The sequence below is a fragment of the Vulpes lagopus genome, chromosome 23 (assembly GCF_018345385.1).
Source record: "Vulpes lagopus strain Blue_001 chromosome 23, ASM1834538v1, whole genome shotgun sequence".
NCBI classification, from domain to species: Eukaryota; Metazoa; Chordata; class Mammalia; order Carnivora; family Canidae; genus Vulpes; species Vulpes lagopus.
In genome coordinates, this window is record NC_054846.1 from 4,734,428 (window position 1) to 4,878,606 (window position 144,179).

At 39.0% G+C, this 144,179-nt stretch overlaps 2 protein-coding genes across 2 annotated transcripts; one reads left to right on the forward strand and one right to left on the reverse strand.

Moving 5' to 3' along the window:
• Positions 1 to 7,305: 7,305 nt before the first annotated feature.
• On the reverse strand, positions 7,306 to 8,840 carry LOC121481389 (quinone oxidoreductase-like). Its single transcript, XM_041738683.1, has 2 exons — positions 8,754 to 8,840; positions 7,306 to 8,716 (listed from the first exon to the last, which is right to left on the reverse strand). The coding sequence occupies exons 1-2, from the start codon at positions 8,838 to 8,840 to the stop codon at positions 8,018 to 8,020; spliced, it is 786 nt and encodes a 261-aa protein (XP_041594617.1). The 3' UTR covers positions 7,306 to 8,017.
• Positions 8,841 to 35,075: 26,235 nt separating this feature from the next.
• NAF1 (nuclear assembly factor 1 ribonucleoprotein) lies at positions 35,076 to 75,403 on the forward strand. Its single transcript, XM_041738919.1, has 8 exons — positions 35,076 to 35,416; positions 39,528 to 39,702; positions 55,687 to 55,780; positions 58,786 to 58,868; positions 64,456 to 64,616; positions 67,681 to 67,732; positions 70,580 to 70,682; positions 74,541 to 75,403. The coding sequence occupies exons 1-8, from the start codon at positions 35,163 to 35,165 to the stop codon at positions 75,002 to 75,004; spliced, it is 1,386 nt and encodes a 461-aa protein (XP_041594853.1). The 5' UTR covers positions 35,076 to 35,162; the 3' UTR covers positions 75,005 to 75,403.
• Positions 75,404 to 144,179: the final 68,776 nt, after the last annotated feature.

The window sequence follows — 144,179 nt, forward strand, 5'->3', positions numbered from 1 at the left end:
ACTTGTCATGATAGTCGCAGGGTAGGGTGGAATGATGGGAATGTCTCACCAAGATGAGGACGGAGGAAGAAAATCAAGGATGAGAGTGAAGAACTGAGAGGCCAATACATTTACTCTGAGAATCATGTACATGAAAGATTAAGATTTCAAGTCTTCTGTAATTGGAGAATGACCCAGAATATGGTTTATGACAGAAATAAAGAAAGTTGGTAGGTGGTATATCAAAATATATAATCTTCAAAAAATTATGGTGTTTGAAGAAAGATGGGAGCAGGAAGAAGAAAGCCCACTGCCCCCTATATCCTGATGTTAAGGCACCAGTGAGAATGACCTATGCTTTGCACCTTTAGTATTTGTCCTTCATAAATTTGGGATTCAAAAGTAAATAGGAAGGATAAAATTTGAATATTAACCAAATAATTTTCCTCCCTAAATCTCTTGTAATATTCCCCGTGGATCATCCCCACAGTCCAGATTGCTTATGGATTGCATTTTACTCATTCAAAAAGCGGATGCTGCTATAGAAACAGCGAACGGGAAAGAGACTTCTAGAATTTTTGTGATACATTATATTTTACAAATTTATGTATGTAAATTATCCCGAAAGAAAAAGACTTTGATTTACAGAAACTGAGCATCTTAGAATAGCAGCCACAGAAAGATTTAGGAAACTGTATGGTAATGTAAGAGCCTCATTTCTGCCTAAGATTTGGTAAAGATTTTCATACGAATAGACTTTTATTTCTGGCAATAAAGAGTTTAAATGTTCAGAGAAAACTTCCCAGTCTGCACGTAAAAATTTTAGACATATTTTGGGGGCATTTTTTTTTATAGCAAAAAAGAAAAAAGTTCTTATAGAATAAAAGTAGTAACAAAGCAAATACCTATAGGAGCACTTGAAAGTTCAAACTGGCAATTGGCCTGAATGATTTTTTTTCTTCCTCCCTCCTTTTTCCTCCCTCTCTCCATTCCTCCCTTCCTCTCTTCCTCCCTCCTCCCTTCCTTCCTCCCTTCCTCTCTTCCTCCCTCCTCCCTCCCTTCCTTCCTTCCTTCCTTCCTTCCTTCCTTCCTTCCTTCCTTCCTTCCTTCCTTCTTCCTTCCTTCCTTCTTTCCTCTCTCCCTCCATCCCTTCCTTCCTTCTTTCCTTTTTTTTTTTACCACTCCCTCCTTTTTCTTTCTCTCCTTTCTTTTTCCAAGTCTCTCAGTTTCCTTTTTTACTTTATCTTCTGTCCAGGTGGTTCACTTGTGCTCTATCTTTGTTTCTGGTGACCTCCCAGCATCAGCGATGCTTTGCCATTCTGCATCAACCAAACCCATTAAAATTCTCATTGAGACCGTTTTGTCTTCACACAGTTTCTAAAAATACATGCCACTGGGTGTTATTCTGTATGTTGGTAAATTGAACACCAATAAAAAATAAATTTATTATTAAAAAAATAAAAACAATAAAAATAAAAATACATGCCGTTTCAGCATTGTCAGAAATCCCTTCATGCAGTTCTTCCATTTCTCTTTGAAGTGCCTACTATGAATTTATCTGAATATCTGAATATCCTTTGAATATGTGAATATTAGGTAATGACAAAACTCCAACCATCGAAAAGAGCCGCTCCCATATTCTGCTATCATCTCCTATACTGTTGGTTTTGTTACATGTATTCAATAGGTTGCAGGTATTTGTTTTATTTATGCTTTTTTGATTATGCATCTTGCTCTTATTCCTCCTTAATTTGGGTATTTCTTGTATGTGAAGAATTTACATTTATGTGATTTTTATTTGGCAAGCAGACAATGCAATGCATTTTACTTATGTGAGTGCTTTCTTGGAAGTGCCTTCATCTTATTCTCTATATAATATTTCTAATACATTGGTAATGTTATTTTTGTCTGATGTTAAAAATAAAATGATTAAAGTCTTACATCTATGTTATGAATTTCTACTATTCTGATGCCTACTATATGAACTAATTTCAAAATAGTATAATTTCAGGCTGTAATTGCAAATATACTAAAGCCCAAGAACATATTATTACATCTGACGGAACTTAGCTGAAATTACCTACTGAAATAGATGTTTATTGTGTCTGAAGAGCACTATAGAAGTCCCTGTTGTGGGAGGAAGAGAGGAGTTGAATATCTTATATGAATTTTTTTTCAAGTTCTAAAATATATGGTAGGCTATTGCAAGCTGATTTTATTTTTTAAAAGGGCGGGGGGAGGGACCCCGCTGTTTTCCTGATTTCATTTAAAGACTCATGAAGACCAAAATAAGAGGTATAGAAGCTTAAGGATGACACTTTTTCTACATGAGCAAAAAGTACAGAAAAGAATGCGGGGTGCTTTCAAAGTGTTTTCTAGCTAGGCACTGAGATTTATTAAACTTTTGCTCAGCCAATATTATTTCCCTAACCTCATACCTCCTTAGAAGGAGGATATGTCCCTCTACTTTTTACTTTCTTCCTGTGACTTGTTTTGATCAATGGAAGTGAGAAAGTACAAGTTCAAATTTGGGTCTTAAAAAGCATTGTCTATTGACACACATTCAGAGAATGATTCTGACCTCTCCCAAAGAAGCACTATTCCTACTTTCTGGGCTCCAAAGTGAATATCCTTTGAGTGGAGAACCTCTGAAACTGAGGCCATAGAGGGTGAGCCACGTGGTCTCAAATGTGAGAATAAGTGCTCATTGGTATATGATATAGCGACAGTGAGGTGGTTTTATGTGCAGATAAGAGTGACTAATACAGATATCTGATGACTGTAGGAATTAATCAGGAAAACTCACTGTACTCTTGACCCTTGGCCCCTTTTCTAGCTATAACTTAGGTCCCTCCAATACTGGGATTGAATAGACCTACTGTGTCTCCATAAAAGCTGCCCACCCATTGTTTGTTCAATTCTGACTTCCTTAGATCTCTGACTATTCATTTTATATCCTGCTTCATTCAAGATATGATTTTATATTTGTTAAAAGTTCTCTATTTCTGAGGATATTTGTGTCTCACTGAAGGGATCTTGCTGAAATAACTTAAATCATATCTATTTTGAGCAACTGAGTGACCTAAATGAGAGAAAGGGAATGGAAAATACTTAATAGCAAAGTGATAGATCCAAACATATCAATTCTTAATGTAAATAAACATGAACTAATTTCTCCAATTAAAAGATGAAGATTATTATATAGGACAGTAACAAAGCTAACTATATGCTACTTAAAAGAGATTTAAAGAAAACATAAGGATATAAAAATAAAGGAAAGGACAATTGAAAAAGGTATATCATGTAAACATTACCTAAAAGAAACATTTTGTAGCCATTATAAAATCAAACTAGTAGACTTTCAAACAAAAAAAATAGCACAAATAAATAATAAACACACACATATATATAATTCTTATAAAGCTAGAGTAATTAAAACAATGTTGTATCGGTATAACAATACACATATAAACAATGGAACAAAATAGAGATCTATACCACATAAGAATACTGCTTTATAATATAGACAGCATTCTTGGGGAAAAAATATAATAGTAGACATTTTATCCAATCATGTACAAAAAAATTAACTATAAAATAAAATCAAATGCTAATTTTCTAATAACATGAGTAACTAATTCTATAAAATAAAAACAAATGCTAATTTTCTAATAACATGAGTAACTAATTTAAAAAGAAAAATAGGTGACTTGAATTCTTTATATACTTTCTAAGCCTAATTGAAAAAGCCAAATACATTCCTCCAAGATGAAACTAATAATTAAAACCACTCTGTACCCCTCAAATCCTAAACCGTCTTAGCAGGTAAAGGTTACTCAGTAGGGTTTCAGGAAGAAGATGATGGGTAAAGACCCAGGCAAGTGGTCAATCCTGTGTTAGAGGCTTGGTAGCAAGATGAAGGTCATGAGGCTGAGGTTCAGTGATCAACACAGGGTTCAGACAGGACCCACATGTACAGTTGTGCAATTTGTGAACTGCACAAAGGTGTCCCATAAGGGAGTCAATAAGACTAATTCCCAATCCTGTAAGTCTTAAGCTGTAGCTGCTTTATCCTAGAGAAGATATCTTTTTATAATTCGCAAGAGAAGTATTATACAGACTGGTGGTAGCTCCGCAATCAAGGCAATTAGTAACAATAAGACCTGGCCCCAGTCCTGGTAGACATACGGGAGAGCTTCGATCTTGATTTGAAAAACAAGGCAACAGCCAGATTACTAAATTTAAGGTGAAAAATCAGAATGAGAGCAGCAGCAGGGCTGACCTGGATTTTAGTCCCTTGGGCTCTCAGATCTCCTTTCTTAATTACCTCTGACTTTAGACAGATTTAATCTCAAGTCTCAGGGCAAGGGCAAGACTGTAGGTGGGAGTCAAATGGCTCCAATATAAGTATAAAAGGAAGAGGGGGAGTAGGTAATAAGGGGGGCCACCATGTCAGTCTTCTCATCTGTCTCCACTTCAAAACTCCAGATTAACAGACAATCAAACATCTTACTACCTCTCTGTCAAGGCAGCAAATGACTGATTTCCTTAAACCCGGTGCAATCTACATCAAATCTACGTTCCAAACCAGTGCCGAGCCACATCAGCCTGAACAGACGCATCCTTTGTTGAAAACTGTTTCCTCATCATCTATGGAATAAATCTTACGGTGGCTCGCGAATGCAACCTTGAAATGGCACATGCTTATTTATTAAACTCTCTTCACTTAGGTCTCCACATCTCAAGTTACACTCTAGAACCTCAAGCCAATTGTTCTCAGAATTTTCTGAGCAGCCCTGTTTTCCTGGAATGTCAAACCTACTTCGCACTAGCTCAGGGCCATCTCTAGTAAATCTTACCTGATGTCCCTTCCCATTGGGTTCTCATACTACCCATAAGTATCTTCACCATTGTGATTATATTTATTAATTCATTCATAAAGTACATGTGTCATGTCCATTATGTCATAGTCACTGTACTCAGAGCTGAAGATCACAAAAAAGAAAGACAAGAAAGAAAGATGAAGTAGGCAAGTTTCTTTACCTAGGGCTCCTCTTAGTCCAGTGGGAAAAATAGTCAATGAAATTACAATCGTGTGTGATGACTATTACAAGAGCACAAGGTCTTATCATTATTTAATTTTGGTTTTTCTTCCACTGAGTGTGAGTTCTCGGATTGTTTTTTTATTATCTTCTATATCTCTAGTACCCAGCATACTGTAAGTCAACCCACTGTAATTGAAAAATGCTTGTTGATTTTCTTTCCCAACCAATCCTTTTTTTTTTTCTTTTCCCAACTATTCCTAATTTAACTGTTTTGCCTACATTTAAGTGCTTCCATTATATCCTCCCTAAAAAAGTCCTCTTACTTTTATTTGGGCCAGTCTTCTCATTACCTGCTCACACTCACTTCCATTGATCTATTTCTTGCTTACAACCCTCTAATGGCTCTCAATCACTTTAAAATATAGATTTCTTAGATTGGCTTTAAAACCCTTTATTTTCTGGATTGTGAGGACTCATACCTCTGAGGTCATTTTAGAATGCCAGTGAGAGACCCCAGTTGCAAGAGAATGGCCTGATAAGTGGATCACTTCTACTATCTGGTGTATTATTTCTTTCTTAGGATCATGAGAGATGGGACCACTAGGGTAGGGCTGACCTGCTTAGTTGATTTGACTTTAACATAGGTCAGACTTTCAATGAAAGTTTAATAAACTTTCAATGCACTGATTGGACAATAAACAAACTCTTCATTGATAAATCATCATACTTCACATGGGCTCATGACTTTTGTATCATATTTTTTAGTAAAATGGTTCACATAGAGAATTCATAAGAAATATTTACCTGGGACCCTACACGGCAACTGCCAGTTATCTCTAACTGCATAGCAAATTACCCCAAAACTTGGTGGTATGAAACAACTACTTGTTATCTCAAGGATTTGCCAAGTCAAGAATTTGAATAGGGCGCGGCAGGGATAGCTTGTCTCTGTTCCGCAATATCTGAGGTCTCAGTTGGACTTGAAAACCAAGGGCTGGAATCATCTAAAGGCTTGCTCCCTCAAATATCCGGCAGTTGATGCTGAAACTTACACACGATAAGGCCTCTCTTCATGGCTTGGGCTGCCTCACAAAATAGTAGCTGGGTTCCAAGGACTTGAATCCCGAAAGAGAGAAAGAGCCAAGCAGAAGCCCTTTGTAGCCTAGCCTCACACGCACACAGTGCCAATTTTGCTTCTTTCTATTTATTGAGATAGTTACAAAGGCATGCCCAGTGTTAAGGAGGTGGGAAATAGATTTCGCCTCTTCACTGGAGAGTGACGAGGTTCTGCAAGAGCCTGTGGGACTGGAAATATTGCTGTGTCATTTTGGAAAAAAAATACAATCTGCCACAGAGAGTATCACTGAAAACATTACATTTGAACAAAAAATTGACATGACATGACATGACCAAAAAAACACAAAGGAAAGCCGTTTCCAGACAGAGCTCTTTAGGCTGGAACATGACTGAGACATCCAAGAGAGACTGTGCTCACCAATGGGACAGAGGACCAGGTAGCTATTCCCTCAGAAGACCTTGTCACCTCCTTGTCTGAACTACTCCACAAGCACATTCTTTCGTCCTCTTTCCAGTCCTAGAAAAGTTTTTCCAGGCCCACCAACTTTGAGCAATTTATGTCTTGGAATGGGGGTAGGAGGACTGCTGTGATTGTGCTTCGGAAAGGTAATATCCTGCCTGCCACCCAAATACTAGGCTCCATTTAAAACTTCAAGGTTAGATCAGTTAATGACATGACTCGTATGCATACAGAACAATTTAAGGCGAACTGTAGATTTTTGTCAATTTAGTTTCTATATCATATCATTTTAAAAATGTGGTCAGCAAATTTTAATCAAGTATGTCTGGTCTGGGATCCCTGGGTGGCGCAGCGGTTTGGCGCCTGCCTTTGGCCCAGGGCGCGATCCTGGAGACCCGGGATCGAATCCCACGTCAGGCTCCCGGTGCATGGAGCCTGCTTCTCCCTCTGCCTATGTCTCTGCGCCTCTCTCTCTCTCTCTCTCTCTGTATGACTCTCATAAATAAATAATAAAAAAAATAAAAAAAAAAGAAAAAGAAAAAGAAACCTTTCCTTAAAAAAAAAAAAAAAAGTATGTCTGGTCTTTTTCTTAAAGTCACATAGGAAAACTATTGGCAAACTTTAAAAGTACACCTAAAAATATTGGCAGCTTACTCTTGTTATTAAATAAAGTTAATTTGTGCATGGCAAATTTTTGCTATTTTTCACATCTAGTTCCTTTTTTTTTTTTAATGACCAAATAGCAGCTTTAATTGTTCTACAGAATTTACTGCAAGTTACCACATAATGAAAACAAAAGCAGGTTACTCTAAATGTGTTGAATTTGTTTAGTAATTTAAATAAAAACATATGACTCCCATTACACAGATAATTCTAAATCTACTCTGAAAAACAAATCAAGAAATATCTATCGGGAGATGACATACCTATCCTAGCAAACCAAAAATTAGGCTGTTCTCTTCACAGAATATATGGAGAATGAGTAACTATCAACACAGTGAATGTTTTAATATTTGGGGGAATACTGAAACCTATTTGTTAAAAAACAAATTTCTCTGGACATTGTTTATCTCGTCCTTGTAGATCCAGATGAGATTAGTTTAGAAAAGCAGTCTTCTTGAGTCTAGAAAATCTTCAGTCCAGGACAGTTCTGGGCTAATCAAAGAATCTTTACAAACAGGCTTGGATATCACATAGTCGTATTTTAAATTAGCTTGCTTAGCCAAAGGTATGGAATTAATGATCAAGTACCAGGATTTTCTGTTAAAGCACCCAATGCCAAACCACTACTGGCTGACATTCTACTTCCTACCATGATGAGTCTGATTAGAGGTAGATGGGAGGCATAAAGAATATGGTGAACTATAAATAAATTGTGCTCCATTGCCCATATCTCTAAAGATAAATCTTGTTTTTTTTTTAATATAAGAAATTCACTAAATCAAATGAATGCTGATTAGAGCAAAGGTAGTGTAAGTAAAACTGGGGGCAGGAGACCTCTATTTGCATTGGAAGTATATGAAAGAATGAATAATTCTAAGAGAAGAATCATTTTCCCAATAGTCCCACTGCTGTGGATGATATTTTCGTGAGCCTGGACCACCTTCTCCAGTGAATACTGAGAACCTATCACAGGTTTCAACCAACCGATTTCCATTCCAGCTTGAAGGGCCATTGCAAATTTCCTAAATTCCTCCTTAGTTGATGAGTAAAGAGCAGTTCCAATTATACTGGTTTCCTTTAGGATGGTGTCCCATGGGTTTATTTCAATAGGACCTCTGCTGCCAACAACTATTACTCGTCCTCCATACGACAGAAGATCCAAATCATCACTAAGATTCACATTAGCTAGCATTTCAATGATCACGTCAATGCCTTTTTCACCAACAGATTTCTTGATTTCATCAATATAATTAAGTTCTCTGTGATTAAATACTTCATGGGCTCCATTCTGCAAGACAATGTTTTGTCCTTCCTCGGTACCAGCCGTACCCAAAACTTTTAGGCCAGAAGCCCTGGCAATCTGGCACGCTGCTATTCCAACTCCTCCACTAGCCCCATGAACCAGAACACTTTCTCCAGCTTTCTTGAAAGTAGATACATTCTCTCCAATAGCTTCTATTATCCCAGCCACATCTGAACCCGCATGCGTGGACTTTGATCAGAACCTGATGGTCTTTTGGAATTGGTACTGCAACATCCGACCGGAGTTTCAGCACTTCTGGTCCACCAAATTCAAAAACTCGAATTGCTCTCATCGACTTCCCTGCAGTCGCCATGGTGATTGGCTCCGGGGCGAGCTCCCTCACATCTAGTTCCATTGGTAGAAGCAGGTATTGCTCCATCTAATGAAATCGGCCAGATTAAGTAAAAAATCTGTCATTGTGATTTTGCTTCGATACAAATTCGTGAAATTTCTCAATCTTTTGTTTATATGAATCAAATATAATTACTTTTCAGAACTATTAACATTTTAAATATATTCCAAGTATCATTTTCTAAGCAATATTGTCATTCAGAGTATAAATGCCATAAATAGATTTTCTTAGGAAAAACATCTGTTACTACAATGCCACGCAACTTTTATATTTCATGCATTCAGAAAGAAAATCCTATGTTTCTGAGGGTTCGAGAATGATCTTATAAATGTAATCACAAATCAAACAAAACCTGTGAAATATCCAAAAGTCTATGAAATAACATTTTAAATATCCAAAAGAGTTTAGACATCTTGAAAAATGTGGTTAGGATTCTTTATTCCTAGAAGGGAAAACTGTACATATCTAAAGAGTTAAAGAGATGCAAAATTCCCTGAAGCTTTAGCCTGGAAGACACTTTAAGACTTCTGTGAGTAAAAGAGAAATCAGATAAGGTAAGCTGTGACCCATCTCTACATGAATTTTGTACCCGGTGACCCAGTGATCAAAAATGGAGGCTCAAATGACAATGAGACCAAAGTTCCTGAATATCTGTAGACCCAAATCTCTTGTCCTACTCACATCTCCGATATTAAGTAATTCAGTTCTCTGGCAATTCGATTTAAAATTGCTTCCCCTCCGGTGTCACCTTTACCCCCACCAACTTTCTTAGTGTGATGAAATACAAGACATAAAGTTTGCTACCTTCATCAGTTTTGAGTGTAGAGTTCCCTGGCATTAAGTGCATTCATCTTGTTTTGGAACCATCATTGCATCCATCTCTTGAACTCTTTTCGTCTTTCCAAACTTAAATATACTCACTAAACAGTAGCTCCACTTTTCTCCCTCCTCCCAGACTCTGATGACCCCCATTCTACTTTCTGTCTCCATGATTTTGATTAAGTACCTCATGTAAGTGGAATCAAACAATGTGGTGTGTGTGTGTGATTAGTTCATTTCATTTAGCAAAATGTCCTCCAGCTTTACCCATATAATAGCATGTGTCAGAATTGCCTTCCTTTTTTAAGGCTGAGTAGTATTTCATTATGAATATATATCACATGCTACTTATCCATTCATCTGTCTGTGGACACTTGGGTTCCTTCCATGTCTTGCCTACGGTGAGTAATGCTGCTATGAACATGGCTATGCAACTATCTCTTTAGGACCCTGCTTTCAATTCTTTTGAATACATACCTAGAAGTAGAATTGTTGCATGACATGGCAATTTTTTAAAATCTTTTGAAAAAACACCACACTATTTTCCACAGAGGCTGTACCATTTTACGTTCCCACCGAAAGTGCACAAAGGTTTCAATTTCTTCACATTTTTAGTGATACTTGTTATTTTGTTGGTTTTTTTTTTATGGCAATATTGTCATAAGTGCTGTTTCACTTCTTAACACACTATAAATCATAAGATAAATTTATATTATTTATTATTTTTCCTCTCCCTTAAGAAGTTAATCCTCATGAGTGCAGCCTTGCTTTTTCTTGCCTTTTTACTGTGATATACTCAGTGCCAAGAGCAGAGCCTGCGACATGATAGGTGCGAAGGAAATAACTATGAATGAATGAATGAATGAATGAATGAATGAATGAGTTGGATTAGATTTTATTTTCTTATAGATATGCATCTGTTAACCATGGGAATATGATGGATTAAGAATTTAAAGATTTAGGAGAAACAGAATCCTGTAATTAATATTTTTTTGTTTGGAAGTAAAGTAAACATAAAGCTTTACATATTAATAGCTTTCACAAGAATTTGGGTATTAGAATGAAAGTCTTGTTACTTCAATTATGTGTTTTATATATTACATATTTCTTTCAAATAAATAAATAAATCTTTTGTAAAAAACCTGGTTGTTAACATTTGCTAGTCTTACAAGCAAATAACAAGATTAAGACATGAACTTAAATGCTTAAGAAAGTATCAGGGTTTTTAAATTGTAAATTTAATAGATTGATTGCACACTAGGTAAATTTCTGAAGTTTTTTTTCTACACGTTAAACTGTCAGAGAGGATACCAAAATAACTCATGTCAACAATGCCAAATATAGTGCTTTTAATGATACTTTTTAAGCAAAAACTGTAACTGTTTACATTAAATGCTGTATGTTCAGGGAATATTTAATTAGATGATTTCTTTTTTGGGATAGAACCACCATCTGTTGTAATAAAAAGAAAACTGTAATTCTTTCCATTTCTCTGGTCTGGTTCAACAGTTCATCGTATTGCTACTGGATATAATAAAAGAAAGTCTACTGAATTTAAATAAACAGAAACCATCAGCTACTCTAAATGTCATTAGTAAAGATATATGTTATTCAATTATCCATTATTATTTTATTACTTTTAAAAAAGTTTGTTACAGCAGATAGAATGCAATAAATAAAACATACTGGTAAAGAAATAATACTGTGTGGATTAATGAATATCTTGATCATATTGAAGGAAGATGGTTGGAAATCATCAAATGCTTCCCAGATTACTTTTTTTTCCAATGTAGTCATATTTAGTGCATCCTTGCACTTTCCCATATTTATAGTACAGAGAGGTAATAACTGCAATAACTCGTCACAATTTCAGAGAGAAAGAAATCATTATGAAGCTATTATATATGTAATTTGGCATATTTTTAAGAAACACAAACCTTTGGAAACTATTTTAAGCCCTGAGGCAAATAATTACCTGAACCACAGTCAACCAAGTTCTTTTGTAACCTGTTACTGCATTACTTGTATTCTTAATATTGTTCTTTTTTCTATTTTCCTCCAATTAAATTTTTTCCTGAATTTCAGAGGTAATTTCTTGCCCTGCATGATGTTGATGAGAAAATAGAACGCTGTGCCCAGTTTGGCGTTTCTTATTTTCTGGAGAATACAGAAAATTTAGAGGATGCTTCTGTTTTCATTCATTCATTCACTCATATGTTTGTTCCAGGAAGCATGAAAGGTACTAGATAAGGTGGGGAGAGATTCTCTATAGGAGTTTAAAATCTACTTAAGGCAACTTTGGGAAGCTTTTGATTCTACCCGTCCACCCTTGGTGACCTCTAAAATATGTAAAATCATTAAGGCTTTGTAATCATGAAATGGAACAAATTAGCTATAGAGTTTTCCAGAGAAAATTGTCACCTACAGAGCTTGCTTAACCACAGAATTCCCAGGGGGCTGAATTTAACCCACAGGCAGGTTTGTAGTTCCTATATGCTGTAAAATTTTGTTGTCTTAGCCAGAACTGGTGTTTAACAAGGAAAACTACAAAAGGAAGCTTTGTGCATACTACATTGACTAGGTGTTTCTGGTGAAACTTTAAAGAGTATATTATAAAAGCTAGCTGACTTATATCTAATATTCTGCTAAAGAAGTGAACACATATACCATTCCTGGACCAGGCTTTACTTGAAACTTTGTTATGGAACTGAAATTTCAGATCACCAAGATACAGAGACAAAATAAATGTTCTTATTCTCTATGGTCCTATTGAGAAAAAAAAAAAAAGTATTTTCAGTCTGTCTCATCTTAACTAAGAACTAGAAGTTCTGGACAAAAATAAAGTAAAACAAAATAAAATCTATTTGAAGGCACAGGAAAGCTGCCAAATAGCAAAGATTTGTGAAAGCAAGATCCCAGAGAGAATGAAGTTCAGAGAAGTCCAAGAGCTTCTCAAATAACTGCTGAGTCTACAAAAAAAAACCTGAGCAGAGGTTTTGACAGACTCATAAAGTTCCAGTAAGAAAAAAACTGTGTTTGAAGGACTATGAGAAAAGAGAAAGACCAGTAAATGGTGTAGGTTTTATGGTGGGATCTTCAAAGGCTTCATCCTAGGAATCAAGAGTGAACCAGAAATAAGGCTCAAATTAGAATAATTTCAATTTCTGATTAGATCAAGGTGACCTGAAATTTCTAACCCCTTAGCAAAAAAAAAAAAAAAAAAAAAAAAGGTAAATTTTCTCTGTGGGAAAATATCAAGAAGAGATTAAAGTATCGGGGCACCTGGGTGGCTCAGTGGTTGAGTGTCTACCTTTGGCTCAAGTGGTGATCCCAGGGTCCTGGGATCCCAGGGGTCCTGTATCAGGCACCCTGCATGGAGCCTGCTTCTCCCTCTGCCTATGTTTCTGTCTCTCTCTGTGTGTCTCTCACAAATAAATAGACAAAATATTTTTTAAAAAGAGAGAGATTGAAGTATCTATAATTTTTCATAAAGAATATCTAACATTAAACGAAAAATCTCTAGATATAACAGAATGAAAAGAGAATAAATAAATCAGAATATAAGTCAGGAAAAAAATATTCAAACTCAAGTATGAAAGACAAAAAAGGAAACACATTTTAAAAAAGTACAAGAAACATGTGACATAGTAAAATGGTCTATCACATATAAAATTGGAGTCCCAGACAGGGGGGAAAGAGACAATGGGATAATAACAATATTTGAAAAAATAATGCCTACAGTTTTTTTCAAAAAGTTTCTCACAAGGAAGAGCTGAGAAAAATCTCTTTGTGGCTCTGAAAGGGGAAGGAAAGACTATTCATTGTGAATAACATTCAGAGTATTCTCTATAACAAGAGCTACTGTCTAAAGGAAAATATTTTTTTTCATTTTTAAAGATTTTATTTATTTGAAAGAGAGAGAGAGCACGCACAAGCACAATCAGGGGGAGAGGCAGGAGAAGCAGACTCCCTGCTGAGCAGGGATTCCCTTTGCAGGGCTCAGTCCCAGGATCCCAAGATCCTGTTCTGAGCCCAAGGCAGATGCTTAACCCACTGAGCGACCCAGGTGCCCCTAAAGGAAAATCTTGAACAGAGCCTTTTCCTGAGTGGAAGAGCATTTCACTTCATCCCCTTTAGCCTTTCTGTCTCATATGCAAGGGGAAACACTGGGAAGGTAATAGTCCAAGGACTTAGGTCCACTAAAAAGACTGTGATTTAGTCATAAGATTATAGGTTGCTCCCCCTCCCCCTCAGTTTACTATGTGCCAACAGTGCTCCAGTATAGCAACAGTGGACTACAGCTGAAAGGTAGAGACTCTCTCTAAGGAGGAGTCCTTAAGGAAGCCTGAAGTCAACAGGGGAGGAAAAAAAAAGAGGACATTTGAAGAATTGGAAGCTTCTAGTACTTACAGCTATGGAGATATTAAACGCAACAATTCCTTTTTAGCTTTTGCCAAATGTGTGTGTTGCGAGATGAAAACAATGATAGTCTAATTAAATCTTATGAAAGTGGGCAAAAATGTTCAAAACTATCAAGGAGACTGAAATATGCTTTCACATCTGATATCATTCATTATTTAATTGGCCCTAACTGTATAATGTACATTGTTTATATTAGGGTTTTGCAATGCCTCTTTATGTGTAGCACAGTGATTAAAATCAAGTGTCAATATAAAAAAAATAAAAAAATAAAAAATAAAAAAAAAATCAAGTGTCAATATAATTGTAATTGGCTGTAGAAATATAATGAAAAAAATGTGAATGGTGACTGGATATTTGATAACATTAAGGAATTTTTATTAGTTTTTCCTTGTCAATATTGTTGTGATTTGTTTTAACAATGTATATCATCAAGAAATATGTATCGAAACATTTACAGATGAATTGTATAATATGTGGAATTTGTTTCAAAATAATCTAAGGTAGTAGTCATTGAGTGTATACATATACCAAGATTTCTATGAACCGATAATGATTGAAATGAAGAATATGGAGGGGTTCATTTTAGTATTAATGCTATTTTTGTATTAAAAAAATGTCCTTATTTAAAAGGTAAAAAAAAAAAACCTAATTTGGAACTTCTCCTTTAATTCATCGTATCACATAATATTGACACAATACTTTCAAATAATAAAGCATACTCAATAGCATTGCGCTAAGTTATTATTGAAACGGATATGTTTTTGGTAAAAGTAAAACTTTTTGTGCCATTAGTTTAAAAGTTTGCATTGCTTTTAAATTTGAATTATTTAATAGCATACTTTATTTTATCTAAGTTTTGTTTAAAATTCATCATTTTCTTTTTTTTAAGATTTTTTTTAATTTATTTTTTCATAGAGACACACACACAGAGAGAGAGAGAGAGAGAGAGGCAGAGAGAGAAGCAGGCTCCATGCAGGGATTCCGACGTGGGACTCAATCCCGGGTCTCCAGGATCACGTCTGGACTGTAGGCGGTGCTAAACCGCTGCACCACTGGGGCTGCCCTAAAATTCATCATTTCTAATTTCTATTTTAATGCACTCAATATTTAATGTAGTGTACGCATATGGTTTGTTTTGTAAGGAAATGCATATGCATATTTTGTGAGTGTATACTCCCAAACCATTTTCTGATGATGTGCTGTATTGTAAATATTTATAATTTTCTGTATATTAAAAAATTCAAAAAAAAATTTTTTTTCTGTATATTATGATGTTTTAACATCTTAAAAACAAAACAAAACAAAATCCTTTTTGCCTGGCTGGGGAGAGTGCCCCTCCAGGAGCTAGACAATTCTTAGAAAGAGCAAAGAACCCAGCCAGAAGCATGTCTTTGATATGGAAACCAACCAATCCAAAACCTTCTCTATCTGGTTCTTATACTGTGCAGGCAATATACTTTCCTACCTTAATCATCCCATGGCCAGGTTCCAGGCAACTAGGGACCCCTACTGTAGGCCCGAACCTGCCAAAATTATTCAAATTAACAAATTCTAAATTGCGCACACTGTCCTCCTTGCCTTCCCCATGGAAACCCCAATAAAGACTGGCCTAAACCTTCCCATCACTCCTGCTTCTGCCTCCTGAACACCTCGGTGGCTTTCCCACGCGGTCTGCATGGCACGCTGTGCCTCCTGTCTGCAGAATCTGCAAGTATAATAATTTTTGCTGTTTCCTTAGCCTGTCTGCATGTCTTCTTGTAGCGCACCTGTCTGAACACCTCATAAAAAAGTACAAAACTGGTGCACATACAGATAAAACGTTTGAAGATCACTACCCTAGGAGTCATCACATTCAAGCATGATATAAGACTTTCTTTGAAATATTATACTATGGTTTTAAACTCACCACCGCCCAAAGAAGCTGACTACATTGTTGATTTACGTTGCTTGCAACAAACAAAGAATCTTTAAATTTGTACTTGGAGAAGAATAGATAGAGATAGTAGGGTCATTGCTCTTACTATTGCATATGATGCAGGAGTGCTGAAAAGTGAGTTAATCACTCCTTGAGAAATATTGAAATGTTCTTGCCTGTCTCCATCAGCACACCAAAGTGTCTTTGACAAAAAGATTCAGGGTCTTTTAGGCAAAAGCGTCCTATCTTCACCCCATCATTCAAATTCACTTTTCCCATGGTATATGCAGTAAATAACCTAATGATAGCCATCATTATTTAATTCAGAGAATTGAGCAAGAATGATTTTGACTTTTTTTAAAATTTGGAATCTAGAGGAAAATAAAGTATTTCCTCAATCATTAGCAAACCTCAACAAAGCGGTATGAAAACAATTTTCTCTGATCTCACAAACAGACAAACCACAATATAATCTGTTTGTGTTGCTTCTTTCCCAAATTGGAAATGATGACATCTGCAACATTCTAACCGGCTGGCTCGTGAAACAATTCAACTACTGACTGACCTCGGTTTAACTTTCACATTACTTTATGAAATTCTTGGAAGAGTAAAATCAATTTCAGTAACTTCAAGATTGAATTACAGGTAACAAACAGAAATGTTCAACATTGGCCTGTAAATTGAAATTCAGAAAAGGAGGAATGTAAGCCCTGGCTTCAGACAGAAGAGAAAATTTTTTAAAATGATATATAAGGAATTCATCCAGTGTGTTATCTTTATATCCACCCTAGGTTACAGCAGTTCCAAAAATACAGTTTTTCTTATTTTTTAAAACTTCAGCTTTATTTAGGTATAATTGGCAAATAAAATTGACTCAAGCTTATTGATGCCATCTTCTTGTCTTGTACCCCCATGCCTGCTATTTCTGCCTGACTTGATTTAGATCCTGTCCTTTGTTAACCAACAAAAATTCAACTGAATAAATTTGAAGATCTAATTGGCTTTATTCAATGATTCAAGAATCAAGCAGCATCCCCTCTAGCAAGTAGAAAGGGGTTACATAAAGCTGTACAAGACATAAGACTGTTACAGGCGGAAGGGGGAATGAGGAAGGAAAGAAGAGATTGCTTGTCATCCTTTTGGGGATGAAAATAGTCTATGTGGCAGATTACATTATTAGTACTGACCGGAATATTCCAGACTGACCAGTTAAGACTACAGTCCTGGAGAAAGCTGAAATTGCAATTAAGCTAGGTATTTAGTCAAGATTTGGTGGTATGGGCTTAGCACGAGTGACTCTATTTTAGGCCAGTTTTTTCTTTTTAACAATCCCACCCTCCACCCTTGTGACCAGACTCTCAGCTTAACCTAGAGATGTGATCGAAATCTGAGGCATTAGCACCACCCTCAGCTATTACTTGAAGCTTTTGTTCGTTCTTTTTATGCTAAGCATAGGTCATTATATTTTTGCTTAATCCGTGTAAAGTTCACAGTTCACAGCAGGTTCACGATCTTTAAGTCAATCATTCTTTTTTTTTCCTTTTCTGATATTCCAGTCTTAAAGAGATCATTTGCTTTCTGGTTAGTGGCTGCAAACATGCATTAAAAGCTTTTGAGAGGATACAACACACCAGAGACGTTATGATTATTCTAAGCGGGATAATTCCCAATTATTTGAAGCGTACTTCAGGCCATGGTCCCCAAGACCCAAACCAATAAAAACCAAGTAAGTCAAAGAAAGACCTGTTGGAGGAGTTATCCTTTTAAGCCAAGACGCTTGGTCAGTGATATATGTAACTGAGTTTCGACTTCCCCGGAAGTATTAATCCAGATGTAGCAGGTGGAGTTGCTCACAGCACAGACACTTCTTTGCTCAGCTAAAAGATATCCAAGGGATATTCTGTTGTCAAGAACAACATTGGAAGCAAAATCAGGCCTATAAATACAGAGAGCAAACTAATAATTGCCAGAGGTAAGGGGGTGGGGTAACGAGCAAAATAGGTGAAGGGGAATGGGTGGTAAAAGCTTCCAGTTATGGAATGAAAAGTTATGGGAATAAAAGGTATAGTATAGGGAATATAGTCAGTGCCGTTGTAATAGCATTATATGGTGATAGACGATAGCTACATTTGTGATGAGCATAGCATATCGTATAGGGTTGTTGAATTCTAAAGCTGTACGCTTGAAACTAGAGTAACATTGTGCATTAACTATACCCAAATAAAAATAAGATAAAATAAAATGTTAACATCTGCTTTAAAAAACAGACAACAAACAAACTTTGGCCAGAGAATCTATTTGTTGGGCAGCTATCACCTTAGCAGTGGATCCCGTAATACTTCTAAGAGTTAAGGAGAGGTTTCTTTCTTCCTTTTTAAAAAATATTTTATTTATTTGTTTGAGAGAGAGAGCAAGAGTGGTGAGGAGGAGCAGAGGGATAGGTAGGGTAAAGCAGACTCCCTGCTCAACAGGGAGCCCATATGGAGCTGGATCCCAGGACTTTAGGATCATGACCTGAGCTGAAGGCAGACGCTTAACCTACTGAGCCACCCAGGCACCCAAGAAGAGGTTTTTAACCATAAGGTCATTTACATTTATTCCTAAACAGGGAAGTAGAATCCTGCTCAAGGAAGTGAATCCTGAATCATGAATGCCTCCTGGTAATTCTTATCTGGATTTGCCTCAAGACTGGAGGTGATAGCCATGTAGGCCAATAAAAATTTTAAGGGTCTGTAGACCACACAAGCAGTTTCATTGTGGTTACCCTTGCCTGTACCCTTTTTTTTGCACAGAGCCTGGAGGCAAAGTTCCCCAACTTTGGGATTGTTAAATGGACAGGGACATATCTGGCACCATGGACAGATCAGTATTTTTTAATGACAATTCAGCAGTCTGAAAGATTATCCCCCTCAACAATAGCCTGGGATTTGTAGATGATGACATTATCTTTCCAGGCCAGTGTAAAGGAAAGAAAGAGAAGAAGAAGGGGTTTCATGTTTAGTTGAATTTTGAAGTCTTGAACCAATGTCTTGGGAGGAACAGTCTCCACTCAGGTGGGTGACTTCTCTTCCTTGTCAATTTGAGCTGTAAATTGTGTAACATTTGAGTTGCTAAAGTTTGGCTGTCATCTGGGTAGTAAGGAGGACCTGATATAGTCCTTTCCAGGGAGAATCAAGGGTGGTCCTGCTCTTAGTGATTCCAAATCAGAAGGGTGAGAGAGAATTGGAAATGTTAGTTTGGAGAGTCATAACCAAATATTTTAGGAAACTAGAAGTATTTAGGATCCAGTCCAAGTTACAGATATACAGTAAATCACCAAAGACAATTAATAGGACTAGAATTTCATATCAAAAAAAGGTTCAAACTTAATTTTTCTGTCTACAACTGCCCCCATTTTTTACCAAAGATGGTAACAGCACAACTAATTTGTTTGCATACAATTTGGCCTAATTATTTATTTAAGTGCAGCAAGAATACTGATTAACCATATAAGTTCTTCTAAAGACTGCTTTGCTGAAAACTAAAAAGCAAGGTACCAGGTCAATTTTTCCATGAGGCTTTATTGGCTTCATATAAAATCAACCTAGGGGCACTTGGGTGGCTCAGTCTATTAAGCGTCCAACTCTGGGTTTCAGCTCAGGTCATGATCTCACGGGTTGTGGAATATTTATTAGGGTCCCCTTCCACAAGTCTTCTTGAAGATGAAGCAATTGGTTGGAACGCTTCAAAAGCATCAAGGTAAATGACAAAGACTTAAAAATAGCCGTGTTTTAAAAATCTGGTGAGAATTCATTGTAATGCAATTGTCAAATTTGGTTATATCTTTGACACATGACATGTCAAGATGATCACTAGAATTACAAGTGATAATATACCGGGACATATTCGTTTCATACAATTTCTGCAATATTTATGTAAATAACATGTATCCACACAAATATAATTAAAGAGGGTTTAGCACCACTTATTTGACAATGCTTCTCGTGTCATTTAAGATACCAGATAAACCTGATTAGTGTAATATTTGGTTTTTTATAAAGATAAAGAACAAATCTTTTGAGGTGTTCCAAGGACCCTTTGGAAAATCCCTAAAGTTGTTTGAGGTCAAAAAGACTTTAGAAGTGATTTGGGGGAGGGACGCCAGGAGGGCCCAGTGGTTGAACATCTGCCTTCCGTTCAGGGTGTGATTCTGGAGTCTCAGGATCGAGTCCCACATCGGGTTCCCTGTGGGGAATCTGCTTCTCCCTCGGCCTGTGTCTCTGCCTCTCTCTCTGTATCTCCCATGAATAAGAAAATAAAATCTTTTTTTTTTTTTTTAAGTGATCTGGGGGAAGTTTGTAGAAAATAGGCAAATGTTTTAAAACACTTGGTCAAAAAAAAAAAAACAAAAAAAACACTTGGTCAAATAGGATTATAGATCATTGTGAGACAATATTTAGTTATCCATTTAATCATAGTGGCAATTCACAGGCAGGGGCACCTAGGTGATTCAGTGAGTTAAGCATCTGCCTTTGGCTCAGGTAATGATCTCAGGGTCCTGGGAATGAGCCCTACGTGGAGCCCCATGCAGAGCCGCACGTCAGGCTCCCTACTCGATGAGGAGTCTGCTTCTCCCTCTGCCTCTCCCCCTACTCCCCTTCGTGCCCACTCTCTCTCTCTCAAGTAAATAAACTCTTTAAAAAATAAAAATAAAAAATAAACACTTCACAGGCAAATACAGAAAACTGAAAACTTGTAAAAAACAAAACAACCTTAGCTCTTTTAATAGAGAAGACTCAGCTTGGTTAAGTAATCTAAGATTTGATAAAGACAGAGGAAATTATTTGGATAATACACAAAATCTTTCTTTGTTAAGCAGATTACTTAAATAATAAAGAAAACTTTTGATAATCTCTTATCAGAGGCAGACCAATAGTCCAAGAAAACGTTGTCCTTTTAGAACAGAGGGAAAACCAAATTCTAATTTGTGTCAGCTTACTTTTGATTTTAAAATTTATGTAACTTAATGAAATTCATTCCAGTCTTAGCCAGCCCTGACCACACTCGTAATATCCCTTTTCGAAGATTCCAGTTCCCTAAACCTTCTACAACTTTTTTCTCTCCACATAAATTGCATTTCCATTTCTCATACCTTTTTTCCCCAAAAAACATGCACCCTATTTTTCTTGCATATGGAGATGTTTCTATTATTACTTTTTAGTAGTTTAGTTATATATTAGAATCTTTAACCTAAAATCCTTTATTTCTAGTGACACTAAAGAGGTAAACAATTATGAACTGTTTTTTTTTTTTTTTTTTTTGCATTAGCATTCTGTAGCTTGGTAAATTCATAAATATTTTTTTGATTTCCAGAAACCTTTTTTTATGTAAAATTTTTTAGTTTGGCACAGGACATGTTGATTAATGGGCTCAAATATCTTTAGTTTCTCTGTAAAAGGAAGCTTATGTTTAGTAATTAATGTTCTAATGTTTTATCTTATTCGGAAATTATCTAGATGTTAAATGATCATCCATCATTTAATTTATCTTAGCAAAACTTAAAGGCTTCAGTTTATCAAAAATATTTGGGGAGTTTCATCTAAAACATCTTTGTCATACTCACATCCATTTAATGTACTGCTTCTTAACAATGGTGTTTAGATCACGTACTGTCAAGAGCACGCTATGAAGGCACACACACGAGGTGTCTCTCTCTACAATGTCAGCTTTATTCAGTCATAGAGCAAAATGAAATTACATTTATAAAGCAGGTTCAGGATTCCAAACTCACTGACATCTCACCGTGTGATTAGACTTGGCTTCTTACACGGCACACAGAGCAGGGCACAAGACAAACCACACGACAAATAAGATAACAGAAAAGTATGGAAGTGAAGGAACCAAACGTGAAGTCAGCCTGTGGGTGCACAGTTGAGGTAAGGCCTCGGCCTGGTCCAGGTCGGCCCTTGGCACCGTTTACTATGTTCAAGCCCTGAAGGGTCTCGCTTCTGTTCAGAGATCAGCTGGGCAGAGCCTTCAGCAGCAGTTGCCTTTCTTAAGGGGTCAGATGTAGAAGGGTCAGGTCGAGAGAGTCTGATGGTTTGCTGCCAAAATCCTCCTCTTTTTAAAGGGATTTAATCAGTTTAGGGGCCTCACAGACCTCCTCTGGTCCCTCGTTATCCCCTCTGGGATGTCAGCTGACGCTGGTCCTGGTGCTCTATCCTCGCCGCAGGACCTTCACTGCTTGACACAGGCTCCTGCTTGACAGGAGGGACTGCATTATGCCCTTTACACTACAAAGTCTTTATGAGACATTAGACAAAGCCAACCATCATCTCAACCTATTCTTTTTTTTTTTCTTTCTGACAAAATTGGTAACAGATATCTTCTTGAACTTACTGGACTAGCAAACCTACATTGAAGTTGTAGGTCTGCATTATGTTTAATGCTGGTAACTCCGAAGACATGCTTATTTTAATTCAATCAAGCTTAAACTAGCTTTTATTTTGCTAAAGACTATTCCAGATCATGTGAACATGAGAAATAATTGGATTCGGTTTTACTGTTTTGTTTTTTTTTTTAAGATTTTATTTATTCATGAAAGACAGAGAGAGAGAGAGAGAGAGACCCAGGCAGAGGGAGAAGCAGGCTCCCCATAGGGAGCCCAATGCAGGACTCGATCCTGAATCCTGGGATCACACCCTGAGCCGAAGGCAGATGCTCAACCGCTGAGCCACCCAGGCATCCCAGCTTTTACTGTTTTTGAGGATTTTTATGAATACTTAATTTATATGAGGGTTTGATTTTCTTTAGGCTAATTAAATAGAGGAGATCTTGGGTGGCTCAGTGGGCTGAGTGTCCAACTCTTTGTTTTGGCTCAGGTCATGATCTCATGGGTCGGAGACTGAGCTGAGTATCTTCAGCACAGAGTCTGCTGGAGGTTCTCTCCCTCTACACCCCCCCCCATTCACACTCTTTCTCTCTCTCTCAACTAAATAAATAAATCTTTAAAAAATACATATAAACTAATTAAATAGAGCTCTTTTATAAATTAATTTTGGCAATAACATTCAGAGGTAGGAAATACCACACATCTACAACACACACACGATACATACGAACATACATACGTACCCAGAGACCTTAACTGCTTCCATACACTTAAGATTTCCCATTTGTCCAAATTCCAAGTGACTTTCCCCCCCCCCCCGCCTTTTTTTTTTTTGATAAGAATTATATCCCTGGAGTTTGTATTTTAGTATTTACATCTTAAAGGCATCAGGGAGAATAAGTCTTTTAAAATAAATAGGGCAAGTTCGGAGAATGATTTAAAAAAAAAAGAAAGAAACAAAAGATAAATTCCAAACTGCCTCTAGAGATGCATGTCTAGTGTTATAAAGATCTGTAAGATGAAGGCTATTGCTCTCGTTTCCTCAAGGAATGGGGTTGCAACTTAAATGACCTCATAAGTTGATCCATCCACAAATCTTTTTACAAGGGCTTTAGAAAGTTTTTTTTTTTTTTTCTCTGAGTCTCTACTTTTATTTTAGCTTGGTAGGAAGGCCTCAAAAAGAAATTTTTCTATCAGGCTCTGTAATTTGACCAATTTTCTGAACACAGAGCTACTTTGTAGTTTTTAGCCGGAACAAATAATAAACATTTCTGACAGTATTGAACAACCCCCTTTGACTGAAGAGGTGTTCTCAAAGAGGGTGCAGAAGATATTTTATTTTCCTCTTTCTACGGGGTACGCAGCAGAGATCCAGGAGAGGTGACTCGGTAAGGACTCTTACCCGTAACCCGCTTCTGCCAGTTTTCCTAGGATCCCATCTGTAGCTCCAGTATTTACCAGAATTTGGCAAGGTTTTTCATTATTTTTAGTTTTAGTTTTCCCTTTGCTGAGAGAATAACGCAGCAACTTATCAGAAAATCCCTGAGTCAGGTCAACTTTAGAAAGGACCCATATAGGGGCCCAGCTTTAAGGATATATTTGAAGGCATTGAGTCGATGTTGAAAAATCTGCATAGGTCTTTGGAGCACAATCTTTTTCCTAGTGTTCTAACTAACCACAACTGAGATCTGGATCCTGGGCCAAGATTTTAACGATGGACCTCTAGGAGACTGTGATGTGAGGGGTGGAGGGGCAGATGTTATTTTATTTTAGGAGTCTGGTCTGGCTCTGTTGTAGCTGTAAAGCTGATAATTTGACAGACTTTTGTTGATGATTTTGTGTCTTTAAGTTTTCCTTAGTCTTTTGCGATGATTTTTTTTTTTTTTGCAATGAATTTTTTAATTGAACTATTTTGGAATCTTGAAGTCTTTGGAAGCATCTATATACCATCAAAAATAGGTATCCCATTCCGTTTGTTTGATATGAGAACTCTTACTTTTAAGTGTAATTCTTAAGTAAACAATCTTATCTAATAGGAACATTCCCCATAATGGCCATTGTAATTCTAGATTGTCTTTAGTCTAAATTTTTATAGCTTCCAGGAACACAGTACTTAGACCTAAAAAAGCAGGTGTGCTAGAAGGTGGTGTGCTTAACTTGTTGAATTTTGAGAACACTATTATTGTTGTTGTTATTTTAGCTAAGACTTTGGATGTCTCAAGCCAAACTATTACCTAAGAGGATGTGCCATGGCGTTGAGATTGTGTGGTGTTTCACAGTGCACCTCATCCCACACAAATCATCTTGAGGTTGGTGGGTGGCCCCTATCCGTCTAACCCATTCTGTGACCAACTAATCCCCACATGGGAGTCTGAGTTAGCTGGCAAGCATTCTAAGACAGGCTTTAAGTATTCAACTTTTGCTTGCCGATTTTTGTGGCTTTCTTCCTCCCAAGATTCCCATTAGCAACTAGCCTTTATCTACACAAAACAAGGCAATCAAACTAATTAGACTAGCAGAAACCAAGAGACGTTACTATTTCCTGGCCAAGAGAATAGCGTGTGTATGCCAACAGTAAATCCCAGCATGGATTAAACTAGCAGACTTCAGTAAATGGGGACTATGGACTAGAAGTGGAAAAGGGATCCAAACAATTGGGGAATTTTGGACTGAACCAAGGGCTAGGGACTCAGGGTCCAGATGGAACCATCTGACCCCTCAAGTTGTCTGGTAAGCACTGAAGTGGGAAACCAGTTAGACCAGGAGCTCAATGTAAGACAGTGGAGCTCAGAAACAAGTGGACTTGCCCATGGCCCTCAAAAATAGCAAGGAAGATGGGAACTCACATGGGTTCACAGAGTACCATGCCTATGTTTTTCATTGTCCCTGAATGCCAAATGAAGTTTGCTTCAGCTCCATCTGCCATCACCAAATCCATTAAATAACAAAAATTCAACCAAGTAGATTTGAAGATCTAATTGGCTTTATTTAATGATTCATAGATCATGCATCAGCACATCTAGCAAGCAGAAAGGAGCTCTGAGGAGCTGTACAAGATGGAAGGCTGTTATAGGCACAGGGAGAAGGAATAAGGAGAAGGCGATTTCATTCACCTTCTTTTAGGGAATGGAAGGGGTTTATGTGGCAGATTACCTCATTAGTGCTGACCAGAAAATTCTGGACTAACCAATTAAGACTACATTTCTGGAGAAGGTTAAAAGTAAAATTATGTTAGATATTAAGCTTTGGTTTGGTGACAGGGGCTTAACACAAGTGATGCCATTTTGGGCCTGTTATTTCTTTTTAACACCTCCAGCCAAATTGGTGGCAGCCCTGCTCACAGCAATGTGTCCCTGGGTTCTGGGTTATTTGAGGTTAAGTAGTGATTCTGAAGCAATATTAGCCCAAGTGGTTTTGAGCTGTGTTGGTAGAATAAAGACACAACATTTGAAAGGGTCAAAAGTGTAAATAGGTATATAATAATGAATGCTAAGTCTGATGAGGTAAGGCTACAAAAAATTATATAGAGTTCACCAGAAGAATAAAGAGTTAAATGAAGATTTAGAGTATAGGATGAGTTTGAGTATACTCAACAGTTTACTCAACTATATTGAACTGTTTGAGCAATTCAATGTGTCTCACATACCACTCCCTTTTTAGGAAAGCTTCTTTAAGGCTTATTTCTTATTTTTGTTTTTAATTATACTGATACATAGTTAGATTTTTAATTTTTTTTGAGTAATCTCAGAATAGTTATAAGAATAATACAAAGAACTCCCATTGACTCTTCATCCAGCCTACCTAAAATAACATCACTATAATGGCACAATTCAAAATTGTGTCTTCTGATGTAACTTGCTGACCGAAACACAGCATTGCCTTTGTGATATCCTTGCAAAATAAATATATCACATGAACCAAATAATGAGAAAACATCATAGAAACCCTAGTTACAGGACATTCTTCAAAATAACTGCCCTGTTCTTTAAATAAACCATTGGTTATTGTGTACAATTGATAATTGTGTTTACACATTAAATGTCCTTTTTATAGGAAATATGTACGAAAATATTTAAGGGTAAAGAGGCATCAGAGCTGCCACTAACTTTCAAATGGGCTGTAATCTTAGAGACACATGCACAAACAGACACATATGTATATACATGGGGTGACACTGATAAGATATAGTGAGATGTTAATAATCTGAGACCCCTTTCAACCCGAAGCCCTGAACTTGCTGTGGAAATTGGCTTGCCAGGAATGGCACAATCACTCACTCTTCTCCTCTACGGTCTCCACCATAAAGAAGTGCCTGGTTTGGAGTGTGAGGAGGCTAGGGGCTCTAGCTAAGGCCCATAATCTAGCCATGGACCAAAGCTGTCAGGACTGGTTTGAGACAGAGGAATAATGCCATATGGAAATGGAAGGCATAATAAAGAATGAAGAAAAATGAAATTAATATACAAAGTGAAGGATTTTATGCAAGAAAGTGATGAGATTAATAACACTGGTTCTCTGGTATGGGCCAAGAACTTGGTCATTCACTTTGAGGTAGTTTCGTGGCCCTCTTTGAATTCCCTTCCACTCTCAGCAAAGCATGTTTTTTTTCTGGGAGATTTTGAGGGGTGTTTGACCTTGGCTATACAAGAGTACGGTACAGTGTGGGAGAGCTCTTCTACACTTGGAAAGGCAAATGGTTAGGAAAGTCTGGGGCCAAGACTATATATCTGGTAGTCTGAACACAACAGAGTCAGGCAATATAATCCAAAAAAAAAACCCAAAACCAAAAACAAGGAAAAAAAGAAAACCTTTACTTCTTCCACTATCCCATTAAATCTGCCCAATGAGAGCAATCCTTCTGTTTGCGTGAAAACTCAATCCCTCGGACTTTTCTGATCACTGTGCTGCAAGAGAAAGTCCTATGGTCTTTCAACATGGCAAACAGAAATAACAATGTCTTTTACATAATAATCAAAATTCTAAATTTGATTTCAACATCAAATCTTCACACTTCCCTCGAGCTGAAGCCTTTTTTGAGCTGATTGCTGACAGTAGGAAGGGGGACATGGTGTTCCTCTTCTCTTTTATCCTGTCATACTATTTCTCCCCTTTCCAGCTTGTTGTCATTCTTATGTTTTGGTCCTTCCTGTGTTGACGGGAAATGGCAGAGAGAAGAGGGAAGGTGGATGGAGCGTGGGGGTGGGAATCACAATAATCCATCAACATTCTCCCTCAAAGCCACTTGATAAAATTCTTTGTCCATCCTTCTACTTTTTCATATTTCTATTGTGAATAAGGAAAATTTAAGGTTGTTACAAATGAGTGTAGGCTGGTTCCTTTGAAATCCTGCCTTCAAGGAAGTCTAGCACTTGCTTGAATGCAGCACCACCTATATTCTGCTGCTTTATTCAAAAGTTCCAATTTAATATCCTGTTAGAACTATGCCGTGGAGTATTGGTATCTTAGTTTGGACTGCTAAAATGAAGTATTGTGGATTTATTAACAACAAAAAAATTCATTTCTCACAGTTCTGGAGGCTTGAAGTGAGATCGGGGTGCCAGCATGCTCAGGTTCTAATGAGAGCTCCCTTCCTGTTTGCAGGATGCCCACTGCTTTTTTTTTTTTTTTTGAAATCTCATGTGGCTAGAAAAGCAAAAGAGTTCTTGCAGGTCTTTAATCCAGCTCGCGGGGGCTCTGACCTTATGACCTAATCACCTCCCAAAGTCTCCACCTCCTAATACCATCACATCAGGGATTAGGTTTCAACATAAGAATTTTGGGGCACACAAACCTTGAGTCTATAGCAGCAGCAGGTTGACATGAATTCTGTCTCCAAGGAAAGAGGTAATCATAGAATCACATCTAAAGGATTTGTTTCCCTGGAGACATTCTTCAAGGGCCTGATTTATATGGTCCATCTGGTTGTGCTGGTAGCAGTGAGCAATGGGAATGTATGTTTGTCTCAAGAGAGCTTTGAAGAGTCTGAAAGACTGGCATCAACTGGCATTCTTAGATGCAGTGTGGTTTGGAGGACTTGAAAATAATAGCCATAAAAACAGGGTCCGCAGATGATCTAAAGCAATCAGCAGTTGATCATTTTTAAGGGTCAAGAATAAGGTAAAAACAGGGGTGCCTGCGTGGCTCAGTTGGTTAAGCATCTGCCTTTGGCTCAGGTCATGATCTCAGGGTCCTAGGATTGAGCCCCACACTGGGCTCTTTGCTCAGCAGGGAGTCTGCTTCTCCCTCTCCCTCTGCTGCTTTCCCTGCTTGTGTTCTCTCTCTGTCAAACAAACAAAATCGTCTTTAAAAAAGAACAAGATAAAAACAGAGGAGGAGACAAACCATAATAGACTGTATAGTTAAGAGGAACAAACTGAGGGTTGCTGCAGGGGAGGTTGGTGGGGGGATACACTAAATGGGTGATGGGTATTAAAGAGTACACTGGTGATGAGCACTGGGTGTTATATGTGAGTGATGAATCACTAAATTCTACTCCTGAAATAAAACAAAACAAGTATATATATATGAATATATATATATATATGAGAGAGAGTCTCTCCAAGGCAGTCTAAAATAAAGTCTATGGTTCCAAATCTCAAGGGCACTCAAGTATTAGAAGATAAAACTCTGTATATTTTCACATCTCTGAGAGTAATATATTAAATGTAAAAATCACAAAATTTCCAGCCCAACATTTCCCTGTCTCCATGCTTTGCTTAAAATAGTCTCTGACAACACTGTCTTCATTCCCATCACCTCTTGGGTAGCCGATTTAAAAGTTTATATGCTTCATGCCATATTTAGGAGCTTGCATTTATCTTAAAACAATGGTGAATTATTGAAAGATTTTAAACCGGAAAAATTATATGATCATACTTGCCTTTTGGACATCTTATTCTGGCAAGATTGTAGAGGATAGGTTAGAGACATGTGAGACTAACCAGTACATCAACAGTTAAGAGAAAATGGAGAAAAAGCCCACAGTAAAACTAAAAAAATGAAAGTGGAAAGGGTATAAGAATGGTATCACAAATGCCACAAGTGGAGGCGGTGATAAACAGTGCTTCTAATCAGTATATGACATATATTAGAAAGTCTTAGTTCTCTTTTCTTAAGATTTTATTTATTTATTCATGAGACACACACACACACACACACACACACACACACACAGAGAAAGAGAGGCAGAGATACAGGCAGAGGGAGAAGCAGGCTCCCTGATGTGGGACCCGATCCCAGGACCCCGGGATCACGCCTTGAGCCAAAGGCAGATGCTCAAACACTGAGCCACCCAGGTGCCCTAGAAAATCTTATTTCTATTTAACAAGGGCATTACACACTCCTAACTGTACATATATCTATTCATGTCTTTTTAAACATAGGAGCACATAGGGGCATCTTGGTGGCTCGGTCAGTTAAGCATCTACCTTGGGCTCAGGTCATGATCCCAGGGTCGGTATCCAGCAGGGAGCCTGCATCTCCCTCTTCCCCTGGCCCCCACTCATGCTTACTCTGTCTCTCTGGTGCTCTCTCTCAAATAAATAAATAAAATCTAAAATAAGAAAAAGAAAACCCATAGAAATTCCTGAATTAAAAAAAACTTGAAAATGAAAAGCAAGGACCATATGATATCATAATTCTAGAGAAGGTCTTGGGTTTCAATTTTTGGTGCTTATGTTTTTTCTTTTGCCACTCAATCTTTTCTTCAAATGAAATCTTACCGGAAACCCAACACGCATATGTGATCTGGAATGCTTATCTTCCCATTCCCTAGCTCTCACGTTGACTCCTGGTGCATTCTGAAGGGTCTGTTGATCTCTGTTCTTGTGACTGTTCTTCATCATTTAAACTGAAATGTTATATTGTGAGTTCCATGAGCTGTAGGGCCTTTTTTGTTTTGTTTACCACTGTATTCCCAATACCCAGTGCAGCACCTGGCACAAAGTTGGTGTCTAGGGAATATTTATTGAATGAATGAGTGAATAAATATTAGACAGAGAAAATTAAGTGACTTGGATGAAATTACACAGAAAATTGATGAGGGTGGGACTTCCTACATGGGGAGTGACTGGGTGGATATCGGTGGCATTACCAGAATAGGAGATAAAAGAGAAGAAATATAGGAAAAAGGATGTTGAGATCAGTTTTAGATATTAGACTTGGAGGTGCTTCGGGGGCATCCAGGTAGAGACATCCACAGACAACAAACTGCTCAGTTTCTTTCTTTCTTTCTTTCTCTTTCTTTCTTTCTTTCTTTCTTTCTTTCTTTCTTTCTTTCTTTCTTTCTTTCTCTCTTTCCGTCTTTCTTTTTCTTTCTTTCTTTCTTTCTTTCTTTCTTTCTTTCTTTCTTTCTTTCTTTCTTTCTTTCTTTCTTTCTTTCTTTCTTTCTTTTGGAGGTGGGGGGAAGAGGAGAAAGAGGATCCTAAGCAGGCTTCATGCCCAATGCGGCCATGGGGCTTGATCTCAGGAACCTGTGATCATGACCTGAGCCCAAATCAAGAGTTGGGTGCTTGCTTAATGGACTGAGCCGTCCAGGCGCCCCTGCTCTCAGTCTATTTAGCTTAGACTCAATGGTCTAGCACTTCAGCTCTTCTTGTAAAAGGCTTTCATTTTGCTTGTAAGCTCAACGTTTGTCCAGGGATGTTTCCCGCCCTCACATAGCCACCAAGGCCGAGTTTCCTAAACTTTATTGTGCACGAAAATCACATGTGGAATCTAGTTAAAATGCAGATTCTGACTCAGAAGGTGGAGTCTGAGCTTTGGCAGTCTTTAACAAACTTCCATGTGATGTCAAAGCTGCTTATCTACATTTTTGAGAAGCAAGACACTGCAAATCAGCGAAAATGGCAGTGAGCTGGTTATCAGTTTTTTTGTTTTTGTGACATTCCACAATCTTTATAATAAGTAGGGATGGATAGACTTGCAAAGTTTTGTTTGTCAAATGAATTTCTTCTTCTAAGCTTTGTTTTGGCTCTTCAAAGAATACGTTTAGGTGTTTTACAAGTTCACTTCGAAATATAATACGGCTTTTATTTCATAAATTAATTCAAGACAAACTTTCTTAATTTTAATGACGATCCCATAAACCACTTATTCTTTCTAGGAGTTTTTTTTAGCTTCTAGCTTCAGGCTAAAGATTTTAGGCTAAGTTTAGCAGCTGTTGGAAGTAATGCAGCTAGAGAAGTAGGCTCTGTCAAGACATTTTGAAACATCAAGAGCTTAGAAAAAGTACCAATTGCAAAATAGCAACATGGGCTAAATCTCCCAAGAGGTACAGCTATTCTTATCCTGAAACATGGAGACCATCCCACTGCAAAAACAAAAGGAGATTTTTATTGGCAACCAGTAGCCTGGTTTCTTAGATATCATTAGATTCATTTAAATTGAATGAATGACGTAGGTATCATCTGTACTTTTATCTAAGTCATTTCTCTTTTACTGTGAAGGTTTCATAAAATGTCATTACTTGTTTTCATTCTTCCATTCCAAAAGTCCTTTTAGGATGTGTTATGGTTCTGGACACTGAGAGACAGCTGTGAGTTAGACAAAGACCTCGAGGTCATCAGACTTGGTTTTGTAGGAAAACAGACAATCACGAAGTAAATAAATGTGATAGGTTTTAATATGTCCCATTAAAAATAAGAGAGCAATGAACCGGAGTGATCAGGTATCAGGTGGTATTCTTAGACTGGATGACTCGGAAAGCCCTACTTAGGGGGTAATGTCTGAGCAGAGAGAGGAGTAAAATGAGGGCATGAACCATATTAATCCGAAGAGAAATAAGAAGAGCAGAGTGAAAATGCCATATATTAAAGAATCAGCTTGGTGTGTGGAAGGGAGATTAAGACCAGTGAGATGAGGGACACAAGGGAGCGGAAAGCAGCAGGAGATGCAAACTGGAGAGAGAGCAGCAGCCAGATCAAGTGGGGCTGGGAGTCTGGATTTTATTCTAGGGTGACTGCAAATATTTAGGGTCTTAAAGCGAATGTTGCATATGGTTTCTCTGTCTTTAGCACTGCCATTCGTGCATTCCCCCGCTGCAGTACGTGCTTCTACTAGAATACATTTCCGAATGAATACCTGGGTGTTTTAGTTGTTCCCAAACCTACGTTTCTGGTTGTAATCTTTCTCTTGGATTCCAGTCTGATACTTTCAAATGCCTACTGCTATTTTCAATGAACTCTCCAATTTTCCCCTCAAACTCAACACCACAAACTCATCATCTCATTCCAACGTCTCCACATTTATTGGCCATACCAACTTCTCTCTAGTTTCCTAGGTCAGAAATGATCCTTCTGACGCTGGGGATTTCCTTTACTCTATTACACTGACTCTAACCCTGGTTCGACCTTTTCATCACTTAATTGCTGGAAGCACACAACAGATTTTTTACCTGGCTGGAGAGACATTCTTTTTCTTTTCTTTCATTTTTCTTTTTTAATATTCTATGTCTTTATTGTCATGGGAGTTTAGCAGGCAGGGTCCATATTTTTTGGTCAGTTCTTTCTGTCCTATCACATATGTAGGAATGGTTCATTCTTTTTTTTTTTTTTTTAATTGGTGTTCAATTTGCCAACATATAGCATAACACCCAGTGCTCATCCCGCCAAGTGCCCCCCTCAGTGCCCATCACCCCAACCCCCCACCCACCTCCCCTTCCATTACCCCCTGTTGGTTTCTCAGTTAGGAGTCTCTCATGGTCTGTGTCCCTCACTGATATTTTTACTCATTTTCTCTCCTTTCCCCTTTATTCCCTTTCACTAATTTTAAGTTCCCCAAATGAATGAGACCATATGATGTTTGTCCTTGGAGAGACATTCTGACTTGAATTTCTTCTTTCTTCACATCCATACTGCATAGCTCTCCAAGCCCATCGCTGCTGAAGTTTATCATTTTGTTCATAAGTGTATTCCTTATTCTTTTTATTAATAATTTCTCACACTGTGTATGAAACATGCCATCTTCTTGTAGCAAACCTTAACTGGTGCTCATATGAACTGAGGGAGATAATATTTTTATCTCCATTTTATAGGTAAGGAAAAGGAGTGTTGGGTATGTTAGGCCATCTGCGGAAAGTTACAAGGACACCAACAGGGAGACGGTAGGGCTTAGATTTGAACACAGGCCTATTCAGCTAGGAACACGGAGCTTTAGTTAATGATTGCATAAATAAATAAAAATCTTTTTTTTTTGAAAGATTTTATTTATTTATTCATGAGAGAGACACAGAAAGAGAGAGGCAGAGACACAAGCAGAGGGAGAAGCAGGCTCCATGCAGGGAGCCCGACGTGGGACTCGACCCCGGGTCTCCAGGATCACACCCTGGGCTGAAGGTGGCGCTAAACCGCTGAGCCACCCTGGCTGCCCTAAATAAATAAAAATCTTAATAAATAAATAAATAAATAAATAAATAAATAAATAAATAAATAAATTCCTGCCTCTGTTTGGGGCTTTCCAGGACGCAGGCCTGCATGTCTTACCGAACTTGCAGGCTGTATTCCACATTTCAAATTTCTTTCCTTTTTATTTATTTATTTTATTCATGAAAGACACAGAGAGAGAGAGAGACAGAGAGAGACAGAGAGAGACACACAGAGACCCAGGCAGAGGGAGAAGCAGGCTCCACGCAGGGAGCCCCATGCGGGACTCGATCCCGGGACCCCGGGGTCACGCCCTGGGCTGCAGGCCGATGCTCTGCCGCCGAGCCCCCGGGGGTGAGGACCCTCACACGTGTCTCTAGGGCTGTGCTGTGCATGACCTTTGTCCTGCAGCTGTGAGCTCCCTGGGTGCCAGGCCTCTCTCCGGGCTCCAGGAAGGGGAGCTGCTGGGGGGCGCGCGGCCTTCTCCGCGGGGCCGGGGCTTTGGGCACGGCCCTTGGCGCACCGCGTGCCTCGTGAAAGGTTAGGACCCGGGGATCCCCGGGGGGCCAGCGGTTCCGCGGCGCCTGCAGCCCAGGGTCCCATCCTGGGGACCCTGGATGGAGTCCCACTTCCCTGCCTCTCCCTGAGGGGAGGGGAGGGGAGGGGAGGGGAGGGGAGGGGAGGGGAGGGGAGGGGAGGGGAGGGGAGGGGAGGGGAGGGGAGGGGAGGGGAGGGGAGGGGAGGGGAGGGGAGGGGAGGGGAGGGGAGGGGAGGGGAGGGGAGGGGAGGGGAGGGGAGGGGAGGGGAGGGGAGGGGAGGGGAGGGGAGGGGAGGGGAGGGGAGGGCCCTTCTAGCTGTCCTGGCTGGAGGGGCGGGCGCACCGGCCTGAAGTCCTCAAGGGAGGCCCCGGGGTGCAGACCTCTGCCTGCAACGAGAGCGGGTCACGTCCTTGACCCCGGGTCACATCCCGGCTGAGCCTCCCGGACCCCGGGTCCCGCCCCCGCGCCGCTGGGACGCCTCCAAGCCCCGCGGGCAGCAGTAGCCCCGCTGGGTTCACGTGCCCGCCGCCCGGGGAGCCTCCTTCACCGGCCCTGCGCGGGGCACCCGCAGCGTCTGCTCGAGCTCCCCGGATCCGCGGGCCGCCCCCGCCCCCCCGCCCCCGAGGAGGATCCGCGCACACGCCGTGGGGGAGTCGGGGCCGCAGCGGCAGCTCCGAGCGCGCGGCGGACCCGGCGGCCTTAGGACCGCGCGGCGCCCGGCGCCCCGAGGCCCCGCCCTCCCCCCCGCGAGCGCGTGCGCGGCCGCCCGTGGCCCCGCCCCCCGGAAGTGCGGCGGGCGGGCGGCGGGGCCCGCGTGCGGCGGTCGCGGGGACGGCGGCGGGGCCCCGCGCGGGAGCCATGGAGGTGGTGGAGGCCGCGGCGCAGCTGGAAACGCTCAAGTTCAACGGCGCCGGCCTGGCGGACGGCCCGGCCCTGCCGTCGGACGCGGCGGCGGACGCTCGGCCGGAGGGGGACGCTCAGCCCGCCGCCGCCGCCGCGCAGCCGCCTCGCTCGGCCCCGCGGCCGGAACCGGGAGCCGGACGGAGCTGCGTCACCGGGGCGGGCGCCGCGCTGGGGGACTCGGGGTCGGACTCGGACTCGGACTCGGACAGGTAGGGGCGGGGGCGGGGGCTGGACGGGGAGCCCGCGGAGGTGGGGGCAGGCCGGGGAGGGCGGGGGGCCGGGGAGGTCGGGGGCGGGGGCCGCGGGGGCGGGGACGGGGACGGGGGCGCCCGCAGGCCGGGAGGGGGAGGGGCAGGGGGGAGGGGGCGGCCGAGCGCGCACGTGCAGGAGCAGCAGCAGGAGCAGGAGCAGCTCGCCCCGCCCGCCCCTGCGCCCAGCGCTGCCCGCCGAGGTCGGTACCCGCCTCTGCCGTCTTCAGCCTGGTCCTGGAGGACCCCACGTAGGATCGCAAAAACAACAACAACAACAACAATAACAAAAAAACAAACAAACCCCACCCCCCCAAACCCAAACAAACCCTGAGGATATTGGATTATTTCGACCACCACTCAGTTGGCGTGGCCCTTTGTGGTCATAAACTTTGGGATTTTGTGTTAGATCATCTTTTTTTTTTTTTTTAAAGATTTACTTATTTATGATAGACAGAGAGGCAGAGACCCAGGCAGAGGGAGAAGCAGGCTCCTCGCAGGGAGCCCGACGCGGGACTCGACCCCGGGACTCCAGGTTCATATCCTGGGCCAAAGGCAAGCGTCAAACCGCTGAGCCATCCCAAGATCATCTTTTTATTTAAAAAAAAAAAAAAAGGTCTAGAGCGTGGCCTTCGTGTTTGAACCAGTGAGCTGGGGACCAGTTAAAGGATTTCGCACGTTTGTTTCCGCTTTGGCGAGGGGCCGTGGGCCGTGGGGCTGGGGAGACGCCTCCGCCTTGTGGCCTGGGAGAGGACCTGGTGTAGGGTGTCCCTGGGCCCCACGGACGGTGCCTCCCGGGATCCGAGTGTGTCACGTGGGCCGCTGAGCCGACGGCAGGTGTGCCCCTGCCCGCCCTCCCAGGGAGAAGGACAAGGACGGACCTCCGAGCACCGGTGTCGGGATGAGAGGCGGCCCAAACCCCGAGCGGTCAAGGGCGAGCAGAGCCCGGTAGCCCTGCGCCAGGGAGGAGGCGGAGGAAGGGCGCGCCCGGGTACCAGGGTACTAAGCCCTGCTCTGCAGAGCCGGGCTGAGCTGGGTTCAAGGGTGAAAGCAGGGCCGCCTGCAGCCCGGGGCCTGACCCTGGAGACCCGGGGTCGAGTCCCACGGCGGGCTCCCCGCAGGGACCCTGCTTCTCCCTATGCCTGGGTCTCTGCCTCTCTGTGTCTCTATGAATGAATAAATAAAATCTTAAAAGTGAAAGCAGAGAAGCACGAGTGGGACGGGGATTGGTGTGGAAAGAGTCGGAAAGACGTTGCGTGAGTTCAGGATGTGACCGTGGCTCTCTGGGTCAGGTGGGGCGGTGGGCTAGACAAGGAGGCATCAACCGGGTGGAGGTGCGGTGGTTGGTAGGATGGGGAGTAACCCATCTGGGACGGGGGACGGGCTGGAGACCAGCAGGGTTTAACTTGGGCGTGAAGTCACGGTCTGTTGTGCAGCTGATGGGACATTGAAGCCGCGGGTAATGACGTGAGAGCTCAGAGGCCATTGGACTGGAGACGTAAATGGAGACGTCAGTTTATGGAGATGGTTTGCTTTTTTTGTTATGGATATTTTCAGATGTATTAAAGGTAGAGAGTAGTATAATGGACGTACATGTACTCATCACCGCACTTACGCGGTTTCCAGTACTTTGTTAATGTTGTTGTATCTAGTATTTCTAAAATTTTTTTTTTTAACCTCAGATTTTAGAGCAAATCTCAAACACTATGTCACCTTGTCCATGTCCTTTACTATACGTTTCTGACTGATAAAGTACTTGTCCTGTAACCACCATGTCATGATCAAACATGAAGAGTTCACCTTAATTCCTTAATACCACCTAATAGTCTTCATATTTCTCTAGTTGTCTTTTGACAGTTGGTCTGTTTGAATTGAAATTCAAACAAGATTCTCAGGGCATTTGGATGTGATGTCTGTTTAGTCTCTTTTAAGTGAAGGTCATGAAGACAGGGGATCCCTGGCTGGCTCAGCGGTTGAGCATCTGCCTTTGGCCCAGGGCCTGATCCTGGAGCCCCGGGATCGAGTCCCACGGCGGGCTCCCTGCATGGAGCCTGCTTCTCCCACTGCCTGGGTCTGACTCTCTGTATCTCATGAATAAATAAAATCTTTTAAAAATAAAGCCCTGAAGACACAGGAAGGCACCTGAGGGTGGAATCCCACGGCAGCTTAGTGGATGCCAAAATACAGAAGTTTTTTGAGGAAGTAAGTGGGAATCATGTCAGATGTTGCTCAAAAGTTCAGGTGACAGAGAGATGTCTACTAGACGGAACACCTTGGATGTTGTCGGTGACCTTGTAAAGGAGTGGTGGTGACGGAAGCCAGTTTGGGGTAAAGACGGAATGGGACGTGAGGGAACAGAGAGAGCACGTGTTAATGACACTGTCAAGAAACTAAGGGGAAAATGAGGCCATAGCTGGAGGAATTGAACAGGTACTATAGGATTTTGCTATGCTGATGGGGATGATCTGGGGGAGAGCGGGAGATGTAGAATATAGTAGTAGCAGGAAAAAGTTCACTTGTGAATGGGCTACCCATTGCCCCTGTAACAGAAGGAAAGACCGGAGGTGCCAGAACTAATGCCTTTGTTTCAAAAACTTGATAACCCATCCGAGAAGACGTGTTTTTCATGTTTGGTGGAGAGTATGAGACAGGCTGTACTCTAGGCATTGTTTAAAAAATTGCTGTGAGAGGAGATGGATTGTGGAGGTTAACTAGGAACCTGACTGTAAAGGGCTCTGAGATGGCCTTTATCTTGTACACAATATAGGTTCATGAAGAAACTTCTAAAGCTTTTCTCTATTCCTGATGTTTTCTTAATGAGAAACGGAAAGAATGGTACAAACAGAGCCATCAGCTTGATTTAACCCTTGTTAACATTTCAGAACTTAGTTTCACATATGTATGCCATTACGACCTTTTAAAGTCGTTCAGTGTTTCAGCATGCATCTCTAGGGGACATGCTTTCACACAGTCATAGTTGTTACACAACAGAATGGATAATTCCTTCATATATAACGTCTAGCCACAGGTTTTTTTTTTTTTTTCTTTTAAGCAAGCATGTGAACTGATTAAGATGGAAGGTCATGAGAGGGTGAAGATAATAGTAGGAGGAAGGGTTGATTTTTGTGGGAAGACTGATGTCAGTGATACTACAGGAAAATAGGTGAGAAATGAGGGGAACCCCTCTCTCCCCTTACCAAACAAGGTCATAGTAACAGTGGAAACGGGATTGAGAAATTGAATGAGAACGATGTTTGCCTTCTGAAGGTAGGATTTTATCATTGGCTGTGAGACGGCATTGATAAGTGCCAGATGGCTTAAAATGATTCCACGGTTTCTACCTGACTGAATGGAAGACTAAACGATGAAAATAAGAGGTTCCAGGGGAGGAGCAGGTTCTGTAAGGAGAATTTTTTGTTGTTGTTGTTGCTAGAATGAAGTAAGCCTACGTTATTCATACAGAGGTAGCCAGTATGTAGCTAGGGATTAGGGGTGAAGCTTAGAGTTACCAGTATCAGGGCTGACGATTTAGGAGTTATCTGTCCATGAGTGATCATTGAAATCATTTGAGTGGATGACAGTACCCATGGGAAGAGGACAGAGAAGAGAAAAGGAGCGTGAACTTTTAAAAACAGCACATAAAATGGGCTAAGGGAGTTTTTAGAGTAGAGTTGACATGGTTGAAAGCTTTCAGGAGTTTCCAAGTTGTATGAAGATTGAAAGCATTTTGTTGGCTATTAAGTGATCTGGTCATTGATAACTAATAAAGGGTACCTTGTCCAGAGCTCTCTTTTGTCAATTATTTATCACATGCTTGATTATATTAAGACAAATGTGTGATGTGTGAGTCTATAGTAATAATAGGATTTAGGTCACAGCAGGGATTTTGAAAATGTTATCAGTGGATTGAAGACTACTTTCCAAATACCATGGCCAACCTCGAAATGTTAGGTTTTGAATTATATCAGCACCAGTAACTGTGTAGTAGATATTTCTTAGTTGAAAAATTGTTATTTAATACCATCAAAATTATACTTTACGACTAGGTTTTTTTACTTTTTCTTCCCTACAGTGACACAGATTCAGATAGTTCAAGCTCCTCCTCTTCCTCTTCCTCCTCATCTTCCTCATCGTCTTCCTCTTGTATATCACTTCCTCCACTGGTGTCAGATGGAGAAGATGATTTACAAACTGAGAAGGAAAACAAGAATTTTCCTCTTAAAACAAAAGATGAGTTACTCCTTAATGTAAGTACTTAGATTTGTTATTAAACCTAATTTGAATGTTAAGAATACGTTATAATACTAATATTGATCTCTTTTGGCCTATATCCAGCTCTGTAAATTTGAAGACTTCTCAACCTCTTACTGGGCATATACATTTGCTGCGCCTTTTATTTATTTATTTTTTAATAAAAGAAGATTGATCTGGTTGCTAAAGTTTCTTCTAAATCTAATGTTTGATTATTATTCTTGATGGGCATCAACTTCAGTTTGCGATTTTTTGTTTTTTTATCTTTCCTACAAAGATTTCTTATATATATTTACAATTTTTGTTTTTGTTTTTGTTTTTTTGTTTTTGTCCACAAGTCAGAAAATTTTGCTCAGTAATAATTGAAATCTTCTTAATTGATTGCGTTTAAGAGACGTAGAAAGTGAAATTAGATGGGTTGAGTTTCGTAGACTCCTCTTAGCTTAAAGTTTTGGGAGCATTTTTGTTACAGATGGAGGAAACTTACTTATTATAGTTTGGTATTTATTGGCACTTGACAGGTTTGGTTTGTATAGTTGATCCTTACATGGTTCTTTCCTCTTCTTTCCACCCTAGAAGGATGAAGGATGGTAGTTTGGTTGAAACCTCATGATCCAAAAGGAATGTCTCCTCAGAATTTCAAAATATAGGCTGTATTACCACATTATTTGTTCTCCCTACACCCACATGTACTTCAGGTACTACCGATGCTTTTTCAAAATTTAATGATCACTAATTACAATTATTATGTAATACTTAAATCTACGAAACAGTTTAATGCAAGGTTTGAAAACAGTTTGAGTCTCAAGGTAATTTTCTTTTCATGCCAATATTTTTTCTTTTTCTCCACTTGTAATAAGAAATTTCCTACCTCACTCATGCTTTATGTATTGAAAACCCCTTGATTTTTATACAGTTTCATCAGTGGTTCTTGTTTTCATACTACAGACATTGCTATCCCTTCGTGGTCTTTTTACGCAAAGGCTTTCCCAACTTACAACTATTTTCTGGAAGCATTAGGAGACTTCTTTGGTCTTTCTCTTGTACCTTAATCACCTCTCTACTTAAGTTTTCTTAGAGTATAAAAATCAACAAATAAAGGACCCACAGTACTTGTTATATGTGTCATTTTCTTATGTCTCTTACTTGACCTGGAATTTTTACCTTGTGAATCTCTTGAAATTTAATTCAAAATCTTAGTCTATATATTTAAGTATTTTTCTTGGTTAGAGTGCTCATATTTTCATTAGAAAACTAAAAACTAAAAAAGTTCCTCACACAGAGGCCAGGAACCACCTTTGGAGGGCTGAGTTCATATCTGCTCTTTTTAGCTCCCAGTGTCCAATAGGATGCTTGACAGATAGTGGGTTGTCAGTCAGCAGTAATGTGTGATTATAGAATGAGTGAGGAAACAACAGGCATCTTACCTTCATTCATTCTTACGCTGTTACGGCACACCATTCATGTACAGGTGCTGTAAGCAAGACTCTCCAGTTCTGTTCTCATAGTGCCTGGTGGAAAGAGACAGTAAATAAAGCAGAGACAAATATAATTTTGGAAGTGCTGTTCAATTGTGAGAGTGTATGTTTGGCTCATAATCAGGAAATTAAATTTTTGCTGGAAAGGTATGTTAGCTTTTGAAAGTTGAACAGTGAGCCAATCTGTTCCTTTTTTGTGCCAGTTCCGAGGGATCTTTGGGAAGGATGGAAGAAGCAATTATAGTCTTTATTTTTCAACTTTGGATTCTTGAGTAGCTGTTCACTTTATTTTATATTGACATGATTAGGAAGTCAACTTACTGGAAGTTCCTAGTCCTTTAGACCACTGCTACTGGAGTTAGGTAGAAGAATGAGTTCCCTGGATTGCCACAGATCTTTGACTTAGGGCGTGTATGAGGACTCCTTCAGGACTTCAACTCTGAAGTTCAAGGGAGGAGAATGACTTGGCCCTGCAGACCAAGAATGGTATGGCCATGTATACTCAGTGTCTTTAGGACTCTGCTGCTTTCTCCACGGGGCTGGCAGTTTGGTCATTGATAGTCCTATATGAAAGTCTTGGGGGATATGTGTACCAGTTTACCTGGGGCCTGGTACACAGCCCTGAACTCGACATTGAGGCTAGTGGGATTGTATTTAGGTTGCTTGGGCATGAGTCACATAACCACTCCTGTTTGCGTGGGAGGATATGTAGGAAAGTGAATGCTTTAGAGAACACACATGGGCAGGTGTGAGGGTGGGAACACGTAAAAGCCAGTTGACAGGAAGGGAGTCCAAATGTGTGTGTATTTTGAGGAAGGAGAGGGTTGGGTGGGTGGTACCAGCCCCTTGCAAACCACAAAGCATTGGTTCTCTGTCGCAAGAAAGAAGTCTTCTCTCCACTTCGGAAAGGGACGCTGTTCAGTCAGTAATAGTCATCCCATTTAGAGAGTAAAAGGGAAATACTTGGAAGAGTTTATCACGTAAGAGTTTCCAACATGTGACTTGTGTTGGACTCTTGTGATTGTCCAACCCAAAAAGACTCAACTTACCTCAAGAGAAGGGGGATGCATCGTAAACTGACTTGGATGGGGAAGCCATTGGGAACTAAGGCAGCTATTGAGGAGATAGCCAGGCTCTTTGTTTTACCAGTCTTTGGATATTCTCATAGTTATCTTGAGTGTCCTTTTCTTTCTTTACTGACTTCTGTTTACCTATAGATTAATCTTTTTAACAGGCTCTTTGTTTTACCAGTCTTTGGATATTCTCATAGTTATCTTGAGTGTCCTTTTCTTTCTTTACTGACTTCTGTTTACCTATAGATTAATCTTTTTAAATTCTAGTTTGCATGTAGATTGCTATGACCCTGGCTTCTACTTCGATTTTCCCCTTGAACCAACCAATTAATGCCAGATTTCTTTGTTGACTTTTGAGACAATCCTATTAGATTTGTTTTTTGTGTGTGTTTTGTTTCTTTTTTTTCTCTTCTCTCCTCTTCTCTTCTCTTCTCTTCTCTTCTCTTCTCTTCTCTTCTCTTCTCTTCTCTTCTCTTCTCTTCTTTCTCTTCTCTTCTCTTCTCTTCTCTTCTCTGAACATGACAATCCACTTTTCCTGGGAACTGTCCCTTGTTAAAACCAGCTGTAGCCAATGTCAAATATACCATTTTGTTCAGGTCATATTGGTATACCCTCTTAGCAGGGATTGTGCATGGAGGTTTGATCTATGTATTTTATTTAGTTTCCTAGTGAAATGCTGAAGAAAATTTAGGAAACATTCTAACCATGTTGGACTTGCTAAGAGGTATACATAAATTAAAATGGGCCAAGCAGTTTTATCAATTTCAGAGTTTGTGCTGGATCTTTAGATCTCTAGAACATAGAGCTGCCCAACTTAATCCAATTTTATGTTCATCTCTTTATAAAGTGTCTCATATTCTAGGTTGTTTCCTATTGCCATTCAGGCATGCTGACCTTAATTTTTACCTCCAGTTAGTCTGTCAAGCAGGAATGTCACCTCCGTGGATCTAGCTTTTTAATCTTTTCCATCTTTGGCAAGTTAGATCCTGGTGATCTAACTACTAACTATCGCTGATCTTTAATTGTAAGTATATAGGAGCCACAGTGAAATAATCTCAAGATTGTTCTTTTAGAATTAAACCTTAGAGAGTTGCAACAGTCCCTTGGGATGACAAGATATGGTTTTATCTTGATTTTAAAGAAAGGGAATGGTTAGCTACAGAGGCGTAGAAAAGGAAAGTAGTCTTAGTTGGCTCTTTTTATAATGTCATAGTTATGTAATATATGCTGTTAAATTTAACCAAGTGGAATTATTCTTTTGATCATAAACTCCTCTTTAATGCTGAGAAGATTTATATAACACCTACACAGTAAATATAAAGCAGCGTACATATTACAGCTTTGAAATTGCTTTAAACCACATAGGGTTAATTCAGTGTTTCAGTGAACTGGAAAATTAGGTCCTTTCCAAAAAATTTTCTCAGCAATTGATGTCCTGAACTGTTTATTTAAATCAATCAGGTGTAATTAAAAATTTAGAATCAAAAAAATATTTATGGGATTGTGACATTTAAGAACCTTAATCAGAAATGAATTTTATGGGGCACCTGGGTGGGTCAGTGGGTTGAGTGTCTGCCTTTGGCTCTGGTCATGATTCCAGGGTCTTGGGGTGGAGCCTGCGTCAAGCTCCCTGGGGCTCTCTGCTCAGCGGGGAGGCTGCTTCTCCCACTCCTCTGCCCCTCACCCCCCCTCATATGTGCACATGCACCTGCGTGCTCTCAAATAAATACAAATCTTAAAAAAAAGAAATGAAGTTTTTAAATTAATGCCTATTATTTTCTTTTCTGAAAACTTGGAAGGCTTTACATAACACTTCAAAGTTATGGTTACCGTGCTTATGGTGATAAAAAACGGACAATACTGCAGTAGGCATATTAATGCGTATTTATACACATAATATAGCATGACCAAGAAAAAATGTGATGCTTGCAGGCAATTCTTGGAACCTTCATAGTTTGGAGATTTCCTATGTTATATTGTAAAACGAAGGCATTTTGTAGTTAGGTTGAATACATAGATTTTCTTTCTGATTTTGGCAGCGCAGACAGATACCCTTAAACATCCTTACAGGATATAGAAGTATCTGGGCCACCTCAGGTGGTCAGAAGTTACAGCAGATTATTTCTTAATTTTTGATCTCTCATCACCCATGTATTTGCAGTGTACCATAGTCTTCACTTAATGATTGACTTGAGTACGTTGTTTTTAAGGGCTAGCTTACTTTGTAAGCTTTGCCCTAAATACAGGCCTCTTTCAACTTGAGCATTTTATGACTCTAAATGGATTTGAAGTTACTACGTTGTATCATAGAATACTGATAAAACTTAACATTCTTTTCCAAATGTCTGATATTTAAGAAATGGCTTATATACTTGAGGTGTTTTTAAATTAATACTTGGTGTTTTTTAAAAATAGTGCTCAGATTTTTTTAAAAATTAAAATTTCGTGCTTCATTATACAAAATTATTTTAGTAAAGCTTATAGCAAACAGAAATGATCCCTTAAGCTAAAAGAATATTTTCAGATATTCTTATGAAGATAGTGTTTTATTCAGTAAAGTAACCATGTATGTTCTGTGTATATACGTATTTATGGCTATTATTATATAAAAGTATTCCATTTATTAGATATCCCCATTCCTCAATAGATTTTAATAAGTTCTGATTGCTTTAGAGGATAAAGACAAATGTCTGTTAAAAGGGAATCTAGCTAGAGAGTGAGCATACACACTTTTGCTAAAAGCAAAGTGACACCAGGAAGTTAGTGATTGAATGCAGGACGAATGGTACTGGACATACAAAGTAGTAGGATTGAGTGGAAGAAGAGATAACTGGCAGTGCAGGGGTCAAGGAAGTCATTCTGAATTGTAAGACAGATCAGATGTGTATGGAAAGGTGACAGGTGAAGAGAATTTGAACTATCTCACTCATTAGATAGAGTCTGTTGCATGACACTTGTATTCCAGTGTTGGTTACATAGTAGGGGCTCAGGGAGTGTTTCCTTGTTCATTGATTTATTATCCATATGCCTAATGTCAATTAATGGGCATTTCTTTCATTTTGAAATTTGGGACTAAAAGTTGATGACATTACAGTTATTTGGCAGTGCTTATATCTTCGTGATATATAAAGTCAACGCCTTAAATTTGATGAAACATGGACTCCTCAGTTAACATAAAAAAGATATTGCTTAGGGACACCTGGGGTAGCTCAGCGGTTAAGCGACTGCCTTAACTTGGTGGCTCAGGGCATGGTTCTCGAGACCCGGGATCAAGTCCCACATCAGGCTCCCTGCATGGAGCCTGCTTCTCCCTCTGCCTGTGTCTCTGCCTCTCTCTCTGTGTGTGTCTCATGAATAAATAAATCTTTTTTTTTTTTTAATAAATAGTGCTTAGAGTTATATTGTTGAAGGTTGTTTCTTACTGAGATGGATTATATTTTTATGTGAGTCAGCTTTTGAAGATAATCTTTTTTTTAAAAAATATTTTATTTATTCATGAAAGACACAGGGAGAGAGAGAGAGAGTCAGAGACACAGGCAGAGGAAGAAGCAGGCTTCACGCAGGGAGCCCGACACGGGACCCAATCCGGGGTCTCCAGGATCATACCCTGGGCTGAAGGCGGCACTAAATCGCTGAGCCACCCAGGCTGTCCTGAAGATAATCTTAGAAACTTTGTTTCTGGCAGTAATTTTAGAGAAAAACAGGGTAAGAACATTGTATTCATTTTAAAAGAAAAATACAAAGACACTGCAAAGAAGTGTTGAAAGGGTCAACCAGGAAATTAAGGAAGAATTAAAAAGATTCATGGAAACTAATGAGAATGAAGGTACAACCATTCAAAATCTTTGGGATACAGCAAAAGCAGTCCCGAGGGGGAAATACATCACAATACAAGCATCCCTCCAAAAACTGGAAAGAACTCAAATACAAAAACTAACCTTACAGCTAAAGGAGCTAGAGAAAAAACAGCAAATAGATCCTACACTCAGCAGAAGAAGAGAGTTAATAAAGATTCGAGCAGAACTCAATGAAATCGAGACCAGAAGAACTGTGGAACAGATCAACAAAACCAGGAGTTGGTTCTTTGAAAGAATTAATAAGATAGATAAACCATTAGCCAGCCTTATTAAAAAGAAGAGAGAGAAGACTCAAATTAAAGAGATCACTACCAACACCAAGGAAATACAAACGATTTAAAAAACATATTATGAACAGCTGTGCGCCAATACATTAGGCAAGCTAGAAGAAATAGACACATTCCCGGAAAGCCACAAACTACCAAAACCAGAACTGGAAGAAATAGAAAACCTGAACAGGCCAATAACCAGGGAGGAAATTGAAGCATCATCAAAAACCTCCCAAGACACAAAAGTCCAGGGCCAGATGGCTTCCCTGGGGAATTCTATCAAACGTTTAAAGAAGAAACCATACCTATTCTACTAAAGCTGTTTGGAAAGATAGAAAGAGATGGAGTACTTCCAAACTCGTTCTATGAGGCCAGCATCACCTTAATTCCAAAACCAGACAAAGACCCCACCAAAAAGAAGAATTATAGACCAATATCCCTGATGAACATGGATGCAAAAATTCTCAACAAGATACTAGCCAATAGGATACAACAATACATTAAGAAGATTATTCACCATGACCAAGTAGGATTTATCCCCAGGTTTCATTTTTTTAGGTGAAAATATTTAGGGAAGCCCGGGTGGCTCAGTGGTTTAGTGCCTGCCTTGAGCCCAGGGTGTGATCGGAGTCCCAAGATTAAGTCCCACATCAGGCTCCCTCCATGGAGCCTGCTTCTCCCTCTGCCTGTGTCTCTGCCTCTCTCTCTCTCTCTCTCTCTCTCTCTCTCTCTCTCTGTCTCATGAAAAAATAAATAAAACCTTTAAAAACAGAAAAAGATATTAGTGGGTTAGTCTGAATCTTAAGTTTAGTATACTCGATAGGGTAATTAATGAGGGCAATTAATGTGTATTGAGCTCTATGGAACATTATAAAAGGACTTTTGTAAAGTTGAAATATTAGACTAAACGTTATATGTGGTCTTAGCTACCACACAGTGTACAGATCTAATCCATTCTTTTTTCAAATATGTTTTACCAGCTATAGGGAATAAAAAAAGTTTTCAATCATGGCTCTCAGTACTCCAGGGATTGGATCCTACTTTCCAACCGTATCTGAAAAGTGAAGGCTCACCTAATAGCATCAGGTAATTGGCTGCCACATGCATGTCCTCTATTTTTGGGTAATATAAGGAAAGTGGTCAGGTAATTTTATTCCACTTTCCTCACTTTTAAGAAAAGTCTCCCCAGTCTAGCCAATTGAATTAGTTGCCATTTGGAATCTTTGATTCTTTTCCCATTACTGCCTGCTGCACTTTTTCTAGATTTATAAGTAAAAACCCCAATCAAGGTTCTTCAGATAATTTTGCCTCAGAAAATTATAAATTACTGACTTTTTTTTCCTTACTGATTTTTTTTTCTTGCCCAATAGTAAATCTTCAAAGAGCTAGAAAATGCAGGGTCATTGTAATGCACAAATGTCACCATCTCAGAGGGCCATTTTTGACCCATTAGCTCCTTCCATTTTTGCACTGGACGTCTCACATCCATTTTTTAACTAAGGTGTCTACAATTTAAATTTTAATAGGTTACATTTGAATGTTTTGCTTAACTGAACAACCTTGTAGGCCATACAGATGTTCAGGAATCAGAATATAATAATATTCTTGTAACATAAACAATAATTGCTCTTTCATGGATATTTCAGAAGTGTGCGTAGGACCATGCATTTCTTTAATGCCATAGTTACGGGAACCTTTTATCCAGAATTACAGTAATTGTGTTTGAGGCTGGTATATAATTTCTATCTAAATGTGCTGTCTCTTTGATTACATGCAGTTAAACATTTTTTAAATTGTATTATTGGCCATTTGCATGAAATATTCAGAACTTTGCTCAGTTTTCTCACTGTTGAGAGATAAGAAAACTGATTCCCAGAAAGAAAGTGATTTGCCCAAGATAGTGGGAGAGCAGATTCACAACTAGTAACAGGTAGATTTCGGTGTGCTGTGTTTTTAGTACTTGTGTAGACCTGCATAAAAAGCAACATTAGAATTTGATCATTTGAGCTACCTGGTTATTTGGTTTCTGAATAATGTAGGATATTTTGTCTTGGTGATAGATGATTGTATCATAATGTAAGCTTTCTTAAATTGCATGTGCTTGGACCATATTATCTTTTAATAGAGCCTTTGACTTGGAACTATATATTTAGTATGTTGAATTTTAGTAGTTCATTTACCAAATGGCACTGTGTATTTGGGGATTTTAATTTCCTTTTTTTTAAAATATTATATTTATTTATTCATGAGAGACACACAGAGAGAAGAGGCAGAGACACAGGCAGAGGGAGAAGCAGGCTCCATGCAAGGAGCCCGACGCGGGACTCGATCCCCGGTCTCCAGGATCACACCCTGGGCTGAAGGCAGCACTAAACTGCTGAGCCACTCGGGCTGCCCGGGATTTTAATTTCTATGTGGATTTTTCTTTTGCTAATAATGTGAATGAAGTCTTTTTCTTTCTTTCCTTGCCTATTTTTTGTTATTACAAATAACATTTGTTTTGAGTCCGTATACATAATATTAACTTTATTTAAGTGATAGCATGGATATTTATCTCTAGTTGTAGATATTGTACACTTAAGACAGGTTTTAGTTTTTTTTTTAATTTAGGGAAATGACAGTGGTAAAAATAGAGATTTATCACAGATCTTCATTTCCCAGGCAAAGTATTCAGGTTATCATTAAGACTACATAGCAATATGGTGTATGTTGTTAAAATGTGGCCTAAAGTTTTATCTGTATTAATGGCCAAAAATAGAGTGGTGCTGTTAATCCCTAGGTGTATGTTTTGTAATGGAGGGCTTTTTGGGTGTATGACAGTGTAAAGCAGTGCTGTTCAGTAGAGCTTCCTGCAGTGGTGGGGATGTTCTATGTCCATGCTGTGTTAATACTTTAACAGTTGTGCATTTGAAATGTGGCTAGTCCAACCAAATACTGCGTTTTAAATTTTATTTAATTTTAATTAAATTTAAATAACCAAATGTAGTTAGTGTCTGGTATTGGATAAGCAGAATAACAAGAGCCTTTCTTACCCACTTATCCATCTTTCCATGAGGGTTGTAGGGTAATCCAGGCTCATACTTTAATTTTCCTTACCTGCAGTAAACAGCCTTCTTTTATTTTCAGTATACTTAGTTTTTACTTAAATGGTGGAGAAGGTCTTTCTATCCCAAGTTTCCCTCATCACCTCTACCTTTGGTTTTTTAGTTTTTTTTTTTTTTTTTTAAGATTTTACTTACTTATTCATGAGAGACGCAGGGGGAGAGGCCTAGACACAGGCAGAGGCAGAAGCAGGCTCCCTGCAGGGAGCCCGATGGGGAACTCGGGAACCCTGGGATCATGCCTTGAGCTGAAGACAGACGCTCAGCCACTGAGCCACCCAGGTGTCCCTGGTTTTTTAGTTTTATCACTATGCCTTTTACTTTTAATTCTTCATATCCTGTGTGTCCTATCAAGAGTGGTAGTGTCTGTCCTTCAATGTGTGTTCTGGCTACTTTTTTTTTTTTTTTCTTTATTGGAGTTTGTGTGTTTTTCCTCTTTTCTGTGATAAAAACACATTCTTTTCCTACTCATGGAAAAGTAAAGTGATGGATTTTTATTTCTTAAAAGGAGATTATGCAACTGAGCAGATTTATTCATTATCTTACTGGGAACAGCTGCTGAACAGCTGCTATGTTAACAGGGAGCCAGATGTTAATCTAATGATTGCAATACTGTTTGCTGCTGCAAACCGGAGGTATCTATGCATCAGTTCTGGACAGTAAAGCTTCCTTAGAAACCTGCCTTTTTAATTTTCATTCCTTGGGGATTCTGTTGAATTCTGGGAATTCTGTTTTCATTATCTGATTTTGCTCTGATTGAAAAAGACTGATTTCTTTTGAGAGTTTTGTTTAACTTAGACTGATGAGATCTAAGTCATTTCATTTAGTAAGTTTATGCTAAGCACCTACTGTATGCTAGTCATTGTCTTGGGTGTTACAGCAATGAACAAGGCTGGCCAAGTTCTGCTTATTGTTGGATTTATTACCTTGAAATGGCTTTAAGCAAGACAGCACATAGGGTGTTAGACAGTAATGTGTTTACAAAAAAGAAAATTAACAGTATAACTTAAAGAGTAACTAGGCATGGTGGAGGTACAGTATTTCAGATTCCATGGTTAGGGCAGAGAAAGTAACATTTGACATACAGAAATCAAGACAAGATCATATACTGCCCATTTGACACGATAGTCCCAGGAACTTTCCTTTTGAACCTTCTAAAGTTCTGCCTCTTGAAGCCTGACAAAAATCTTTATGGAAAGCATGCTTGTTTAAAAGGAACAAATACACATCTCTTACTCTTTGATCCAACTCCCAAAATAGCTGCCATTTTCAAAGCAAATATATTGCTTGACTTGACTGGACTTTCAAAGGTAAACTCCGTAATAGGCCTTTGGTCTGGAGTTGTACTAGGCTGATTTCATTTATTATAGGTTTTATGTATGATATTTAGTTCTTTATATACCTTTTATGTTCTGCAGAGTATTTGGGATAGAGATTTCATGCACATCACTTTTACAGGTAGGTCTGTTAACTATCAAGAGGCAATTTAATGCCTTCATTGGTCTTTTTTTAGGAATATTAGGAATCTAATTGTATATACATTCCTATGTCATAAGATACTGGGATCACTGAATTGGAATGAAAGGTATGGTGGTGATCACAGATAACAGTATTTCTCTGTTTTTTTCTCTAAGTTTGGTTCTATATGAGAGAGATCCTTCCCATGTGTAGGCAATTTCATCCTGTTCATACATGGGTAGGAAACAGGGTAATAGGAAGTAAGGAATCCTGGCAGACTCTGCCTTTGGCCACAGGAGTGGATCCCTGCCTCACAACAAATATTCTTTGTATATCTTCACCTGTCTTCCTCATTGCTAGATGTGTCTCATAGACATCCTTAGAGAACATCGAGATTTCATCAGACCCTAGAGCTGACCTGATCTGCTCAACTTAGAGTAAATTTTGTTTTATAATGATCTCAAAAGATGATGAAAAGGAATTAAAGTTCAGCAGTCTGGTTTTAAAAACACACAAATAAGAACACAAGTAGGAATAGATGGTCACTTTTTGTTAACATTTTTAAAAAGAAATTTCAGTCAAGATGCATTGTTATGCTCAGCATTTGAAACATTCCTAGTAAATAGTCATACATCATGTCTACTATCATTACACTTTCTTGATGCCTGATATTCTGGACATACCGATCAATATTTGAAAAATGAAAAATATGATGTAATAATTGAAAATGAGGAGGAGGACTTACTTTTTTTGGAAATACAGAAGAAAGTCATTAGACAAAAATTTCAGCATGATGCTTTCTTATGTTCAAATGATACCCTACAAAGGATACATTTATAATGGCAATAAAAGCTATTAAATAAATATACAATAGCAAATAAGGTATAAGATAGATTCAGATAAACCTATGGACTATTTAGGACTTGAGACAATCTAATTAAGTGTGATTTTAATCAATACTATATGATATGACAAAATGGTTCTAAAGTTTGTTTAGTGAAATAAGCATGAGAATAGTTAGAAGAATTCCAAGGGGAAAAATATGGATGGAATGGATAGAGGACCTAGCCTTATTCCCAAATATTAAAGCATCAATGAAAGGTACAGTTGTTGAAATAGTTTATTACTGACACTGAAATAGATTAGTAGAACTGAATGGAGATTTCAGTAAAAAACCCAAATATATGAATACATTTAGTATGTATCAACATTAATTTTTCATATTAGTAGGGAAAAAGATGGATTATACTATAATATATGGTAATAATTGGCTAGTAATATGGGTAAAGATAAAGCCAATCTGTGCCTTTCTTTTTTACAAGGATAAAATTACAAATGGACCAAATACACAAATATTAAAATTGAAATTGGAGAAGCAGTGAAAATATGTGTGAATTTATTTTTTTTTAATTTTTTTTTTAATATGTGTGAATTTAAAAAGTGATTTTGGTATAGGGAAAGTCTTTCTCTCTGTGACATAAGTCTCAAAAGCCAATATATATAGATATATAGATATAGATGTATTTGACTATATAAAAATTAAAATGCTAAAGTTCATTAAGCAACTTAAATGCTAAAAACCATTCTGGGAGAATAGGGAGTGGATGTTTTCATATTTGGTGGAGGGCAAATGTTCTTTAACCCAAAGTTCTCTTGTAAGTTAATAAAAAAAGAACCTTCTGAAAGAAAAATGTGTAAAATATACAAACAATTCATAAACACAATTAGAAAGCCAGGAAACATGCAAGAATGCACAGTCTTTCTGATTAATGAAAAAATTAAAATAAAAGCAAGATGCTGTTTTATATTGTCAACCTGTCACCCTAGCAGAGATTTCAAGTTTGTGTCTCAGTGATGGCAAGAGGGTGAGAAAATCTCTCATTGTTTGTGGAGTTGTTAATTGACAACCTTTTTGAAAAGAAAGTTGGCAGTATCTGTCAAAACTATAAAGGCATTTGTACCTTTGGGTCTAGCATTTCGACTTACGGGGATTTATCACAGGAGTGACTTGAAGACGCATGTAAGGGATAGTTCACTGTATCATTGTGTGTAATGATAAAAGTTAAAAAGAGGCAGATGTTTTATCAGGTGATGTGTTAAGTTATAGTCAACAGAGATACACTGTAAGAATGTCTAAAAAATCAGATGTTTGGGCAGCCCCGGTGACTCAGCGTTTTAGCACCGCCTTCAGCCCAGGGCCTGATCCTGGAGACCCCGGATTAAGTCCCACATGGAGTCTCACATGGAGTCCCACATCAGGCTCCTGCAGGGAGCCTGCTTCTCCCTCTGCCTGTGTCTCTGCCCCTCTCTCTCTCTCTGTGTCTCTAATAAATACATTTTTTAAAAATCTAAAAAAAAAATTAAATGTTTATGTTTTGGTGTAGAAAGATGTACAAAATATGATAGAAAAGATAGCTTGCAGTATAATGTGGATATAAGTAAAACATTTTACAATTAGAAATAAAGTTTGGGGGATCCCTGGGTGGCGCAGCGGTTTGGCGCCTGCCTTTGGCCCAGGGTGCGATCCTGGAGACCCGGGATCGAATCCCACGTCGGGCTCCCGGTGCATGGAGCCTGCTTCTCCCTCTGCCTGTGACTCTCTGCCTCTCTCTCTCTCTCTCTGTGTGTGACTATCATAAATAAATAAAAATTAAAAAAAAAAAAAAAAAAGAAATAAAGTTTGTATCTGCATGGTAAATGTATTTGAAAGGTACTGTTAACAGCGCTCTATGGAGAGGAATTGGAAGGTTGAAAGTAGTAAAATAGGGAATTTTTGCTTTTTACTCTGAGTCCCTCTGTACTACTAATTTTTTCCTTTTTTAAAAAACAGGAGCATGTATTTTATATTTTAAAGTTAGAATAAATCAACAGTATCAGAGTTAAAATCTGTATGAAAGCATAATATATTGCATGGGCCTTTATTCCTCTTAGTAGAAAATACAAAACAAGAAATTTTAATTCTGTGGCCAAATAGCATTTATTTATTTGAAAATAACATTATTTTGTGTTCTAAGCATTAATGACATACCCTCCTCCTCAGTTCAGAGGTTTTCTGAAAATACCTAGCAGCACTTCCTCTTTGGAGATTTCCTTATCCTTTGTTCTACCTACATGATCCTGACTTTATTTAACCAGTGGGCTTTATTGCAGTCCAGAAGTAGGGAAAGTTTTTGTCCTAGATTTAACTGTAATTTGCTTAGTCAGTGGGGCAGATTTCAGATTTCATCACTATACTTCGGCGTTAGAAAATGCCATTCTCTACTTATTAGGGGTGCCACCCCTAGAAGCAGAAGTCAGTGTCATTTGCTCTCCATGTCTGCTGTCTCCCAGCATCGTAGTTCTCCATTCTCGTTTTTGACTGGGTGTGGGATTTCTTTAGCTGAAAACTTCTTAACAAGGCTATTCCATGTCACATGTTCTTTCCCAGTTCTAACAACTATTCCCTTCTCTATTTTAATACACACATGGACCACTTTCAAACCATGGTCTTGCCAAGAAAAGACTATCCATATTTAATATGCAAAAATGACAGGTGGTTGTCCTCTCCCTAAAAGTACTCAGAAAAAATTCTGACGCATAAAACACAATCACTTCCTCCAGCACCATTCAGACTAACCATGTAGAAGTTAAGTCTTCTGAATGGAGTTTGTTGAGACCTTCAGTGTGGTTGTTCGTGAGTAATTCTCAATCAGAAAATAGCATCTCCCAGAAGCGAATTATACTTTAACTCTGGTTATTTGATTTGTTAAAAACGTTGAGTCCTTGAAGAGGAAAATGATTACCCATGATGTAGTCCTCTGTAATACACTGTACTGTTTAGGGTTTTCCCATATTTTTCAGCATTCCTTCAAGTTACCTTTCTCCTTCCAAACCAACTCCTAACATGCCAGTAATAGGATCTTTACACTTTCAAGCCTTCTTAAGGAAGAACTTCCTTCTAAAAGTTAGTTGTGGTCTTTTGGCAAAGGTCAAAAATAGAAAGTTCTATTTACTTCGCTTAAAGCCTAAGGTCAGTTTTATTCTTAGACTTCTCTTCAACTTCATCTCTACTTCAGCATCTAGTTTCTATAGCAACTGAGATTACTATAGTAGCTGGGTCAGAAAAGAATTTTTAAATATAAAGATATTTAGTTTTTTACATAGAGAAAGAAGGTACTAGGCAACATTTCACAGCTTTTCGAGGGAGCCTGTGTTCTGTTTCCCAAGAATTCTAGATTTTTTTCCTGAAGAGGCCAGACACTCTTTTTCAAACAGTCCCAGGAAAGATTGCTGTTGCTGTTTTCAACTACTTAATCTCTGTCATAGTAACCAAATTAAGACAGCTAAGAGATAACTCTTCTTTTGTGGAGAAATTGTAGTGGTCAGTAGAATTATTTCTCTGGGAATCACTATGTGAAATGTCTTTTTTTTTTTTTTTTTTTTAACATTGGATTCCTTAACAATAATAGTTTGTTTTGTTTTGTTTTTTTGTCTCACTCAAGTATGATTGAAAAAATCTAGGTATTTTGTCCATGTTCTTATTAGTCTAGCTGGATTAAGGTATAGATGCTGTTGCGTCACTCATGTGGGGAGATACTGGAGGTGGAAGAAATACTGTCAGACACTAAAAACGATAACATCAGAGATGGAATAAGTGCTTAAGGCCCCGTCTTCAGGAATGTTTATAGTGCTTTAAATGGAAATGATGTCCCATTTTTTTTAGTCATTGAAGCTGGAGGAAAATTAATGCTTTTTTATATTATAGGAACTACCTTCTGTTGAAGAACTCACTATTATTCTGCCTGAAGATATTGAATTAAAGCCTTTTGGGATGGTTTCAAGTATTATTGAGCAATTAGGTATGTAAATAATTTTACAAATAAAATTATTTATATCCAAGTTTGTACTCATCAAATCAAAGGCTTATGACAAGTGCATTTTCTGTGACATGTAATAATACTTCATTTTATAGTAATTAAGTTTGAATAAATTCCGTTTTATATATGTAACTCATAAATGCATTGTCTTTAAAAAATATAAAGTCTGCTTTTACTGACATTTCTCCAGAATTTTCTTTGATTTGGAGTATTTGTTTTTTATTGCTGTAAAGTTTCTTCAAACGTAGTGGCTTTAAACAACACAAATTTATTGTGTTATAGTTCTGTAGGCCAGAAGTCTGATGTGGGTCCCACTGGGCTAAAATCAAGGGGTCCATCAGGGCTGAGTTCCTTTCTAAAGGCTCTAGAAAGGAACTCATTTTCTCCTTTTCTGCTCTAGAGGCTGCCTGTATTCCTTGGCTCATGGCCCCCTTCTTGCATCTTCAAAGTCAGTAATATACCTTCTCCCACCCTTCTCCCTTCATCACATCTCTCCCTGACCAAAGCCTGGAAAGATTATTTACTTTTAAGGGCTCCTTAGGAGGGTTGTAATCTGGGATAATCTCCCCATCTCAAGGTCCTTACTCTTAATCATATCTGCAAAATACCCCCCCCCTTTAATGTAAGATAACATATTTATAGGTTCAGGGTTTAGAGTTTTGGGTGTTTTGGGCAAGGGGGACATTGCTCTGCCTACTGTCCTTGATTTTTATTTTAGAAACATGTAAATTAGAAAGTTCTGTCATTTAATGTCGTGAAATATAAAGCTATTGGTTAGAAAAGAACTAGATATTATAGATTTCTTTTAGCCACAGGATGTGAGGTAGGTATACTAAAGCCCTTGAAGTTAATGTAGCTACCATTAGCTCTCATACTAAGATCCATGTGAAAGTAGAACTCAGAGTTGACAAAGTCAAAGGATATTTGAACTGGATAAAAGACCTAGATTGTCCACCAGCCCCCTTAGTTTACAGGACTTAAGGGACCCAGAAAAACCTAACTCATTTGCCCTTATGATCAGTTGTATAATGGGTCAGTGGTAGTCCAAAAATTGACTTTTGACCTTTTTCTAACATTGTCCATACCAATATTTTTAAAAGTTTGTAATTACGTAATTTTGTACTTCTGCAATTCATTAATCAAAATTCTGATTAAAGTGAAACTTTCTTTTAATAAAAATCATGATTATTAAAACTAATTCTTGAGTCATTACGTTTACTGGTTTTTGAGTTATCTTATGGCATTTAATAATATGCATAAGTAAGTCAAATAAGTAATAACTTGATTACATAGTGAGTTGAGCATTTATTAGACTTGATGAAAAATAAAGGTTGTAATGTTTCTCAAGAAAAACATATGAAATATATGATGTGCAAGGAATAATGCTTTTTAAAGATACTGGTTTTTGACTAGCATGCCCTAATAGACTAACAAAATTCTCAAGCTGTTGGGAATAAAGATTGACTCAAAATCAGCACATGCTACCCTGTTTTGAGAGCGGAAAATAACGAACGTGATTTGGAGCAAATTACAAAAGAGAAAATATAATAAGTTTTAGTACATGAAGCAAAAAATATGTGAATTCAGATAAGAGCCTAAGGAGAAAAAGACAGGATTTGGCTTTGTACTCTGCAGTTATTCTACAATGCTGGCTTGTTTTTCTTTCTCTCCCTTTATTTACTTTGGAAAATGCAAGAGGCTAATTAGATCTTATCCACCTGGGTAGAAGTAGAGAGATTTCAGGAAATTAAGGATCTTATACTGGTACATATTTTGGCTATTGATAGCCTTGGAGATTTTTATTAGCGTATGGTACAAACTTTAGGTTTATTTGTACCCAACTACCTGCAACTGCCACCTAGAAGGAAACACGGTCAGAAGTCATGTTGTTAAAGGAAGAGGATTGGAACTAGGGATCCAGGTTACTCTAGGTTCTGGGGATGCCTTCATCTGAAATTGGCCATGTGATAATATTAAACCCTTAAATCCTGTCTTTTTGTTTTATCTTTCTATGAAATGAGGGTATTGGATTAGGTGATCTTTTATTTTCATGTAATTTGATTCTTGGGAAGGGGATTAAGGTGGAGAAATGATTGAAAATGCTGTGAGTGCTCACTGTCACCATCAGTCCTTACTCATCATCTTTACTCAAGAAACAGACCTAATGCAAAAACTGTTGATCTGTGCTCTTTTACTCCATATATGTTTAGAACTTAGAAGCACTGTTATAAATAATTGAATACAGTTGGAATTTTGTAAATGAATTTTAATAACCTGAACGTATTTCATTTCTCAAGTGGACATGCCATTATCTGTGTAATGTGGCAGAGTATGTTTATGTGTTGCTCTAATTTTCTAAGAGCCTATTGTTTGCTTTTTTTCTCTTTGCTCTGGTAGCTTGGTTGTTTAACATTTGTGGCACTTACAGGAATTGGAGATTATGATAGACTAGTGGGATAATGCTTTTGCTTTTTGAGAAGGAGAATGATAAAAATTACTGTGAGTTCCATTATTCTGCATCTGTTCAGAGGAAGATGCTTTTGGGAAGTCTTTAGCTTTTTCATTGATCAGTGAGTACTCAGTGCTTTGTAGAAAGAATTTCTAGAGTGAGAAAGAAGACTAATTTTTCCTAAAACAGGAGTTTTGTGACTAAATGTGATTATACTTTGAGTAAAAATTGCTTGGGAAAATGTACATGACTTGTTTTATTGACTTCTTAGTGGATGATGCCAATTTTCTGTGAGAACTTTTACTTTAGTTTTTTTTTTCTTAGAATTGTAGCTTTTTGTTTTAAATTAAAATATGTAGAATCTATTTCCGTGTGCCACTCGATAATAGACTGTTCTTTTAAGAGCAGTTACGAGGTATATTAGCTCACCTTAAATTTCATTTTAAATTTTGTTGAAGTTAAAGGCTAAATTCTCACTTAAATTTTACATTATCTTGTGATTAAATCTTGAAATAATCTCCTTTGTTTCGTTTTTCAGTAATAATTGAATCTATGACTAACTTACCTCCAGTTAATGAGGAGACTGTAATTTTTAAAAGTGATCGGCAGGCAGCAGGAAAGGTTTGTAAAAAAAATTCAAATCTTACAATTATTCTGTTTCTTTGTTGATTGGTTTTTCTGACTTTATCTGTCTTAAAAAGAATTTGTTAATTTTAGTAGATGAGCAGTATAGAGCTCTGAGTTTTATTTTTTATTTTTATTTTTTGAGTTTTATTTTATTCTTGATTTTTTTTTAATACTTCATGCCGTTTTTTCCTGTTTGTCAGGTACTTTGTGAGGCGGTGGGTCTGCATATTGAATACCTCCAGGTACTGAAAGTTGAGTGCAGGAAACTTTCTACAGTATAGTAGTTCTTAACTCTTTTTTGGTTTGTGAGTCCCTTTGAGTGGTGGCTCTTAAAACTTTTTAAACTTTTGGCTTCCTCAGGTGGAATCTTAAGAGTGGAAAAAAGAAACAGGGGAAAAAGATTTCAGCAATAGCTACAGTGTCTCTGTAAGCACATTCTAGGGAATTATGAGTCTGTGTACTTGAGCACTTGCCATAAAGTCAAATCCCTTATAACATTTTTCAAATGGAACACTCTGCATGTCCATCTTTAATATGGGAGACTATACATTTTACCCAGTAAATAGGCAATGCTGAGTGTCAGCAGAGAATGTAAAACCTCTAAGATCAAGAATATAAATACTAACCAAGTGTTCCTTTTTTTGGGTAGAGGGGTAGTTTATTCACCTCAGCATTCTCCACTCTAGAAAGTAAGGTGCTTTGTAAATTATAAATGCTAAGTAAATGTGTACTGTGTTGAAAACAAATAAAAATAAGAAAACAAGAAACCAGCTGTTATCTTTGAGGAAGTCCCTTTTGGGGTTTAGTTTTTCCCAGATAACCAACAGTTGGCTTCCTTTTTGTTCTAGGAGATACAATTAATTTACACCTGATCAGAAAAAAACATACCTTTTTAATTATATTATTGGGTCATTTATATATCTTCCGTTTTATCTGCTATTTCCTACTGTCCCATTCACACATATTAGAAAGAGACCAGGTTTTTATTAGGGTCCTGCCTACCTTGTACTACCTACATATGTTTGGTTTTGTTTTTTGTTTTTGTTTTTTTTTTAGATCAACAAGCTAATTAACTAAAGAGAAATGAGTGATTTAGGATTGCAAAGCAATCAGTGACAGAATTAGTTGGAGCCCAGAGCTGATATATTTTGGCAATTCTTGAGAAAGTTGGTGAGAGGAAAAAAAGACTTTAATGCCTAAAGGATGATGCTGTACTTTTTTCCCTTTCAAATACCAGGGCTCAGTCCTTTTGTTTCAAGTATCGGTTCTGCTGGTGCCTGTGTTAAGTGGTTAGAGATTCACTGGGGGCTTAACCTCAGAGAAGGTGGAGAGAGAAAAGGAATAGTAAACGAGTCAGTGACTGCCTTGAGTAGCTCTCCATGCCCATCGGTATGTGTACTTCTTTAGGAGAAACCAGTGTTCTGCTGTGGTACAAAGACCAAGCATTTCTCACTGTCCTCCAGGTAGTAGAAGAGAAGGTAAAAGAGGGAATGGAAGCTTCTTTCTTGATTTTCTGGATGAGTTGAAACTGATTATTTCCATGATTCCTTTTATTTATGATTTTCATGACAGTTGCCTTTTTCTTTAAGTAGCTAGCTTAGACGATTTTAATTTCAAAGTACCCAACACTTTGCTAATTAAAAACCTCTAAATTCACATTTCTTATATCTTGATCAGGTACATTTGAATTTTTAGTTCTATAATTGTGGCTAATGTTAATATTCAGCTCTTTTGTCATTTGACATTGAAACTAGTCAGATAAAAATGTAACATTTATGCCTCTAACTTTAGTTATGTGACATAAGTCTAGAGAAAAAAATTAAATCAAGAGGTGACAAGCCTTTAAAAAATGTTTGATTATAAATCTAAATGCCTTGATGTGATTCCCCCAAAATAATGGTATAGGCTGGGGTGGGTAGAGTTGGGATTATTTGTTGAACCAGTGACCAGAAAATGAAATTGAATCTGTTTTAGATCTTATCTGTATACTAAATTAGTTTTATCTTCAGTGTCAAACCTTTGCACATCCTTTTCTTTTCCCTCTACTCTTGAACATAATGAGACATAGTGATAAATATTCTGTATGTCTTAATTCATTGATGCTTAAGCAGAAGTGGAATTTTCCCCATTTACTCAAAAATCATAAAATCTTAAAAAGGAATAAAATGGAGTTTCCCACCTAGTCTGTCTGCCTGATGCATTTTCCTTCCACCTTCCTCCCCCTTCCCCACTGATCTAAGGGAGATGTTCTCGGATTTGTGTTCTACCCTTTGCCCTTTAATCCTAGGAATGATTAGTTACTCTTGGTAAATGATGAATGAAGTTTTATTTTTAATATTTAGGTCTTTATCAGGGGATTAAAAATTGACCAACCTGTGCAATTTATTATCCCTGTACAAGATGAATTACTTATTTGTTTTGCATTTACTTTTCATTATTTGTTAGAGTTGGGGAGGAATTTTTACTGATTTTTTTTTAAAAGAATATATTACAATCTTGATTGGTAGTATGTGCTGAATTTACGAAAGTCTCTGTATTATTTTGATACAGTGTTTATTTTTCCTCCCTCAGCAACTTGTGAAGTAGTAGTAGTAGTAACACAGTGATTAGTGTAAAGCGATTGATAAGAGAGAATTCCGGATGGCTCTGGGGGTTCATTTCCCCCTTTTCCCTTTTGGTACCTTAGCCAAAAGCTGGCCCAGCTGGAACAAGCTAAGGCCTTTGGCAGGTGGCATTCTTAGAAGGCTGTTCTCAGAGCAGCAGCATGCAGATCTCGGCTCTCCATTTGCAGTCTTCCAGCGTTATCCCTGGGCCTGTTTGATCTGTTTCCTTTTACCTGTAGAAATGAGGATTACCTGATCCCTCTTAGGCTAAGCAATAAATAATATATAACGTGTGTGTGGAGAGGGGAGAGTGCAGCTTCTCTCCCTCGGAGTGCTTTGTGCAGCTGTAGCCCTCTGACTCTGGCAGGCCCCCAGCCACTACAAGTTGTGCCACGCAGCTTACGGAACATCTAAGCCTGGACTATGCTGTGGCATGAGAATTTGGGGGAATGAATTTACTGCTCTTCTTGTCAGGTTTTTTTCCTAACAGTCCTTATGCTACATCTGTATGACATGGTAGTGGTATGGTAAGTATAAAACATTAGTTGGCTTAAGTATTTATGATAATTTCTATGGAATATATACTTTTATTTAAAGTGTAAGGAAAGCTTCTTGCCTACCTTAAAGTAAATATCTTAGAGACATTATAATCCTAAGTTTTGTCTCAGCCACTCCTTCCTTTCCTTTTATCTGTTGTCAGGTAGTTTGGAACTTGCAGGATCCTCAGAGGCAGGCCTGAAGAGTGAGCTGGGATGCAGGGTTTGAGGAAACTAGGAGATGAAAGGGGCTGGCCTGGGCCCTAGTTTGTCTGAGGTTGCTCTCTAGAGTTTATTTAGCTCTCAGGTATTATCCAGTCTAAAATCTATACTTCGTAATTGATAGTAGTTTAGAATATTGTTAAACCTTTTTTTCCTATATGTCTGGATTAGCTAAATTGCTTATGTCAACTCGGTCAAGTATTCCATGGCTCTTTGAGGTAGGAGCATAAATACCTCACCATTTTGATGTAAGCCATGTATGCATTCTTTAAATACATAACCTGGTGTTATTTTACTTAAAACCTTATAATGATTTTATCATAGGTATGGCTCATAAACACTTGAGATCTTAAGAATAGTTAACCAAGTACACTTTGATTTTATTCAGGCATTTTGTATGTCACTTAGCTTTTTTGTTCAAACCAGTCCCTGTGTAAACCTGAAGCTGTACAGGCATTTATTTCTTTAGTGAAATCATTTCTCAGGAAATGGAATTCTTTTGTCCATGAAACTAATCCGAGGAAAAACAGCTTTATGTATCAGGTTGCAAACAATGACTATTATAATACCTTTATGGGAAATTTTTCTAAACATATTTCCTATCCTCGTCCAAACTTGAAGAATCAGATCTGTCTATATTTATCAAAGGAGCTCAAAAAAAGAAAGGTTTTTAACACTTTTTAAAAAATGACAAGACAATCTATTACTGTATGTAATGTGAGCCAGTAAGAGTTGTGCTGCAGTATTTCCCTCTGTCCTTTGCTGTTCTGGTTGGAAGAGGTCTACTCTTTGTATCTAAATCCTTTCAAAGTAAATTTGCTATTTTCTTTAAAATTAAAAAAGAAATTACATTTTTAATGCTATTAGTGTTACTTCAGAATATGTTGCCATTTTAATTGTATTGAATACCACTAGTTATTTGGGGGTATTCATACCTTCAGAATATTGGTACCCTGATGGGTGAGCTGTTTCATTGTCTCCCTGAAAATTGGTAAACTGTCAAATAAAATGAGAATATTTACTCTAAAAAATGAAGAGCTGAGAACGTACTAAAACAGTGCATTTGGTTTAAAACTTTCAGTGCAGTTGGTTTAAAATGGTCCACGCGATTTGGAAAGTTATGTAGTAATTTATATCCAGTTTTAATAATCACACTCTTGGCTCCAATAATTCTGCCCCTTACAAATGAATTTTTGAAAAACCTAAAATACAGAAATTTACATTTAGAAGGATGTTTCTTCATGGCACCATTTATCATATTATACAAATTGTAAGCTCCCTAAATGTCCTGTAAGACAAGTTAAATCATACCAGATCTATAAAGGAGTGTAATATAGCTACCGAAATTACACTGCAAGTAATATTTATAATGTGGAAAAACTTAATGCAACTTTCGGTTTTAAAAGCGGACAGTATACAAAACTGCAATGTGATCTCAAAAGAAAAAAATATTAGTAGAAAAAGGATTAGAAAAGTTGACACTGACATTGGTGATGGTCTAGTTTCTATGACATACACCTATTATCAAACATTTTTTAAAAAATTTGGGTATTTTGAGAAGATTTTGAAAACAAGAAATTTCCTTTAATCATAAAATATTTTCAGAAATAAAATATGTTTACACTAAAAGCAGTTCCTTAACATAAAAGTTAAAGGCCGTATAAGCTTCTTTGGTTTTGGAGAAATAAGCAACTTCAAGTTCAAATCTACTTTTTTCTAGGTTTTGAATTAGAAACAGTTGTAGTTTAATTTTATCAAAATGTTAACCACTGTATGGAAACAGCAGAAATGATTGAATACCCACCCATTAAAGCAGAAGCTTGCTTTTGAATTGTGTTATAAGATTCCAAGTGACAGCATTTTATTTCTCACATTATAATTCTTTTCTTCATACTTGACAACTTAAATGAGGAATAATAATAAAAAAAATTCATTATTTGTATCTAGTTGGTATACCACCAAGATGATTTGAATTTAGCAAGGAACAAACTTGTTATACTTGTTTTAAATTCATAAGGAAGGAAATCTGGAATGAGTTGGTATAATCAAGACATGAAGACTTTGTGAGTAGGCAAAAGTAACTTAAATGTAAATATAGTTTTATTGCTATGACATGTCAGAATTACCTTGTAACAATTATTGGTTTCAAAAAATATTACTAATTTTTTGAGTGATTATTTTACATATTAAGGAGGTCTTTACGTTTCTTCTATTTTATAGATATTTGAGATATTTGGACCTGTTGCACATCCATTTTATGTGTTGCGGTTTAATTCTTCAGAGCACATTGAGAGTAAAGGTATTAAAATAAAGGACACTATGTATTTTGCTCCATCAATGAAAGACTTCACCCAATACATATTCACAGAAAAACTTAAACAGTAAGTATGTTACTGATATGCTAGTTATTGTCTGCTTATCTAATATTTATATTTTAGGAATAATTTTCAGTGAAGGTAGTTTCTGTTAAATATCTGTGTTCCAAAGCGTTCATTCATTTTCCTAATAACATCTCTGAAAGCAACAATCTGTTAATTAGATTTTACACGTAGAGATGATTTTTATCTTTTACCCAAAATGAAATAATCAACTACTAAGACTACATATGGGCCATATAAAGTTTCTGATTCTAGTTCATATTTTTTTCCATTACATACCTTTTTTTCTTTTTTTAATAGACATGCTACTTCAGCATTAGTATTACCACTTAAATAGAATTCTTTTCCATTTTAAATAAAACTATTCCTTGGAACATTATAGGCTTACCTATTTAATAAGACTTCATAATTCTCAAGAAAAAAAGAAAATGAGTAAATTTCAGGTGGCTTTTTAAAAAAAATATTTATTTATTCATGAGAGACACACAGAGAGAGGCAGAGACACAGGCAGAGAGAGAAGCAGGCTCCATGTGGGGAGCTTGATGTGGGACTCGATCCTGGGACTCCAGGATCACTCCCTGGGGCGAAGGCAAGGGCTAAACCACTGAGCCACCCAGGGATCCCCTCAGGTTGCTTATAAATTGTAGATTTACAGAAGAGACAGCAAAAATGTGTCCCTAAAAAATTGTGTATTAAGTTGATAAACAGGGTTGATTTAACCAACAAACTCCTGCTTTCCCTTTTGTGGATGCTAAATGATGCCTTTGGCATGTGGGTAGTAACATTCCTCCATGTTTATGCAACTCATTAATTGTGCATTTTCCATGTGTTATTTGTGTTGCCAAGTGTTAGCTGTAGAGCTGCTTATATAACAGTTGAACTTGTTATTATAATCATACAATTTATAGTAAATGAGTAATATTTAGTTCAAGTAGAATAGTTTTTTCAGGAAAGAAAAAACAGTTAAATGTTTTGGAAAGATGTAATGAGTATGAGCCACTAAAAATATTGTAAAATTAGGAGTGAAAGAAACACTGCAAAGGATTGGGGGAGGGGTGGGGATCTTAAATCCAAAAAGACTTTGTACTCAGTTTGGCACACAAGTCCCTTTTAGGTCTAAGCTCTCTTTGATGGGAAACTTGAAGTGTAGTTAAAGCGTTAGGAATGTGGTTTTTGCAGAACGTAGAAGGGAACTTGAGTCCGTGAGTGGCCTTAGCGCTGCCTCAGTACTAGTCCCTGTTGCATGGTGTAAAGCCTCTAAAGCACACATTAAATCCAGTCTCTGAATGTCATTTATCATAATTCATCAAACCCATGTTTAAGAATCCACATACTCCTGAGGAACATTTTGCCTAAGTCGTTCTTTGTGTCGGTAAGGTTGATTTTTCCAAACAGCTGCTGAAAAGAAAGGTGGCTTACATAGAAAAGTCACATTTTATAATCATGCCTTAGACAGCATTTCCTTCTGCTTTTGACAATGATGTTGCTCTGGATGTCCCTTTTTTAGGCGTTTAACAAGTAAAATATTTTAGCTTTAAAAAGATAAACCTAAAAAAGCTTCTCTGAAGATATTTATTAAATAGATGTTAAACAAAAGAAATCTTTGTTCTTGATTTGCAAGAATAAGAATTTTTCCTAGACAGAAACAATAAACTGAAGAATTGGGAAATTAGGTCCACCTGGCAAACTCCCCACCCGACAAGATGATTTTGTTCTAGACTGCAGTTTACATCTGCATGGGAACTCGGGGAGGACCTTGCCTTTGAGGTAGAGAAGTTTTCCTCCTCTCTAGTTCAGCCACCCCAGTAAGCCTGTGTTAACTCTAGCTTCCTGTGCACTTACTCTCTTGTTAAAAGTGCTTTTTGAGATGTGGCTTGATCTTTTCTTTAGTAGGTTTTGATTTTCCCTGGTAAATGCACTGATGGGGAACTTCCTCTTTTTTTGTCCTTAAACCCCACCCCTGCTAAGGACACCATAGGCCAGAGGGTGGCATGTCTATGTACAAGGGAGTCCTGGGGCTATGTTACATGCACAGGCGTGAGCTGATAATTAGTGAGTAAAAGCTTTTTCTTTTTAAGTGGTAGAAAAATCTTTGGTAATGCCTCATATGGTGTCAAGAGTTCTGAATCAGACTTAATGATTTTCATATTTTGCCAGCCCACTGACATCTGTACACTGATTTTTATAGATTGTGGATTAGTGTATTAATGATTTTAATGAATTAGTTCCAGAGAATCTCCTTTTTGAGATCTGTATTAAAGCAGAGAGGACAACATCTAATATTTTGTAATATTTTAATTAATTGAATAAGAGGTATTTTCAAACTTATAAAATCAAAACGATTAAAGAGATCAAGATGAGCTTTCAGAAATCCTAGTCATACTTGATAATACATGTACTTTTGTTGGTCATAGAGTATAAAACTTCCCACTAAAAGTAGTTAGTGCATGTGATTTTACTGCCCTCCAGACTCTTCAAAATTCTTTCTCATTAGCAAATGAGATAGCTTTTATTCCGCCCTCTCTGCTCGGAGAACTACTGTTGGACTAAGCCCCGGTTACCCATGGAATATTGTTGATATCCCGCAGGCAAGTAGAGGAAGAAGAATTTCATGTTGTTACCTCTACCCTTAAATCTACAAAATCTTAAGGGAATGTCTCACGGTCATCTTGTACCCTTAGCACCTGGAACAGTGGCTGACGTATAATCTGTAGAATAAGCATTTGTTGGAGTGAGCTTTATACAGTCGAAGTCGTAGCACCTGGAGATGCTTATGAACTGCAAAGCCCCTTTCCTCTGCACACCATGGCCTCGGCTTCTCCTCCTGATTTCCCCCGGTGCTGATATTTATGTGTCCACATCTTGTGTTTTTCTTAGGAGCTTCCCACATCTTCTGAAACAAGGTGAAGAACATTATACGTGGTCCTTTATTTTTTGCTCTTATTTCCATGTGTATTACAAAATTAAAGGTTGAGCTCACATCTTCTACTTCATTATTTTCTGTACTATTAAGTTATAAACACAGACTGTTACGTACTTATTTTCTTCTCACTGTTTTCTCTTTTAGGGATAGGGGATCAGATGCGTCATGGAAGAATGATCAAGAACCACCACCGGAAGTAAGTAAAAGTCTCTACACAGTATTTTAGGAAATAAAGCAGGACTTAATTTTTTTTTTTTTTTAAGATTTTATTTATTTATTCATGAGGGACACAGAGAAAGAGGCAGAAACACAGGCAGAGCTCCATGCAGGGAGCCCGATGTGGGACTCGATCCCAGGACAGGACTATGCCCTGAGCCAAAGGCAGACGTTCAACTGCTGAACCACCCAGTAGTCCCTTAATTTTTATTTTTAAGATTATTTAATTATTTATTTATTTTTTGAGAAAGAGCATGTGCCCAGAGGGGAGGGCCAGAGGGAAAGGGAGAAGCAGGCTCCCCGCTGAGCAGGGAGCTGGGTATGGGGCTCCATCCCAGGATCCTGAGATGATGACCTGAGCTGAAGGCAAACACCAAACTGACTGATCCACCCAGGCACCCCAGGATTTAATTTTTTAAATTCATCTTGACCTTAGGGAGGTCCTTAATGCTACCTGGCAGTCATACTGCCATCTGTGAGAGCCTGTATTCTCCCCCTTTCCCAGGTGACTGTTTTATACCCCTCACTAAGAGTTTTTGATTGATCATTTTAGGGGAAAAAAAATATTTTCAGTAATATTTCAGTTTATCATTTTCTTGTTTTTCCTTGTTCCTGTTTTTTTTTTTTTTTTTTTTCTACTGGTAAAGGCAGGCTTGTAATTATTTTTAAAACTTTTATTCTATACTTAGGATATTAACCATATGGGACATGAATACATTTAATGGTGCTTAGAATAAGCTACCTTTCTTTTGGAGGTACAAAATCCTTAGAATGTACCTACCTCTCCTTTTTTTTTTTTTTTTTTTATAACTATAGTCCTAAAAAGAGAATTCTTGATTTTCTTTCTTGATTCCATGTCAGCGTTGGTTTTATGTCCCAAATAGCTTGATACACAGTTTTTCTAGAGATGTGGAATAGTCCAGAATAATCTGTAGGATTATTTAACTTTACATGGAGATGTTTAAGCATATATTCTTTTTTTGTTGTTATTAAAATACAGAAAATGCAGCAATGAGTATATCTTTTGAAAATAGTATGAATTCATACAATTTAAAAGAAAAATATAATTATTATAAGTGAGAGTTTTTAAACATACTCAGGAATTCTGATTCCTGATGAATCAGTTTCTTAGTATTGATTGATGATATTTCTTAGTATTCTAAATCCTTCTTGGGTTCCTAGAGTTAACTTTGTTCATTTTAAATGTTCTTAGGCAGTTCTGAAGATTCATGTTAATTTCTGATTTTGCTGGGGCGTGTCATGAATCATGTGATGGTAACTTAGAGGGTTACTTAGCCAGTTAGTGGTCCTAGTTTAGTATCCACGTTGCCGTGGGATTATGCTTTTCAATTTATATTATGTACAGCTGTGATTTCTATTAAGGCTCTGAATCAGGTTCACTTACCATTGTTCGTTATGTTCAGGTCACCTTACTCCTGAAGTTATATGTTTTTAAAATATTTGAGAAAATTCACCAAAGTCTTACACCATGTATCTTGTGAAATGAAAACATCCCTATTGTTTTAGTACTAAGCTTTGCAGTTGCTAATTATGGTAATGTTAATGGTTTGTAAAAATCCGCGTGATTAGGTTAATTTCAAAATGAAATCCCGGCATGCTTCATGGTGTGTTTTGTTTTTGTATTATTTTTTGTAGTTGACTGAATGCCCCTTATTTCTGTAGTAAGGGAAAACTCTTAAGATTTTAAATTTTAGTTTATTATGATGAAATTTTGTAGTATATAATTATTGCCTGACGTTAATCATTATGTATAAGGCATGTGCCTTTTTCATTTTGGTATTCATTTCTAGTACATGAATATGTAATTTGTAGTTGAATAAATGTGTTTGAGTACAAATTTAAATTAATATGTCTACAAGAAATATGTGAATTTTTTTCTGACTTTAGGAGGTGATAGCCAAATATTGCCAAACCAGTCTCTAAAATGAACCAATGCCAATTAAAATCCTTTAATATCTCCATCCTGCTCTTAGAACGTGCCTGATGACTTTCTTCTCCGATTCATAATCCTGACTTTGCTATATAAGAAGCTTTTGCTTTGCCTTTCAGAACCAATTTCATGCCCCTTTTATACCATGCCTTTGCACATATTCTTGCTCCTTGAAATTTTCCTTTCCTTTATTTTTACTGTTAATTCATCATTCGAGATTTATCTCAAGTTTATTTTCTAAAGATATAGAGATGAAAATAATATCTAAGCCTTTCCCTGCAGTCCAATCTAAATAGCATCCATGGTGATTTTTTTCTTCCCTTACTTTGCTTTATTATTTATAGCTCTTACTATACTTGATGTTATATTATTAAAAGAATTAATACCTATAAAGTGTCTGGCATATAAAGGGTACGTATAAGTTTTTTAATGAATGAAAGATAAAACATTCTATTTTATATTAGATCTGATAATTTATGTTATTTGTTATTTGCATATTCGCAACTATTCCTTTCCCTTACTGATAGCTGATGCTATGATGAATCTTGACCCTTAAGCTTAAAGTCAGTGTTCTGGCTAGGGAAGGTTGTTAAAGATTGGCATTTTAAAGTTACTATCTATCTGGGCACAAAAAGAATTACCTGATACTTTTTAGGGAAAAAAAAAAAAAAAAAGCCGTGAATACTCTGGCCTATATTAATTCAGAGTCCCATATGTAGTTAACTCCGATATTACTAAAAAAATATTATGTATCAAAAAAAGTAATATTCTTTCAAGGTCAGTGTTAAATAATAGGCTTATTCTTCTCACTTCCAAGAATGTACCAATGAATCGGTAAATCCATGTGACATAATTTATATATTTTTCTTCTGCAAGGCCTTAGATTTCAGTGATGATGAAAAGGAAAAAGAAGCCAAGCAGAGGAAAAAATCTCAGATTCAAGGCCGGAAAAAATTCAAGTCTGAATCTAATGAATCAAGTGAGTAAATACAATATATAGTGATTTTTTATCTTCATGTACATTTATATAAGTCGATAACTAATAAAATTGAAGTAGACATCTAGGATCACTTTTTACCTCCTGGCATCCACCTAACATTAGAAGCATTGCACACTGCAAGATGTGGCGGAAGAGAGTATGAGGAATAGCAACGTTTGTTGTTCAAGATAAGGATATAAAAATGGCTTCTGGGGTAAAACTAATAAGCCTTGTTAGTCATTTGTGCATATAGGCACTTTTTTCTTAAGAAACCTCTTTGCTTCATGTTTAGAATTCAATGATACGGTACTTAATACCTAAATAAAAGTATTTTATAACATGCATTTCCTTTTATTATACTTTCCTATTTTTCCTTTTTTAAAACTAAACTTTTTGTAGAGTCACATGCAGTTTTAAGAACTAATTGAGATTTTCTTGCAGGCCCATTACCCAATTTCCAGAAATGGTAACATCTTGTAAAACTGTACATTACAATACACAATCAGGATATTGACATTCAGACAGTCAAGATCCAGAATATTTTCACCACAGAAAAAGATTCCTCATGTTCCCTTTTTATAGTCACTCTCACTTCCCTCCCTCCCACCTCCTTAACTCTTGGCAATTACTAATCTGTTCTCAATTTCTGTAATATATTTTGTCATCTCAAGGATGATTACGTAAATAGAGCCATACAATATGTTGTTACCTTTAGGGATTAGCTTTTGATGCTGAGCATAATTTCCCGGAAATTCATCCAGATTGTTTTATGTTTCAAGTTTGTTTCTTTTCATTTAGGAGTATAGTTTCCCACGGTAAGTTGTTTACCAGTCATGCATTGAAGGACATCTGGGTTGTTAACATTTTTTGATTATAGGAATAAAGTTTTTTATGTATTTGTGTACAGGTTTTTGTGTGAACACTACTTTTCATTTCTCTGGGATAAATGTCTACGAGTAATTGCTGGATTATACAGTAGTTAGATTCCCATCACTTAGTGTATGAGTGACTCAGTTTCTCTGTATTCTCCCCAACATTTGGTTTTGCCACTATTTTTTATTTTAGTCATTCTAATAGGTGTGTAATAAATGATATCTAATTGTAATTTTTTTAAAGTTTTTTTATTTATTCATAAGAGATACAGAGGCAAAGACATGGGCAGAGGGAGAAGCAGGCTCCTGCAGGAAGCCCAATGTCGGACTCGACCCCAGGATCATGACCTGAGCCAAAGGCAGACACTCAAGCACTGAGCCACCCAGGCGTCCCTCTAATTGTGATTTTAACTTGCATTTTCCTAACAACTAAGGATTTTGAACATCTTTCCATGTCCTTATTTGCCATCTGTTTATTTTTCTTCAGTGGTATATTTGTTCATGCCTCTTGCCCATTTTCTAATTGTATTTCTGCTCTTTTTGCTCTTGAGTTATTAGAGTTTGTACGTAATTTGTTACAGCCTGTAGCTTGTATTTTTATCCTCTCAAGAGAGCCATTTGCAGAAAAAAAGTTTTTAAACTCGATGAAGCCCAATTTATTGTTTTCCTTTTGTGGAGTCTGAGAATTTCTTGTCTAGACCTACATTCTAAAATTTTTCTTTTTTTTCCTAAAAATTTTGAGTTGTTTTAGCTATTCTACTTTCTTTGCTTTTCCATATGCATTTTATAGTAATAATCTCTATATTGGCAGAAAGTCTTGCTGAGATTTTTTTTTTTTTTTAATTGCTGGGATTTTAATGGAATTGTGTTAAATGAGAAAAACAGTTACCTCTTTACTGGTTTGGAAAGAATTGATATATTAACTCTTTTGAATCTCCCATTGCATAATAATGGTATACATCGCTACTAATTTAAATCTTTGGGTTTTTTTTTCCAGCAACATCATGTTTAGAATACGAATCCTGTACTTTTTGTTGTTAGTATATACTTAAGTATTTCATTTTCAAATCGTTGTAAATGGTTTTGCATTTTTAATTCCTGTGTCCAAGTGTTTGTTGCCAGAATATAGAAATAAAAATTAATGTTTATTATGTTTAATTTCTATCTTGTGACCTTGCTGAACTCACTAGTTTTTCTACTTAGCCAATAACATCAATTGCAAGTAGAGATGGTATTCTTTTTTGTTGTTGTTCAAACTGTATTGTGGTTTTTTTTGTTTTGTTTTGTTTTTGTCTCCCTTTCTTACTTTTACTAGCTCTAGCCCCTGGTACTATGTTGAATAAATGTTCTTTGTTCTTGATTATAGGAGGAAACATTGTTCTTCATCATTAGGTATAATTTAGGTTTAGGGTTTTTGTAGTTCTTTATCCTGTTAAGGAAATTTCAGTCTATTCCTATTTTGGGGAGCGTTTAAGAAATTATGGCTGAGCATTAAATTTTGACAGTATTTTTTCTTTTTTTTTAATAATTCATTTTTTATTGGTGTTCAGTTTGCCAATATACAGAATAACACCCAGTGCTCATCCCATCAAGTGCCCCCCTCAGTGCCCGTCACCCATTCACCCCCACCCCCCGCCCTCCTCCCCTTCCACCACCCCTAGTTCATTTCCCAGAGTTTCCCAGAGTCTTCATGTCTTCATGTTCTGTCTCCCTTTCTGATATTTACCCATTTTTTTTCTGTACTGATAAGATGACATGATTTTTTTTGTCAGCCTGTTAATGAGGGAGATTACAATGTTTTTAGAAGATTGAACCAGCCTTTGCATCCCTGGAATAAACCAGAAATGGTCATAGGGTACAATTCTTTATATGTATACTGTTGAATTCTCTTTTCTCTGTCTTTCTCTGATGATTTTCTCTGTTCTGAAACCTGTTTTACTGGATATTAATGTAGCTATCCCTTTCTTTTAATGTTTGCATGTTGTATCTTTTGCTGTCCTTTTACTTTCTACCTGACTTTATCCTTGAAATGAGCTTTTTGTCGACATACAGTTGTAGTGTGTTTTTTAATCCACTCTGCCGGTCATTCCCTGTTTTAATGGATATATTTAGACCATTCATATTTAATGTAATTATTGATATGTCAGGGCTTAAGTCTATCTTTTTCTGTTCATTATCTCTTAAGATATGTCAGGGCTTAAGTCTATCTTTTTCTGTTCGTTCTCTGCCTACTTGTGGGTACTGTAACATATTTTAGAATTCCATTTTGATTTGTCTATCGTGTTTTTGAATGTATCTCTTTGTAAATTTTTTCAGTGGTTGTTCTGGGTAGTATATGTATGTTACTTATCAAAATCTACTGATGTCATTGTTTTGCCAGTTTGTGGGCAGTGTAGAAACCTTACGTCTTAGAAACCTTACCTCTTTATGTTTCTTTCTCTAATTTATAGTATAAATTGCTTTAAATAGTTCATATATACAATTAGAATCACTGTTACCTATTATAATATTTGCTTCAACCATCAAACGTAATTTAGAAAAATCAAATGACATTTGATTTACTCAAATTTTTGCTATGTTTCAAATTTATTCTCTTGTTTCTTTAGAGAACTTGTAGTTCTATCAGTGTAGGTCTGTGGGAGATAAATTATTAGTTTTTCTTCATTGTAGAATGTCTTTAGTTTCCGTTTTTTCCTGAGGATATTTTTATTTAGTTTAGAAGTCTAGATTGAGTTTTCTTTCAGCACTTGAAAATGTTGTGCCACTTCTTCTGTCTCTCGTCGTTTTTGATGAGATATCTATGGTCCTTCCTGATCCTTTGGCCTTTTATAGTCATTTAAAATTGGTATTTGAAGCCTTAGGCTCTCTTGGCTACCATAAGGTAATATTGGAAGTTAAAGAAAAGACATTGAAATTTTAGGCAATGTTTTTTGATGTATTAAAACTAATTTTAATTTTGTTCTTATGCTTTTTTCCTCACTCAAAGGTGAAAATTTTTCAGAAGTACATCAGAATTGGAATGTTCATACTTCTGTTACAGAGCATTCAAAAGGATATCGTAACAGAGAATTCACACGAGGATTTTCCCGGGGTAGATATCCTCGACCTTGCCATGGCACACCTCCATCGCCACGGTTTTATAACTCAGAGCATATGGTGTTTCAGGAGCCTTCAGGATTTCTACCTCAGAGACAAGATAATCCTATCATGCCACAGTATCCCTTTCCTCCTCCAGTGTTTGATGTGCACAATTTTTCACTCCCTCCTCCTCTACCACCACTTCCTCCACCTCCACCACCTGCATCTGTAAACCTGGGTTGGGCTGCACCTAACATGGCACCTCATCCATTAATTCCCTTACCATACTCCATACCCCCACCCCCTCCACCACTGCCTCCACCCCCCTCTTCTGGAGATAACAATTCTTCTCATTTTGGATCCTACTACTAGGTGAAAGTATGCTAATTTCTGGAGAAATCTGGACTTTTTATATGGAAGGGATTTTTTTTTTTTTAAAGAAAGTAACTATGGAACTAGATTTTTAACATTGTAAAATACTAAATGATCCTTCAGTTGTAAGTTGATATATATTTGTAACCTTTGTGAAATTGTATCCTTATGAAAATATAACTTTTGTGGAAGAGAGAATCCAACTATGTAATATTTAATTAAAACAATCCATGTTTACCCTATCCCTGCTCAATTAAACAGTGTATATAGGTCTAATAATAGCTGTGGAGTAACTTTTATCATGAGTCAAAATATATTGAACACATTGATGTCTTATCTGAAAACAAGAGGTAGAAGTCCTGTTGAGAGTCTTTAAAATAAACTATTTTTACAAATGTATACTTGAAAAGTGGTTTTGATTATTAGTGAAATTTACCAGTAAATTCAAATATCCTATTTTTAAAAAATATTTATTTTAGGGAAAATAAGAGTGAGTGAGTGAGTGAGGTAGGGGAGGGGTGGGGAGGAAGAGGAAGTCCCACCCACACTCTGCACTGAGTGCACAGCCTGACACAGGGCTTGATCCCATGACCCTCAGGTCACAACCCAAGCTAAAACCAAGAGTCAGACATCTAACTGACTGTGCCACCAAGGTGCCCCCCTCCTTTTTTTTTTTTTTTTTTTAAATGAATGAAGGGTACAGAGAAGAAAAGTCTTCAATATTGGTAGAAATTCTGGCTATAATTAAAGTGATTATATGCAGTGGCTATATGCAGTGATTATGCATAAGCAAGCTTTTCATTATGCAGGTTCTAAAACTTAGTCATTGTTCAGCAGACTTTACTATTTAATTAAAGGGACAAAGGAATTATTCATAATAAAATGTTATTTATTCACAATAAAGGGTATGTAAACCCCATATTAGGACACTATGTCTTCTATATCTATTTTGCAGATTCTCACATGCCTGGCACAGATTAGGTGCTTAATAACTATTTATTGAATGACTCAATTTAGAGCTTTTAATTACCACTAAATGTTATTTGACATCATGAAATGCAAAGAAAATAATGGAATTTTAGAAACAAGAGGCCTTAGACATAGTTTAAATGAGTCCTCATTTAACAAATAATGAGGAACCTAAGGGTTCCAAGTTACATAACTTAATTAAGATTATTCAGTGGGATGACAAGGAATTGAACCTAGTTTTCTTGATTCTCACATCAGCACTTTATGCCAAACTGTTGCTTCCCCATCTTTTATTCCTTGACATTTTTAGAATATAATATTTGTAAGTACATCATTGGGGTAATCTGGAGATCATTCATCACAGCCCCATGGACTCTGGTTGCACCCAGAGGCCCTTCACGTCCCTGTAGGCTGGGGAGACTGCAAGATTCCTGGGGCCCAACTGAGAAGTTTTTGCTTGGGTATACATTGACTTTACCATATGTTTGTACTTTATTCTTTCTTGAAATGAGTTTGTAGCTTCTCTTTAGGAGTTAACCTTCATAGATTATGGCAGTCTTTTTTTCTGGTTGATAGAGTATTCTTAACATTGAGGTTATATCTAGAAGCACTAAAAATTTTTTTCTGTAAGAACAGAAGGATGTTAAAATTCAATTACAGTATATCAATGAGCCACTATAATTACCTTGGCACTTAAGAAGCCTCTGAACCTCAGTACCTCAAGTACTGTTCTCTGACTGTAGGTTTTTATTATCAGAAAAAACAAGACTGAATGATACCATTTGGTATCTGCCTTCAATTAAGTAGCTGCCTTAAACATTTCTATTCAATTTGCTTCCTCCTCATAAGTAATTGAGGGATTTTGAAACTTCAGGGTGCCCAGAAATCACCTACAGTAATCACCTAAGGTTTGGAAAGCTTTCTAAAAATGCACATTCTTGGACTTTATCCCCAGATTCCAATTCAGTAGATCTAAGATGAGACCTAGGAAACTTTTTTTTTGTCTTCTACTTTTCAAATGTTCTTCTTTATTTTTAAAATTTTCTTAAGTTTTTAGTTTCACTTCCAGGATAGGTAACATGTGGTGTTATATTCGTTCCAGGTGTATAATACAGTGGTTCAACAATTCTCTACATGACTCGGTGCTCCTCATGATAAGTGTATACTCTTTAATCCCCATCCCCTGTCTTTAATATTCCCCCACCCATCTCCCCTCTGGTAACGATCAGTTTGTTCTCTGCAGTCAAGAGTCTGTTTCTTGGTCTCTCTTTCCCTTTGTTTTGTTTCTTAAATTCCATATATGAATGGAATCATGATCACTTGTCTCGCTCTAAATTATTTCACTTAGCATCACACTCTCTAGATCTAACCACGTTGTTGCAATTGGTTGCAAAATTAAAGTGATTGCCTAAGCTAATATGTATGATTTATTAAGATGAATGATGAAGAACTTTACTCCCCCCGCCACCCCCCCACCCCCATGCCAGAAAAGATAGTGAAGCTCTTGGTAACTGGATGACTTGTCTACTTAATAGAAATAGGTTTTGAAAGAACTGGGTTGAGACTGTCTAGAGGAGACCTGGAATAGAACGTGTAGTTTCAGGAACTACAGAAGAACATCTCTCAAAAGCTCTATAGTTAAGTTATAAAGTTAAATACTAAAATGGGGATCCCTGGGTGGCGCAGCGGTTTGGCGCCTGCCTTTGGCCCAGGGCCCGATCCTGGAGACCCGGGATCGAATCCCACATCAGGCTCCCGGTGCATGGAGCCTGCTTCTCCCTCCGCCTGTGTCTCTGCCTCTCTCTCTCTCTCTCTCTCTGTGACTATCATAAATAAATAAAAAATTTAAAAAAATAAAAAAATAAAAAAAATAAATACTAAAATGTATCCATCCCTTCCGTGCAGCTAAATGATTACTAGATCTGATTGTCAATACTAATTGGAAGTAGGGGAGATGAATAAGGAATGGCGGGGGGTGGGGGGCTGTGTGCCTAGGTCTCCATTGTTTTGGGTCAATGAGGAATATAGAATGCTTTCCCTTCTTTTTCCCTCTTCCCACCTACATTCTGATTTATTCTTCCCTGCACTCCACTTCCGCTACTGTTTGTGCTACATTTTTTTGTTGCTGGCTTAGAGTTGGTGAACACTAAGTACATTAAAAAATTCATGACATTTGATGAATAAGAAATGAGTAGAACCTAAGTTCTAGTCTACTATAATTTTAAACTAATAAATAGAAGTGCTATTTTAAATCCCCAAGTGCTGAAAATCTTTGTATTTTTGAAGGACAAGATTTCTTAAGATAACAATCATGATTTAGGGAGACACAATCTCAGACATAATGCACTTTTTTTTTTTTTTTTGAAAGAGCACAAGCGGTGTGGGAGGGGCAAAGGGAGAGAAAATCTTTTTTTTTTTTTTTTTTTTCCTAAAATATTTTTAGAGAGAGGGCAGCCCAGGTGGCTCAGCAGTTCAGTGCCACCTTTGGCCCAGGGCCTGATCCTGGAGACCCCGGGATGGAGTCCCATGTCGGGCTCCCTGCGTGGAACCTGCTTCTCCCTCTGCCTGGGTCTCTGCCTCTCTCTGTGTCTCTAATGAGTAAATAAATAAAATCTTTAAAAAATAAAAATAAATAAAATATTTTAGAGAGAAAAGCAAGCATGGTGGGGGTGGGCAGAGGGAGATGGAAAGAAAATCTCAAGCAGACTCCACTGAGTGTGGAGCCCAAGGCAGGGCTGGATCTGGCAACTCTCAGACCATGACCTGAGCCAATACCAAGACTCTGTTGCTTAACCAGCTGAACCACGCAGGCGCCCCTATATAATGCCTCATTTTTATATGTTCTTTTTGGACAGTAATGTTAGTGTTTGCCTTCAAGTGTATAAAATTTACATCTCAAATCTTAACTGGTTTCAGAGCTTTCTACTAGTACGTTATACAGTGTCCCATCACTGAGACTTTGTTGTTGCAGAAAAAGGCAATCCTGCCTCCCCTCTGGGTGACACAAGTCAGGGAGGTCAACCACTGGAAGAGCAATAATTCCTTATTTGTATAGTTCTCACCCATTCCCCGTCTCTTTTGCTAGGGTACCTGAAGTGGCTTGAGAAAATTTTTTGCTTAGGCTGCTACCTTCACATGTTCAGGGTATTCAGAATTTTTGAAAATAGTCATGTACTCCTATAATTAAGTGTTAGGGAAAATAAATCAGTCTATTGTTAAGTAGTAGATCCTTTTAAGAAAAATTTACAAATTTAAATTATTTTTATAGAATGTATGTTCACATTGTATATTCATAAAATCTTTGTTCTGGCGTTGCATATTTGGAACCAATGATAATTTGGTACCAGTATAACTAAAAAGATATTTTTAATAGAATGCGAGCTGGAAAAAAAAAAAGAATTATTTATGAGAATTCATTGCCAGGTAATGTTGCAGCCACACTATTGATGATTTAATACCTTTTATACCATTTATAATTTAATGCATTTAGGGTAAAAAAAAAAAAAAACCTGCACATTTGTATCTTTCTGTGCAGATAAATTGCCAGAATTCCAAAAGCCTTTCTCTACTTCTCACTCTGAGACCTAGTCTGATCCTAGATTTATGTGGCAATTATGTTCCAGAAAACCAAGGAAACAATTACTGTAGTGTGCCTGAAATTAAACTTGAGAAATATCTTCTTAATATCTTCTCTGAGACCGAAGTACTTGTTTTGAGCTGCTTGCAGCAATGAAACTGCATCTCATTTTTGACTGTGTGGGCTTTGTACCTTAGTTGTTATTTTTGGTGTATTAGACATGTACAGTTACTTAGTGCCCTGGAAACAAGGGACAGATTTGTACATCAAACTAAAATAATGAAAATAACCAGTGAAGAAATTCTTCTGCACATTCAATAAAAACATATATACTTACATGTATATATGTACACATACACGTGTGTATACACACACATTTGAGGGCTAGCACAAAAAACCTGATTATTATGCATATTTTAATACCTTTTGTTTCTACTTATAAGGTGGATAAAATGGGAATAAATATTCCATTGGGTTTTTTTGGTACTTGCATTACACCATCCCCAAACAGAACAAACTAACCTTATATGGTAAAAGCTTTTTATTTATATTGAGGACATATGGGCTAAACATTGTTTCCAGTAAGAGATATGACCCAAATAGTAATGAAATATAGCAAATACAAGTGAATGGACTCTATTAGGATAGAATCCCTATTAAAATGTGATAAATAGATGATGGTGGTCTGTGATGTTTGGAGATAAAGATGGACTTCCCAAATGTTCTTCTCAGTATCAGTAGCTACTACACTGCAGAACCTGTTATTGCAGCTTTTTAAACTGTTTATTGTGTGCTCCCATGACATACAGGAGTGCTGGGAAAACAATTGTCTCTCCCCTATCTCATCACTCTTGCAAATGTCTGTTTGTCTAGGCGTCACGCAGTGTTTCATCTTAAGCAGGATTTGAGACTGTCAGGCTCGTTTATGTAAGCTGTGTTAGTAGCTGATTCATTGGAAGCAAATAATTAATTTTCTTTGGTGTTAGTTTGGTTTTTGACCAAGTATAATTGCTAGTATATTTGTTGGCAACAACATAAGCTCAAATGAATTGTTTGGCAAGATTATGAGCAGAAAGATATTTAAGGGCAGAAGAGAAACGAGGCTTTAACTTTATTAACACATTCAAATACAGTTAGTTTGAACCATATGAAATTCCCTACATAGTAGACATTTCAAATGGTTCAATGTCATATATGGACTATAAAATATATAATTTCTCATATTTATTTTTCTTCATAGAACATTTCTCTATGCCTTTACTTTCCAGAACACATTTTGGGAAATACTTGTCATGGATGACAACTGGCAGAAATCGTGATGGTGCACATTTCTCAGAGATATCTCTGGTCTTGCTAAGAAGACAATCTATGAGAAGGTCATGGGGCCCAGAAGAACTGTTAAAATATTTTATATTAGGTTAGGAAAATACTGTTCATAGACTTCATGGTTCTTAACCTGGAGTTTGTCCCCCGGTCTTCTAGAATCCACTAAAAGCCTGTGAGATGTACGTTTTTCTAGGAGAGAGGATCCTTGACTTTCATCTTGTTTTTAAAGTAATATCTGAAGACAAAGAGAATGGAGAGTCTTTCAAAAGGCTTTCTCCTTTTGGAGCAGCATAAATGTTTCTCAGATTCGATGACACACACGTCCTTTTATTAATGAGTGTTGTGGATCCCCAAGAACATATCCAAGGACCACAGTTTAGGAAACATTGAGTTATGAAACTAAATCTCACGCTATGCAAATCTCCTTTTTTATAGAATTTTTATACCTGCAAGAATACGTCTGTGGGTCTCAACTTAATTCTCTTAGGTGATGTTGGGTTTCAAATGGCTGTATAGGAAAAACTTCAAAATGATCATAGCCAGAAATAGAGGAAACATTTAACAGTCTTAGATGTCTGGAAAATGTCTAGCTTCTATGTCTCTGCGCAATGGGGGAATTTCTTTATAATTTAGACTAGATAGGAAACAATTCTGACACTACCAGAAGGGGGTAGTATCTTCAGTTGGACAAATTTAATTGTCTGTCTCCATTTTACAGGGCTCGTTCTAGCCATATTGTGATCAGAGGTGAAATTTGACCAAATTGACAAAGTCTAAGGACACTTCTACAAATACTGTAAATGTCCATACGTAAGAACGACTGAAAAGGGAAGGACCCAAATGGAACACAAAAAATGGTCCAGAAAAATTTCTGGAGAGAGAAATGGAGACTAAGCCAAGATGAGGCCATCCAGGCATAATCCATTTCGACATCTCTCCATTTCCTTCAGACAGAGGATGTGGAAGATTAACTATCTCTTATAGTTGTATCATTTATGTTTGTTACAGAAAAGGAAAATGTATAGATTGCTCATTGAAATGCAAGTTCAGTCATGCTAGTTGATAGACTTTTTTAGTTTTCGTAAATTTTTAGTCAAAATAGTACATCGAGATACTTTTACATAGAACTCTCTGACCTAAGTGGGCATTTAGAGGCGGTTCCCATTGTGGTCAAGCAGCATTATCCCTTTCAAAATGTTCATCTAAAAAGTTTCATTTTTGTGAACGCAACATGAAATATAGGCTTATTTCTCATAGAATGCTTACATTGCCATAATATGCATGACCTTTTATTATAACTGATTGTACCGATCTCGCATATGGAGGGTAATTTCCTTGAGGACCAGCGCTATGTGATCACATCCGTCTGTGCTCTGAACACGCAAAAGGTATTCAAGAGACAGGAATTCAACCTTGTTGCCAGATGCTTCTTGTTGATTCATAACCTGTGGGATTCTTCTTTGTGTTTCTAGAATACAGTGGTTTATGTGTGTTCATTCCAGATGAATGCCACAGCATTAGTGATAATTCTTTCCATTTAATAACTGGAAAGTATTTCTTAGGATATCGAAAATCTATTTTGGCAAAGATTTTCACATTGGATGGGCCTCAAAAATGGCTCAGAAAGGGCAGTAGAAAATGGATTTACTTGTTTTCGGAACTGGTTCTTATAATACCCTATCAACACTAATGTGGAAATCGGAGCATTTTGACAAGCAAAATTAATGATCTTTTTTTCTCGAGATACTAATGCTTAAAATTCATTCTTTAGATGATATCAAAATATGGCTCAAATTCTTTATTAAGAATGATAAATTTGGGCAGCCCCGGTGGCTCAGTGGTTTAGCGCCGCCTGCAGCCCAGGGCCTGATCCTGGAGACCTGGGATCAGGTCCCACGTCAGGCTCCCTGCATGGAGTCTGCTTCTCCCTCTGCCTGTCTCTCTGTGTGTGTGTGTCTCTCCTGAATAAATAAATAAAATTTTAAAAAAATGATAAATTTACTGTAGGGTTTTTGGGCTGATCTCTATTTTGGTCATCCAATAAGGTTGTATACATAAGCTGCTCTATCCAGGAAGATACCTTTCAGAGAGCTAACCTTATAGATAGGAAAGAATAATGAATGATATGCCTATGTATATTTAATAAAGTTTCCAGAGAATTTAAAAATAAAGATTGAGAAGGCTAGTATTCTGGGAGTTATTTGCTTTCCCTTCCAAGTTTACTTTGTAAAATGGCTTCAGGATGAGAAAGCCACTTGAGATCATGCACTAGGTTAATTTGTAAATATGAAAGAAATCTGTGACTCTCTTGTAACACCTGATAGGGAAGTACATATAATTTACCGTTAATATTTCTTTGAGTTAACCACCCAAGTGAAATTGGGGTTACAGAGCTATTGAGCTTTCAACTGCTCATTTATTTAATAGACATTTGTTTGGTGCTTACTATTGATCGTCCATTTGATGCTGGGTCACAACCCTTAGAGTGCAATTGTAGGAAATACACAAAGAAGGGTGCCAGGTGCTATCACACAAGTATATGTTTGTACAGAGTATGGTGGGAACATAGAGGTGAGAGAGGTCAATTGCGCCTTGGGTAGGAAGGGGAAAGGGAGAAAATAGGAAATAATTTACAGAGGACATGATTCTGGAGCTGATTCTTACAATATAAGGGATAAACCTGAGAAAAACTATGGAACTGTGAAACAGGTCAACATGTTTAGCATCCAGGCAGGCAGATAGGTATGACAGATGTGGAGGGAATGGCTGGAATGGAGGAAACCAATCCCAGAAGCTGGGAAAGAACTAAAGGCCAGATGACTGAGAGCTTTGGGGGCCTTGACCCTTAAGGGAGAGCCCTCACCCCATAGTTTCACCCTGGGTTAGTAACACTTTTTTTTCCCCCCCATAACTTGGAAATACCACTAAGTGGGAGAACAAGTTGCAGGGATAAAATGGAAGGAGGCAGATCGGGAAATTATTGATGAAAGCAGTGTAGGAGAGTGATGATGAAGACTTGCTAGTGGTTGAAATAGGGATGTGATTTTGGATGATAGAAATATCAGTAATGTGAATCGATAGGACTTGGAATGGGGTTGAGAAGGGAAGTCCTCTGTAACAACTCTCAGGCTCCGGTTGGAGTGACTATGGTCAGTCTTTGAGAAAAGGGATATATTTTGCATGGTTTATATCTATTAATCTTTTTGTGAGATAGGAAATACTATTATAATTTTGTAAAGAAGGAAAAGGAGGCCTTGTAGAAAGCAAGGACTTTCTCCAGTTTCTTACAGGTAGAAATAATGAAATCATATTGAACACACTGTCTGATGCTGGGATCTGAGCTTGTAACCACCATTCAAGGCTGCCTCATAAGGTAATGATAAACTGCAAGATTTTCAAAAGTTAAAATTAGAGGAACAGAAAAAAGAATGGTTACAACAAAACCAAGAAAATAAGACTATTAAATTTATATTTAAGGGGACATTAGTGCTGAGAAATTCTGCTAGAAAATTATCAGTATATATATATATATATACACACACACCCTTGATATAAGGTCAGACAGAGATGCACACACCTATGCACACAAAGTTGAACAAAAATAACTCGGGATTGATTCAGTGATACAATTTTCTGTTCACCACTTATAATTTTACTCCTCTCAAGATTCCATAACAAGAATATTATAGCATTTTTATAATTAAGTACAGTATTTCCAAGAATTTCATTCATGTATACACGGTGGGCTGAAACTTCATAACATTCCTGTACCTATTAAAGTCATTAGTTGGAAATGTAAATTGCTTTTTAAATTAGTTGTAAATCAGTTGTTTTAAACATTGATGTAATTAGTAGAAATATAGATTTTTTTTTTTAATTTTTATTTTATTATTTATGATAGGCACACAGTGAGAGAGAGAGAGAGAGGCAGAGACACAGGCAGAGGGAGAAGCAGGCTCCATGCACCGGGAGCCCGATGTGGGATTCGATCCCGGGTCTCCAGGATCGCGCCCTGGGCCAAAGGCAGGCGCCAAACCGCTGCGCCACCCATTGTTTTTAAAATTAATATAAAACTTATACGTTTTTCAGGTTACTAAGATCTGACTGTAAATGTCAATCAAAAACTGATGAGACCTGTTGCTGTATTATGTCAGTTTTAGGAATTTATTTTGAATATTTTTAGCAACAACTTAGACTCCTAAGATCTGTTGAATTCAATGCATCCCTTGCACCTTCATTTTATTTGTTTACTATAGAAGCAATTTTGTGATTAGAGGCAATTTGGTATCATAATGATGATTTTAATTAACATGATAACTTGACAGACATTTATATGTAGTTTTTTGGTTTACCTTAAAAATTATGCATAGAAATCAATCTCTATAAAGTTGGTAGAGAAAAGTTACATAAAATAGCTAACTGCAAAATTTTATTATACACATGAAAAATATACAACTTTCAATATTTTAAATAAGAAAATATCTTATTAGTAACATTCTTTGGTCAGTGCTTATATTGATGGGAGTTTGACACATTTTTTCCTATTCGTAGATTTTGCTTATTTATTTATTTATTTATTTATTTATTTATTTATTTATTTTTAAAGATTTATTTTTTTATTCATGAGAGACAGAGAGAAAGAGGCAGAGACGCAGGCAGAGGGAGAAGCAGGCTCCTCGCAGGGAACCTGATGCAGGACTCCAGGCGCTCAACCGCTGAGCCACCCAGGGGTCCCAAGTCTTTTAAATCAAAATATAATTTATAGGATGTGGTCAGTCAATTCACAAAGAAATATATACGAAAATAAAAATTTGGAAAGAAAATACTCAGCCATTAAATAAACTTAAAAAAATCCAAATAAAATTAAGTAGAATCCTATTTTTAGTATATCAAATTGGCAAAAAGTAGATAAAAAGAAACACAGTTATCATAAGTGTGGCTGAGGCTACAATTAATTATGCATTGTTCTATATGCCAATAGTATTAAGCTTTATGAAAGGTAATTTAGTAAAATGTACAAATTCACTAGCCCTTGGTCCTCATGATTCTGCTTTTTGAAATTTATTATGTTATTATGAAGAAGTCTCCTTGAACATTATGTAGTTAAAATAAACATAATACTAATATTAGATAAACAAGGATATCGTGAATAACTTTATACTAATATACTTAAAACCTTATATGAAATAGATACTTTTCTAGAAAAATAAACTTTTAAAAATGAACACAAAAAATATTAAGAGTAATCCTTTGGTTATTAAGTAATATCAGTATGGAAAAAAAAATCTTTCTACACAAAATACTCTGGGCTCTGATAGCCTTACTAGTGAATCCTATTAAATATTATAGGAAAAAAATATGCAATCTTACACAGATTTTACCAGAAAATAGAAGGAACAATGTGAGAATTTCTGTTTTTATGGGACCGACATAGAATCAATGCCAAAATCTCACAGGGACATTACAAAAAAGGGAAAATTATAAGTGAATCTCATTTATAAGTATAGATATAAAAATACTACTACTCCTCACAAAGTATATTGGCAACATGAATTCAGCAAATAAAGAGAAAAGGACACAACACTACCAAGCCGGGTTCCTTCCCGTGAATGTGAAGTTGGTTTTATATGTGAAAATCAATCAATATTGCTCATCACATAAACAGATTATTCCGAACTTGCCAATTTAGTACTATTACTCCTATTTAAGTCTAGGAAATACATTTTCCAGGATCTCCCTCCTGCAAGGTTCCGGATTAGAAGTGATCAAGGGGACATTTTGGCAAGACTAGACGAGGGGAAGTGCAGGAGAGGTAGATTCGAGTTACCCCTGGGCTCAGACATGGTTGACAGACACAGAGGTGGGCCCCAGCCCCTAGCTCTGTCCAGCTTCTGGGCCTGCTGACCGCCAAGTGCTTTCCTGCGGTTTCCTCAGAAGAGGTAGCTCCCCACAAACCCCCAGATACCCCCGTTGTGGTTCCACTTCTGTGCTGGACGTACACAACTGGAGTTTTCCTGCATGCTCCTACCTGTCCCCCACCACTGTCCTGTTAGCGACCTGCTATTATTTCTCAACTCTCTTCTCCCCTTCTTCCCTTTTCCAGAATCCTCCACATTTGTGGATCTTTTAATTTCTATAGTAAACTTCCGATGCTCATAATATTTTTAATGGTTCTATTTTCCGATTGAGCCTTGAATGGAATTGAATTTGAATAGAAGCAATAGGATTTTGAGGTTAAGAATCCGGTGGTGTTCTTCTATCTGACTAGATTTAAAGATAGCATTGACCCCATTGTCATAGTCAATAAAACAGGAGTAGCCCTCGGCCTGCAGAACTAAATAGTTAGCTAGTTGTTTAGAGAAGACAACATTTTAAGTGATCAAGTAGTTGCTGCCATAAAACACTGTCCTGGGAATGAAGAATAAAGACTTTGACTTGAGTTGATTGCTTCTAAGTGTCCCTGAGGGTTTGGAGAGAGGAAGAGTTAAGCTCTGGGCTTTAAATTCTAATCTCACAGGGAGCCACAGGCATCTGCCTTGGGCTCAGGTCATGATCCCAGGGTCCTAGGATCAAGCCCTGCATCAGGTGCCCTGCTCAGTGGAGGAGTCTGCTTCTCCCTCTCCTCTAACCCTACCCTTGCTCAGGCTCTCCCCCCACCCCCATAAATAAATGAAATCTTTTAAAAAAAATAAATTATAGTCTCCAAATCTGGGTATATATTCAGAAAACTTCTATGTTGCTTAAAATAAAAACAAAAACAACTCTCTCCATAAAACTGTCTTCTATAGCCGCAGGCCTAAAATTTCTGAAAACCAAACCCAGGCCTGATCCTGTGGTTGGCTGAATTTACAAATGCAGCAGCATGAGTGAATCTCAGAAACACAGTAGGAGGCAAAAATATCAGACTTATATAAGAGGTATATATCGTTTGATTCCATTTATGAGAAAATAAAAAAAAAAGTAAAAACTAGCTAACCTAATCTTTAGTTTCTAGAGACACAAAGTTTGATAGCACAACCATTAAAAGAAAAAGCAAGAAAGCAATACCATAAATTTCAGAAGACTAAGTACCACTAACAATGCAGAAAGGGATAATAATTGGGAGAAGGCAAAAGTGGGCCTGTCCCGGGACCGGTCATGCTGTTTCCTGACCTAGTTAGGGTTATGTGGGTGATCACCTTGGGATGATTTAATGAGATGCCCATTTACATGCTATGCAATTTCCTATATATGTATTATTTTTCAAAATAAAAAGGATTAAAATAACCCTTTAATGACTTCTCATCTCCTCCAGGGTAAGAAGACAGGGTCCTTAAATGGCCTGCGAGTCCCTCAACGATCTGCCGCCCCCCATTAACTTTTTGACTTCTCAGTTCCTCCTCCTTCTCTCACTCTTTTCTACATACAGACTTGAACGTGACTGGAGAAGACTTAACTGCCATGCTGTCTGGTGTAGCTTGAAATTCTTGAGGTCCTAATGTAAAATGGACATTAAAGCTGCCTGGAAATGCGCTGTATTTCCCTAGTCCCTTCCCTGGCCTCTCACCTGGAGCTGATTCTTACAATATAAGATATTGTAATATCAATATATCACTGCTGTATTTAAAGTCCTACCTCTTCTCTATCTTCAAGCCCTCCGTTTCCCCCACCCCCAATTTCATTGTCCTTCCTCACTCCCAAGTATCCATTTCCTTACCTCTTCATTCTGCAAAAATGCAATGGACATAGAGACTTCTTTCCACACCCCCCTTCAACGAGAGAGCCATTAGCACAGCCTCTGGGAGAACTATGAGCAGCGATGCCCCTGCAAGCAGCTGCTGTAGGATCCACCTCACCTAAGAAGATCCCAAGAGTGCACACCTCCAGAGGAAGCCCAGGTCCAATGTCTGCATGGGGCCAATTGAATGGGGGTGGCATACAGGCCCTGAGGACAAGTTCAGAGCTCTCTCTGGAGGAGGTTAAGGCTTTGTTCGGCGTGCGTTGTTCTTTGAATTTTTCTTCCACCCAATCTTGTTTCTTCCCTCTCCCTTGCATAGGTCTTGATCCCTAATATATATTCAGTATTCCAGACTTCATGTCAGGTTTGCCACCAGAGAACCCAACCTGGGACACCTCACGAAGCAACACATCACCATGACCATCCCAGACTCCCATTACCATGTTCACGAGCCAACAGGCATCTGTTCCAGTCCTCTGTGACTGTCTTCTTTAGAGAGTGCTTGTATTTAAAGGCTCTCATGTCGTTTGTACACTGTATTGATTACTAAAGACATCTAACAGTTTTCCCTACCCCCCTCCTATATCACCAATCTTTCCTCACTAGAAATAACATAATAATATTACATATAATATATAGTAATATATAATAATAATAACATCTACTGGAATAACAATAGATTATTTCTATTATTTTTTCCATCCTAGAATTTAAAAGAAATCATTCTTTTTTGGTTCATTTCACTAGCTATTGCCCTATTCCACTGCTCTTTTGCAAAAAAAAAAAAAAAAAAAATTAATCTACTTAAAATGATCTATGATTCCTGTCTCCAATTCTTCTGTTTTCTCTGTAGTGTATTCTAATTAGGTTTTTGCCCACCGTTGATCAGTGGAAACTGCTCCTGTCAAAGGCATCGATGACCTCTACAGAGCAAACTATGATGGTCTAATCTCTGCCTTCATCACACTTAATTTCTTTTCATGGTTGATCATTCTCTACTCTTTGAAGCTTTTTCCACTTCTAGAATTTCAGACTCTCCTGTTAATTCTGCTCAGTGATCATGCTTTCTCAGATGGGCCCTCCATTGCACAATTCCAAGAGACGCTGGGTACCTAGACAGAAATACATATGGCCTCTCCTGGAGTTATGCAGTGAGGTGGCTCATCTTTTTTTCTGGTTTGTTCCCTTGCTCTGACTCTAAATGTACAGGTGCCACAGGGCTCTGTGCACTTCTGTTTGCTGAGTACTACTCATCGCGTGTCCAGACCTTACTCAGACTCACATCCCAGACTGACTACCTGTCATCTTTACTTAAATGACTAATATCTAAACATCTCTGAAATGGAGTTCTAAACTTTCACCCCAGCTCGCTGCACTTGGAGTGTCTGCTGTTTCAGTTGATGACGACTCCTTCCTTCTAGTTACTCAAGCCTCAGACACCTCGTTCAAAATAAAACAAATAGGAAAACAATAAAGATCGCACGTTGCTTTTGCCTTGTGCTCGGAAATGAGGGAATAGTAGCGGTCAAAGTAGAGAATTAACCTACTTTCAGTTTTCTAGGAGTTTGAATTTAAATCTTTTAAATGGGTTGACAATGACCAAAGAAATGTTCCCTCTGCTTCCTCCTTTTCTGCTGGTCCTCATTCCTCCTCCCTTAATTCTGATATCTGTCAATTTGTTTAACATCAGATCAATCTGTCAGCTTTATATCTACAATATATTCAACACTTGTCACTTTGTGAAAAACAACAAAGGGCACATACGTGATAGCCAGAGTCACATCTGGCTACTGCATCGCTAAAATTTTTTTGTGGGATCCACTTAGACAAGGAATTTCATAAGGAGCCTTTGGAAAGTAATTTCTGGGGTTTAACTCAGAAGATGTGAAAATAACGCAATTTCTAGTTATCGCAGAAAGGAGAAACAAACTCAGGCAGCTCCGTAGCTCCTTTGGGTAGAAAAACCAAAAGCAAAACTAAAAGTCACATTGAAATCTATAGAAATGCACCGAAACACATAGGAATCGCTTTTGCTTGACCTTTGATTTGCAGAACAGTGAGAAGATGAGTCCATTTACCATGTAAATTACTTTTGAAGTCAAGATGGTGGTGGGATTTGCAAACGAATCTTCCAGCCTGGTCAGACATTCTCTCCTATAGAATAGTTTCCATGGAAACCCTGTCTGCAGCCCACAGATTTCATGTGCTGTACGTTCTGGCTCAATAAATAATGGAAAGCTGTCCTCTTTCTTATTTAACGATCCGCAGATCTGCATACTCGATAGGCAGGGGGCCACCTCACCTGTCATTTGCAGGGAAGGAAGGCAAAATGATGACAGGACAAAGACTCCATCTCTGCATTTTCAAAGCACAGTTTGGGTTAAGAGATTATATTTTCATTTCACCTCTGATCAGAAGATCAGACCTGTATCGCTGGCCATTCCCACCTCACCTGATCCTATCGACGAGGCGCTCTCAGGCTCGCTGAGGATGGCGGTCACCTGGAAACGTGTACAGGACTGTGAGGTGTCTTGACAAACCCCTATCTGAGTGGACCGATGTTGGTTTTTAGCTCCCCACCAAAGAACACACCTCCTCCCAGGGGCGGATGTACAGAGCAAGTTGGGACCTGCTTTTCTGTCTCGTTGAAGTCCGTTATGTTGTCATCATCCCCTGGTACCATCTGTGTTCTTTCTATACGTCCCCAAATGTTACCTTCTTAATGCACTCATTCATAGAAAACTATTTTAAACAAATAATAGTCTCATCATAAGAGGGTTGTTTTTTCTCCCTAGACAAACTGAAATGTGTTAGACACTAGAAGATAAAGGAGTTTTAAAAAGTTCAGAGTCAGTACTTACAGCTTGTTTTTCTCCCTTCCCAAAATGAATAATAATTGTAGGCCGGTGTTGCAGTATCATCTAGCCAGGTGGTATTAGCTTTTTAGCTATGAAATAATCTTAAGCACTTCATTTTGAGGTAACTTATGGTATAAATTATGCATTTTATATTGGTAGGGAAAGTAAAGGTGGGAGGTAGTGGGGGGAAACGGAAGAAGAATTCCTGAATTGTATATGAAAGGAGTAATTTCTGTAGTTAGATGCTCTCGGCCCTTGTGAGATTAAGTTTCTAGTTGGATAAAAAGAAGGAAAGGGAAGCATTAAACCCTATATGACTGGAATTGCTGAAAAGCTCATTTCTTCTCCAAACAGAAATGTCCTGGATGTGGTAAGTTCAGATGGAGAATTATTATTATTGTCAACTTATGGCAAAGACTTGGGGAGAGAAAAGAAAGAGCTATAACTTCCTGAGCATAATTTTGTTAAGGAACTATAACTCAAGGGAAAAGACATGATCAGGCCCCTTTCTAGTGAGGATCTAACCTGATAAGGGAGGAGCTCCACAGATGGGCAAGAATGGTCACCCAGCACTAGCTTTCTTCTGGCACATGGTGTCAGGTGTGTGATGCCCACGGTGAATATTAAATGAGCGAATGAATGAAAGAGAGAATAAATCAAAAAACACACATTTTTGGGACATCTGGGTGGCTCAGTGGTTGAGCATCTGCCTTAGGTTCAGATTGTGACCCCGGGGTCCTGGGATCCGGTCCCGCATCGGGTTCCCTGCAGGGAGCCAACTTCTCCCTCTGCCTGTGTTTCTGCCTCTCTCTCTCTCTGTGTCTCTCAGGCATAAATAAATAAAATCCTTAAAAAAACAAAAACAACAAAAAATCACATTTTTGCCTGTTAATTTAATTGAATACAACTTAATAACAATATTTCATTACACTTTAAAATGCCCATATTTCTTCTTTTTATTACTGTGTGAAGCATAATTAAGGACTATATCAATGAAAAGAATGAAATTATTGTCTTAATTTTAAGAATCGTCAATTTCTGTCAAAAATTGTTGATTTATCAAATAACACAGGAGGAAAGTTTTGATTAAATGAAATAAAGGTTGGTGTAAATCTTGAGCAATGATTCCTTTAAAGTATGACAGACTTCATATTGAACTCAGTGCTCAATGTTTGAATATTATTTTCTTTTTTAGGAAGTGATTTTAATAGCTGAGGATTGGAGGTGGCGCCTGGGTGGCTCAGTCGATGGTGCATCAGACTCTTGATTTCAGCTCAGGGTGGTGAGATTGTGACATCAGGTCCTGCGATGGGCTCCACACTCAGCAGGGAGTCGACTTGAGATTCTCTCCCTCTGTGCCTCCCCCATTTGCACTCTCCCTCTTTCTCTCTCTCTGAAATAACTAAATGCGTCTTTAAAAAAAAAAAATAGTTGAGGGTGGGGAGCAAAAGATGCTTTCTAAGTGCTAATCTCTCATACTCAGAGGTTTCAAGAGACATGGGTAAGCTATTGGCTAATGGGTTTGAATGACTGGTTGTGGGAAAATAAAAGACATGCTATATGCTATTATGGGGGTATGTTCCTCGTCTCCTCCCCTCCTTCCATGTCCTTTCTCTTACCCTTTCACATTTCTCTCCGAACGCTACCCTGTCCCTCTTCTGGCCTGTAAGCAGTGACATTGAAAACGCTGGAGTACAATGACATAAGATCTCAAAGTTTGAGATCCAGTGACTTCAGATACTGTGATTTTTCAGAGAGCCCAAAGAGGTTATTTCCTTACTAAACTACTCATGTATGCAAATTACGATGTACGCAGGAGGAAAAAAATATTTTCCTAATCTCCATACGCAAGCAAGCTACAAGCTTTGAAATATTCATGATAGTGCGTTGCAACATAAGTCAGGGATCTTGCAGGTAGTATCTATTTCTGATATTTTAATTTCTGTTTATTGGGCATTATCAAAAGGGGCAATATTGTTGCTAAGGAGATAAAACTTGATCCTTGGAAAGTGATAAGTTCTTACTCTTTTTATTTGTTTATTCATGAGAGACACAGGCAGAGGGAGAAGCAGGCTCCATGGAGGGAGCCTGATGCAGGACTCGATCCCAGGACCCTGGGATCCTGACCTGAGCCAAAGGCAGACGCTCAACCGCTGAGCCACCCGGGTGCCCCAAATTCTTTTCTTTTTATGTACAAAGCACAGGTCTACAGACAGCAGTTATACAGTATATCTGAGGTGTTAAAATGTCTGGATGGGGGATTAGGAAAGAATATCAAAAGAAGTTTCTAAGGGGGGCAGTAATGAGGGGAAAAAAGATTAAGAAACACTATTACACATGGTGCTTTTAGTTTTCTTTTTTTTAAATTTTATTTATTTATTCATGATAGACACAGAGAGAGACAGAGACACAGGCAGAGGGAGAAGCAGGCTTCCTGCAGGGAGCCTGATGTGGGACTCGATCCTGGGACTCCAGGATAATAACCTGGGCTGAAGCCGGCGCTAAACCGCTGAGCCACTCGGGCTGCCCTGCTATTAGTTTTCTAAAAATTTTTATCCTCTCCCAGGTTCTGGCTAACGGAACAAATGGTAAATAACCAAAATCCCCATGGGAACCAATTTTTTAAATAGTTGAACCAAAGCAGGACTTCCTGGTTAAAGCTTATTTATAAAATGTTTCTAGATCTGGGACTGAAGTGAGGTCAGTCATTCTTGTCTGAATTGAAGTCATCTCATTCCTGCAAGATGATCTAAACTTGAAGGAGAAAGAAAAAAAAAAAAGAAAAAAAGAAAAAAGCCTTATTCTGGAGAGAAGACAGCAAAGGGAGAGCGCTGTGCACCTCAGCTGGCAGTGTGAGAACAGGCCCCGGAGCCTGTGGGCCTGGGCGCTTGGCCATCAGGAGTGGGAGCAGAGGGTCCTGCTGCGGGGGCCCAGTGGTCCCTACCACTAGCACAATGGCCCAAAGGGTGTGGGATTGGTCAACATTCCCAGTAAAGGTGGGTATGGAGCAGCAGTTCTGAAATAAACTTTTCCTTTTGAAAGTCTGAGAAGAGGATGGAGAATTATTTCTCACTTATTTTTTTTTTAAATTTTTAAAAAATTTATTCATGAGAGACATAGAGATAGAGATGGGGGGGGGGCAGAGGGAGGAGCAGGCCCCATGCAGGGAGCCCGATGTGGGACTCGATCCTGGGACCCCAGGGTCACCCTGGGGCCGAAGGTGGGTGCTAAACCGCTGAGCCACCCAGGGACCCCCTTCTCTCTCAGTACTAAAACTCCAAATGAATTTTGACTACTAATCTTGCCTACTTGACTACTGATGAATAGATCTTCATGTTGGAATTACATTTGTAACCAAATATTCATCTCTGCAGAGTGTTTCAAATACCCTTTTCTAGATACGTGTCCGCCCATAGTCACTGATGTGTGACGTATGGTAGCAGGATATGGGAACAACCCAAGTGTCCACCGATGGAGGAGTAGATAAAGAGGACGTGGTGTGTACGCGCACACACACACACGCACACACACACACATGCACACACACACGCACCGGAGTACCAGTCAGCCGTAAAAGTAAAGTGATACTTTGCCATTTGTAGCAACGTGGATGGACCTCAAGGGCATCACACTAAGTAAAACAAGTCAGACAGAGAAAGACAAATACTCTAGGATTTGACTTACATACAGAATCTAAAAGAAAAACCAAAAACCAAAAAACAAACAAAAGAGAACTCAGACTCCCAGAGACAGAGAACAGGGTGTTGGAGGGTAGGGGAGCTGCAGGGGAAGTGAAATGGCTGAGGGAGATGAAGAAGCACGAACTTGCAGTTATAAATGAAATAAGTGACGAGGATGCAAAGGATAGCAGGGGGCCTGGAGTCACTTCCATTTGTTGACTTTGTAAGGTGACGCAATTATTGCGGCAACCACCCTGCCGTGTATACAAATGTCAGATCTCTATGTCCTGTACCCGAAACTGGCATAATATTGTTTGTCAATTGTGCCTCAATCAAAATAACTAAAAAATAAAATAAAATAGCATTTCCTATATTGTTCTCTAAATTGCTCAGGAAACATAAGATTTACTTTAGGTCATTTTTCAAAATTAATTTTTAATTTTGAATTACTTTATTTCATTTTTTAAAATGATTTTGTTTATTCCTGAGACAGAGAGAGAGAGAGAGAGAGAGGCAGAGACACAGGCAGAGAGAGGGAGAGGCAGGCTCCATGCAGGGAGCCCGATGTGGGACTCGATCCCGGATCCTGGAATCACACCCTGGGCCGAAGGCAGACGCTCAACCACTGAGCCACCCGGAGGTCCTGAAAATGGAAACTTTAGACTAGTGCTGCCCAATGCAACTTTCTGCTGGGCTGGAAATGAGGACTATTGGCGCCTCCAATATGTAGCTACTTGGGGCTCTTGAGCACTTGAAGTATGCCTAGTGGGACAGAGAAATTGCATTTAAATTTTAATTAATTTAAATTAATTTAAATTTACCTGCTTAAATTAATTTCAATTAATTTAAATTTACCTGCTTGGGACTAGTGCCTTACATAAAATACCTAGTTTGAATACTACAGGAATACTGACAAATCACTCTGAATTTTCCTCATTACATAGATTTAGGATCGCAGGCTAGTCCCATGTCTTCTGTTAGGATAACTGTCAGGGCAGGGCCCCGGTTCACAGTCCAAACAGACAGGCTTCCTATAGGTGTAGTTAATGAAAATGCATTGATTGGGCATTTTTTAAATAAAAAAAACCCCTGAAATCCTATAAATGGTTAAAGTTACACTAGAGGGCATTAGTATTGGCATTATATTTAAATGAAACATGCAATTTAGAACAAAATGCTAACACATAAACATTTTAAAGCGTAATTTGGCGATTTATCATAGTTTTCCTTATTCTAGATTATTACTTAACTTACACTTAATCCTCAACAGGAACTGAATCAAAGCTTGCATTCAGTGACAAAACCTAGCAGCCAGTCACTGACCACGGAAAAAATAATGTGTGTTTTCCACACCTACTGGAAGACTGAAGATAAATTATAAATCAGACACGTACCCCAAAACGTATGCACACTGCATTTACAAAACAAAATAGACCTGCTTCGTCAAGGCAAGTGTATTTTGAGTTTTCATTTTTTCTTCCAGTTTTATTGAGCTAGAATTGACATACAAGGTTGTGCCAGCCTAAGGTGCACAACATGTTGATTTGAGACATTTGTGTGTTGCAAAATGGTTACTGTCTTCTCACCAGCTGATACCTCCATCCTGTCATATCATTCCTAGTTCTTTTTTGCTGTGAGAACAAATAAGATCTACTCTTAGCAACATTCAGATATGTGATATGATATGATTAGGTATAATCACTACGCTATACAGTAGACCCCAGGGCTTGTTAATCCTATAACTGGAAGTGCGTGCGCTAGGCCAGTATCTCCCCATTCCCTGCACCCTCCGGGCCTCGGGAACCACCAAGTGACTGTTCCATTGCATCTGGCTTTTTTAGATTTCATATAGAAATGGTATTATATAGTATTTACCTTTCTCCGATTTATTTCACTTAGCTTGATGCCCTCAAGATTTATCCGAATTACCTCAAATGGCAGGATTTCCATCATTCTCATGGCTGATTAGGAGTCCACTGTAAATACACCACATCTCCTTTTTTTTTTTTTTTTTTTTTTTTTTTCATTTACACCACATCTTCTTAATCCACTCATTCATTGATGGATACTTGGGCTATTCTCATACCGTGGCTGTTGTGAATAATGCCGCCAACGAACATGAGGGTGCAGATATCTCTACTAGATGCTGATTTCAACTCCTTTGAATATACATCCAGAAGGGAAATTGCTGTATCATACAGTAATTCTATTTTTAATTTTTTTTTTGAGAGACCTCCATACTGTTTTTTTATGGTGGCTGCACCAATTTATATGCCCACAAACGGTGAACAAATGTTCCCTATTCTCTACACCCTCGCTAACACTTGTTATCTCTAAAAGCAAGTATATTTTTAGGTATTTTATTTTGTAGGGATGAAATTTTGCTTATAATAAGATGAAAATGCCATCCAGCAGGTTTACTGCCTCAAGAAATGATCATTTCCGACAGGATTTTTGCAGCGGCTATAAGAGACCGTCTTCTAGTCTATATATAGTACGGGAAAGAATATTCACATTAATTGGTCAAATATTAAATAGCTAATATACTTTTTTAAGAATCACAGATAACAAAAATAATTAAAAAAAAAGAATCATAGATAACAGATTCAAAAGTATAAGTTTCATCTTGTGATTATTCCCCTTGTTTTCCTCCGGTTTTTACTTTGTGGTCTAATTATAGGTAACATTTATTAAGCATCTAAAATTATATGCCAAGCGCTCTGATTTTATAGATGTTATCTCCCTTAGTGCCGCTGATGGTACCATTATGGAAGAGCTATTATTATCTGAATTGTACCCTGGAGTAAACTGCCCTGCACCGTGATTAGCTTACTGAGGCTCCTATAGGCAGCAATAGTCAGGCCCTGCCCCAGTGCGGGGCCCAGGCCTTACAACTCAACCTCGGCACCAGCTGCCCCCTAGGAATCTCCGGTATAGAACAGCATGTTCTGGTAGCAACAATGGGGACTCCACAGACCAGCAGTTTTAGAGGAGGGGGGTCTGCTGAAGTCTTGGTGTAACACTATGAGGATAGAACTTTTGATAATATCAAGGATGAAGAATGATTTGGGTTGAGCCTAATAATTAAAATTTCAAGTGCTTGTTCTCTTTTGCTTTCTTCCTTTCCTTTCCTTTCCTTTCCTTTCCTTTCCTTTCCTTTCCTTTCCTTTCCTTTCCTTTCCTTTCCTTTCCTTTCCTTTCCTTTCTTTCCTTTCCTTCTTTTCCTTTCCTTTCCTTTTTCCTTTCCTTTCCTTTCCTTTCCTTTCCTTTCCTTTCCTTTCCTTTCCTTTCCTTTCCTTTCCTTTCCTTTCCTCTTTCCTTGCTTTCCTTTCCTTTCCTTCTTTTTCCTTTCCTTCTTTTCCTTTCCTTTCTTTCCTTTCCTTCCATCTCCTTTCCTTTCCTTCTTTCCTTTCTTTTTTTGAGACTTAAAATGTCCCAATACATGAAAAGGCCCTGATCAGATTATTGAGTTGTGGCTACTAAGTTGGATTTATCTTATGTGTAAGTCATAACTCTCCTAGTCATTTATACTGAACCACCAGGAATTGCACAAGACCCAAGTGATCACCCTGAGGTTGGGAAGACCACTCTTCCAATATTCTCACGGAACCATTTGCTCTGATATGATTCAGAAATTGAAGCTTACTATTTCCATCACATTGTAAATTGTTTCTTGGTGATCATACATGTTGACTCCAATTAATAAATTAATTAGTTAAGGCTAGGGTCGGTGTGTCTTCTTAAGTATAAATGTCCATTCTTGACACTTTAATAAAGACAAGTAATGTCAGGAATAAAAACAATGACATCTTGGGGCACCAGGCCGGCTTGGTAGAGCATGCCACTCTTGATCTCCGGGTCATGAGTTCGAGCCCCAGGTTGGGCATAGAGACTTTTTTTTATTTAATTTTTTGAGATTTTTTTTTTAATTAGCATCTTTGTGTGTCCATATTTTGTTATATAGGAATAAAAATAAATCATATCTATGAAATATAACAGAAAACAATGTAACATGTTTTGAAAACATTTCTACCATAGCATTTTTTTGTGCATTAAATAAATAGATGCAATTTTATTAAAACTCCATTTTTATGAAATGCTCAGTGCAGTGCACCACATATGGCATTAGTGGACAATACGGCCTTCATTACGTATTTATTTACACGCTTGTTAGCTATTGAAAATCCCCAGTGTATACCCTGTCCTGTTGTACGTGGGGTAGTTTGGCCAAGCAAGTAGAGAATATATTCCTTTTCTGCAACAAGCTTACAATCTATTTATGAACAAACATCTAAGAAACCAGTCAAAGAAAAATTCCAAGTCAATGCATTAACAATTCAAAATTTCATAGTCTGCTGCTACTGTTTTAATAATAGAATACTCAGCAAACACTCAAATAAATTGGCATATTGGATAAAAGGGGAAAACGTAACTCCTTGGGAGCCTGTGGGTCTATCGATCGATTGACTGATTTGTGCCTGACGTGCCATGAGTCATCTTAAATTGTGAGGGATTCGGTTTTAGAGGCTTTGACCTTTCAGCGTTGACATAGAGCCCTGGAGCTTCTTTTCTCTCTTTTCCTTCACCCTTTTTTCTGACTCATCGGTGGAAGGTAAAAACATAGGGAGAACCAGTCAGAAAGAGGGGCTGTTTTTTTCCCCCCTTTCATGGTTTGTCCTCTGAGAGATGAAAGAGGAAAACACAGAGTTTGAAGTCACAGCCTGCGGCAGGAAATAAAGCTTGCAGGAGTTTCCCCTGAAAGAAATCTCAAACATCAGGAATGTTCAACGTCTTGATGTCTCAGAACTGAAGCCTGTGAAAGGAGTCAGGAGTGTCTCTCTGAACTAGAAAGACAAGTGGTAAATAACAAGAACACTGAAGTCTCATGACCATGGCAACAATTTTTGTTAACTTAAAGGGTTTTTTCCATAAGATGAGATACACCTGACTATTGCATGTTTAAGCTGATTTGATTTAGTAAAGATTCGCTTCTGAAAAATGGAAAAGACTTTTCTCTCTTGCACCGAGACCGACCATCACAGTAACACGGGTAGGCTCTGCCCTTCTCCTGGGGCGAGGACCCATGTTGTCAGCTGATGGCCAGCGCACCTGATCGTACCAGGAGTTCCCCAAATTATAACGTCTTCCTTAGCAAAATGTCCTGAAGCCTGGTACTGGGTGACTTAAGAAAGCTCAGCTTCAGGTCCCTGTAGTAATTTGTGCAGCCACCATAACCAAGTGTCACACTGAGGGGCTAGAACCCAAACCTGTGTCTTCTCATTGCTCTGGAGCCTGGGAATCCCAGATCAGAGGGCTGGCAAATCTGCCTCTGGTGCACCCCCTCTTCCTGGCTTGCAGACCACTACCTGCTTGCTGGCTCCTCGTCCGGCCTTTCTCCCGTGTGTGTGCCCAGCGCTGGTATCTCTTCCTCCTCTTACAAGGACGCCCATCCTGTTGGGCTAAGGCCCCACCCTGAAGACCTCATTTAATCTGATCATCTCCTTAAGATCCTATTCCCAAATACTGTCACCTTGGGGTTTGGGGCTTCACCATTGAGTTTCGGGAGAGTCCACAACATCCTTCATCTACTCGATGACCTTGTGCTGCGAGTTTATTTTGATGTGGCTGCACCCAAGTATGTCTGGGCAGCTGTGACGCTGCCTTCCCCCAGAGCCCTCTCTCCGTGGCCTTCCCTCATAAACATAGCTCCTTCCCTCTCTCTCTGTCTAGAGAACCTAAAATTTGACACACCCGAGAGCATTTTCCTCTCGTCTCCTCTTCTCTCTGTCTCTCTGCACAATCCTCAGTAAAAGGATTTTCTGTACATCATTTCTTCCCACTTTCTCTCCTCCTCCTAAACTTTGATGACAGCAGTTCCTTCTGTTGTCTATAAACACGTCCGCGAACTAAGTTCTTCAAAATTGGCAGTTGAGATGCGAGCGAGAAGAACAAGGTTAATTTTTTAAATTTTTTCTCTCAAGGCTGTTAGGGTGGCTGTGGTCTTGCTGCCCTATCCCACTTTGGAATAATACATTTAAGCCTTCTCAGGTGATATATAATATGTTTGTGGGATTCATTTTATACGTGTGACTAAAAAAAGAAAGGCAATTACGAGAAGAAGTAAAACATTTTCGATGTGTACGGGGTAAAGTGGAATTTAGAATTCCAGTCATTCTATTTTACTGTAAAACAAAAAAGAAATGTTTTTCATTTAGGTTCTTGATCTATTACTAGGCAAGTGAGGGTACTTATCAGCATGCATTGAGGCCGGGAGTAGTTAAGCCAAAAAAAAAAAAAAAAAAAAAAAAGCAAATTGAATGAGCTATGGGAAAACTCTTAGGCAGAAGTGCTGATTTTCCTCTTATGTAATCATCTTTGATTAAAAGAAAAGAGGTAAGAGTTGTTAGCACACTTACGTCCCGTGTTAGCGAGTTGTTGAAAGTCACTAAGAGGCACTGGAGCCAGTGCTCAGATGAATCCAGAAGAGGAAAATCATTCCTTTCCTCCCAACTCCTTCCCAAGTGTCCAGAAGCCACTAATATTTCTGCATTTTTAATTCAGGCATCAATTTTCACCACTTTTGAGCTCTCTCTGCTACGGAACTTTCTAGTTATTGGAATCCTTCCCCCTCAAGTGACCCTTTATGGGAGAAGATACTCCTTAGAAGGTTTCCTTATCCTTTCTGGTTCTCCTCAGTGGGCGAGAAGTGGAACCTGAAGACTGACATTTTCATTTGTTTGTTCCACAAATATGTGTTGAGGGTCCATGTTCTAGGCACTGCTTTCAGTTCTGGAAACACAAACATGACCAAATCACAAGCGCTATTGTTCGAGAGCTCGCTGTCTAGTGGGGATGACAGAGAAAACACTGAACGGTCCTCATTCAGCGAGCTTGGGCCCGGGCAGAAGTGGGTGCAGCGAGGTGCTAAAGGGAGAGCAGGGAGGGGACCCTGTGCCCTGTGTTTTGAGGGGTGAGTAGGAGTTCTCCAGGCCGCAGGAGGGAGGACCCAGCACAGGAAACACGTGCCGAGAGGGAGAGCAGTGAAGCCTGCCTGTGAGATCAGGTCATCACTTCAGGTCCATTCTGCTGGGCTCCAGGCGAAGCCACGATATTCGTACCTTTGTATCTCTGGCAACCTCTGCCCCTTGTTCTTTGCAAAATTGGAACCAGCGGAACATTGACAGGCGTTCACGCAGTGGGTGCTCTACACCTTGGGGGTGAACCTCATTCTTCACGAAGTTGCTTCATCCAAATATGTGCAGTATGTGTTCCTCCTGCTGCTTTTGCAAAAACGAAGGCAAACTGCGTTCGGGTGGCCTCGTCGAGGCTTGCACCAGAGGCCCGAGGCCCTGTCGGGGAGGGTGTCCCGGGGGGCGCGGGGCGCTGTCCTCCTGGGGCGCCTGTGGCTGCTGCCGGAGGAGGCGTTTCTGCTCTGCTGGGCCCACTGCCTTCCACACTCATCCGAAGTGGGGGAGATGCCTCTTGGAACTGTAGATCCAGGGGTGAGATGGCTTTAAGTCAAAAATCCATGGTGGTCCTCTCTCTCTTTTTTCTGTTTTATGTGATTTGTTAGAGAATTCACTGATACACTTGGCTCATCCCTTCCTAAGTTTCTTTCTGTTTTCCTCTTTTCCTCTTTCTTTCTTTCTTTCTTTCTTTCTTTCTTTCTTTCTTTCTTTCTTTCTTTCTTTCTTTCTTTTCTTTTCTTTCTTTCTTTCTTTCTTTCTTTCTTTCTTTCTTTCTTTCTTTCTTTCTTTCTTTCTTTCTTTCTTCTTTCATCACCTCATGGTCTTGTGCGATGGCCAGGTCCCCTCCACATACAGATTGGAGTGGGGCCCAGGGGAAGTGTGGGAAAAGGTCGAGCTTGGCCCAAGCCACAGAGCCCTTGCCAGAAATCTGCCTTTGTTGTCATTGGTCAGCGACCCCACGGTTACTTAAGTGGTTCTCTATTTTCCATTGAGCTACATTTCCTTTTATAGAGCTATACCTTGGGCAGCTCTGGGAAAGAAGGGAGGGAGTGGAATGATTGACAGGTGGCGGCATTTTCCTATTTTTGGACATACTACCACCAAGTGCTACCAAAAACATGCTCTTTGATTCCTGACTTCTGCGCACGGGCTCGGCGGGCTGGAAGGTCAGCCAAGGCCCTGAGCCTCTGGGGACCAAAACTAAGCCTAAAGAGGCGGGGGACATGCCAGGTCTGCACGTACTGGGCTATGCCAGAGGTGAGCAGGAGAAGAAATTCATTCGAGGGCAGGGAAGAACCTAACTGGTATTTGCTGAGGTTTCAGGAAATAAGGACTCATATTGTCGTGGTCTGTTACTTCATGTAATCCTTTAAGTGAATTATTAACTATTAAAAGTTGGATACGCAACCCCATTGGACCAGAAATTCCAGTCTGAAATTTATCCTTCAAATGTTCTTGCACAAGCAGTTAAATGTGTATGACGATCTTTCTTGCAGGCCCGTTTGTAGAACTGGAAACACCGCCCCCCCCCCCCCCCCCCCCGCAGAAGACCATAATGACCAAAGAGCTGGTGTAAAATGGCACAATTTATGGTACATTGTGTAGTAAGATATCAAACATACACTGAAAAAAATAATAATTTTGGGGTCATATTTATCATGCAGAACTTAAGTTTTTAAATAAAACAGGGTACAAAGCGCCATCTACAATATAATCCTATCTCTAAAAACCGAAGCAGACGTGTGCATCTTCGTAAAAGTCCTGGGAAAAGACTTTTTTTTTTTTCCCTGGGAAAAGACTTCTAAACACACAACACTGCTAATAGTAGTTACGCTTGAGGAACGGATGAGGCGCGTTTGTGTGTATTTTTTAAAGACGCCTGCATCGCTTTTATGATAGAATAGTTTCAAGAGGTGAACAAGGTCTGATGCAAATAACAGGAACAGTGTAAGATGTAACATTACACAGGGGCGCCCGGTGGCTCAGTCGGTTAAGCATCTGACTCCTGATTTCGGCTCAGGTCATGGTCTCGGGGCTTTGAGATCAAGCCCCACATCCAGCTCTGTGCTCCGCAGGGAGTCTGCTCAAGCTTCTCCCACCCCCTCTGCCCCTCACCCCTGCTTGTGCTCTCTCTCTCTCAAATAGATTAAAAAAATAAAATATTTAAAAAAGAAAGAACATTATAGAGATTTGGTTAACTACTTCCCTTGAAGCACTTCACTTGTCTTCACTGGCATCCCTCCTGCACCACGTATTTTTCTCCCGAGTCCCTGGTCCTTCCCGATTCTTCTCTGGTATTGCCTTCTCTCCCACTCTCTTTTGAAGATTTGCACTGGGCCTCTTCTCTCACTGCGCCCATTTCCTCCAGGTAACCTTATCCGCCCCGCTCCCCCGGTTTCGCTTACTGTCTCTATGTTGATGCCTGTCAAACCCAGTTCTGAGCACCAACTCCTTTTCTGAGTCCCAGATCGATAAATCTAATTACCTCCACCAAATCTGTACCTCACACTCAACATGCACAAAACCATCCTCTCACCTTCAAACTGTCCGAGGCTTCTTCAGTCTTTCTCTTCTCTGTAAATGTCACCAGCCAAAAGCCATCAGGAGACACTGCAGTGTGTTAGACGGGGATTGATCTAGAAGATGGGCTTGTGGTAGGTGACTTCGGAGAAGGTATATGGAAGATTAGGGTTGGCTCTGGGTGGGGTGTGTTCATGAGGGGCACTTCTATAATTGGACGTATTGACCCTGCGTATCTACCAGGCAGGAGGAACGGAGCAGGATGAGTTCTGGGGTTGGTAGACAAGCAGCAGTCACTCGTGTTTGCTGAGAGAGGGTGACGTCTGGTCATTTTTGTGGTTGCCATTGTCAAATGATAAAACTAAAACAATTCAGTAATGAGTCCAGTGTCCTTTATTCAAAGGAAAATAATCCACGGGTTGGGAGGAGGCAGTAACTCACCAGCAGGGGAGCATTCTCCTGATGGATTTTGTGCAAGAGCAGGTTTTCTAGAGCATTAGAAGAGGCAACACAGAAACGAAGTGGCTGGCTAGGAGGTTAGGGATTGCCTCCTAGGGACAGCAGGTCCCAGTGTCTAGTCCTCTAGCCAGGGCTGAGTTAGAGGGTCATGAGGGTCACGTTAGCGTCCCTTGACAGGTGTCTTGCAGATGTGTAGGCTGAGTTAGCTTTAGATTTGCGACATGGGCTGGGCCACTGGGGTGCCAGCTACTTGGCAACAGTTTTGATGCAAAATTGAACAAACCTTTTTAAAAATGTTAAAGAGGGATCCCTGGGTGGCGCAGCGGTTTGGCGCCTGCCTTTGGCCCAGGGCGCGATCCTGGAGACCCGGGATCGAATCCCACATCAGGCTCCCGGTGCATGGAGCCTGCTTCTCCCTCTGCCTGTATCTCTGCCTCTCTCTCTCTCTCTCTGTGTGACTATCATAAATAAATAAAAATTAAAAAAAAATAAAAAAAAATAAAAATGTTAAAGAAAAAGGAAAGTAAGTTTTATTTGAGCCCAACTTAGGCCAACTTAGGACAGCCACCCAGGTTACACAAGCTGTATACGGAAGAGGGTGCTCCGGGGAAGGGACATTTGGCGCTGGGTTGTCTATGTTCTTCGTGTAAAGAAAAGAGTTACAAATCATCATGACGAGGGACATTCCAGAAAGTTACAGACTTTATCGAGGCTGTATGACTTTGATCTTATGGGAACCAGGGTTTTTTGTTTTTCTCATTTGTGTGTGGAGTGCTCCTTTTTGTTTTTTTGGTTTTCTTGTTTTGTTTGTTAACAAAGAAGTGTACGGTGTGCGCTAGGCCAGAAATAGAGCCCATGCTTTGAGGTTTTGTGGAGTCCTTTTGACCTCGATAAATGTTACAGTAGAGCTTCCTTGGGATCCCAGGAACATTAACAGTACAAAATTGGCTTTATCAACAGTAGCAGGGATGCTAGTTTTTCCCATCACCCTAGATCTAGTTGCCCAAGCCAGAAACTTTGGCGTCGCCCTTGAATACTTTATCTCTCCCCAGCACATTCCGCCGATGAGCAAGCTCCCCGGATTGTCCTATACAACTCTAAAGTCCATCAGCCTTCCCCTTCCCCGCTCCACCACAACTGGCTCTCACCTTTTCTTCCGGGTTTGAATTCCAGCTTGACTCGCTGCCTCCATGTAGCTTCTTCCTTGCAGGTTTTGATGATTCCCTTCAGGACGTCTTCCCTTTGAAACACGTTGTTCCTTTAAAATAACACTTCTCATTCCCGGCTGCCGATTAGGATCCCCTCCAGAGGCTGAGACAATAGGGACACCCTTCCCTTTCCAAAGTGGAAAGAATTGCACTAACGTTTAATCATTTGTATTTTGTGTCGCAGGATCTTCTCGGTAAGCAGGAGCCTCATCACGTAGCTAAGGTTTGAAGGGAATGGTGAGTAGCTGAAAGGGGCAAGGGGGACGGCAGAAAGATCTGGGAGGAAGACAGTTGAGGAGCAGAGGAAGACTGAGAGATCCTGCAGGCAGCTTATGGGGAATGTGACATTGTGATTTATAATAATAAAAAAAAAAATTTGGTCTTCAACCCCTGGCCCGAAGCTCCCAAACTCTTGGAATTTCCTGGGTGATAAGAGCAATGGGACCATCATTTGTTAGAATATTTGCTCTTGCCTCTTCAGTTCCTGAGATCACTTCAGAGCCATAAAGGTGAGGTGAGCATCTTGGTATTCGTCACAGGCCCCTTTCTGCCCAAACTGGGTTTATGTTAATGGGGTGACTTTTGGAAATTCCCTAAGGATGGGACTGGTTAGCTGGGAGCCAACCATGAATAGCAGGTTCCTTTTGCTCTCTTTTAATGATCCTCTTCTTCCAGTGACTCTCCTCAGCCCACTCTTTCTCGGTTCCAACCCTAGTCCTACTGATCTCATATACTGAACTATCTCGTTGTCCACTTCTTCCGGCCAATTCCCACTACCCCTGTTTCCATGACCCCTGTCTAGCACAGCTTCGTTACCTCAAATCCAGTGAATCCTGACTCAGCCTTCAAGACTCCATCACAGCAGGGCCACCTCCTCCAGGAAGTCTTTCCCTCCTCTGTCGGTCTTGACCTCTCCCGCTTCTGGACTCAGTAGCACCGAACCTGACTTGCATCCTTGTCATTATGAAATTTATAGGGCCCCATATATTTTCTAATTCTTGAGCCTTGTTTTATTCGTGTATCTTCCGTGCAGTATCCAATTCACAATAGAAGTACAGTCAATGTTGGGTCCTGATGCGCTCATTGTATTTTTATTCTGTATCTCATACGTATTTTATGAACACAATTTTGATGCGCTCATTGTATTTTTATTCTGTATCTCATACGTATTTTATGAACACAATTTTGTAGATATTAGATACTCAATATCTAATAAAAGCCATTTTAAATATATTTATAAATTAAAAAAGAAGCATAGTAAATGTTTTTTTTTTTTAAACAATGGGAGAATGTAAGAGCATCGTTTCCCTCTTTTCATCTGGGTTACTAACCCTATCATGATGAAAGGATGGAGGGTGGGTGACAGAAACTGGTGCCAAGTAAATTAATTGTTCTCAAGAAACTGCTTTAAATTTCATTTGGAAGATGGTAGCGATGGTCTCGCATTCTAGGCTGATTTCTGCTTCTGACAAAAAGGGCAGAGGGATGTGCTTCTGGAATGGAATATGGAGTTATCATCTGTTATCAATTGTGTTGAAAATGGGGAGAAAACTAAGGGGGAAAATAATCTTAATTTTGTTAGAAATGAGGAAAATTACCCTTAATGATGATGAATATGCTTAGTCATTTGGTTACTTATTTAGCAGGTACTAGTAAGCCCTTCTTATGTGCTAAAAACTGCCGTGAGAGTCTAGCACGTATGAAGACTGGGCAAAAATCTTTCTTTTTTATGATACACCTGCTTCTCAGAATCAAAATATCAGGCTACTTTCTGGCCTTACAATTTGCAGGAGCCACAAAGACAAACGAATATGTTTAAAGTATGCTTGGAGTGAGTATTAAAACGCTTCCTAAACGGATCCTATTATCTCTCCTGCTAGCAGTGTCTTCTTTATGGCATAAAGGGTCTAAAAAGTAGGAACAATTAAGATGTCTCGATAGAAATGGACAGTGAAAAAAAGATTTAGGTAGAAATTTTACTCAGAGATCTGTGCCCCTCTCATTGGGAAATTAGCTACCGAGAGCGTCTCCCTCCTGTGCCCTCGCCCAGATTATGCAGAAAGGATGGTAAAAATAACCCCTAACCTGTCTTTCTAAAACAACAACAACAACCATGGAGTATAACAGTGCCGTAGAACTGATTAGGATAAAAACAAAATGCATTTCTATATAATCCTTTTTTGGCTTTTTACCTTAATAAGCTCATTCATTTCCTTCTCCGTCATCTACTGGATGGGCTCGCAAATCCAGGGAAGCCCAGGCGAGCAGGCTGTTGGACTCTCTGTGATCTCCCTACTAAGATACGGCTGCGGGCACAGGTGAGGTTCCGCGGGAAGCCACCTGTGAGACAGCAGCTGGCTTGTGCCAAGAGAGGAGATGCCCTCAAGATCCTAACAGGTGGGAAGAGAAGAAAGCAGGACCCAGCAGGGGACATCACCTTGGAATCATCAGTCAATCCTACATGGAGCTCCGAGGGTCAGAGAACTTCTTGAAGTGACCCTGAGTTTGGACAGGAGACCTGGGTCTTTCTAGCTCCTTCTCATACCCAGAGGCCCATCCGAGGGCTGCCCTGGGAAGGGATGTAGCTGTGGGCAAGGCAGTTGCCTTTTGCTGAGGAGCTGGGACCTGACAGGTCAACCCTTCTAGAAACTGGAGGAAAAAGTGGTTTTGTCTTGAAAGTCAGACCTATGGGTGGTGCCAGCCCACATGCTGTGCAGGAGGAGGTGATTGAGGACCCCAAGGGACCCGGGGTTTGCGCAGCTAACACCATAGGCATTGAGGTTGGAAGAGGAGCGACATAAATATTCGTGTCACCAGGCAATTTCATAGAGGAACTGGTGAGCTGTTGTCTTTGTGCTTGTGCAAGTGCGTGTACGTTGTCATGCGACGTCCCTCAGGCTCTCCCCAGCTAGCTGCCTTCATTCATTCACTCATTCCTCAAGCTATTTATTCCGTGACGATCTCCGAGAACCAGTTTTGGGGAATTCTTGCTGAGAGACCTTTCAAACTTTAAAGTTTAAGATTCTTAAATGGTTTCATTTATGTATTTACTTATTTATTTATAAACTTTATTTATTTATTCATGAGAGACACAGAGAGAGAGAGAGAGAGAGAGAGGAAGAGACCCAGGCAGAGGGAGAAGCAGGCTCCATGCAGGGAGCCTGATGTGGGACTCGATCCCAGGACCCCGGGCCTCGCCCTGAGCTGAAGGCAGACACTCAACCACTGGCTTAAAGGATCTTAAAAGATATTTAGACCTTACATAATTTCAGGTCATATGTAGTTAATTTCTCCCTAAAAAGTGGATGGATAAACATGTGTTCATTGAATAACCTGGTAGAAGCACAGGGTTGGGATTTTCAAGCCACTGAGTCCTTCAGGGTAAAGCGGAAAGTCGATTTCTGAGAATTTGTGAAGACGAAGTAAGAGGAAATTCTGTCCTCTGAACATAAAAGTGCTGTTTCCTTTTTCATTCTTCTGGAAGAAAGGGAGATTGAAGCCTGCGGGGGATCCTTCCCCGGTGAACTGTGAAGACTCACCCTCACCCACCACATCCTGCTGACATCACTGCATCTCAAAGAGGCTTGCCTAAGCTGACCTGTTATCAGGACCAAGATCAATGGGAAGAAACGTCCTGCCGGTGTAACTTTTAACGTGTGAAACTTCAGAGAAGTTCAAATTTAAATTTTATCTGAGCAACTCCTCTAGCTGGCAGAGGAAGCATTTGTCCTCCAAACAGTTACTTGTTTTCATCTTACTGTGAATTTCTCTCCTTCCCTTTGAAGTCCCAACCCCCCTGCACCCCAATTCAGGATGACACTTGTACCCCCTTATGCCTGACTGCGGTGTCGGTGTGCATTCCCCGCACATACGCTATTAAATTTGATTTTAACCTGTTGAAAGAAAAAAAACTGACAAAGGCAAAAACAGGATCTTAACAATCTCAGACTTTTCTGAAGGTCTGGAAGCTTCACACACACACACACACACACACACACACACACTCACTCATTCACTCTTGTGCACCAGGCTTTTGAGTTGCAAATGAACATTAATGAAATCCATGAAAATTAGGATTGGGATGAGCGGAGATCTGTTAACAAGTAATGAGAGCAGCAATTTTACCTGAGTGCTTTCCTTGGTGTGTTTTCAAGGATGAGCTGCTTTATTATGTAACTGGTAACATAATCATAGGACTGATACCTCACTTGATTCATAGATGCCACCCACACTTAAAAGGGAGGGGCTCCATAAGGGAAGAGGTCATTGGAGGTCATCTTAGACTTCTACCCATTACAATGAATAAAAATTTCAAGCATCAATTCCAGGTAGTTCCCCAAATTCTTGTTTTTAGATTCAAATTCTTTTAATTCCATTTTTCCTTTAGGTAAATATATGTGAGTATTTGCTTCATCTTTGAATTTTCTCCCGTGTTGTGAAGATCATACAGCCTCAGAAAGAAAACTTGGGTACTGGCACAAAAACAGACACAGAGATCAATGGAACAGAATAGAGAACCCAGAAGTGGACCCTGAACTTTATGGTCAGCTAATATTCGATAAAGGAGGAAAGACTATCCACTGGAAGACAGACAGTCTCTTCAATAGATGGTGCTGGGAACGTTGGACATCCACATGCAGAAGAATGAAACTGGACCACTCTCTTGCACCAGACACAAAAATAAACTCAAAATGGATGAGAGATCTAAATGTGAGACAAGATTCCATCAAAATCCTAGAGGAGAACACAGGCAACACCCTTTTTGAACTTGGCCACAGCAACTTCTTGCAAGATACATCCACGAAGGCAAAAGAAACAAAAGCAAAAATGAACTATTGGGACTTCATCAAGATAAGAAGCTTTTGCGCAGCAAAGGATACAGTCAACAAAACTCAAAGACAACCTACAGAATGGGAGAAGATATTTGCAAATGACATATCAGATAAAGGGCTAGTTTCCAAAATCTATAAAGAACTTATTAAACTCAACACCAAAGAAACAAACAATCCAATCATGAAATGGGCAGAAGACATGAAGAGAAATCTCACAGAGGAAGACATGGACATGGCCAACACGCACATGAGGAAATGCTCCACATCACTTGCCATCAGGGAAATACAAATCAAAACCACAATGAGATACCACCTCACACCAGTGAGAATGGGGAAAATTAACAAGGCAGGAAACCACAAATGTTGGAGAGGACGCGGAGAAAAGGGGAACCCTCTTACACTGTTGGTGGGAATGTGACCTGGTGCAGCCACTCTGGGAAACTGTGTGGAGGTTCCTCAAAGAGTTAAAAATAGACCTGCCCTACGACCCAGCAATTGCCCTTTTGGGTATTTACCCCAAAGATACAGATGCAGTGAAACGCCGGGACACCTGCACCCCGATGTTTCTATCAGCAATGGCCACAGTAGCCAAACTGTGGAAGGAGCCTCGGTGTCCATCGAAAGATGATGGATAAAGAAGCTGTGGTCTATGTATACAATGGAATATTACTCAGCAATTAGAAATGACAAATACCCACCATTTGCTTCAACGTGGATGGAACTGGAGGGTATTATGCTGAGTGCAGTAAGTCCATCGGAGAAGGACAAACAGTGTATGGTCTCATTCTTTTGGGGAATATAAATAATAGTGAAAGGGAATATAAGGGAAGGGAGAAGAAATGTGTGGGAAATATCAGAAAGGGAGACAGAACATAAAGACTCCTAACTCGGGGAAACGAACTAGGGGTGGTGGAAGGGGAGGAGGGCGGTGGGTGGGGGTGACTGGGTGACGGGCACTGAGGGGGCACTTGATGGGATGAGCACTGGGTGTTATTCTATATGTTGGCAAATTGAACACCAATAAAAAATAAATTTACAAAAAAAAAAAGAAGGAAAACTTGGATTTTTTTTTTTTAAGTTCCAGAAATGTAACTAGTAGGGGGTTCATGGTGACATAACACTACTCTTAAGCCGAAGGCCTATGCTTTTCCATTGTCTCTTCCTGTTGTGTACATGGTTGAGAAAGCGGTCAGACTTCTTCCTTTTTTTCTTTTTCTTTCATGGGATAACTAGGGTCAACAATATTTACCCAATGGTCTACTTTTTCCTCGCTGACCTGCAATTCCTTCTCAGTCATACACTAAATTTCCACACCTGCGAGAGTCTGTTTGTAGGCTCTCTATTCTCTTTCATCAACACCACATTTTCTTAATTACTGTAGTTTTAGAAGAAATATTGATTTCTGGAAAAGTAACTACCTCCCACTCCACTTGCTTTTCATCTTCTTGAGTGTTTTAGCTACGTTTGGCCATTTGCGCTTTCGTATGTTTTGTTTTTTAAGTAGGTTCCACACTAGGCCTTGAACTCATGACCCCAAGATCCAGACCTGAACTGAGATCAAGAGTTGGACACATAAGCAGCTGAGCCACTCAGGCACCACTGCACTTTCATTTAATTTTTTTTTAAGATATTATTCATTTATTTGAGAGAGGGAAAGCACAAGCAGTGGGGAGGAGCAGTGGGAGGGGGAGGAGCTTGGCAGGGAGCAGGACATAGGGCTCCGTCCCAGGACCCCAAGAATAGGACCTGAGCAGAAGGCAGACACTTGACCAACTGAGCCACCCAGGACCCCTTTCATAGAAGTTTTAAATCAGCTTGTGAAATTCCACAGAAATCCTTTGCAATTGCATTGGTTCTCTATATTAATCTGGGAAAATAAAAACATTTATAATATTAAGTCTTCTTAGCTCTGGAGCACCTGGGTGGCTCAGTGGTTGAGCGTCTGCCTTCAGCCCAGGGCGTGACCCCGGGGTCCTGGGGTCGAGTCCCCCATCGGGCTCCCTGCATGGAGCCTGCTTCTCCCTCCGCCTGTGTCTCTGCCTCTCTCTCTCTGCATCTCTCATGAATAAATAAATAAAATCTTTTTTAAAAAGTCTTCTTAGCTCTGAACACAATATTTTTTTTTACATTTGATTTTCTTTCGGGTTATTATTTTTTAAAATTATTTTCTCATTACTGGTCTCAGATATTATTTTAAAAGATTTGTTCTGAGTGTCTTATTTTTTTATTCCATAAATGCTTATTAAAAGTTTTTCTCCTAATTATTTGTGGCTTGGGTTAAAAAGATCAAATTTTATATACTGACTGTATTCTGGAATTCTCTAACTCTTCTTGTAAATTTTTATAGTTTAGTGGTATTAGATTCCTTTGGATGTTTATGCATACAATAATAAAACTTTCAAATAGTGACAGTTTTCTTGCTTTCTTATCATTATATTTTATTATCTATCGATCTATATCTGTCTATCATATTCCAATCATCCTTGTCCTGTTTAGGACCGTCAGTGCCGTGTAGACTAGATGTGGCAATACTATTAGTCAGTCTGCTAGGGCCACCGCAGACGAGGTGGCTTAAACAGTAAATATTTATTTTCTCACAATTTTGAAGGCTACATATCTGAGAAAAAGGAGTTGGCAGGGTTGATTTCTTCTCAGGCTTCTCTTCTTGGCTTGCAGATGTCCATCTTCTTCTAGTATCTTCGCATGATTTCCCCTCTGTGTTGTCCATGCCCTAATCTCCTCCTCTTATAAGGACACTAGTTATAGTACATTAAGGTGCATCCAATAACCTCATTCAAACTTAATTATCTCTTTAAAGACCCTATCTCCCAATATAGTCACCTTCTGAGGTGCTGGGGGGTTAGGACTTCAACGTGTACATTTTGTAGGAACACAAGTCAGCCTGTAACAACAGGTATCCTTGTCTTATTCCTGATTTGAAGAAAAGTGTTTTACTGCTTTACATTATGTATAATAGGTCAATTTGGGTGACATTAGCTGAAAGGAAATTGGCTCTGGACACTTCTTACCCTCACAAATACACCGATTCAGTAATAATTCTTTGACAGATTCCTTTTGTGAGAAATCAGAAACTAATTGAAGGGCTGTTGCAGCCTCGAAGAACGGGCTCTCCGAAGCTGGTAGGAAGGTCCCAGACATCCTCTTGTCAGAGACCTTGCACCCAACTTAGTGCCATATGAACAGGAAGAGACCACCCAGCTTCCAGTTTCATGCAGAGGAGAGGAGTTGGTTTGCATGTCCAGGGTCCCAACTTTTCTGAGGAGCTCCTCAGAGGACTGGCTATATCTTGTCTCGCCAAACTTGGAGCTCTGATGAATCTGGCACAGTCTAGCTGCCTGGGTGAGAACAGAGGTGGTGCCCTGGGCCGGTGGATGCCATTGATCCTCCCCCAACTCAATACAGAGGGAGTGGATGAAAAACCACCAAGACTCAGCTTCCCTCTGGGGAGAGAGTATTGATCCGTGCATCTAGGATCTTAACTTCTCCAAGGCTGCCCAAGGAATTGGCATCTGTCTTGCCAAGGTTGAAGCTCTGATGAATCCAGCACAACCAAGCTGTCAAAGGGGAGAATGGAAGCAGCCTCTTGAATCGGTGGATGCCACAGCTTCCCACTGGGTCTCAGTACCGAGTGAGCAGAGAAAATCACAGCTGCCTGCTTCTCCCTGCAGAGGGAAAGGGTTGGTGGAGGCCCCCAGAAAGCTCCGACTGGGTTGACTGAGGAGGGTCTTCTCCTCTACAGAGCTCATTCCTGAAGACTGAAACAGGTGCACCGACACCAACACAGAGATGCAAGAAAAATAAAGAACCAGGTTCAGGTGTTTCAAACACAAGAACCCGGTAAACTTCTGGAAACCAATTCCGATGAAATGGAGTTATGTGATTTATCTATCAGAGAATTAAATAGAAGCCTTATTAAAATGCTCACCGCAATAAACAGGACGATCCATAAACAAAGTGAGACTCTCAACAAAGAGGTGATACTAAACAATGTACAAAACAGAAGCCACGGGGCTTAAGAACGCAATAACGGAATTGAAAAATTCACTGGAGGAGGGAGCACAAGGACTGTGAGCACGGTTCAGTGCCATTGCTGTGATTCATGGTAAGATGCCGACATTTCGACTCACAATTTCTATCATCAATGTAAATGTCAGGAAAGTGAAAAAAAAGTAAATGATGCGTCAGGTAATGACTCATCATATGAGGTTCACATGGAATGGGCCTCTGTGAATTATACTTTGAAAACTATTGCTCTGCAGTGTACCAAGAAGGCTCTAGCATTTTAACTTCATCCGGTGTGGCCACCCCCGGGTCCAGGTTTCTGTCGATCGACCCAGGAAAATGTTAGGGCCACTTCCACTTACTCGTTGACACATTCAACCTGGAGTCTCCCGTGTGGGAGCCCACGCTGATCATCTGAGCTTGGACCAACATTGCATTTGTCCCCCAGCAGCAGCAGCAGCCTTGGGGCCCAATCTCCTGCATGCTCCCCAGTTTTCTGTTGACATAAAATGGCAAAATCCTGTAATTCCTGATACATTTTGTAGCTCCTCTATGGCCACACTCTTACTTTACCCTCCGGCGCCTTCCAAGACTTGTCTGGTTGTACCACGAAAGATGGTGAGACCAGGTCAAGGGTTAGTAATTCTTTGTAAGGCAGCTGCCTCGAGGGAGGCTGCAACGGTGTCTTCAGGCAACAGAAAACTGATCTCAGACAGGAAAGGAAACTTCTCCTCTTGGCAGAGGAGACAGCAGAATTTCAGGTTTCAGGGGTTCTTTGCTTCAAAATCTTCCAAGAACCTGCTCTGATATGTGGGGTCCGAGTCCTTCCTAATCAGTGCCCTGGCGGTAGCATCAGAGACCTTGTGTGCTTGGAAATTCCATTTGTGCTGTGATTCGACCACGTGCAGGTTCTGCTTTCAGAAATCCCAGCGCTTCAGCAACAGGAGCTAAGAGGGTTTGCTGTTTGCCTGTTTGTTGGACGATAACCATAGAAAGCATCTGGTCGCTTAGACCTTCAGCTTGGAATTTAAAGACTCAAGTTTTAAGATCCATGACCCCCCCCTTTCCTTTTCCAATGCCCTTTGAATCAACCAGCCAACCTCAGTGAATTCCTTACTTCTTCTAACATGCTCAGTGATGGCAAATCTCGCTCATCCTAAGCCCTGCCCTCCTGAGATGCTAATAATAGAGGTTTCTGAAGGTGCTGATTTAAGTAACTGTTTTCCACTGCAGGCCATGGTCTGGTTTTAATTCCCTTATCCCTGGAAAAGGGACCATTAGGGCCTTTAATGACCCTTGGTCAGACCAGAGAGCCAAGTCCAGAAACCCCAGGACCCTCCAGAGAACCTATCTTTACGGCTCTGTTTCCCCTCCGTTACCAATGTTTCCACGTCCAGGAAGACAGATTTGGGGAAGCAGAACCGCTGTAAGTGACGTGGAAGAAGCTGCTTGTGGAAGGTACCAGACCTCCTGTAGGTGAGACCCGACGGGGTCTGTGCAGGTCAGGGCCCCGGAGTGGGCTGGGGGGCAGAAGTCGCGGTGAATCAGCTGGGCCAACCATCAGGAAGACAGCCTGGGTAGGAAGAGAGGGGGAGCCAGGAGACAGCGGGGTTCAGGGACACCAGCTAGGGACCGCGTCCGCCTCTCACCACCTCCAGTCACAGCAGAGGGAGCCGCAGAAGGAGCTGGAGGGCTTGGCCCTGGCCCCCACGTGCACCTGGCCCAGGACCTGGAGAAGCTGGGGCAGAGCCTCCTGTGGGGGCTGCAAGGCTGCAGGCCTGGTGGCAGCCCCTGTCCTCCAAAGCAAGCGGGGGAGCCGAGCCCCAGGCCCTAGGCCCAGCTCCCAGGGCGGTGGCTGCCACCCCCCCTTCCACCACCAACCTTTTGGCCAACCTTCGCCTGGAGCTACACAGGGAAGGGCATCTGGTTCCTGGGAGTTAAAGGAGTCTGTATCCAGCTACTACAGACTTCCTCCCTCCAGAGTTTTAAATTTTATCATTAAAAATGATTTATTCGCTTATTCTTATATCTGGCACAATTTTTTATTAAGTTATTTTCACTGGTCACTATCTAATCTTGCCAGCATTTCCTATTTCCCATTCCCCTGATCTTATTGTTGATTTCTTGTTTATCATTCCACAATTAGAAAATATTTGGCTTCGTATGTTGATTCTTCTGGGTCCTCTGTGATTTTTTTTGAGTCTGGGTTTAGTTCCTCAAGTAGTTACTCTGATTCCCATTACTTTATAAATGATTTTAGTTCTTATTTCATCACTAATGACTTACTGACTACTATGAACCATGATAAAATTAGCATAATTTGGTATCCTCATACCTCTGTTGCCTCCACTGTCCGACTTTTGTTTTTATTTTATTTATATCATTGATATTACTTCTTTTTGTTACTTAATCTTTATACTTTTGAGTGTGTCCCTTGATTTAGCAGCTATATCTTTTGGTCTCAAGTTATGTGTTCTCTGTACTTTTTCATCCCAAATCTTATTAGCTACCTTGCTAGTTCTACTAGGCCTCAGTTGATCATGTTCAAATTCTCTGTAACTGTAGCTTCTCTAAGGGTTTTAATCGGTGTCTTCTATTCAAGTGGACTCAACACTCAATGTCAGCAGGGTTTTGTTTGTTTGTTTGTTTAACCAGAGTCTCCATTCATTTATTTTTCCTTTTAAGTTCATTTTCCAATACGTTTTTCAAAAAGATCATGCGAATTACATTTTCTGGGTTCTCCATATTAAAAATATTTTGCCGTGGTCTTTAAACCTATAAGACAGCTTGGCCAGGTAAACTTTTCTTGTGTAATGATCTTTCTTTTGAGGAGGTTGCATGCATTGTTCTACTCTTCCCCAGAAATGACTACTGCTGTAAGAAAGCAGAAGCCACCCTGAATTTTGGAAGGGAAATGGTGCCTTTTTTTTTCCTGGATTTTCAAAACTTCATCCTTTCTTGGAAATCATAACTTTTCCAGGACATGTATTACAGCTGAAAATTCTGTACCTATATTTTCTGACCCACCCTTTTTATCCATAATTTTTTACGATCTATAATTTTAAGTCCATTTTTTTATTTCAAGAAAGCATTTTTTAGTTTAAGTTTTATGGACCTCATTTCTGTCATGGTCTATTTTATCTTCTCTTCTACTTCTTTCATAAACTCCACATGTCATTTTTCACTTCCTTGGTCAATGCTTGATCAAATTCTGTATCTTTATTGATCTCTTGCTTTTTAGGTACAATATTTTTGTTACTGTTTTTGAGTTATTAGAAATGTTTCTGTTCAATATTTTCATTTTTTAAGGGCACCATTTCTCTGTTTCTTTTTCACCCATTTTTCCTTCTGTTGTTTTCACATATATTTTATAAAACTTATATAATTGCAAAGATTATGTTCCAGCAGGTGATTTCTTCCCAGACCGGTAATTTTTGAGAGGATGGTTGGTAGAGAGCCAGCGCTGTTGTCTGGGCTCACAGAAACCTTCCCTGGCTCACTGTGAAGCCCTCCAGCTGCTCAGTTGAAGAAAATGAGAAGCTTCCGAGTTTCTGATCATTCACACATTTGTGCATCACAGCACATTTGCAGAGATGATGTTTTCTGTACATTTCCAAATTTAGCTGTTGCTTCTGCTACATCGTGATGTCAGAAGGAATATAGGAAGCCATCTAGGATGGCATCTGTAGACAGTCCGTGTATCCCATTCTTGTAGTTCCAACTAATGGGTTACGGACTGTAGCCCCCCAGGTGTGCCTCAAATTTGGAGAACCCTGTGCTCTGTCTGACGTTTTAGCTGCTGGAACCCTCTCAACATGTTCTCTCAGCATGGTCAGTGTCCTCATAACCCAAGTGGTATAGGTTTTGGCTATAGGTGTATCCTCATTCCATCAAAGATGGAGTTTCTTTTTCTATTTCATGGTCTCCCTATTGTCTTGGGATGCAATTTCAAAAGGGAAGGAGGAGACAGCCTTCATCCTTCACTATCTTCTAGCCTAACTTTTTCCAAAAATTCTATAGAAAATTTCAATGCTTCCTGAAACATTTTCACAATATTAAAAAAAAAAAATCTATAGGAAATACAGGAAAAGGCAGCCTTACGCAGAGCTGGCTCATCCTGCTTGTAAGCTCGATAGAAAGAACATTTTTATTTTTCCTTATATGTTATGTGAATGCCAGACAAAGAGGGAAAAGCAATGCAAAGATTTCCATTAGGAGAGCAGACAAATGGCACCAATTTCCCCTAGATTCCACTCTTTCTTTGATGGATTTTATATTATTCATAGTAAGTTCTTTGTTTAAATAAGTTTTTGTGAAAAGTAAATATATCTAAGACTTCTGAGAGTCTTGTTCCTTATTGGGCTCTCAGCATGCAAAGGATATACAGAATATTGAGAGCATCTGGAACAAAAAGGATTACTCCTTTCCTTTTATCTCTCCACTTAAAGATGCTGCCCTGAAGACAGTGGATAGATATCAGAGGGCCCCAGGGTCCTTGGAGCTGGCAAGATGTTGGGAGTTTTAGAAAACTTGCTTGCAAAGGGGATAGAGCTGTGGTCAGAATCCTAGGGGTGCAGCAAGGCCCTGGAGAGGAGGTTATATGTGGCAGGCTGATTCAAACACCTTGCGCAGTTTCTCTTAGACTAGGATGGTCCTGAAGCAGAATTTGGTCCTGGGGTCCTTAGTAAGACAGGGGTCATATGGAAATCCTCAGACTTAAGGGGTTTTGTGGATCAGACATGAAGAGGAAGGTCTTGACAGATGGCTGCTTGCACAGAGGACATTGCAATCTGAATGTCTGCACTCTGATTCCCTGGTATTTTGTACATCCCTAAGAATTTAGATAAAGTCCTGAAGGGAAACTACAAATGGAATGAAATTATTTCCAATCATCCTATAGAATGGGATATTAGAGAAAGCACCTTGAATAATATAGCACAATGAATTATGCTTCATTTTTAGCAGGCCAGGCTTTGTGGGTAGAGAGCTACTTTCACTCCAGATACAGCCAGGTGCTTTGGCTGGGCAACTACTTGTAGACCGAATCGTGGATGGGTGGCATCGCCATCCTTTAGTTGATATATCCATTTTCTTTTCAGTCTCTCTTGTGCCTGAGAGAAATATTTTGAGTTTTCCCCCACATGTAGTAATTTGAAGATCAAATGTTTACCTGAGTGACAAAGGAGTTTGGACCCTGGATTCCTCCTGCCGTAAAATTAAAAGACTTACCAATATATCTTCTAAGCTGAAATAGTCCCAATCAACCGTATGCTGTAGGAAAGGACCAGGTGGGCTTCTAAAGGGGAATTCATTGAATTAAAGAGTTGAGTCTGGACATCTGACACGTACTTACCGCAAAGGCAGGAGGAGCACATAAGTCTTGCGTGATCGAATGCCGAAGTTGTTTCTTGCCTTCCTAGCATTCAGACTAATGCTGAGGTTCGCATTCAGGAAAATGCCTGTGCTTATAGTACAAAAATTAAATTTTTCTTCTTCTGCAGGCGCCAAAGAGAATCTGAAGGTTGCCGTTGATAGTCACCTCTCTTTCTTCTTCTAATAGAGAAATGAGTCCTTCTTGCTGGGAAAGATACTGCTTTGATCTACATGAGAAAACACAGAGAGACCAAGTTTGGTGAAAAGAAAGAAAACAAGCTGTGTAATTCGGAGGTTGAATAAAGAATCTTTAAAGAGAGTTTGAGGAAGGGAATATTGGAACAGCTGTAGAGAGTGAGGGGAAGTGTCCAGAAGTAAAAAGGGTATTTTTCTAAATGACAGCATGGATACTTTATTTACATGATCCTTATTATCCTGTGATTTAAACTACATTTTGGGGCACCAGGGTGGCTCAGTTGGTTAAATGATCTCTTGATCTTAGCTCAGGTCTTGATCTCAGGGTCATGAGTTCAAGCCCCAGGTTGGACTCCACGCTGGATGTAGAGTGTACTTAAAAACAAAAACAAACTACATTCTAGTATACAATGAGTTTATTGAATGCAGGACAACCTTAAGACAAAAATGTGTGAATCTAAGCATGTATAATGATTATAGCCACATGTGCATAAATTCAAAGAGCGATGACATTTTAGGCCAGAGATTTTGGCTCCAAGATTTCCCACTTGAGTATTACATGAAGTTGCCTCCCTGTCCTCAGCAGACGGGCAGCACCAGCTGCAGTGTCAGGGGTGCCTCACTACCGAACATAGGGTGACGGTGGTAAAAGCAATGGAGTCCAGCAGAGGGGCTCTAAGTTGTGGGGTCTCAAATAGAGATGAGAGAGCCTTTGTTCCTCCATTACTTGGTAGGTGTTATCAGCTGATTCATGAACTTGTGCAAGCCCCTTGGGAAATCCTTGTAAGTGTTTGGAAGGAAACCTGGAAAGTTTAAAATTGTGCTAGTAATTTGAGAAGAATAACTTTTGAACTAGGCATAAATATAAATGGGACCTAACTTGTGGATAAAACCTGGTGCCATGACCTGTTAGTGATCTCTTCCATGGGCCAACTTTTTTCAGGGATATTTCATTCAAGTTATGACATGTACCAAGAATATTTAAGAAGACCTAGAACAGGAAATGCTCAATTTTATTAGCTTTAAGCTAATAAAATGGTGGAGGTTTGCTACTGAAAATAATGATTTGAGATTTGGAATGGTTTATCTTGACCCATTTCTTATGGTGGTAATTAATTATATAGCACAGCTGGGCGAATGACAATCTTATTTTATGACAATAAAATCATGTTTAGCTTTCTGTTTACTCCAGGAAAAAGAAATAGGACATTAATCCAATTCATAACCAAAAGGATAACAAAATATAAAGTAAAAAATGAATGAAGTAAAAATCTAGCCCTACTTTATTCGTCTGGAAGCCACTATTGACCTTAGTAAATCCTGAACTTCTCTGAGGAGCCTACTGAATTGTTCACCTATTAGTAATGAGGGACATTTCATGGAGTTAGAAAACTTTCTTAGTTAAAGATTCTGGGAGTAAGTTAAAATACTGAGGCAAAAAAATTGAGGGGACTTCTGGTATGAGGTCTTGCGGATCCAAAGGGGAATAGAGGCTGCCTTGACTTATCTTTCTGAGACTGAAAAAGCACGCAAATGTGATAGTGGCAGCCAGCCTGCATAGCATCGGAAGCTTGACTCATCATCATCAGTTGGGATAAAATTATGTATGACTTCCTCCAAAGAAGGCATATTAAATCAGAATTCCAGCTGTGTCTTTCCCAACCTTATGCTTATGGCTCCAAACCAAGTATCCAAGAAATCTTGATATCTTGACCACCAACCCTGTCACTCCACAGACCCATCTGCATGACATGGAAACTACTATTACCCTCCCTGTGGAAAGAAATGTAGGGTGATATTTATGACTCTGAATCATGAGGAAGATTATTTAGGGATGAATTGTACTTAGGATATAATATCCCTCTTCTAAATCTAGGATTTCCAAGTAAAGCAGTGAGTGAGTGGCTCACTGTGCTTTTAAAAGATTATAGACTTTTAAAGGAGGATAATAAAAGCGCTTGATCTGTCCCCAATCCAGTCCAGAAGAAAACACTTTTTTTTTGCATTAAATTTTGGGGAGTTCACGGATTCCCTAAAATACAGTTAAATATCCCAGGTTAACAAAAATCCAAGGTTTAGGGCTTAGTGGGAGAAGATTAGTCCACGATGATTGCAGAAAATAGAGAAAAAACCTTCTAAATGAACTTTCTTACATTAATACCTATTATGCACGTGTGTTGAGAGTATGTGCTATTTTAACTCATAAATTGAATTCTTGCAGAGAGTGAAGAGAATATAATTTAATGCTTGCTTTCTGATGATTTGTCTTGATAAACTTATAGAATCTGGAAGAATGTATCATTGAGAGATTGTTTAGATTTTCTCTCAGTCATCGAATGTCCCAAGCCACCCTTTGACAAGTTAGATGACAACCAATTCATAGCCATGTAATGACCAAGGAGTGAGTCATAAACGTTGGTTAAAGGAGCAATGGATCAATGTGAGGGAAAGAAGCCAACGATTGCTTATGCTCCTCTACCCCCATGAAGATTAGTTCATATCAGACAAAGAGTCAACATTCATTCCACTTTCATTTCCTTGTTGTTCTATTATATACTGAATGAGGTGTACACTAAGTGTGGTATTTTAGAGCATTTATGGTGGTATATTTAGAACCTGGTCAATAAAAAAAAAAAAAGAACCTGGTCAATAATAAGCCAATAGGAATATCTATATTTAAATCGATAATCAATTACATACAGTGGTCCCCACTCTGATATCAGGGCACCTCTCTCTTTGTTTTGACTCTCAACTTTTCCCTTTGATACTTTCAGGATTTTCTAATCATCTACTGTATGTTGCAATATTAAGAAAATAAATAGATTTTCTCATAATTTGAGAGTGGGAAGACATTGTATCTAATTTTCCCTAATGTATACTGCTTAGGAGGAACTCCACAAATATTTGTTAAATAGCATGGAATTTTATGTAAGAAGATATTGGAACCAGAGATACCACGTGAGATCCTCAAGGTAATTTTTCTAGTTTGTCATGGATTAAGGATTATAAATTTGTCTATTGATTTAAAAGTAATCATTTTCCATTAGAGATGACATTCTAAGGTATTTTACATGATCTCCTGAAACCTATAGCATAATTAGATCCTAGGAAGCCTTCTCACAGGGAAATTCAAGGTCCTTGATTTTGCTGAAGGTTTTTTTTTTTTTTTTTTTTTTTTTTTTGCAACTTGAATCTTTATAATAGAAGCAAGCACCAACAACAACAACAAAAAATACTAATATTCATGGACATTCCTGTGACTAAGTTCAGGTGCTGGCCTACTAAAATATCCCATTATCCATTTTAGTTGTCATCAATATCCAGGGATTCATCAAGCTGTACAACCAGAAGCTGGTATATATTGATTTCGGGGGAAATTAGCTCTTTCGCTCTTTAAAAAAATGTGGTTATTTTGTTGTTTGATATGTTGAAATAAAACTGCTTCTTAGCTTCTTCGTAGTCACATTTTCCTTCTCAGTTTCATACAGTATATATACCAGGCACAGATTCTTCATGAATGAATCCAGTACATGACACCATGTCACCCTAGTTGGCATGAAATAAGAGTGCATGGAGAACTTGTGTGCAAATCAACATATTCATTTTACTGGGTTTCTTGTTGTTTTCGCCAGAGATGAAATGCAAGAACTCACTTATTTTTGTTCCACAAAACTTTCTTATATACAAAATAAATTATTCCTCCTTTTATGACATGTTTTATTACCTACTGTCATGAATTCATTAATTCGTATTAATAATACTGGGCATTGTATGTATGGTGAGTCACATTATACACATTTTCTGTTGTGTTTCTTTTTTTTTGTTTTCCTCTTTAAAAGTCTTACTGCTGTCAATGTTGAGGAAATTTTGCTAATAATGAAACATGTAATGGAGACAGATGACTCCACTTATCTTTTCTGCTCAGCTATTGGAAGAAAGATCACTCCTTATTGTGAGGACAATATGTAACTCTGTTTATTGAAAGGACCCTGGTGAATGGCTGTTAGGAAGCTAAGTAATGCCAGGCGCTTCATCAGAGGATACTTTGGTTATGGAACGGAGCAGATGTTCCGTCTACATTTGTGTACTCGAAACACACTGAAAGCGTAAAGCCAGGCTAAGAGCATTTGTTGGTGAACGGAAGATGCAAGCAAACAGGAAAAGGCTATAGCCAGAGGAAGAATTACCTACCGTGCAGCGGGTTGTAGAGACCATTTGGCTGGAATACACTTAAAGGAGCCGAATGGTGATGGTAACAATGTCTTGCACAATAGCCAGTCCTGGGAAAGTAAAGGACTTTAAAATATGTGATGTGGTTTCAACCGTGGTAACAAAAAGTCGTTATGGGACTATTGAAGTCCTTAGAATAAAAGAAACGAAAGCTAAGTTCACTGTGGTTTTAATTCACGTTGCTTTGTGGTGTGGTTTGCCTCGCTTACAATAAGACATAATTTGTAGACATAATTTTCAGTGAAGCTCTGTTCTCATTACTTCATCAATCTACCTTTACCTTCATGGGTATATGATAAACTGGTTTTAAGCTGATGCTGCAGTACAAGCTCTTATTCCCAGAAGTTTTTCTTTTGTGCATTTTTGTGCAAGTTTTTCTTTTTGTGCATTTTTTATGCACTTCCTTTTGTTTGGTACGTGGCTAAAATAACCTGAAAAAAAAGCACTTTGATCTAGATCAGGGTTTCTCTATCTCCACCCTATGATATTAGATTGAGTAGTTCCCTGCTGTGGGGGTGTCCCGTGTAGGGTATTTAGCAGCATCTCACCTTCTACTCAATAGATACCAGTAGCACCTCCCCAAACCACGTGTAAGATGTTGTTGGACGTGGTCCAATGTGCTCTGGAAGCAAAACTGTCCCCAGTTGAGAGTCCCAGCTCTGGATTCGGGTCCCCTGACACTCTTCTTTAGGATGATGTGATCGGAAGTCTTAGGAGCAGTAAGAGAAAGCTGTTGAATGGTAAAATATGGATTCTAATCAACCCAGTTGCTCCGATCCTTGAAAAATTTAGAAAAGAAAGTTTAAAAAATATATTAAAATTCACAACTTTATTGGCAATCAAGAACGGGAAAAATTCTTCCATCTGAATTACTTAATCCTGAGGCACTTTGGTACTCAACATGAATAATAGCTATAATCATAAAATCCATTAGCATGCTGCCTTAAGTGCTTGGTGTTCGTCTTTTATTCATTGGATAATTACTTACTGCTTGGCGCGTTTTACCTGGTTCCTCTAACTGGGAGTGTGCTACAAAAGGCTTTCATAGCTATTATACGTGTACCATGTTAGTTTTTACTTTATTTTTCACACAAAGAAGGACCCGCATGAGTCCCAAGATGTAAGAATGATTATCCTTTTCACATAGTAAATGCACCAACACCCCCTGTTGGTACAAATAGGCCTAGTGGTTATGAAATATAATTTGGCATCATGTTAAGGCTATAGTTTCTAGGGCAGGGCAAATCCTAAATTTAAGAGACACTAAATTGGGAGGGCTTCTTTCTTAATGAGAAAGTGGCACAGATGTTTCCCTGGTGGCAGGTGCTTTTCCACATTCATTCTTTTAAGATTTATTGAGACATCTAGGCATATGGTGGTATCAAAGAATTTCTTGCCCTAAAATTATTTCCACTGTAGACGAGGAGAAAAGACTTAATTTTGTGAAAAAGTAAATTACAAAGCAGAACTCTAATATGAGAGTTGATGAGAGGTTACAGGGAAAGAATTTCTAATGGGATGCTCTATGAAGCAAGTGATAAAAATCCAGAGTAGAGACAGTTCACTGCGTGCCCTCATATTGCCACGTGAATTTTGATCTAGATCATCTTGAAAGACCAATAAGAGGAAGAAGGGCTTTTCAGACATGTAGAATGGTATGAGCAACACATGAAAGAGGCAGTTCAGATTGGGTGCGTAAGGGTGTGTGTGTTGGGGGGAAATACATAGACCATTCTGGTTTGAGTAGATGCTTTGTGCATGGAGCAGAGAGGCTGGTTGGGATTCAGTTAGACAAAGTTTAAAGATTGGGCCTTATTTATTTAGGAGAATGTGAGACCCTCTTGATGGAGGGGGATAATGTAAATACGACAGCGTCTGAGTAATGTGCATCTGGTACTAGTGTGTAGTTAGGAAAATAAAATGATGAAGCTGTGGAAAAGATGGCAGGAGAGAAAACCAACGGCAAATATAAGAGAAATACGCAGGTATTAAATTTAATTACTTAATGTTTTACCCCAAATCATCTCCAGTGAGAAGAAACAGCAGGACTTGGTCCCGTAATTACTTTCCCTGCGTTCAGTACTTCGGAGCCGGCTAAAGTAGATGCTCTGGTGTCCAGCCCAGGTTCCCCTCCAAGGCTGAAGGACCTTCCCTGCCTTTCCAGGGCTTACTGCCAAATGCCAGCCACCTCCAGCTGCCAGTTTTCTCTGGGAATTACCCTACTGTGCCCCATGCCCTCAAACTTCTGGAAGCAAGTTGGTGTGGGCATAAATACTGCACCCACTCCCCACAGCAGGCTCTCTTCTGAGGAGTCGTCCCAGCGCCACCCTTCCTACACACGTGGTGGAGGCCTGGTTGTGAGCATGCTGCTGCCCCCCTCCCTCTGCGGCCAGACCCTGCTCCCTGTCCCTTTGCCACAGCTGTTAGTACCAAGACTTAGTACCTAGGAGACTTCCTGCCCAGAATCTCCAGATCCCTCTATCAGAGTCAGCTTGCTGGGAAACTCAACCCACGACGGTGGGTGCCAGGAGTGGTCTGAGAAAGCAGGCCCTGCCATGAGACTGGGAAGCTGCAACACTCCTTGCCCTGCTGTCAGTGAGGACCCTGCCACGGCGGGAGGGGCAGGATCTGTGGGCCTCTCATCGCTCTTGGCACTAGGTGGCGTTGGAATTGTTGCAACTTCCACTGGTGGCCTAGTGGGGACGACGTATGAGGGAAGGAAATGCGTCAGTGGGAGCAATGTACCAGACACATTCGAAATACGGACGAAAGAGCAAATAAAAGGAAAATGAAATTGGAGATTTGTCAGGGGCAATTGATGCTCAGGAAAGAGACAGTGAAAAGCTGGGGACAGTTAACTGTCAGTTAAAAGCTGGCTGTGGAAGTGGAAGGGCCTCCCTGGCAGCCTAGGAAGAGGGGCCAGAGGACAAAGAAAGCTGGAGACTAGTTACAGGACTTCATAAACGTATATCATGTCTATACATAAGGTTAAATTACCAAATTAGGCAAGGTTTTGGTTTGGTAAGAGTGGGATTCTGGGGTCTGGGATGAGGATATCTGAGTGATGAACATGCAGATCTCCAATCCCTGCTTCTTGAGAAACTTTGAACCTGACGACATAGCCCCTTCCTTTCCGTTTAGGACAACGGCTTCCTCCACGTTCCTTAAAGATGAGACAGATGGCAGTGCCCCGAAGTTATTTTGTGCCATTTTCCACATCTTCCCCATGTCTTCTCCTGGCCACCATGCCAATAACTATGGTTGAGTCACAGTGTCATCTGACTGGCAAAATGCTAGGTTTGGTCAGAGGGGAAGAGATTGTAGAGGAGATACTGGACCTATAATCACATATTATAGGAAATGGGAGAGGACATTGTGACCGGACTCTAGAGTCATGGATCAAGGTCAGTGGAATATAAAGTTATAAAAAGAAGAAATTTGGGGATCCCTGGGTGGCTCAGCAGCTTAGCACCTGCCATTGGCCCAGGGTGTGACCCTGGAGTCCTGGGATCAAGTCCCACATTGGGCTCCCGGCATGGAGCCTGCTTCTCCCTCTGCCTGTGTCTCTGCCTCTCTCTCTCTGTGTGTGTCTGTCATGAAAAAAAATTTTTAAAAATTTAAAAAAAAAAGAAGAAATTTATGAATATGGAAACATTTTTTTTTTCTGGGATATAGGACTTAAAAAACTGTGTAAGAGATGATGCTAACATGCTTCTGGAGTGAATCTTAGAAGCTTAAAGAAAGTGTTAGTCTATGCTAAATAGAGTAAAAATGTGAGACTGGCCATGAAACACAATAGAAAGAAGGTCAAAAAGCTTAGATAGATGCACATGCCAAAGTGGCTATCTTATACATGGTTGGAGACTCTCTGGGGGCTTCTAGGGGAGGACCCAGAGGACACTTTGCTTATCATACCAAAAGGAATGGGATGATGAGAAGGCATCACTGAGAATTCAGGTGTAGCCGCCACCTGCAAGCCCCGGCTGACGGTAAGAGATGCTATCACGGAAGCAGGTTCACCGGTAGCAAAGACAATGATAGGATCCTGACTTATTACAGGCAGATAGAAGCCAGGCGGGTACAATGCTCATACGAATGGTGAGGCCTCCGTGGTAGCCAGGGAGGCCCGACCCACGGAGAGTTCTGAAGGCATTTAATACTACATGGTGGGCGGGGAGTGGGGGTGACTGGGTGGTGGGCACTGAGGGGGGCACTTGACGGGATGAGCACTGGGTGTTATTCTGTATGTTGGCAAATTGAACACCAATAAAAAATAAATTTATTATTACAAAAATAAAAAAATACTACATGGTATCTCTAGGGACTCTGTAGATTGTCTGTCAACCAACAAGGGTCTTTCTTAATCTATTTAACCAGAAAAGGTCAATGAAGGGTGATTATGAGTTTTGAGTGTAAGCGTCCCCATTTAAGAAATCATGATTCATTGCTTAATTCTTGTACCCAGGTCAGTCTTCATGCCATCTTCTCATTTTTCCCAAAGGGATGATTTCTCTTTGCTCTTAAAGCTTTATACTGGAGCAAAGAGAATGCCTTGAAATGTTCAGTGTTATTGGTCTCAGGGTCTGAATTGCCACTGATGCCAGTTCAAGTGCCAATGATACACTTGAATCGCCTTAGGCTCTCTCCTATAGTGAAGTCCTAGGAGGGCCAGTTTACTGTGATCTGCTGTCAATGGATCTGTGGATCCACCCACTGGTCATTTCGTCAGTCTCAAAACATATAACTGGAATGGGTACTTTTTGTAGTTGGTATAATGTCCCTACCATTGATTCCTTGGCTGGTTAATAGAATTGCTTTTGTGTTAGGATATCACATTGAAATTTTAAAAATCACCACCTCCTTCCCTCCCTTACACACACACAGCCAAGTTAGTGTATCGAGAACAGTATCACAACGATCACATTTACGATGGCAATGGAAGAGATAAGTGCCTTAAAGACCCAAAACATGCTGGGTTGGTAGCCCCATCATATCTTCAATTAATTCACCTTTCGAGTCATGAAAAAACTGGAGGGATCCTGAAGATGACACTAACCTCCTGCAAACCAGCGGTAGCCCCAATTTCAGCTGCTCTGCCTGATATGGTGGACTGGTAAACAGCATTGGACCGCCCGGGTGCCCCATCCGAGTCCCATCTCAGAACTGAAGAGCTCGTTGTCTCAGCTACTAGGAATGACACCCACTAGCATCCTCAATTCTCTGCCCTCTCCTGCCAGTGTGCCACAACAATACCCCCTTCTCGGGGCAGCAAACATCCAACCTGTGGTTGGAGTGGAGGTGCGGGCTGGGGAGTCGGTTGTAAAAACTCAACATCTTCGTTTCAATTGAGGAGACCTCCCAGCTTCCAACTCCTGGGTTTCCCTAGTTACGACCGGACCTCGGCAGAACTTCTCCTTCTGCAATACTACTTTCTTCCCACCCCAAGAGTTGACCCTGAGATTGCATTGTACACGGCCATACACTTTGTGAGCACACTCTGCATCTCAAAGTTCGCTTCTCGCAACCCCTTCTGTGATGATTGTGTATTATTTCTCTACCGCTCTGTTTGCCTTTATGTATTGTAATTGGCATAACATTTCATAACATCCATTTTGATATCTTCCCCCAACCCCATTCAGGCTTTAAAATAGACCAAGTATTAAATAAAGTCACCCTGCTATCATGTGATGTTCCTCCAAAGATAGCCTTAGCACAGTCTCCCAGAAAACTGGTAAAGTTCACTTTTACACATTAAACTGTGAAATCAGGTGATGATTTACATCTTCCACTTTTAGAAGCTTGGAAACTGCTTAGATAGTAACTTTTCATTTAGGTTTTGTACCAAGTTGTTATTAGTGACCAATGAAATGAAAAACGTAGATCCTCACTATTTTCTTTTTCTTATAATATTCGTCATGGGATTGACCACTCATTGACCCAGCCTCTCAATCTCTGTCACAAAGCAAATCTATCCCCCACAAACTGATAGACTGAAATATTTCTATTATTTATGTATATTTCTTCTGCTGAATCCCAGAGTATCTATATTTGAAAAAATATAAAATATCTTTAAAGTATTATATTTAGTGTGTGTTAATGTGAACTCACTGTAATTGATGAAATACACAAAGAGAAAGGCAAAGAAATAGTTTCTTCCCATTAAAAGTAATAATGAGTTCTTACTGTTTTTGTCTCATAGTCTCACGGCTATAAAAATCACATTTTTTTTGTAGATATTAGCATGCTAAGTAAATATATTATCTTCACTACAAACTTTCAAAGCCCATTTTCTTGAAATTAGAATTTAAAAAGTAAGATTATGAAAGGGCATTAAGATGTCTTCAGCTTAATTTTCTATTCTCAATTCATCTGAAGGCATCTTTCCACCCGTTAGTTAGAATTTCTTATTTTAAGCACTTAGAAATAAGCCGAAGCCAGTCTTCATCTCACAAAGTAGGGAGTCAAGACAAAAGTGTCTATGGCTAATAGAACAAGAAATATACAGTTGAATCGGTTTTTAAAATTTTCAGTGTAATCAATTAAGAACTGAGAATTGCAATATCCTCATATTCGGAGGAGAATGGGCATGGAGGTGGGGTGTCCTTACTAGTGGACAGAACTCATTTATCATATCAGGATACGAAGATATAAAGTTGAAAGTTTATGAATCAAGAAAAGGGAGAAGCTTAGAATGTTGGAGATGATCACTAGAAAAATTGAAACAGAAACGGATAGGTTATTACAGGTGAGTGCAGATGGCAGTGGGGGGGGAGGTGGGAAAGGTGATGCTCTCTTTGCGCTGTTTAGTGTGTTATAATATCTGCTTACATTGCTTTGATCTTAAAAACTGAATTAATGGAGAACCTGGATGGCTCAGTTGATTTTGGCTCAGGTCATGATCTCAGGGTTGTGAGGTTGAGCCAAGCGTTGGGCTGCTTGAGATTCTTTACCTCTGTCCCTCTCCTCACTCGCTGGCTCGCTCTCTCTCTCAGACAAATAATTTTTTTTTCAAATAAATAAATTTTTAAAAAATGAATTACAGTTTATATGAAAGACTTTCAAAAATCATTTGATATCTGTAAATCAGAAAGCAGTTTAACTACTTGTCCTGTTAAGGCAATTTGCAGACATCTGAAAACACCAAAGGGTGATCTGTATGTTTGTGTACTCTTACCCTGTTTCTTGCACAAATAATCTCCATGGTCACACCACCTGTCTTCTTTAGAACTGATTTAAGACACTGAAGATTTTTTCCTTCAACATCTTAGTTGTAGATTTAGTTCCAGTTTACAGGTTTCAGATCATCTCTTGTTCTTGGCCTATTGAATGTTTTCATGCTGTGTTACAGTCTTCCAGATGGAGAGATGAGAATTTAGAATTTACAACTGAGAGGATAATGCTGGACTTCAATTGTTAAATGACAAGCGGAAAGATTACTTCATTCCTTTGGTCACCTGAAGAGATGTTCCTTTCTGAAACGTATTCACTATTTGTGGAAAGGCTATTATAGTCACGGGGCTAGACGAGGCATCCTTTGAGATCCTGAGTGGAGACCAACAGTTCTTGCCCCAAACTGCTGTGGTACCCACCACAGTAGCTAAGTGCGATGGCTAAAAGAGCAAAACTATTGATAACATCATTAAAATAATGAAATAATGTGGTCAGGAGGGGCTTCCAGGAAGCAGAATATTCACAGACACCGTAGGGAAGTGACTCAAGAGGACAAAGATGTTCCTGAGGACGTCGGTGAGTGGCATAATCACAGAAAAAGCAGGGAGGTGAGATTCACTGTGATGCATTCCCATGAAACCAACCAACTCTTCCCATGAAGAGTAGATTGGGTGGGAGGTAGAAATAAAACGGAGTTTATAATCACTAAAACACTGGAAGGTGCTGGTAGTAGAAGTTAAGATTGTGTAGGATTTTACATGTTAGAATAAAATATATGGATTTTTGCCCTGTGGGAAGTAGGGAATTAATAAAGGTTTTTAAGAAGAGGAATTACATATTAAAATCAAAGGTTTTGGAAACCTGGAAGTGGTTTACAAATGGATGAATTAGAACCCATAGGAGAAGAGAAGGTAGGATAACTTACCAATTTTATTCATATTCCTCAGGTAGTTGTATTGTCCTTATAGATCTTTGAAGATCTTATTTTATTCTATTTCTTTTGTATATAATAATACTGTATTGTTATGCTTAAAAACAACTATCTGCATTTCTGGACCCTCTTCTCTGCCCATATTCCATTTAAATAAACATGCAAGTCCATTTATCTTCTACAGTTTAAATTTTAATAACTTTTACAATATTGGCAAAGAATAATTTTATAGGTAGCCAATATCTCCTATAATATAAATAAAGTTTTATTAGTAGTGACATATTTAACAACAGTCTTACTTCTTTTATATCTTATTTTTTAATATCCTTATTTATGGAATTTTAATGATTTGCATTATAAGATATCTTAAACATTTTAAGTGAATGTTTTTAGAATTTCCTAACAGTTTGAGAGAATGTAACTTACCCAGTATGCTGCAGAAGAATTTGTGGGAAATATTTATTATTGTAATACTTTTTTATTACAGTAAATAACTAATATTTATTTTTGGATAAGTGTTAATTAAGCTAAATAAAGACATCTTTTAATGATTTTGGTTTACATCATAATTACTAGCTAAGGAAAATATTTTAAGCGTACGGCTTATATATATTATTTAGTCTGCGATTAGTTAGTATACTCCAGTATAGAACATGTGACGTACCACAAAAAATAGAGAGCTGACACCTGGTTCCAAAGTTTATATTATGTAGTTTTTAGATGTCTAATTCAAGACACTACCTTCTGAGCGTTAGTTTATTATTATTTTTTTCCCTACAAAATGAGGTGATTGGCCTAAATGCTTGTAATGTCTGATTTGATTTAAAAAGAGCTTCCGGTGATATATTACAATTCTGTGCAATCAAAGGTCCACATTTGTAATACTATTATTTTGTCTTGATTTCATGCTTCTGTAGATTTTTCACTAAGCTCCCATTCTTCATAGTGACAGAGCATTCTAGACGTGAAAAGGAGTGACTTTAGGAATGAGCGTGGTTACATCAGCCTTGCTCACTGGAATACAATACTCAGTTCCTGTACCCAAGTCAATTTTATCCTTTTTCCCCATGATCAGATGTTTACTCCTAACATTTAAGAGAACTGCTTCTATGATCTATTTCACATTGAAGGAGGAATTCCTGTTAGTGGGTTTGTTCTTTCTATTCCTTTTAGATAACAGTGAAATCTTGTGATTGATTTTTCAGAAGATAATGCAAGCTACTTATCTCTCTTTCCTGGTTCATCGGGTGCAAACTCGCACATCAATCAAACTGTCAGACATTTTTCTTTTTTTTTTTTTGGTTTATTCTTCAGCATCAATTCTATCTGAGTCACATTTTCATATCAGGACTATCAGAAGTAGGAACTTAAGCATTTTCTAGTGAAAGTGGCAAAGCTCTTAGCGACTCTGGTCTCATGATTTGTAGAATTGACTTTCCCTTATAAGCTCCTAGTTAAATGAATTAAATCTTTTAAGGTCTGTTCCATGCAAGTGGATGGATGACTAGTAAGTGACCCAATCACAAAATCCTTCAGAAACAAGGCATATGACATGACTAATCGCCACCATCTCTTCTACGTCTTCACATAATCTCAGTGACACAGGAGCAACAAGGAAATGAACACCTCATATGACTTGTCCTAGTTCTCTGAGTTCTTGGCATGTTGCATAATCATGATCCACCTTTCTTCCTCTGCTTTTGTGTTTATTCTCTACGCTTGGCACTTAGGAAGCATCCAAGAAATATTTGTGAATGAATAACTTAATAAATGTACAATTTAAAAAAATCAACAAATATGCCACATTGTTTAGAAAGTTTTATCTTTCATCTTCTATATGCCCTGAAAAGACCTGAATATCTTGCTCACTAAACGACTACGGGAAATTAACTTAGAGACTGAGTGTAAGGAAGCTAGGTTATTGCTTGGGGGCATTTAACCATGGAAGGACTTAGTCTGTAGGTCCAAGGCATCAATTAGGAAAAAATATCCCCCTCCTCATATGTCTTTATTATTTTCAGGTGACTTAGAGAGAAGTACCTGGTGTGATCTCCCTGGAATGGCGAGAAAGTGAGGGCAACTGAAGTCAGCAGTTGGGGACTTTGCAGCATCTGGAGCTTGGGGACAATTATATAGACCATCATGTGGATCGCTAGGTCGGAACCAAGACCAACATTCCAGAAAACATTCACGATCTAAACGAGACAATACTTTAAAAAGGAGCCAAATGTGAGGCCACAGTGCTTGGGAACTAAAGAAGAGAGTGCTTGAAAGGGCATACAAGGAAGGCAAGTGGAGAGGAATTCCCAGAAAAGACCCCTGAAGAGGTTTTCATATGCTGCTTTTCGCATCTGGAATTATCCTGGGAGTGGATAAAGGTTTGCTGCTGCGTGGGCACTCCTGAGGTTGGTATCGTTTTTTAGAAATTTCACATGTGAGTTTACTGTCATGTACTTACAACATTTTAAAAATGTATATTCTGGAATTAGATATTGCTGATGGTTGCACAGTCATATGAATATCCAAAAACATTGAATTATACTTTTTTGGGGGGGGGCTCTCTGTTGGCCTTGTGGGGGGGATAAGGTGGCCTTCTGCTCTTCCTGTTTTATGGAGATGTAACTGACAAATAAAAATTACATATATATATATTTAAGCTATACAACACCATGTTTTGACATATGTATACATTGTGAAATGATTACTACCATTAAGATAATTAGCATATTCATCACCTTCCATGGTTACCTTTTTTGTATGTGTGAGAACAAATAAGATTTACTCTCAGCAGATTTCAAGTACACAAGACAGGCAATATTATCAGCCGTAGTGACCGCGCTGTACATGAGATCTCCAGAATTCATTCATCCGCACAACTGAAACTGTGTAAACTTTAACCAACTGTGTAACCTTTAACCAACCAACCTTTAACCAACCAACCAACCAACCATTCCTCCACTTCCAGCCCCAGGTAACCACCATTTTACTTTCTGCTTCTACCAGTTTGACAAATGAATGAGGTCATCCAATATTTATCTTTCTGTGTCTGACTTATTTCACCCAACATAATGTCTTCCAGCTTTATCCCTGTTGTCTCAAATGACAAGATTTTCTTCTTTTTGAAGGCTAATTTTCTATTGACTGTATATACCACATTTTCTTTATTCACCCATCAGTGGACACTTAGGTTGTTTCCATACCTCAGCTATTGTGAATAATGCTGCAGTGAACATGGGGGTGCAGATATTTCTTCAAGATATGGATTAAATTTCCTCTGCAGGTATGCTCAGGTGTGGGAATCCTGGATCATCTGATAGTTCTATTTTTTATTTTGAGTGACCTCCATACTGTTTTCTGTGATGGCTGCACCGATTTGTATTCCCACCAATGGTTACAAGGGTTCCCCTCCCTCCACATCCTCTCCTTAATCTTAATCTTACTTAATCCCTTAATCTCTTTGATTGAAATATTAAAGTAGTAAAAATGCAGATGGCCATGTCCCAAGCCACTAAATCAAAGTATCTTGAGAGCAGGGCTCGTGTGTGTAAGTTTTTTTTTTTCCTCAACAACTTCTGCATGTGACAGTATTTGCCCTAAAGTTATAGAATCAATAATTGAAATTATTTATTTTACCATTTTACTCTTGGGATTATCCTCTTAATTTAAACCTTCAAAGTTAAACATGGCCTATAAATCAACACTTTTCAGAGTTGAACAAATAAGCAATAGATTGTCTCAGAGGACTCACAGCTTTGAATTTTGATCTTGTAAATAAGCAGATTGGTGAGTTTGACCTACACAAGCCACAAGCTGAGGTACATGAAAAATAAAGTGCTATTTTTCTATACTTAATTTTATTTTTGAGTTCTCAATCTGAAGACAGCTTTCAGAAAATAGTATAATTTCTGGTTTAAGCTTGTTTATTATTATTTACCTATTTTTAAGATTTTATTTATTTATTCATGAGAGACACAGAGAGAGGCAGAGACACAGGCAGAGGGAGAAGCAGGTTCCATGCAGGGAGCCCGATATGGGACTCGATCCCAGGAGCCCGAGATCACGACCTGAGCCAAAAGCAGACGCTCAACCATTGAGCCACCCAGGTGCTCCTAAACTTGTTTAATTCAAGGTGTGTCCTTCAGGCTTTTCTTCGGAAGACCACCTGAGTTCTGGTAACAGGGGGCTCACGAGGTATGCTAGCGTTGGATGAAGTGATTGGTCTTGGGTGAGTGGTTGTGGGTTCTGACCTCCCCTGAAACAGACGATACCCTCAGTGGCTCAGAGAAAATTACCCTGCACTGTCAATTTCCAGGGCATTCTCCTCCCTAGGCCATCTGGCTGTGCGAGTCCTGTCGATTTCCACTCTGAAGCCCCTCCTTGGGGAGACCCCTTATTAGTCTTGTATTTAACTTCTCACTAAATTCTGGACACTCCAGGAACACAGGAAGATTCCACCTGCTTTTCCACTAGTCCATGCTAATGTGGAGAGCTCCTGTCGGGCTTCTCATTACCAGTGTTCCAGACCAAAAATTGAGTATAGATCTGCTCTGCTTTAGAAAATCCAAGAATCAGATAGAAGCTTCTTTATCTCTCCTCTGCTGGAGCTTAAGCTTCTCTAGTGGGGAGCAGGGAGGGCATAGAGCACTTCTTAGAGTTTTTCTCTAGTGTGTAGAATTTTCTTTCCCTCCTAACTTTCTCTTTTTCCCTAACCCATGAGATTTTTATGCTTTTTGAGTAAGCAGGAAAAACTGATTTGTTTTTCTCTTATGCCTATTAAGAAAGGATCTTAGCTCTTGTCACTCATGACACACTGGCTCCTGTATAAGTGCACATAAAGATTGTGTGTTTTAACCAATTTTTCCTTTTGGGGCATTCAAAATAAATGTTTATTTTCCAAAAGTCCTATTTCCTGTTTATTTATTTTTTGGTTACTATGGCTGCATTCTTTTTATAAAGAGATATATCCACAATGAAATAAAAGCAACATTCTCTGGGGAAATGCATACATAAATAACATAAATAATAAAATAAAACTATAATTTTAAATAGTTTTACCAGCTGAGGCATTAGACATATGAGAAAGGCCATTTTGGACTTTGCAACTCTAGTCTAGTTACGGCCAAAAACCACAGAAAATTCCTCCAGATGGGCTCAGACAACTTACACAGTGATGAAGAATAATAAATTGCTCTTTTATATCCTAAGTTTGGGGTGACCTGTTATGTAACAACAGAGAACTGACAAAGTAGTAAAAGTGTTTAAAAACTTTTATATGAATTGGGCTCCTAGTGGCATCACATGGAGGTAAGGTAAAAACACATAGGAGGAGGAATGAAGTGGTTGTTTCAGGCACAGAAGAAGGATAAAACCAGTGAATTTGAATATTTAGCCACTTAAAAAAAATCGATTAAAATATGGAAAGAAAAGTTAATTGGATTATTCAGTATGATTTTCTCATGTACTTTTTATTTAAAGATTGTATTTATTTATTTGAGAGAGAGAAAGAGAGAGAGAGAGAGCACAGCAGGGTGAGGGGCAGAGGGAGAAGCAGATTCCCCACTGAGCAGGGACCCTTGACTCGAGGCTTGATCCCAGGATTATGGGATCAGGACCTCAACAAAGGCAGATGCTTAATCGGCGACTGAGCCACACAGGTGCCCCTGTCGTGTATTTTTAATAGGCATTTCCAGACCATCCCATACTGGTAGTGATCTCCAAACCTAAGATCTCAGGGTGCTGGGATCGAGTCCCATGTCGGGTTCTCTGCTCAGCAGAGAGTAAAATATGCAGCTCACTAATCGATCGTGGATCTTGTGATTCCACTGCCCCTACCCATGCTTGTATTTCTCTCTCAAATAAATAAAATAAGATTTATAATGTGTATACTACTGAGGATAATATGTAGTGTATGCCATTTACCCATAAATAAATATCAGGATTACAAGCTATAATTCTCTTAAACTTATGGAGCATATATTATACCTTTCAATCTAGAAAAGGAGAGATGCCATCAGAAAAGGATGTTTTATTTTTTTTTAGCTTTTTACACACATAAACACAATCTCTTGAGACCTTTGTACGCCTTCAGTTTTAAGGCTGGCAATTTGGGACATCCTTCATTTAACCCAAGCTTTTCCATTGAGCTCATTGGCTCTTCTGGATCCCTGCAGGTTACATTCTGTGGTTACCCCAGAGATGTGTATTATGAGGTTGTTCTCGAATCTTGGCATTACTTAGCACGGTCAACTACCAGTGACGGCATTGCAACAGAATTGCTCTCAGAACGGAATTCTATCATTTATTTGGAAAGTGCTGCTAGGGCACCTAATGCTGCCTTTATAATTACATAGCACTGCTTATACACTCAGGTTTTTTCCTTATATAACTTCATGGGAAGAAGAAAAGCTGGTAATGAGTGCTACGTCTATCTAAATAACATATTATGCAGTGCATTTGTGTTATGGAGGACGGATAAAAATTCTGAAATTTCTTGTCCACTTGGGGTGTCTACATATAATGACTAAGTCAGTTACGTATGATAGCTCAGCAAAATGCAGATGATTTTAAAAGACTGTATTTTAGACTAACCAAGCAAAAACTACATTTAAAAAAATCAAGAAATAATATGGAAACTCATACACTAAGCTTTTTGGATGTAAAAGCAGCATTAATCACTAGTGTTCCATTTCCTCTGACTTTTTTCCATTTGAATCACAATGCTTTTTAGTTTCTCCAAGATTTCCTTGGGGCTGTTCATAACCCTCAAGGACAAGATCCACGATCGATTAGTGAGCTGCATATTTTCCCACAGGCTCCTAACGTCTGGGAGCTCCTTTCTACAATTTTAGTTTGGCTTTCATTTTGATTTCCCTTGATCTCATGCTCACTGATGAACCAGTAAAGCAATACTGATTTCCATTCTTAATTATGTGATAGAGTGCAGTGAATGCTATATGATGTATTCTGACTTCCAGCTCATTCCAATTTCTTGGGAAGGCAACAATTTTTTAAAAATATTTTATTTATTTGAGAGACAGAGAGTGAAAGAGCATGTGTATGAGCAGAGGGAGGGACAGCGGGACGAGCAGACTCCCATTGATTGTGGAGCTGGTTGTGGGGCTCGATCTCAGGACCTTGAGATCATGACCTGAGCCGAAGTCAGATGCTTAATCGACTGAGCCTCCCAGGTGCCCCCAAAAAGGCAATAAATTGGTGCTAAAATATAGCTCTAGATATATTAACAGTTCCTATTTTATAGGAAAATAGCATTGGTATAACCAATTCTCTGTCCCTATCATTTTGTCTCTTAAAATATATTTATACTCTATTTCTATGGTTAAAAATGGATCGCCTAATATCGTGTCCACTCAGTCTATTTCATTCCAGGGGTGACAAAACGTTGTCTTTTCTTCATTTTACTATCATAAATTATATCTTTTTTTTAAATGAACAATCGTTGCACACAAGAAAAAATATTCAATTAAAGACAGAGCAAAGTAAAAATAGTCACAGAACAAATGCCTTTAAATCCATTTGCTTTTTAAGGACAATAACTCCGGTCAGTTGAAAAGCACCATACCTTTTGTTCATGGAGGTATAGAGGAATGATTCATTAATTTGAGTGAAATTTAATAACTACAGCTCCCTGAAGCACCTGAGTCCATTGCTGATTATATCCAATTATTTCAGGTACTGACAGGATGACATGGTTACTAAAATTGTGGTTTCAGGATCAGATTGTGTAGGTGTGGGTTTCAGATATGATGTGAGGCAGTTTGTTTAACTTCCTTGTGCCAGTTTCCTCTCTTCTCCCGTCACAAAGGGCTGTTTTGAAGATTTAATGAGATAAAATACAGAATGTGACTGGCATATAGAACCACAGAGAAAATGATAAATCTCATTATTTTTGATGTTGGTGTTATCAGAAAGCTCATTTGATAGCAAGTTGAAAACCATTCACCTGTGTCTTCCCAACTTTGTTCCTCGTTCAGCCTTCTGTAAGAACCTATGTAATGGGATTTCAAGGGCATTCTAAAGAATGATCTCTCCCCTCTTCTTGAATATAAATCTATTTCCCTTTGGGTCCTGCAGTAGTAGATTCAATTTAATCATTATAGCTTATTTTCTAAGATATGGTATTGTCTCCTCTCTTAAAGGCTTATGTACCTCTGAGAATTTCACACAATAAGTGACCCTAAGTCCTGAATATCCCCATGTTACTTCATCTGATGACTCTCTACAAACAATACACCCGTGACAAGCTTTAGTCTAAAGGGCCACTCTTCATTTGACTCGATGGAGTCCATCAATGTTTAGTGTTCGGCCCAACCCGCGGATTTCTGATGTATTGCACTCCTGAACTTGGCAGGATTCGAGATGGGAGGGCTGTCCTGTCGATATTGTGTTCTTTTTTTTATTTTTTAATTTTTTTTGATATTGTGTTCTTAATTATTTTTTACCTCTGACAAAGCTCTCAAATCCAGTCATTGTAAGAATATGCATGAGTCCCCTGCCGGCCCTTCCTCCACTGTTGGAGGAAGCAAAATTGGGGATGGTGGCAGTTTACGATTGTTAGGCCAAACAATTTGGTTTTGCACTCAGGGGTCTTCGAGATTTCAGTGGGCTTCTCCAAACTGCTCTATTATCTTCTTTTCTGTTCCCTTAAAGTCTCCACCTGTGGCTGCACTGTTCCTCCATCTGCATTCCAGCTGCCCCAACATATAGATGCACTGAGCCTCTCTGCTCATTTTTGAAAGGCTCCATCCTTTCTAGAATTCCATTCTCTGTTTCCTGTGTCCACGACTTTTCACTAGATGAATAGAAAAGTATGATTTTTATTTTGTCCAGATTCCTCTTATTCTTGTCTTTATTCATTCTTTTTTTATTTATTTTTATTTTTTATACATATTTTTATATATTTTTTAATTGAAGTTCGATTTGCCAACATATAGTATAACACCCAGTGTTCATCCCACCAAATGCCCCCCTCAGTGCCCATCACCCAGTAACCCCCACCCCTCCCACCTCCCCTTCCACTACCCCTTGTTCATTTCCCAGAGTTAGGAGTCCTTCATGTTTTGTCACCCTCTCTAATTTTTCCCACTCATTTTCCCTCCTTTCCCCTAAAATCCCTTTCACTATTTTTTTATATTCCCCGTATGAGTGAAACCATATCATGATGATTGTCTTTATTCATTCTAACTGGAAGGAGAAGTAGTTTTCTATCTCTTAGTCTATTTCCTGTGGATGAGAAAGAAATTATAAATCAGAATTGAAACCTCATTGAAAGAATTTTGAGGTTCAATCAAATCTTGTATTTCCTCACTTAAACCAGTTTGCAAAAATGACTTGCAAACCTACTGCTATTTTCCAAAACATGAGAGAAGCATTAGGAACTGAAAATCATCTAAAAATAGTCCCATATTTTCTGATATAGGCATGTGAGCCTTCATCGATGCTTTTAAGAAGGTGGCAGTGAGGTGAATGTTTTCACATTATGAATTAGCATAGCAAAACCTGTGACTCCTTTTTGAATCTTTATAGTAACCCTCAACACTACTTGATTATTTAGCAGAACACATTTTCCGAGACAGTTTCTTGTAACCAAACTTTTAGTTCACATTCTGGGAGAAAACTCCTGCGTATATTGGTCTTGACTTTTGAGGAAGTTAATTAACCTTTGAATTTTCTAAAGTCCTCTAATAGAAACATTCTAGAGGTGGTTGGATAACCTTTGAGCACCACGTCTGTTAATTAGCCAGTAAATGTTTATAGTTACTTTCACTGATGAAATGAAAAGTGCTCAGTCTAAGTGGAAATGGCTAGAATTATGGTACAGCCACTCCCATCCCTTCATGAACAAGGAATAAGAATCTAGAGAGTCAAGTAGCTTACACTTTAATGAATAGCTCAATAAAATTATGGATTACATGTGGTTTTTATGGAGATACCTGTCACTTGGTTCCATTGAGAAGGCTAGATGAATTTTGTCACTAGAATATTATTGCATCTGCCTGGTTTTGTTCATTGTTGATGGATTTACAAATAATGATCTTAAGTATTCATACCAAGGAGTACTTGCACCTAGTGTTTTTTCCTAGTGATAGGGAAGTGGTAGGGAAAGAAAGTAAGAACCTATATAAACTGTTGTAGTTGACATGGCAAAAGAATGTGTAGGGTAAATGAAATAAAAAGAAGAGTGACCATTTCTAAATGACTGCCAAAGCAGTAATGAAGGACTTCATAGAGAAGCTGCTACTTGAATTAAACTTTAAAGATGATTAAATATTCATCGAGTGGACAACAGTGCAGAGGTTGGACAACAGCAGCATTGCGGGATGAGGGTTCAGCATGTTATTTTTACAGAACTGGAAGTAATATGAGCTGACTGAGGAGTGGATTGTCTTCACAAGAAGCGCCTCGAATATCTCACTAAGAAGTTGGGCCTTTATCACCAATCATTGTAGGATTATGGAAAAATTTTAAGCAGAAGAATAACACGATCAAATTTATGCTTTGGAAAGATTTTTCTGACAATGGTGGCCATTCATGTTGGGAGAAATCAGCCAGAAGATTGTAGCAAAGACTGGTTAGCTGTTCATAAAGCCCATTTTCTTTTATTTCTGAGCACAGAACCAGATTGAATGAATATTCTAGCCTTTCTTGAAAGTTGATAAAGCCATATGGTGAGTTCTGGCTGAAAAACGGTGGATAGAAGTGATGTGTGTCACTTCAAGGCCTGGCACCCAAGACCCATCAACATGTAATCCCACATATTCTTTACTCTTAGGAGGTGACACAGGAAGATGGTAGTGCCTCAGGGTAGAAGTTGTCAGAGTGTCTGAGTTACTATTGGAGGAAGTACTCTCATGAAATTAAAATACTTATTTTGGATTTTTTTTTCTTTTAGAGGAGGGGAGGGATAGAAGGAGAGGGAAAGAGAGAATCCCAAGCAGGCTCCATGCCCAGCACACAGACCCATGCGGGGCTCCAACTCACAACCCTCAGATCATGACCTGAGCTGAAATCAAGAGCTGGATGCTTAACCAACAGTGTTACCCAGGCGCACCCCCCCCCCAATTTTGGATATTTTGTGAGTAAAAAATAAATTTGTTGGGTTAAGCTATTGAGATTTTGAGG

Coding starts and splice junctions, on each gene's coding strand:
- LOC121481389 (XM_041738683.1), bottom strand. CDS start 8,840: ATGGCGACTGCAGGGAAGTCGATGAGAGCAATTCGAGTTTTTGAATTT. Junction 8,717..8,753: donor AACTCCGGTCGGATGTTGCA/GTACCAATTCCA, acceptor TTCTGATCAAAG/TCCACGCATGCGGGTTCAGA.
- NAF1 (XM_041738919.1), top strand. CDS start 35,163: ATGGAGGTGGTGGAGGCCGCGGCGCAGCTGGAAACGCTCAAGTTCAAC. Junction 67,733..70,579: donor ATCAAGAACCACCACCGGAA/GTAAGTAAAAGT, acceptor TTCTTCTGCAAG/GCCTTAGATTTCAGTGATGA. Junction 70,683..74,540: donor GTCTGAATCTAATGAATCAA/GTGAGTAAATAC, acceptor CCTCACTCAAAG/GTGAAAATTTTTCAGAAGTA.